The 140325-nt window shown below is 57.9% G+C and overlaps 2 protein-coding genes across 4 annotated transcripts; one reads left to right on the top strand and one right to left on the bottom strand.

The window, feature by feature from the left end:
- Positions 1 to 7103: 7103 nt before the first annotated feature.
- ODC1 (ornithine decarboxylase 1) lies at positions 7104 to 15348 on the top strand. Of its 2 annotated transcripts, none has more exons than XM_090280904.1 (12): positions 7104 to 7125; positions 9996 to 10099; positions 10192 to 10324; positions 10572 to 10745; positions 10845 to 11017; positions 11275 to 11409; positions 11536 to 11617; positions 11804 to 11887; positions 12718 to 12880; positions 12962 to 13074; positions 13161 to 13375; positions 14872 to 15348. In XM_090280904.1, exons 3-12 carry the CDS (start codon positions 10223 to 10225, stop codon positions 15014 to 15016), a joined length of 1386 nt encoding a protein of 461 aa, XP_090137030.1. In that variant the 5' UTR covers positions 7104 to 7125; positions 9996 to 10099; positions 10192 to 10222; the 3' UTR covers positions 15017 to 15348. The 2 variants fall into 2 exon arrangements, with proteins under 2 accessions (XP_090137030.1, XP_090137029.1); XM_090280903.1 differs by lacking the exon at positions 7104 to 7125 and adding an exon at positions 7688 to 7880.
- Positions 15349 to 37083: 21735 nt separating this feature from the next.
- On the bottom strand, positions 37084 to 114597 carry HPCAL1 (hippocalcin like 1). 2 transcript variants are annotated; one of them, XM_090280901.1, is made up of 5 exons: positions 114304 to 114597; positions 54739 to 54824; positions 41430 to 41823; positions 38762 to 38867; positions 37084 to 37308 (listed from the first exon to the last, which is right to left on the bottom strand). In XM_090280901.1, exons 3-5 carry the CDS (start codon positions 41805 to 41807, stop codon positions 37211 to 37213), a joined length of 582 nt encoding a protein of 193 aa, XP_090137027.1. In that variant the 5' UTR covers positions 41808 to 41823; positions 54739 to 54824; positions 114304 to 114597; the 3' UTR covers positions 37084 to 37210. The 2 variants fall into 2 exon arrangements, with proteins under 2 accessions (XP_090137027.1, XP_090137028.1); XM_090280902.1 differs by lacking the exon at positions 54739 to 54824.
- Between the last annotated feature and the right edge of the window lie 25728 nt (positions 114598 to 140325).

The raw sequence follows: 140325 nt of genomic DNA, 5'->3' as shown, positions 1-140325 counted from the left end.
CCCCAGTCGGCCCCTGCTGCCCCCAGACTGGGCCGCGTGGGTTCATTTTGAGATTTCTCATGGTTTGCCATCCTTCTATGGACTGACCGACTTGTCCCTGTTTGCCTGGGACGCTACCAGTTTCAGCAATGAGAGCCCCAAACGGTTGGCCACCCTGCCTTTGCACTCAGCCCGGGCACGATTCACATCTTCAGCTCTCATGACAGATGTGACATGAACAACGATATCGCAGGGGCTGTGACGGCGCAGGCACGGGCTTGAGTCACCGCAGCTCCGTCACTCCATGCACAGCGGTAGCGTTGAAAACAGAAACGGCCCAAGCGCTCACCGCGAGACGTAACGTTTTTCTTCGGTGAGTACAAATTTCAGTTCACACGTGTGTGCTTCGCTTCATTGGAATGATATCTTTACCATGGAAGTTTCTTCTCTTAAAATCATGTTTGGTTTTCAACCTAAAGAACAAATCGAGGAAATAATAATGATTAGTTTACAGACCACATCTTGTTGGGTCGAGGAGGGGGATGTTAAAAGGTTTTCTAGGTCAGGTGTCAAATATAGCGGCCGCATCATGGGTGCGGCACGGAAATGATCTCCTTTAATCTCGTGGCAACCCTGTGAGGTGGCCTCTGTCATTGTCCCCATTTGGAGACAGACAAACTGAGTCCAGCCACTTGAACTCATGTGCCAGGGAGGGCTGGGGTTCAGACCCACACCCTGTCCCCGGAGTCTACTCTCCTGACCGTCACACAGAGACGTGGTGAACCCCAAAGCCTGCAGTGTAAGGGCCTAGCTAAGACATTTTTGGTAAAAGCATTGTAGCTGCTTCCTTCCATGTTGCCTGGTTGTGTGGGAGACTGTCCCAAACTCCAGTGGGGCAAAACGGTCACTGGGTATGTGCACAGATTCTGCAGGGCAAGGATGGTGAGGCCTCATCCATGACATGTAGGCCCTCAGCAGGGAAGATCTGGTGGCCCAGCGCCTCTGTGTCCAAATCCCCCCCCCCCATTTGCGAGGGATACCAGTTGTGTTGGGTCAGGAACCACCCTAAGGAGTTCATGCAGCCTGATTGCCCCCGGAAAGACTCTCTCCCCAAATATGACATTCTGAGATACTGGGGTAGATAGGGTCCAACTCAGGCATTTGGGAGGGACAATTCCACCCACAACAGACAGCATCTTCCAAGCAGCATGTTCTTCATGGGCGGCCTGAGCGCTTTTCCTGCGCTGGGCGGTGGTCGTCAGCGGTTTCAGCCAACAGGAAGGTCCTACCCTGCCTTCTGGGGATGGAAGAGACAAGGGGATGCGGGCCCACCTGTCCAATGGGACAGGAGGGACAGGTGCTGGAAAGAGGTATTTCTTGGGTAAAGAGAGACATAAAGTCTTTGCTCCACCCAGGACTCCGTGCCCCTTGGCTCTGTCTGTGCCCGGTGCCTGCAGCGGTGTTGACCTTCTGGAGCACGAGGGAGGGAGCTGGGCCCACACCCTGGGCGCTGGGGTGAGAAAAGTGAAAAGACCCCGGTCTTTGGTGGGTCCTTGGTGAGGCTCTCCCGGAATGAAACTGGAACCTCCCTTCCTTGAGACTTCTCGTTACACGAGATGATTAATGTTCCCTGTTGCTTAAGCCAAAATGAAAGTACCACTCTGTTCTCCGGAACTCTCCCTCAGAAGTGCCCTACAGGAGGGCAGGAAGATGGGGCAAGCCTCCGGGAAGGAAGCAGTGCCTGTCGTTGGTCTGGTCTCGAACCACACCCCACCTCGCAGGGACCTGCTCTGTTCCTCGGGGTGGAGCGGAGATGGGGGCTCGCCCTGAAAATCACACTTACCAGCTCCCTTGCCACCAAACAGGCTCCTGGTGGGAGATCGGAACACAGGAGACGCTGTCTCCGCTTTGACCAGGGTCCCCAGCACCAGCCGCTTCCTCCCGGCAGTTCCAGCCCCTCTGTGGTACCAGTTCCCCGGGGCAGCCCCAGGCGGCCACAGCTCTGGGGGAGCCCTCACTCCCTTTCCGGTCCATCCCTGTGAGCGGTATCAGCTTCCTGCAGCTCTTATGTACTATCGTCCTGTAACTGGTTCCCTCCCGCGTTCCGGTCCCCTACCGAACTGCGTGCTCAGGCCCTGAGTGACACGGGACATGACGTGCCAAAGGGGGACGTTTCGTGCTTGTTAACCGTGGTGAACCCGCAATCTAAGATCGCCGGGGGCCGTTGTCAGCAAGGGTTTGGCTCGGCTGATGGAGATGAAGGTTGACGCAGAGCTGAAGGGTCTGCACAACAAAGGCGTGGGCCCGGGGTCGGATGCTGCTCCCAGAGCGCCCCCTCTCCCAGCCCCTCTCCCAGCCCTCTCTCTAAGCACCCACCAGTCCTGTTGTTGCCCTGGGTCCTCTGGCCCCTCCCCAACTCGCCCTTGGAGGAGCCTTTCTAAGGCCAGGCTTCTCCACGAGCTGTTTCTAATGGCCAGAGCAGAGCTCACGGGCCTGGTGACCAGACCGTAGCAGAGCACACGCCTGGGCTCAGCCTCCCCTCCAGACTGGGAGCTCATCTCCCTCTCCGGAGGAGCGGGAGGGACCCTGGCCTGGACTCGGTGCTCACAGGCAGTGCGAAGGGAGGCAACGAGCATCCCCTTCAGGTGCCCAGGGCGCCCCGTGACTTGGCAGGGCCCTTCGGACAGACGGCCGTGGTCCTGACGCGGCAGGAATGCGGAGCTCACCCCACCCGGGCAGGGCACACGCCTCCCAGAGGTTGTGTAAGTGCCCTCCGCGTGCTGCTCCCTGACTCTTCCAGATCTGGGGCTTCCCGAAGGTGGGGCCCCAGTAGGGTGGGGCTCCAGCAAAAATGGGGCAGTGGAAAACCCAGCAGAGGTGCTGCGACATGTCGAGTCAGAGGCGGTCACCAGGCGCACAGGAGAAAATAAAACAAAAGAGGCAGTTTTCATTATGCCCGGCCTCATCGGTTCCCACCAGCCGGCCCCCTGCTGGCCCCCAAGAACCCAGCGCACAGCTGCAGCCAGAGGTCGTCCACCCTCGCCCAGCACATCCCTTGCACACTGGCGACCCTCCATGTAAACATGTGTTGAATGAATAAATGACCAAAGGAAGACAATTTAGAATCTTCTGTCCCCTTAATTTGAGATAGCGAACGGGGAGAAATCCCTGAGTGAATCGGTCATGCATCCACCACAAATCACAGATGTTTCAGGACTCCTGTCAATTGAGCGCTATTGAACGTGCCCGGTACGGGGCTAAGAACTGGAGTTAAGAAGACAAGGAAATCGTGGTCTTGACTTCAAAGGGAGCTGGAGGGGAGAGGAGGGAGGAGCCCCCAGGTGTCCTGGCTGGGTCCCCCACGCCAAACTGGCCCGCGGGCAGGGTCTACAGAGCAGACTGTTTTCGGAGGGCTGCTGTGGCAGCAGAGGAGGCTGGGAAGGTGGGCAGGCAGACCCTGCAGGGCCAGAACTTCATCCTGTGGACCAAGGGCCACCAGAGAAGGGTTTCAAATGCATGACTCAAGTAACTCTGAACCCCCCCCGGCCTGCTGTGAGCCCACGCGTTGGGGGGGGGGGGCATGTCTGAATGCCGGCTCAGCACCCACGCACTGGGACTGTGCTCCGCCCAGCGGACAGGCAGGCCGTGGGAGAGAAGGCATTGCTAAAACCATCTGCCCGTCAAAGGAACTGCTTCTCCACCTCCGACAGAGGTGACCTTTGCTCCACAAAGCACTATGTGGCCACCGACCTGCCGCAGGAGGCCCTGGCTCCGCTTCTGCTGGGTGGCTCCTGTCCCAGCACCTTCCCTGGGAGCCACACCAGGGCGGGCGCTAGGTGGGGCGGTGATGTAACGATGCTTTATAAAACAAACATCCCGAGACTCCTCCTGACGCAGGTGCCTTTGGATCCCAACACACAGTCCCGGAGATGCTCCACCGCTCTGATGACGCGGGTGTTGCTCAGAGCCGGGGGCCCTCCCTGGAACCTCTCGGCACCCGGGGCTCATCATTTGGATATCAGCAAAGGCGTGGCGCGCTTGCCACTTTACTGGGTGGATGGCATTTTGGGAAACACCTAAAAGAAATCAAGGGCAAGGCTACAGTGTGGGTGAGGGATTGAGCTTCAGAATTCTATTTTTAGTCAAACATCTACATGTGACAGGACCGTCCCATGACTGCCGCCTTACCCAGGGGTCCTGGCACCCTCACAAGACAGGTGGCCAGGTGGCCAGAAGTCGCGTGCCTCACTCCATAGTCAACTCTTAACTACACTTCTGGCAAAAAAGGTGGCGCGGAGTCATGACCACAGACAGAACACAGACCCGTTTTCCACCAAGTTCTCAGTGTCGAGGATTCCAGTATCGAACACACGGATACGTAAATGCTTGTTGTCATCGTTCCCGTCATTGAATGATGTCTGGTCAATATGGCTCCTTAAATTTGTAATCACCATAATACCTTCATAAGCCCTTCGTGTAAATTATTAAAAAACACTTCCTTCACCAGACGTGTGTCCTCATTTTCGGTTCGGAAAATGTGGTCAGCGTATGTATACGGAGCTCCCTTAGTAAAAGAAGTCAAAAGGTTCTTAGAAGATCAGACTGCAAGAGCCGCCATTTTCGATCCAGTCCAATCAAGCCAGAGAGTGTGTTACAGGCAGACCCTGAAGCCCAGAGAAGTGATGCCCTGGACTTTCTCCCAAGCTAGGTGCTGAGTAGCTAAAAAAACAAAACAAAACAAAAAAAACCACAAAAAAACTGCAGTTGGTCCCAGAATTTAGGTGGGGTGACGAAGGATGCAGATCTTATTGGCAATGTCCAATGTGCTTTTTGGTGTTTTTGTTCACTTCCTTTACTGCGTCTGCACCAAACACAGAAACCTCATCTCTACGCAAAGGCAACTTCTAGGTATTAGGTGCCACGTAGTTTACGAGGATATGTTGCTTTCTTGCTAAGGAAAAAATAGTAAGGGAGAGGATCAAGTCTACTGAAAATATACAGAAAGGCACTAATGCCGGGCATATGGGTAAGGCCAGGTTTAGTCAGCAGAGGTTTATACAGTGTTTCCAAATCCAGCTTAGTAACCGGATTTAATGACGCAGGCCTGGCTGACTCCCAGACCCAAGACCAAGGGCCTCTCCAGGAGTCTGCCTGCAGGCAGCCAGGCCAGCACGCCAGGGAACAACACTGTCCCCTTCCCTTGCCTCAGCTTCCCTGTTTGGGTCAGGTGGGTCATCTGGCCTGGCCTGGCCTCCCTGGAGCAAAGTACAGCATGTGGACAGTTTACATGCTCGGTGTGGGTCAGAGACCACCTGGTTCCTGAATCAAGAACTTCACGCTCCATTCCAGCTAACATTCCTAAATTTAAAATATCACAGAATGAAGCTGAAAGGGACCCTAGAGCTGGCCCAAGTTCTTCCCTTGGTGGCTGGAGGAGCAGAGGCTCACAGAAGGTCAGGGACGTGGTCAAAGTCACACAGCAGCAAGCTGCTGGCAGGTCAGGGGCTAGCTGTCCCTCCCCCATGCCAGGCTGCTACCAGGATCCCACATGCTGAGACATGTGGTCCCCCTCTGCTGGCAGGAGGTCATGTAGCGGGAAAGTGTGGCCTCGCAGGGACTGGTTGATGAGCCACGGAAAGCCGGCCGTGCAGACAGTGCCCGCCTCTCAGCCTTGGCCCTGGACACAGGAGACTTCCAGAGTGTGAGGAACGCTCAGTGTCATTGGGACAAAATGTTTACCTCAACCAAGGGGAGCAAATACCAGGGACAGATCCCAGGGGCTCACAGGGAGTCAAGGCTGTCCCACTTAGCGCCTGGGGCTATAACGTCCTGTGATCAGTTTGTTAATCTCGCCTCCGGAATGAAGCGTTTGAGGGTGGAGATAATTCCCTCTCCCTAACCTTCATCCCTGGTTCTTGGAGCTCCAGGGAATTAGATCATTCATTCATTCATTCATTCATTCATTCAAGGAGTATTCGCCCTCTACGCCTGCCCGGGGGCCTATACAAAAGAGGCTTTTCAAACTCTCAGGGGCTGTGAACACCTTGGGCTAGGGAGGTAATTTACTCAAGGTCACCCAGCACAGTGGGGCCAGGGCGGGACGCTCTGAGCTCCTCCAGGGTCCCCTGCAGGGACGGCATGGCCAGGCCTAGTTTCACTTGTTCTCTAGCTTCTGCCCCCAGTCCTCAGGTTGGTGGCAATGCACACCCTAGGGTGGAACCTAACCATCCGCTGGATTTTGTCTTCAAGGGAAGGAATGGAAAACTGGGGGAAAAACACAACGAACTCCCAAATGCCTTCAGCCCTCCCTGGGCCAGCAGTAGGGTGGTGCCTCCGCCTCCGCCCCCCGCCCAGGGAGGTGCAGCCCTCCAACCGCGTTCCTGAACTCAAGGGGTTCGCCACCTGGTGGGGGGGGGGGGTTCTACTCAAACAAACGAGCCCTGGGTGCCGCAGGGTAGTTTTATTTACTATTTACTTGCAGGTAAAGCGGGAGGGATTCACAGCCAAAGCTCTGCCTCCCTGGACTACAAACGGACTTCCCCTGCCGTTGGCTGGGTTGGGGCCCTATCAACCTTGTCCTGTTTGATGCTGGTCTGCCCAATGCTGTGCTGCGTCTTAACGTTCAGCGAGAACTACACTGAGTAAGAAGAGCTCAGACCCGGGGCCTCTTGTCCTAACACGGGGGCACTGGCTCCGCTCCCGGGGACCACCAGTTTCCGACCGGGCTTTCGCCGTATGTTCACTGCACGGGTCGTGTCGGCGTGCCGGGACTTACGCAACCCTCAAGGGTACCAAGTGCCAATCGCTGCTGCCCTAAAAGGAGTCGAGTCACCGACGAGGGCCACCCCTGTGGGCACACGGCAGTGGAACTGCCGCCCTAAAAGGAGTCGAGTCACCGACGAGGGCCACCCCTGTGGGCACACGGCAGTGGAACTGCTCGGTGGCTGCCGGACCCGTTCCCTCCCACGCTGTCCCCTAACGCCCTTGGAAGTCTCCCGGCTTAATAAAGCCGCACGCGCATCCTTCGCTCAGTCACTGTTGGGAGACACCTGGGCGTGCTCGCCGCGGCTCAGCGCACAGGTGACTCGCCCGGTGCCCCTCTGCTCCCCTCCCGATCGGGGAGAGCGGCGCCAGAACCACTTCCAGGTCCGTTTTATAGAAACGGAGGCGCCGTGGTCCACGTGGCCCGCTCGCGCCCGATTTCTTTCTTTGCCCAAGGACACGCGGCACATAATGCCAAGGAGAAGAACGGCGTTGCGTGGCACGGGCGCAGCGGCGGGGTTTGCAACTCTGCGGCAGCGCTCCGTGGCCCAGAGCCGGGAGCCTACGGTGCAGCGCGCAGCCGGGGCCGGGCGCCCGCGAGCCCGGGGCCACGGTTGCGTGCGCGTGCGCGAGCCCGCCGCAGGGCCGACGGCGCGAGGCCGGGGGGCGGGGCGGGGCCTGCGGCGGCGTGCGCGTGCGCGGAACTGCCGCAGGGCCCGCGGCAGCGAGGCCGGGGGCGACCTGGGCGGTGCTCGCGGGCGCTGACGTTGCGCCGCCCCCGCCCCTCGCCCGTCCGCCGGGCCGCGGTTGGCCGCCGCCGCCGCGCTCCGCCCCCTCCCTTGGAGGACGCCCGGACGGAACCGATCGCGGCTGGTTTGAGCTGGTGCGTCTCCATGACGACACGCGCGGCGCTATAAGTAGCGGAGCAGCGGCGTGTCGGGCTTTGTCAGTCCGCTCAGCCTCCGCCGCCGCCCGCCGTCTGCCAGCGCTCCGGCGCCACCTCGGGCTGGCGGTCCTCCGCGGGAGGGAGCGAGGCGGCGGCCGGGCGGGCGCTGACGGGGGCGGCCGGCGGTCCTGTGCGCTCGGCGGCTGCGGCGGCATCTCCATGGGGTCGGCCTGAGGCGCCCCTGGGCTCCGAGGTGAGAGGGGCGCGTGCGGGCGGTGGGGAGGGGGCACGGCCACGTGTCCCTGCGCGCCGGGCCGGAGGCCGCGGACGGACAGACCCGCGCCCGGAGCGGCGAGGGGCACGAGGTCGCAGAGCCGGCCGCCGGCCCCTGCCTTTGGCGCGCCGGTTCCCCCGGGGACGGCGGGGGTTGGCCGCGGCCCTCTGCGCCGTGCGGTGCGGCCCGGCCCGCTCTGCCCCCGGTGCCCCGGCCGCGGCGGCCCGCGCCTCCCCCCCGCCCCGCTGACGTGGGGCTCCGGCCGAGCCGGAAGCCGTTAGGGCCGGCGCTGCCTTCAGCCGCTGCTTCTGACCCACGTGGCGCGCGGGCAGCAGGTGCAGGAGAGGCGCCACCCAGCCCGAGCGCGGCCGGGCGCCCGGCGCTCCCTCGGTCGCCGTGACAAGGTCGCGCTTACCGTTCCGCCTCGTCTCCCCGACCTTTGCGTCCGCGGTCGCTCCGTCTGTGTCCAGAGGGAACGCGCGGGCCGGGCCCGGGGCGCGATCGGCTGTCGGAGGGACCTTTGGCGGCGTAGCGGTTTCCGAAGAGCCGGGGAGAGGCGGGGCCCAGCTCCGGGACGGGCGGCGGACGGGTGGGGCGCCGCGGGGGACCGGGGAGGCGCGGGCAGGACTCCGCGGCCGGAGACATGGGTCCGTTCCCGCGGAAGTGGCCCCGTCGCTTACGACAGCACCGCCGGGCGGCGCCGAGTGTCTGCGGGTCGCTCCTTTTCCGGGGCCCCGCCGCGGCCGGTGGCTCAGCGAAGGTGCCGGGGAGCAGCCGGTGCTTCCCGTCCCTCCCTCTAGCGACTGAAAAAGCCCTCCGGTGCGGCATTTTTTTTAAAAGATACAGGGAAGTGAAATACTTAATGGTCACGTGTTGAAAAGAAAAACTTTACAAATTTAAGCCTGAGTGTCACCTTCGGGATATTTAACAAAGACCCTGGTTGATCCAGCCTCGCTGCTTCAGCCTGGTCAGGTGTTAAGTTTGTGGGTGGCATGGGTCTGCCGGCCTCGCCCCGGGGCTGGTTCGGGGGGCTGATCTGCCGGCCTCGCCCTGGGGCTGGTTCGGGGGGCTGATCTGCCGGCCTCGCCCCGGGGCTGGTTCGGGGGGGCTGATCTGCTGGCCTCGCCCTGGGGCTGGTTCGGGGGGCTGATCTGCCGGCCTCGCCCCGGGGCTGGTTCGGGGGGCTGATCTGCCGGCCTCGCCCTGGGGCTGGTTCGGGGGGTCTGATCTGCCGGCCTCGCCCCGGGGCTGGTTCGGGGGGCTGATCTGCTGGCCTCGCCCTGGGGCTAGTTCGGGGGGTGCTGCCGAGGCTGGAAAGCTGCGGAGACCCAGTCTTGGAGCCAGTCCTGCCCTGCCCTGGGTGGGGGACTGCGGGCCCACCTGGTCTCATGCCCGGCGCCTGGGCACACGGCGGCCTTGAGTCGCGGGGCTGCATGGTGGGCGCGCTCACTTCAGCTGGCGGGACCCAGGCAAGCTTCAGTGAATTGAAAATGACCGACATGCTCCACTGTCACGTTGCATGAAGGCCAAGGACAGTGGCCCTGGCTGTTGCGAGCTTTGTGCTTATTCATCAGTCACCTGTGCTCGCCTGATTGCCAGCAGTTACTCTTTGTGGCTGTCCCTTAGAGCTGAGCGACTGTTGTCCTGTGGGGATTCCCGGAACTGTAATCTATAGGCAACCCCAGTCCAGGAGTGCTGGTGTCTGGTCAGATACGGCAGGTATAATACGTCATGTTGACTTGAAGATGCAGTTTTTAAAACTACAAGCCCAGCATGAAAATAACATGAGCTCATAAAATTCCCAGGAAACTTGGGAGCGCTCAGTGAGCGAGAGCACTGGGCGTGATCTTGAGTGGCTTAACGGGCTTCCTGAGACCTCGGGCACTGTGTGTGGACTTTGTGCTGCTTTTGAAACCTCTCAGGTGTGGATCTGGTGTCCTCGGGTGCTGTGGGGGTTAATAGGGTTCCCGTGACTTACACCCAAAGCCACAGGGCGGGTGTAAGGCACCTGAGCAGCCTGACCCCTGGGTGGCGCAGGGAGAGCCTGTCCTGTCCGCCTGACGTGTGGCCCTAAGGTGGGTGTCGTGTTCTCAGGACACTGCCACTGTGCGCCGGAGCACGCCCGTCTCCGTGGGACTGGGGCCTCCTGGAGAAAGAGCCTGGCAGTCGTGTCTTTCAAGTCCATCTTCGTTTTTCTGGTAAGTATTTGTGGCTGTTGCAGGCTCATCTTTTTAAGAATTACTAAGTTTTGAAAGCTAAGGTTCCTGAGTAAACTCCACCCTGCTTGCAGTTTGTCGGGTCTCCGACGAACACCAGGAACCATGAACAGCATTAGCGATGAAGAGTTTGGCTGCCATTTCCTCGATGAAGGCTTTACTGCCAAGGACATTCTGGACCAAAAAATTAATGAAGTTTCTTCTTCCGTGAGTAGATCAAATTCATGCGGGCAGTGTCACGGGAAACTCCAGTGGGGTCTGAGGAAGCGGAATGGAACTTAGGGTCTGGCTTGGGGATTTAGAATTTAACTGGATCATCCAGCGGTGACAGTGACATTCGTGTTGGTGACTGGACTAGAAAGAGGAGGATACGCTGAGAATGATGGGCAGGAGGAGGCCACAGCTGGACATTGTGGGGCGACTGATGGGTTCCCTGCACCCGCTCTTCCTGCAGGACGACAAGGACGCGTTCTATGTTGCGGACCTGGGGGACATCCTAAAGAAGCACCTGAAGTGGCTCAAAGCTCTGCCTCGGGTCACCCCCTTCTATGCAGTCAAGTGCAATGACAGCAGAACCATAGTGAAGACCCTCGCCGCCATCGGGACGGGGTTTGACTGTGCCAGCAAGGTAAGCAGCAGGCGGGCTGTGATGTACACCTTCCCCGCTCTTCTGTTCCTTTCACATAGCAGCCCCGTCCGTGGGTACAGTGTGACAACTCTTTTTCAGACTGAAATACAGTTGGTGCAGAGTCTCGGGGTGCCTCCGGAGAGGATTATCTATGCAAATCCTTGTAAACAAGTGTCTCAGATCAAACACGCGGCCAACAATGGTGTCCGGATGATGACTTTCGATAGCGAGGTGGAGCTGATGAAGGTGGCCAGGGCCCATCCCAAGGCGCAGTGAGTCCCGTCCATCCGCGGGCAGGGGTGGGGGGGGGGGTCTGTGTGCTGCCAAACAGACTCAGATTTCCAGTTGCTGGATTCCTGCGCTTCACTTAATTGTGTGCTGGGTTGGAGGCAAAGGAGAAAACAGCGTAAACACTCCTGACTAGTATTCATATTAGGCTGAAACCACGAGGATTGTCCCTGTGTTTCATGCTTCAGCCACGTCCATAACCTTCTGTCATGTACGCTTGACACGCTCCTCTTCCTTCTAGGTTGGTTCTGCGGATCGCCACGGACGATTCCAAAGCAGTCTGTCGCCTCAGTGTTAAATTCGGGGCCACTCTCAAAACCAGCAGGCTGCTCCTGGAACGGGCAAAGGAGCTAAACATCGACGTGGTTGGCGTCAGGTGAGGCCTTGGTGTGGGGACAGGGGCCGAGGCGATAACAGGCCTCGCGAGTTGGACAGGGACTTTTCCACTGTAAGTAATTATCTTCGGAAATAATGAGAAACGCTCTGTCCTCTCTCGCTCCAGCTTCCACGTGGGGAGCGGCTGCACTGACCCCGAGACCTTCGTGCAGGCCATTTCCGACGCCCGCTGCGTCTTCGACATGGGGGTGAGTGTGTGGGAACCCCTCGTGGGGTGGGGGCGAGGGCGGGGCTGGCGGCAGCCCCCTCAGCTCTAGGTCAGCCTTCTGTAGCAGCCGCCCGCCCTGCAGAGCCTGCCGCCCGCCCCCTGCATTCGTTTTTCATGGCTTGTTATGCATCTGGCTGTTGGGTTAACTTGATTTTCTTGACTCTAGGCTGAGGTTGGTTTCAGCATGTATCTGCTGGATATCGGTGGTGGCTTTCCTGGGTCTGAGGACGTGAAGCTTAAATTTGAAGAGGTAATCGACCCGTAGCAGCACCGTCTGAGAGCAGCTGCTTTAGCAGGTCTCCCAGTGGGACATTTTCAGATGTGTGTCTTAGCTGCTCCTAACTGTGCAGACATGAGAGTGAATGTGTCGGTGTGATCCTTTGAGTGACTTATGTGCTGTTTAAAATTGTATTTAATATCCTTTGGTTTTCTAAACTAACATATGAGTCAGCGTTCCTAAAAAGTCTGGGAAAACAGTTGATTATGTTAAGAGACTGCTGTAATGATGAGAGAACATTCAGTACATCCCACTAACGTCAGGAGGTTCCCTGACATCACGTGCAGTGACTTACAGCAGAACCAGTTTTACCATTGGCTGGTCAACAGAAATGAGTCCAGTTCCTATGGCAGCAAATGCACGAAGGGGCAGAATTGAAGGGCCTGCTGTACGTCTTTATACCAATTGTGCTTTTTTAGGATTTGTGTTTCTTTTCGTTAAAACATTGTTTAGTCGCTTACGAAGATAAACCTGTAAGTGGTTACTTTTGTTAATTAGGCGAAGTTGACAGTTTTATTCTGCTGGCACGTGGACCGCCGTCAGTGATAGTACGTTTGTTCTGTGCTGCTGTTTGAGAACACAGTACGCACAGCACCTTAGAAGGGACAGGCGACATGTCCAGGGGGAACCAGAGAGACAGCGCGGGGTACACGTGCTGGTTTCCAGGGAGATGTTCCTTTCCGGTTGCTTGATGGTCAGACCCTCTGCTGGTGGCTGCTCAGGCATTTCTGTCGCATCATGTCACAGCTCTGTGCTCCTCCATGTGGCTCCCCTTGATAGTCGCCTGCTCTTGACTGTCATAGATCGCCAGTGTCATCAACCCAGCCCTGGACAAGTATTTTCCACCCGACTCGGGAGTGACAGTCATCGCGGAGCCAGGCAGATACTACGTGGCCTCAGCTTTCACGCTTGCGGTTAATATCATTGCCAAAAAACTGGTACTGAAGGAACAGACGGGCTCTGACGGTAGGTACAGAGGGTGCAGTCGCTGCACATGTGACTGAGAGCTGGTACAAAGGTGGTAATTGGGACTCATCTGTTTTCCAGATGAAGACGAGGCCAGTGAGAAAACCTTTATGTATTACGTGAATGATGGAGTATATGGCTCGTTTAATTGCATCCTGTATGATCATGCACACGTGAAGCCCCTTCTGCAGAAGGTACCTTCTGGTTATTGTTATCCTGTGTGTAAGAGGTAAGGTGATCAAAGCAGGAGTGACGAGGGGTGCTTCTGTCTCCAATGCAGAGGCCCAAACCAGATGAGAAGTACTACTCATCCAGCATCTGGGGACCCACATGTGATGGCCTCGATCGCATCGTAGAGCGCTGCGCCCTGCCCGAGATGCAGGTGGGGGACTGGATGCTCTTTGAAAACATGGGTGCTTACACCGTTGCTGCCGCTTCCACGTTCAATGGGTTCCAGAGGCCGACCATCTACTACGTGATGTCGGGGCCGACATGGTTAGTGGCGGCGCGTGTGCACGGGCCTGATAAGGACAGATACCTTCTTGGCCCTCTCCCTTCCAGGGGCACGCCCACGCCTTTCCCTGCCCCCACTTCTGCTCTCCCGGGCGTGCATCGCCTAAGCTCTAAGGGTCCCCACGACGCTGGCAACCAGGGGAGCAGTGGGCAGCAGGTCGCCCTGGGCTGACCCCCTGGCCCCGTTTCCCGGGGCTCATCCCTATGACTTGGCGGTGGGCCAGAGCAGCCCCGCCTGGGCACTCCTGTGGCCTCTCCTGTCGGAGCGCTGCCTTGCTTCACTGCCCCGGCTTTAATAAACGTGCTCTGAAACAAAAAGAGGGCGGACAGTAGGTACCTTTTTGGGTTTGCGCCTGCTCTTGTTGTCCTCTAGTTGGAAGAGGTTGTTTTGCTTACAGGTAAATACAATGTTTTTTTAAAGTTTATTCTCCTCATATTAATATATGCTCTAGCCCTGGCTGGTATGGCTTAGTGGATTGAGCAACAGCCTGTGGACTGAAGGTTCACCAGTTCGATTCCTGGTCAGGGCACGTGCCTGGGTTATGGGCCAGGTCCCCGGCTGGGGGCGTGCGAGAGGCAACAGATCTGTGTTTCTCTTGCACATGTCTCTTTCTCTCTCTTTCTCCCTTCCCTGCTCTATAAATTAAATTAAATTAACTAAAATAAAGTAAGAATATATGCTCTAGGACCAGAGGCATGGAAACAAGGAAGAGATTGACAGTGACCGGGGGGAGGGGGAGAAGAGGGGAAAGAAGGGGAAAGGTTTAGTCAAGGAACTGATAAATGACCCATGGATGTGGACAACAGGGTGGGGATTGGGAGAGGGGGGAGGTGGGCAGGGCAGGGGGGAAATGCGACAACTAATAGAACAATCCAAAAATGAGGGAAAAAAGCTAATCAAGAAAGATTTCTATCATAAAAAATAAATACATATATGTTCTAGCCCTGGCTGGGGTGGCTCAGTGGATTGAGTGCCAGCCTGTGGACCAAAAGGTCACCGCTTCAGTTCCCAGTCAGGGCACAGGCCTGGGTCATGGGCCAGGTCCCCAGAAGGGCGTGTGAGAGGCAGCCAGTCAGTGTGTCTCTCACACATCGATGTTTCTCTTTGTCCTTTCCCCTCTGAAAATAAATAAAACCTGTAAAAAAAAGATACACGCTCTAGAAAAATTGGAAAATCCAAATGGATGGGAAAAGCTCTCCAATAATAGGATTAGTATTTTGAGATCTCATGGTGCATAATCATTTTAGAAAAGACTGGTTTAGATATTTCTGTGTAGCGAGACTATTTTAATGATGCACATCACCCGTGGTCTCCTCATTACCGAAAAGATGGCTCTGAAGATGTGCTTGCCTCAGAAATACTGAATTGCTCCCTCGTGACACAGTAGCCAAGGAAGCAAATGGGCTCATGAATAAGTTATTCGGAACTGCCGGTCTGGGTGACTCAGGGTTTCTGAATATGCTCCTCCTCTCTCCAGGCAACTGATGCAGCAAGTCCAGAGCCGCGACTTCCCCCCCGCCGTGGAGGAGCAGGATGTCGGCGCCCTGCCCGTGTCCTGCGCCTGGGAGAGCGGGATGGAGCGCCACCCGGCAGCCTGTGCGTCAGCGCGTATTAACGTGTAGATGCCATTCCTGCATCTGTCGCTGCGAGGGTGGCTTGAGTTAAGGGATTGGAGGGGACCACCTAACTTAATTGTTGCTCGTTTGGAAGTGTCTTTGTAAGTGGGGTTGGCACAGATGGAACGTTATGGAAGGCTAGGAGATGGGGTCACACTTATCTGTGTTCCTATGGAAACTTTGAATATTTGTTTTATATGGATTTTTACCCAGTTTTCAAACGCTACTAAAGAGTGCCCCTCCTCTGCTAAGCAAGCATTTGTAGCTTGTACATGGGCAGAATGGGCCAGACGCTTAGTGTTGTGACTGGTTTTAAAAATAAAGTACCTTGAAAATTAGGCCTCGGGATATTTTTAGTGTGACCATTCCACACGGCGCGCCTTGCATGTGTTTTTACAAGTGGGAATTAATGTTCTTATTTCCCCAAAGGCTGAGACAGCCGACAGGACTCAGGAGTTGGGTTTGTTATTTCGAAGCCCCATGGACATGCCTCTCCTGTTCGGCGTTTCTCTTTCCAGTCCGTGACTCCTGTGTAAAGTGGTCTGGATTCCCACCAGGGAGGGTAGGTCTGGTCCCACGCTGGCAGGAGAAGGATGGAAGAGAGAGGTCTGTATCCCCTGGTGCTGACGGTGGCTGATGCCTGCCGTCGTGGCTCAGCCCTGTCCCAAATGTCCACAGAGGTGGCTGTGACAGGGCCGAGCCCCTCGCTAACTAAGCGGCCTGCTCCCATCACAGCCAGAGCCAGGGGAGGCCCGCAAGGCTCTTGGAGGCCCGCCCGCCTGGCCTTCACTCCCAGCACAAGTTGTGGCGTTACCGACGAGGCAGGCATGAGGTACAGCACTTGGCAGCTGCTGTAACACATTCAGCAACAGTTCGTGTGCGGATCTTGGCCTTCTCTGACCCCACACCCCCCGCTCCTACCACCTGACTGTCCAGGTGGGGATTTTGATTCCCTGCAGTTTGAGTGAGGACAGAAGGCCACGTAAAGGCCAGCTGTCCCCGTAGGAGACCGCACGTGGCCGCCAGTCGCTGAGTGCACGGTCCTACTAGCTTCTGAGGGATGGGGGAGGCAGCGAGCGGCACAGGTGGGGTGCTGTGGCGGCCCCCTTTGGGTGGGAAGGGTGTGAAGCCCTGCAGTCAGTACCACCCAGCCACTCGGGCCCCACATGGCTGGCAGTGCATCGCTGTGCCTTCAAGTCCTCCACCCCGGCTGCTCGGCCGGACTAGGGCCAGGCTTGTCACCAGCTCGGTTCTCCCTTCTTGGACCCAAGAACATGGGTTTGTCAGAACAGGATAGTGAGACTGCCAGCGGCCACAAAGAAAAAGGTTCTTCCTGGAGGTGGGAGGAGAGACCAGTAATGGGCAGTCTGCCCCACTTCCTGTGAGCAAGCACATCCTTCCCTGGCGCCTCAGGAGGTGATGCCTGCTCCTAATGCTCAAAGGGGAGTTAGCATCGTCCCCAAAGCAGGGGTGCCACACCAAGTCTAGAACGTTGGTACATTAGCCCTTTGACTCGGGGAGCATCTTCCGATGCAGACGGCTGGACCTACCCCAGACACGGGGTGGGGACGGGCACCTGGGAGCTGCCCAGAAAAAGGCATGTCCCCAACTCTGAAACAAGCACAGAGCAGAAGAACGCTTTGGGAAGTCACGTGTGCCCCCTTCAGCCCAGGAGGGGCCAGGCCTCCGAGTGAGCTTCAGAGGGTAACTCCCCATGTCACGGGCGGCATGGTCAGCGTTCTCACAGAAGGCGCTGTTACAGGGGTTTTGTACGCCCGGTCGGAATGATTCAGAATCCACTTAAACGGGCGATACGTTTGTTTGCTCAGGCCGCAGTAATAAAAGACTGCAGATTGGGCAGCCTAACAGAAATCTAATGTCTCAGTTCTGGAGGCTGCGGGCCCCAGAGCCCAGCCGCTCTGGAAGGACACTGCTAGGGCCCCACCTAACATCCTCATTTTAAACAAATCACCTTTCAAGGCCCTTATCCCAACTAGGCACATTCTGAGGTTACAGGAGTTAGGGCTTCAACATTTGGCGAGACCACAGTTCAGCCCCTGACAGCACTCTTAGCTCCTAATGGACATGGGAGGGGGTGGGAGAGATGGGAGGGAAAAACGAATTTTAAAAAAACCAAACCATTTAGTGGGACGATTCTTCCAGCCTCCTCTGGCAAAAGACGTCCCCAGAATGGTGAATCACCTTGGACATGCTACAGAATTTCATTTCTAGTCTCTGTTTCTAAATACTACACAGCGGAGATTTTGATAAGCCACCTGCGAGTGGTGTATTTGTTTTCTTTTTTAAATCTGAGCCTAAAGTGAAGGAAATGCCCCCAAAGTGAGGGATCCACACCCAAAGGAGAAACTAAAATTTGTTCAGTTAGTATGAGCCTTGGGGCCACACGAGGCAGAGAGCTACGGGTGTTTCTTCATTTTGTTATAAGGACACCAGTCATACTGGCTCAGGGCCCACCCCTAACTGCCGCCTTGGACCCAAGACAGCAGCAGAAAGCCAGTGCCCAGAGGTCAAATCCGTGGAGGGAAGAAAGGACCAGCCGATGGTGAGAAAGCCGCTCTGTTTGAGCCTGTGCTTCAGATGCAGAAGAAGCGTCCATGAGGATCTGGGAGTGCAGGGCGTCTTTATGTGGGCCGTGGGTTCAAGTTCAGCTCTTCGGCGATTCCTGAGGAACCTGCCGTGGAGAGGTTTCCAGGTGCCTGTCCTGGTCTGACGGAGCATCTGTAACATCTCTAAAAGGAGGCTGCCTGCGTGCCAGGCCCCAAAGGCTGCCCGCAGGTAAAGCCCTACCGGAAACCAGCGCAGAATGAACGACGGCCGCAACAGAGAACGCACAGACAGACTGATCCATGGGCTGCCCGGCACCCAGATCTGCCCCCTCTCCCCCGGCCCCCGCCTCCTTCCCTGTCCCGCGCCCTCTCAGCAGGCGGAAGGAGAGAAGAAAGGAAATGGAGCTGTCAATGTTCCCCTCCTGGCAGGCTCTGCGCATCTGCCCTTTCAGAAAAAGGGTGGCTCTTGTTTTTGCGGGGTTACTCAGAGGGTCGCACTGTTTATCGGCAGTGTTTTCTTACTACGTGAGCGTGTGAACTGAATTTAAATGAACGTGTTATAGAATGATATAGACAATAATAATTTCATAGAATAACGCTACATATAAGAAAAACTACATAGAAACAAGGGTCCTTTGTTGAGTTGATTGCATTACAAGAACTGTGCCTGAAATTTTTAAACCCTCTGTTTAAATAAACTCCATTGACTTCAACTGTCTCAGACTGCAGAGCACTCAGAAAATTTTAACCCCCTTTATCCATAGGGGGCACGTTACCAGACCCCCAGTGAAGACCTGAAAATACTGATAGTCCCTGGACCCCAGTGTCGGGTTGAGGCCTTACTATAAAGTTTAGTTTATAAAGTAGGTACAGTAAGAGATCAACACCAATGACTCATAACCAAACAGAGCAATTGTAATGAAATAAAAGTGGTGAATGGCTGTGGGGCCATTAAGTAAAGTCAAGGGCGCCTGTAGGCAAGCTCTGTGATACCACGACACGCTTTGGGTTTGCTGATAAACCTGGCTGGAGACTGAACGCTTGCCCCCAGTCCACAGAGGTGCCGCGTGGCCTGAGCAAGAACCCACGGAGGTGCCGCGTGGCCTAGGCTGACGTAGGCACCGGGCAGGTGTTGGCTGGCTCTTCCTCACTTGTGAAACGTCAGAACACGCGTCAGCCGTCAAGGGCCCAGCCGATTTCACAAGCAGGTTTTCTGCAACAGTTATTAGGAGACCTGAGTTGTGCTCCTAAGCGGCGCTCCAGCCACCTGGGTGCCTTGAGCGTCTGTCTTCCTCGCCTGTGCGGCAAGCACCCTGCACCCACTGCGGAAGGATCCAGTCAGCCCGGGGTGGGCAGTATTCTATCAGCTGGTCTGCACAGCAGCAGGTTTGCTCAATAGCAGTTTCTCCAAGAAGATTCTGTGGCCGGGTTAGTTTGCTAAGCCATTTATACCTGCTGTTTTCTTGCCCGATTATGTATATTCTTCAACGTTCTCCTACGCACCTGGTGGGCAGGTGAGGGAGATCATGTGTGAGGAGAGAGACGCGTATTGTTGCCCAAACTCGTTGTAAATATATTACCTGTAATATGAACATAAAAACGTGTAAGCCTCTTACTACTGCAACCACCTGTTAACATTCCCTGGAGTCGAGGTTCCGTGGAACACAGGTTGGGAAATTCTGTAAGAGGGGCTCTATAAAAACGATAAGCCCCTGGGAAAATGGGTGAGTCCAATGTCTGGGTTTCTGCATGAGAATTTTTATAGAAAAAAAAGTTTAAAACTCTAGTTTTAATTTAAAACTTTAACTAGTTTTCTAGTTAAAAAGAGCCAAAGATGAAACTGTGTGTCTTGTGACTCAGACCAGTGAATTGTCCCACAGCAGTTAGGGAGCGCTCAGTTAGATGCTTAGCAGGACTGAGCAGTATTTTCCTAAAATGATTTTAAAATGTTTACTGTCTATTTTAAATCTTGAGCACGGTTACCTCCTGCCACGCTAAAACACACCTGTGTCTTCCAACGTCACGACAGATGGCAGGAGCCCGGTGGCCAGCCACGTCCCCAGGACGTGGGCACACCTGAAAGCACCTCCTGAGCGGGGAGGGAGAAGCAGCGAAGGGACTGCACTTAAACTGAAAATGACTGAGGAAGCCTGGACCCGAGATTTCACTCTCAGCAGGCAAAGGGAAACGGTGGGCCGGGGGCTGCCTGGGCAGTGAGAAGTGACGCTCCCCGTGTCCCCTGAGTTTTTACAAATAATTGTCATGTGAGCTGGCCTCTGCTGCTCTGAGCTACGGCCCGGCACTAAACGAAGGGTCTTGCGTGAGGAAGCCCGCCTGATCCTCACTCCAGTCCCCGGTGGGTACCGTGGCTCTTGCATTACGGAGCAGGGGAGTCTAATGGGGTCAGGTCACAGACATGACCTCACAGACGTGAAGTCACTGGGCCAGCGCAGGAAGCTGGCCACTGAGGAGCTGGTTGCAAAGCCAAGAACCTCTGCGGGGCGTCCATGGCCCTAACCCCACAGCCACACGGTCCCCTAAATCCATCACTTTGAAAAGATCTTGCCTTTTCTGTGGCTCATTTTACCCTACCCTACTTTCTCAACCACGTTACAATATTACATTATAATATTCTTGGGGGCAGGAGCATGCCTCATGTATTTTTTGAACTTTTTAAAAGATTTATTTACTTGTTTATTTTTAGAGAAAGGGGAAGGGAGGGAGAAAGAGAGGGAGAGAAACATCGATGTGTGGTTGCCTCTGGTGCGCCCCCAACTGGGGACCTGGCCTGCAACCCAGGCCTGTGCCCTGACTGGGAATTGAACCAGCGACCCTTTGGTTCACAGGCCGGCCTCAATCCACTGAGGCTTTAATGAGGTGTAACTTATTATCAGAAGCACAAATGATTGTGTGTGTGTTTAATTAGCCATTAGACAAATATAAAGCTAACAAAACAGATGCCTAAGAGATGAGATTTTACACTGACCAAATCATATACTAAAAACGGACTGTATTGATTTAAGTAGAATTGGCCTCCGTCCTTACGGAGATTACAATTTAAAATCAGGATCTCGCTGTGATACCTCCTTTGCTGGGCCTCCGCTTCCTGAATGCTAAAGCTGGATTGGGCCCCGGGGATGCGTCCAGCTTTGACGCCCTAGCATTTCATCCTTCTTACCCAACAGCCATACGGCAGACACGTGGGTCAGCCTCACCTGCTGCTCTGGTCCTCTCCACCCACATTTCCGGGGCTCTGGGATCCCTGGCCTTCACACAGGGCCTGCGAATAGGCCCCTGCATCTCAGCACATGACCCCGCCTTCCCATTTATTTAATTCTAGACAAAGTTCAAAGGGCAGAGTGCACCCCCTGGACTTCTCCACTACTTGACTGGCTCCAGCAGAAGCGCCTCCTCATGAAAGCAGCAGGTGAAGGTGGCATCGTGCCATGACATCACAGATGAGAAACGGAGCCCCTGCCTGGTGAAGCGGAGCCACCGTGTCCCTGACATAACAAGGGCCGTTGGCTGAATGGCAACGTGTCCCAGGTACTCTTGCAAGGGCTTCGTGTGGACTCATCCCTGACTCCTCACAGCGATCCGCCCAGGCAGGTGACGATTCTACGTCCCTCTACAGCGCGTGGAGGCACAGAGAGGCCACGCTCCTTGCACAGCTCACACAGCTGACAGGCTGAGGAGCCAGCATCTGTCAGTCATCCTAACTGTGCAGTTCTACGCCCTGAGGAAACCATCCCACCTTCCGTGACCTCCCTTAAGCTGCCATGTCTTTTTCTGTAACCCTCATCTGAACGCTGTGAGTCAGGGGTTATCAGCGGTGGATGGCAACCATTTCACAGCCGGCTCTCTGCAGAAGCAGGGCGCTGGCGTGGAGCGTGGGCCGGTCTCTGTGGTGCTCCCGCTATAGTCAATGTCAGGCTGCCCACGTGGGATCTCCATCATATGGGGCTTCTATCCTGCACATACAATGCACATCAATAGCTTCAGGGGTAAGTACAAATGATTAGAAAACTAGTAGTAAAATAATTAGAAATAAGACTTCTAAATATCTCTTGCCTTTTTTTTTTTTTTTTTTTTTCACTGTGTGGTTGCCTCTCACTCATGCTCCCAACTGGGGACCTGATGTGCAACCTAGTCATGTGCCCTGACTGGGAATCGAACCAGCGACACTTGGCTCACAGGCCAATGCTCAATCCACTGAGCCACAGCAGCCAGGGTGACTTGCCTTTATTTTTAACAAAATAATTCCAACTGTAAGTGAAAAGGCAAGCTGTAGAATAATTCCTACAACATGATCTTATTTTTGTATAAATGTGAAAACTCCCCACCCTGTATATGAATATCAGTGCCCATGGGGTCAGAAGCCCAGCCTGGTCACCTCTGGAGCTCCAGCTGACTCGGCACCTCCCTCCACCGGCCACGGGAGGGCTAGAAGCTGCTCTTTGCTGCTTATGTCTACCTTTCAGACAAGAAATTGAGTTTCTAACGTAGGAAACGTAGGAAACCACTAAAAAGGTGAAAGAAAAATAGATTTATTTGTAACAATGAACATGTTCTCAGAAATAAAACCCAGAGCGCGGCGGGTCTGCAGTCTGGTGCTCCGGAGCTCCGGCCTCCTCCCGCGGAGCCCTGTGCCCGTTCCAGTCCCGGGACTTTCTCCCTCCTGACTTCGGACGATGCCACCGATGGACGTGCCGCCCCGACTCCCTTACTCAACGGAGTTCCAGTGTTTGTCTTCCCACCGCCGAGTGGCAGAGGTCAGGAGACCCCTGGGTAAGTCTGCAAGGACATTAGTGCAGGTCTGTCTCAGCGTCTGTGGGGGTGACCTCAGCACTAGCATGCAGGGGAGCCCACAGTGGTCTCCGGGGTGCGCTCCGCAGGAGCCCTGCTTACCCTCGTCACATCTCCTGGACTCTCCATCACCTTCCTCGGTCCTCTGGCTGCAAGGTCTGGTTTCTCTGAGATCTTAGGTTCCTCTCCCCCCGTGTGCTGTGTGGAAGCTTCCCAGAATGGGGTGGTTCTCAGGGCAAACTGGTGAGAGGCAAAACAGAAAAACTGAGCCGGCTTCCTCCACGTGGTGGAGCACGGGGGTCATTTCTCCCAGGTCCTCACCAGCCAGAGACGGGTGTTTTCTCCGCAGTTTCAGGAGCTGACCCAGCGGCCATGGCTACAGCGTCAGGGTAGGAGCAGGGTCGAGAGAGGAGCAGGGAGGGGAGAGGAGAGGGGAGGGTTCCCAGGAGCCACCCCTCTGGCTGCGACAGCCCCTCTCCCTTCCAGCTCTCTCTGAGCCCGTCCTGTCCCGGAAGCGGAGCTGTGCCGAGACTCACCGCCTTCAGCACAGAGCTGACATCCAGGCAGGAAACCCGTCGGGTCACCGCCGTGCCGGTCAGTCATCCAGTCATGAATTCTGTCCGCAGTTGGCTGGCTACTGCTTCCTTCCAAAATCCACAGGCACTGGCTTCTCTGTTCTGTCTCAAGATCGTGGTTGTCATCAGTGCGGGGACGGCTGGCCGCTGGACGTTGGCTCCAGAATGACGCGTTCTCTGTCGTCAAGAAGAAATAAAGGGGCGGGGTGGGGGGGTGAGGGGGGAGAAAGTGAGTCTGGACCGCGAGCCGACTGTCTCTGGAAACGAGTGGACAGTGTCGTCTTTACTCACGGGCCTCGGAGGGGCTGCGTTGGTTGGCGTGACGTGCCGTTCTTTCAGTCCTCTCCCCGGTCACTCCTCTTGGAGACGGTGGGCAGAGTCGGCTGCACATGCTGGGGACAGGGAGGCAGGCGGCCGTCCCGGGTGCGCAATGCACGGGGGTCGCGCTGTCCTGCGTCTCCCAGCCCTCCCGCCCTGCGGTCCAGGTCCGGCCAGAGGCGGGACCGGAGGGAGCGGCCCTCCCGGGCCCTCCTCCCACTGCCGGTCCGTGGGTCCTGCGTGCCGCTGGTCCGTGGGCCTCGCCAGCTGAGCGTGGAGGGGCAGCCGGCCTCCGGGGCCCTCGGTGCAGCCGCAGAGCCGAGAAGCCCCGGGTCCCCGAGTCACTGTGTGGAGAGAGAGGATGAGCCGTGGGGGCTCCCTGGCCCGCATCGTGGGACACGAGGAGCAGGGAGATTTCACTGGGTTCGGACACTGAAAGCCCGCCGTCACGGCCTGGCGTTGTCACCCTCACCCATGAAGCCTCGGATGGGAAGCGAGACTCCCTCTGGCTTGACGGCTGAGTAAGTGTTGGACTTTGGACGAGTCACGTTCTGTCTCTCAGGTTCGTCTCGCCCCCGCCTGACGCGGCTTGTTGGTTTCACTCTCTGGCCTTCGTCATCCTTCTCGCCGCCCAGTGGAGAGAGGAACCGGAGCGTCTCTGGAAGGAGGGCGCGTATGGAGACGAGGCGTTATGACCACAGTTTTGAGCACCGTTCCGCCCAGTACACAGAGAGAAGTCATGAACCGTCTCTCACCTTAGACCGAGCGTAAGTACCGTCCGTGTGGCTGTGACGTGCAGGTGGTGCCGCTCCCGTCGGAGGACCGCGAGCCCCGGAGCAGCGCCGCTCACGGGCTCGGTGCCCGGAGCCGCCGGGACCCGGGCTTGGCGCCGACAAGGCCTTCTGCGTCCTTGGTGAGGTTTCTTCCTGGGTTTGCTGTTGTCTTTTGACGCAGTTGTCAGTGGGGTCGTTCTCTCGGTTTCCCTTTCTGGTAGTTCGTCGTTGGTGCCTAGAGATGCGGCCGATTTCCGTCCGGCCCTTTGGTTCGTGTCCAGCTCCTGTACTGGATGCGTCCGTCAGCCCCGGCAGTGTTGGGAGACGTGTCGCGGCTCTCTGTGCACAGAATCTGCGAATAGCGACCGCGTCACCTCCTCCCGCCCAATGCGGGTGCCTTTGGTCTCTTCTCCTCGCCCGGTCGCTGCGGCCAGGACGGCCGGTGCCGTGTCGGATGGGAGCGGTGAGAGCGGACACCCCCGTCCTGTTCCCGCTCTGCAGGGAGACGCTTCGGGTTGTCGCCACCGAGTGTGTTACTGGTTGTGAGCTGGTCACGTGTGGCCTTCATGCTGAGGTGTGTTCCCTTTCGTAGCCCTTTGCTGAGACGTGTTCTCCTCACCGGGCGCTGCGTTTTATTAGACGCTTTTCCTTCACCTGTTGATGGGATCATGTGATTTCACACTTGATGCTGTTTCTGTGGCGCATCGCGTTTGTTGGTTTGCAGCTACTCTACCGACCTTGCATCCCTGGGACAGTGAAGTAATAACGCCCTGCTGTCTCATTATGGTGCATGATCTTTTTTTTTTTTTTCCGTTGTTGATAATCTCTTCAAGGTATTGCTGGGTCTGGTTTGCTAAAATTTTGCTGAGGATTGTAGCATCTACGTTCCTCAGGGATATTGCCTCTAATCGTCTTCCTTTCTAGTGTCTTTATGTGGTTTGGGAAGGAGGATGATTCCAGACTTGTGAGAGGAGCTTGGGAGACTTCTTGTCTCTTGATTTTTTGGACGAGTTCGAGAAAGATGAGCGTTAGTTCTTCTTTGAATGTTTGGTAAAATTCACCCGTGAGCCATCCGGTTCGGGACTTTTGTTTCTTGGGAGTTTTTGATGACCGCTTCAATTTCATTCGTCGTGATCGGTCTCTTCAGGTTTTCTGCTTCTTCCTGGTGGAGTCTGGAAGGCGGCGCGTGTCTAGGAACGTGTCCGTGGCGTCCAGACCGTCCAGCGTGTCAGCGTGTGGTCGTTGGCGATGTGTTCTTACCGTCCCTAGCGCTTGCGTGGGGTTCGTTGTTACTGCTCCTCTCGTTTCTGATTTTAATGATGGGGGGATCCTGTCTCTTTATTTATTATTTCATTGCCTTTTAGATAGAGAAGGAGGGGTGGGGGGGAGAGGGGGAAACATCAATTTACTGTTGCACTCTCTCACACACTCACAGGCCGCCTCTCGTCCGTGCCCTGACCCGAGGTGGAACCCGCGCCCTTGGAGGACTGGGACGCCGCTCTCACCGATGGGCTCTCTGGCCAGGGCTCCCTTCTTCTCTGGATGAGCCTGGAGAAAGGTTGGTCGCTTTTGTCTGTTTTTTCAAAGGGCCACCTTTCGGTTGCAGGTGCTTTGTATTGTACTTTTCTTTCTTTTTTTTTTCTTTTAAAGACCATCTACCTGTTTCTGGCCTGATCCTGATGATTTCCTTTCCTCTACTCCTCTGGGCTTGTTTGTTGTTCTTTTTTTGAGATCCTTTACATAGAGAGTTAGAGTGTTTCTTGGAGATTTCTCTTGTTCTCTGAGGTCAGCCTGCTGTGCGCATGTCTCTCCAAGACCCTCCCTGAGCTCTCTGAGCAAACCCCCGTCGGTGGGGCCGCCGGAGCACGTGGCGGTTCTTGTTTCTGTCTGTTCGATCGTTCGTTTTCCTGAGGAATCGCGCACCCTTTGTCTCAACCGCCGCGGCAGCGGTCTTACGAGGGCCCCAGACCTGGCTTTCTTGTCAAAGTGAAACTCAGAACTCAAAACAGACCGCATCCCGGGACCTGAGGTGTCCTGTGTCCGCAGGCTGAGACGAGCCGCGTGAGCTGAAGGGCTCCGCAGAGGGCCCGTGGGTCCTCAGAAGCCGGGGAGCCGCTTCCTGCCGTGGGCAATTCACGGGTCCCCGGGAGGTGGCGATGGAGTTCTGAGAGCGTGGTGGGGTCACGCGGCTGCCAATGCACCCCTGCGTGGTGAAAGATCAGTCCCCCCGGCTCGTGGCCGATCCTAGCCTTGGCCTCCCTCCGTTGCCTTCTGCGAGCGCTGCAGTTCTGTTCAGACGCGCGACCGGGTGCCCGTTGACCGGCTGCTTGGGCAGCACCGCCCTGGCCCTCTGCCCCCAGGGCTGGGTGAGCCAGGCTGGCGGGGGCGCCGGGGAGGGTGGGCGTTGGGGGCGCATGAAGCTTTCTCGGGTGGGTTGAAAATGCTACCGCAACCATGAAGGCTTTAAAAAAAAAATCCACGTGTGTGTCTTCTCCCACGCGAGAACTAAGCCGCCAAAGCGAATGCTTAGCCCACTGTCAAGGAAGCCGGGGTCTGTCCTGCAGCACTGCCAGGTGCCACCAGAGCAGTGACGGAGGCCCCTGGAGGAGGAGACAGGTCGCTCCCCTCCCGGCAGTGTGACTCCTTCCGGGCCGGGCGTGTGCCCAGCGGACCGGTGCCGGGCCCGGGAAGGCCTTTGGACGCGAGAATGACATGATGTGATTTGTGTGTTTTTAAAGATCACCCTGAGTTACCTCTTTTATTTATGGATTTTAAATGTTGTTTTATCTCACTTAGGTTTCTGATATTAATAATGTTTTAAAATTTTGCATTAGAGTTGACCTTCAATATTAGTCTCAGGCGTACGGCCTAGTGGTTAGACATTGGTGTCACTGACAAAGCGGCCCCCCCGAAAAGTCTGGGACGGGGTCTCCTTTAAAAGGGTATTCATCCTGTTCAAGAGGGCCCCCCACCCCTTATCTAATTGTCTTTGAATTTATTGGCACCCTACCGGTTGACCCGGTTCTCTAGGTTGCAGGGGCACAGCCCCGCCCCGCGTCGTCTGTGTGCTGTGAGTTCGCCACCCGACCCTCTTCCGTCCCCATTCATCGCCCCTCCCCCCCCGCCCCCCACCCGCCCACGGTCCCCTTCCTCCCTCCCCCCACCCCCGACCCCCCTGAGACCCCTCTGTGATTTGACATTGGAAATGACACGTGAGGTGTGTCCCGAGAGCGCGTCGGACTCAGACCTGCGATTTTCACCCGGGGGCCGCGCCTCGCCGGTGGGCTGCGAGGACTCGGAGAACACGCGGCCTGTGACCGTTCAGTCAGGGGCGCTGGTCTGTCTTCAAGGCCGTCCTCGCTTTCTTTTCCCGATTCCTCCTTTTTCTCTCCCTGTTTTCTGTTTTCTCAGATGTTTCCCATGAATTGACCGTCCCGTCGGCTGTGCCGACACGGCCGACAGACCGAGGAGAGCCCTCTGTCTGGGCCCCTGCTTGAAACGAGGTGGTCAGTTTTTAAATGGGACCACCTAAGGGAAGGGGTCGGTCCCCTGACTGAACGGGCAGGTGTTGCGTGTTCTAAACATCCGCGTGGCGCCCCGGGTGAAAATGGCCCCTCGCGTCCCATGAAGAGGGCGAGGTGTGCTTCAGGCCCAGAGGGCGGCCGCGCAGCCGAGGAGGCGGGAGACACGAAGGCCGCAGACCGGGGCCACCCGCCCCTCCGAGGCCCGTGAGTGAGTGGACAGGGTGGGGGACCCGAAGGCCCTCTGGGAAGAAGGACGGTGCGGGGGCCTGGGGCACGTCCACAGAGGAGGCGGGGCAGAAGGCCCAGATGGAGCGGAGCGGAGAGGACGGGGGACCCTGCGAAGGGCAGGGCAGGGCGAGCCGTGGGGACAGGGAGGACGGGGGACCCAGGAGAGAAGCAGGGAAGGGGAATAAGGGGACCGTCCATAGAGGGGGCGCAGTACCCCCGTCACCTGTCCCTCATGGAAGGTCCCCTGCCCCCCGCCCTGCCTCCTCCATGGAGAGTTCCCCTCCCCCTCTGCCCTGCCCCCTCAGTGGAGGGGGTCCCACCCTCCTCTCGTGTGCTCCCTCAGTACGTGGTGCCCACTGCGCCTGCCCTCCCCCTTCCACGGAAAGTCCGAATCGCCCTCTCCCCGGGCCCCCTCCACTGAGGGTCCCCTCCCCCACCTGCCTCGTTCCGCCCATGGGGGGTCCCCTAACCTGTCTTCTCCCTCCACGGCGGGTCCCCTACGCCCTCTGTCCTAACACCCATAGGAAGGGTCCCTTACCCCCTCTCTTCTGACCCCGCTATGGAGGGTCCCCAATGCCCTCTGCCCTGCCCCCTCTCTAAAGGGCCCCTTCTCATCTCTGCCCTGTTCCCTCTATGGAGGGTCCCCTCCCCGCTCTGCCCTGTTCCCTCCATGGAGGGTCCCCGCCCCCTCCTGCCCTGACCCTCTATGGAGGGTCCCCTCCCCGCTCTGCCCTGACCCTCCATGGAGGGTCCCCTCCCCGCTCTGCCCTGACCCTCCATGGAGGGTCCCCTCCCCGCTCTGCCCTATTCCCTTCATGGAGGGGCCCTAGGTTTCCCCTTTCCTGCTTCCCAGTGTCTCCTGTCCCCCCTCTTCCCATGACTCCGCCTGCTTGTCCCCTGTCCCCTCTGCTCTGAACTGCTCCATCTGGGTCTTCTGTGCCCCATGCCAAGGTTCCTCTGTGGAGGGTCCCCCTCCCCCCTGTCCCGTTCTTTCTTCCGCAGAGGGTCTCCTGCCCCCCTTGCCCCGTCCCGTCACTCACTGGTCTCTTTGGGGCGTGCGTCCCGGCCCCGCCTTCATGTCTCCTGCCTCCGGGCCGCGTGCCCGCGTCTCTGTACCTGAAGCACATGTCTCTCCCTCTTCATGGGCCTGAATCCTACCTGTGCTCTCGAGCCCCGTGTCAGATGTGATTTCCAATGTCAAATCACAGCGGGATCTTTAAAAACTGCATCACATCATGCCATTCTCGTGCCCACCCGAGGGCCCTGTGTCTGCCCACTGGCCCTGCCCTGACCCCCAGCCAGCCCGGCAGTCTGTGCCCTGGGGGAACTTGCTGTCCTTTGGAGGTGGCTCCCCGCCCCCCCGTCCTCCGTGGGGCCAGTTGTGTCCCAACAGCCAAGTCTGTGTTTCATTAGGACAAGATCTTGGGGAGCCCTTCCCTGCCCCTGCTGGGGAGTGCCTGCGGAGGTCCCAACCCGGCACTGTGAGCACGGGTCACAGATCTAAGACTCTTAAGACGGGTCATAGAGGTATCATGGCAACCATTGCAGGTGAGCCCGGGGTGGGCGTGGGGCGGGGGGGCAAAGGTCAGCCGTTGAGGCTGAATGGAGGGACCGGGAGCCGAGGTTTTGGGTGGCCCCTGGAAGCCAGGAGTGGCTTTGGCAGGGACCTGGGAGGGAACTCTCCCGTCAGTGTGCCTCCGGGGCCTCGGCTCTCTGACCCGTCACGGCACCTGCGATCCGGCGCACGCTCTGTGGTGTGGCTGCTGTGTCTGAGGCCCTGTGTTGGGGCCGCAGTAGAAAACCAGTGTGGTCCCCCTCACTGCCTAGTCACGTCGCCTGAGCCTGTTGTTTTCATGGCTCTCAGCATCTCCCGAAACACAATGGTGCTGTCGTTTGCCCCTCTGTCCGCCAGCCGCTCTCAGCCCCTGAAAGGTGGGCTGTGCGGACCCCGCCCCCGAGACCCAGGCCCAGCCAGGGGCTACAGAGGAGCGGAGGAGGGCACACGCTTCTGATATCATGACATTTCATTTGGTTGTTAAAACTGATTCATCCGCACAGGCTTCCCCAAACCGCTTTACAGTATCTCCAATCAACGAGCGCCCCAAGGAAAACCACCCTTTGACTCTCTTGTCCCCGCTGCGTGTCAGTATTTGGTTGAGTCGCGCAGGGGCCGCTCTGTGAGCGGCCTCGTGGAGGGGGAGGGTCCTGACCACAGACTCTTTCCCACCGGGATGGGCCTCCTGTCCCCCGTGCCCGTGCGCCAGCCGTGTGGCCTCTGGTGGCCGGCTGTCCCTGCTTGCTGTCGCTTGTGGCGGGGCTGGGGGGCCTCCACCCCTGGGCCGCGCCGGCCCTGATGGTCTCAGTTCCTCGCGTTTGAGTTTTCGCTCGCTTCTTCCTCTCTGCAGCATCGGTAGTGGGCGCAGCTCTGGGACGCTGTGTGGCTGCCGGCCTGCGGTGGGGCCGGCGGTGTGGGGGGGCCCTCCTGAGTCCCCCCCGTAGCTGTCCCACACCCAGCCCACCGCCTCTGGTTCTGTCGGAGGTTCCCGGGGCCAGTTTCAGGGAGGGACAGAGTGAGGTCAGGACCTGACCTCTTCTTCCCAGCTCACCGGTGGGGAACCTGAGGCCCCCGCAGAGGGAGTGCCTGCGCAGGGCACACGATGTCACGAGGCCCCGGGCGGTCTGGCTCCAAAACCTCACCTGAACCGTCAGCCTGTGTCCGGCGTGAGGCCAGGGGAGGACCCCGAGCAGTGGGAGCCCCCGCGCCCCTCCCCCACTGCCCCGAGGCTCCTCTGCGGTCCCAGCTGCAAAGCTGCGGAGCCCCCTCCACCCAGGGGCTGTGTCCGTAGACAGGCCGGTGTGGGAGAGCACCCTGGGCCCCTGCAGGCCCCGGCCCCCGGGCTGCCCTGCTCTCAGCCAGCCCTGCTGTGGGACAGACAGCTGAGCTCCCCGACCCTGGCCCCCACCTCCTGAGATGGCCGTGGTCGGTCCCCTCCTCCGCCTGCCCCCTGAGCCGTGCACTCTCAGAAGCAGGGCCGTCTCCTCCCTTTCTGGTCTCAGGCTCAGGCCCTGGTGCTCAGCGGGTGCGTCGCTGACCTGACACCCACGGGTTCCCTGAGAAGTGGGGGTGGGGAAGCGCTTCCGGACCGGGCCACCAGAGGGCAGGCGCGCACAGCGGGGTCCCGGGCACCAGGGATAAGGGGCCGGGGGGGGGGGGGGTGGCTCCCCGGGCGCCCCACCTCCAGGCCTGGGGACAGAGGCAGGCTAGGGGCAGCGGCTGGGCATCTCCCCGCTCCTGCTGCCCGCGCCAGCCCGGGCTCCAGGGTCCTCCTTCCCTCTTCCCTCCTTCTCTCGCCCCTTCCAGAGTCCCGGTCTGTCTGGACTTTGTGCGACGCTGGGCCTGGCTCCTTTGGTCTCTGCGCCTCAGTCTCCTCATCTGTACAAGGGGTACAAATCAGGACCCCCTGCTTTTGTGCGCCCCCCCGTAAGCCAGGGCCTGGGGGCCCTCGGTGTGGGGCCAGGCTTCCCTCGGCGGGACGCTGCCCCGCTCTCAGGGCGGTGAGCAGGCTGTGGCCAGGGCAGAAGTGGGAGTCTGCTCCCCAGGGGTCCTGCTGCTCCTCCCCTGGTGAGCGGTGTCGCAGGGCCACCGCAGCATCTGTGGGTCTGTGTGGGGCTGGCTGGAGAAGCGGGACCGGAACGGCCGCTCCTTCTCTGGCCCGGAGGCCGCTGCGGCTGCTTGTGCTACAGTGTCCACGGGACGTCACCTGGGGCTCCTTCTCTGGCCTGGATGCAGCTGCAGCTACTTGTGCTACAATGTTCCCGGGACGTCAGCTGGGTCCACTCCATTCATGATAAGCCACCAGACGGGCAGGACGGTGTGGCCAAGTGGGCGGGCGGGAGGATGAAGGAATCAAACAAATTCATGCTGACGGAGCACCTCCCTCCCCCAGCCACGGGAAGGCTGCCAGTTGCTTTTCGTTGCTTAGGTTTTCTTTTCCCATAAAAAACGAGTCTTTAATATAGGAAACCTAGCAAACCATGAAAAAAGCAAAAGAAAAATAGATTTTTTGCAAAAATGAACTTGTTTTTGGAAATAAAATTCAGGGCAGGGTGTGTCTGAAGGTTGGGGCTCCGGAGCACTTTGCCATCCTCCCTCTGACCTCTGTGTCTATTCAAAGTCAGTGATTTTCTTCCTCCAAACTTCGAACGAACCTACGGATGCACACGCGGCCCTTACTCCTTAGTACAGTGGGCGGGCTGCGAGGGGCGCCCCTCCCGAATCCCCGCATTCGCTGGCCCGCTGTCCAGCTGCCCCCTTGACAGCCACTCCCCTCCGCATCTCTTTGGGGTTCCCAACAACAGTCTCAGGGACACAGCGATGTCAGGTCACCTGGGCCTCTGGCCTCAGGGGTTGCTGTGGTGGCACCTGAGTCGGGAGGACCGTCCTCAGCTGTGGTCCCAGTGGGGAGGGCTGAGCAGGACTCTGAGGGCCTCCGGGCGCGCTGAGCTCAGGGCGCTGCGGGTGGACTGAGGCACAGAGTCTTTGGAAAAAAGGGCGGCTCCACAGGAGGGGCGGGGGGGGGCATGGGCCCTTGCCCTGGGGGGCCTGGGAGCTGCCCCTCCAGCTCCTGACCTGCCCCTGGGCTGTGCAGGCTCAGCTCCATGGCTTGACAAATAGGGCTGCCACATACAGCAAATCAAACATGGAATATTAGCTGAGACACAGGAAAGAACTGAGAGATTACTTCTTGTTTATCTGAAATTCAAATTTATGGTAATTGGGCACCCTATTGACAAGGCCTCTGAGTCCAGGGTACCAGGAACCCAGCCTCAGATTCTGGAGCCTGGGTGGCCCACGGAAAGTTAGGTGCCCCTGCAGGCCCCAGCCTCCCCATCTGTCAGGGGGTGGGGTGGGGCAGGCCAGGCAGCTCCCGGGTAAGTCGGGCCCAAGCAGCTCAGAAATCAGCTCCGGGAGCCCTTAGGAGTTCAGACCTCCAAGCCCAGGAGGGCCCTGCCGGCCACAGCCACCAGGGGGCAGCAGCTCCGAGGGCTTGAGGTTCCTCTGCGGGTCACAGTCCCTGACCCAGTTGTTAGGTCACTTGGTCAATCAGCAAACGCTGACAGAGCCCATGGGGACAGGAGCACTGTGGGGACAGGAGTGTGGCCTGACTCTGGGAGATCCAGTGCCTGCCACGGCAGGGTACCCAGGGCTTTGAGGAAGTGACTCCAGGCTCCTCCCCCGAATCCTTCCTGAGTCCCCTCCCACCCCAGGGAAGCCCACCCTGAGCTCAGTCCTGGCCTCCTGCCTCAGGCCCAGTGGGCAGCTGGTGGGGCTCCACAGTCTGTCTTCTTGCTGCCCCCTGCTGTTGGCAGTGAGTCATGCCCACCCCCAGCCCCTGAGCAGCAGGTGAGGGCTGCGGGGAGCAGAGGGTGCTGCCCTCGCCCAGCCCCAGCCCCTGAGCGAGCCCTAAAGCCAGGATCCAGGTCCTTGTCTCCACCCACCAGTCCCAGTGCAGCCTGTTTCCCACCTCTGCACGGGTCCGTCGGAGCTCTTCCCACCCTGGGGCCGCCTCACAGGGGCCCCTGGTCCTAGCCCGGCTCTGGCCCCACATCTAGAGGAGCAAGGGGCCACTCCCAGCGCTTGCTCTGAGCCGGAGTCAGGCAGACCCTGGCCCATGGCGGGGGCCCTGCATCCCCCCACACTGCCCGCTGACATGGAAGGTCAAGGTCAGTGACCCTGGCTCTCTGAGTCCTGTCCTACTGGTGGGACAGGGAAGGTCCTGTCCAGGGTCACGTAGGTTAAGCTGGGACTTATGTGCCAGGTCCCATGTGGGTGCATTTCCTGGCAGTCGGGGTGGGTGGGCCACACGCTGGCGCATTCATTGTCCGCTCGCTTCTCACTGAGCAGCTCATTCTAAGCCGAGCCTGGCACGGCTCTGCGGGTGAAGGCCAAGGTGAGCCAGGCGGCAGCAGGCGAGGGGACGTGGGGAGTGCAGGGAGTGTGCAGGGAGGAGTGGGGGCCGCTCCCGGAGCAGGGGAGTCCGCACTGGCGTGAGGGGGGGCAGGAGGAGGCCGGGGAGGGGAGAGGGGCTAAGTGGTATTGGGAGACTAACTCGGGGTGGTGAACACGCAACACCATACAGAGGGATGTGTTACAGAACCGTAAGCCTGACACCTCTGTGACTTTATTAACCAATGCCACCCTATTCAATTCAATAAGAAAAGTAATTTTGTAAAAAGGAATGGCCTGGATGTGGACAAGTGATATTCAAGGAGGCGCCCGTCAGCCCCCGTTGGGGCCGGAGCAGGGCGGGCGCCCTACAGCGGGAGCAGAGCTGAGCCCACTGCCAGCCAGGGGCCGATGGGCTGGGGTTTCCCACGCCACCCGCCGGGAATGGGCTTCAAGGGCTGCCACTCAACACAGCCTCACACACGTCCCCAGGAGCCACCCCCCTGCCGACACAGCCCCGGGCCAGCTGCTCTGGACCCTCGACGCCAAGTCTGCACAGGACGGCCTGGATGTGCCACTGTGACACCTCACTCGCTCCACACTGGACCCGTCCCGAGAGCTATGCCTGCCGATCCAGCCACTCGCTACACACCGGTCCCCCTCACACACAGGCAGATCCTGCACAGACACACGCAGACACACACCACACACACCGCCGAGCGAAAGGGGCGCTGTCGGGGTGCGGGGTCAGACGACCTGGCTAGTTCTGACTCTGCCGCTGATGTGTCTGAGGGGCAGGCGGCAGCCCCGGAGGGCTCTGGGGGCAGGTCCCTTCCCTTCTCTGCTTCACTTCCCTGCTTCCCTGCAGGTGGGGCACCGGCACCACGAAGGCCCTGGTGAACGGTAACTGGTGTCAGCAGGATGGCAGTGCTGGGGACGCTGTGTGACAGGCAGCCAGGGCACACGCGTGCGCACAAGCTGTGGGCACACTCGGCTCCTCCGGCCAAGGCCAGGATGGGCTCAGGGTGCCCTTTAAGGACGAGGAGGGCAGGCGGCCTGGCTGGCCCTTGGAGATGGCCCTCCCTCAGGTCTGGGCCCCAGGGAGGCCCACCCCCAGCTGAGTCCTGGAAGCTGCTGGGGAGAGCTCACAGGTGACGGAGAGCGGAGCCCCACTCTGCCCCCCTCTCCCCCCCCAGACCCCTGCACTCACCGCCTGGCTCCTCCGGCCCCGGTAGTGCCCTGTCTGGCCACGTCCCAGGCCCACTCTCCAGAATGTTTGCCCAGCAACACCCCTCCATCCAGCGCAGGCTCACTGCGCGGCTTCGCCGCTGTGACTCCAACACCCCCCACTGCAGAGATGCGTCCTGCCGGATGCCTCCCTGGGAACCCGACACGGGGTCGCTCTGCTCTGTGCCCACTGGGCAAGGTCCCCATGGAAGAGAAGCACTGCCCTTGACCCTTGGCCAGTTCCATGTGGTAAAACCGAGGCCCCTCTGTGGGAGGGAGACTCCCCACGGGGCGGACTTGTCAGAGGCACCATCCTACCTCTTGCTGGCAAACTGGCTCCACCACGAGGCCACCCGGCCTCGACCGCCAGCCCCGCCCAGGGGCGCCATTCACCCGGCTGTGGCTGTGGGCATGTGGTCAGAGCCTTGCGGCTAACCAGCTCGGGAGGCCCTTGCAGATGGACAGGCTCAGGCTAATCATTTCTATTCGGGGGCATGAAATCTTAAAGGGTCGTAAGATTACTGAAATCAACCAAACAATGCCCCGCTCTGACGGCCTGCGTGAGGCAGGCTCCCAGCCGCAGGCTCAGCCCCCTTGCCTCGCTCGCCTGCCTCCTGGTTTCGCCTCTTCTGCAGCCGAGGCTCAGAGAGGGCCCGTGGGCAGGTGTGACGGATGCTGCCGGTGCCCACCTGGAGCACAGACCCGTCCTGTTCACCTCCTGGTGCCATGCCCTGCACGGGGGCAGGCCATCCTCGTCAAGGGGGCATCTTGACCAGCCAGTCATGGTCACCTCACGTTTCTGGCCAAAGCCTGGCCCGGGTTTTGGCCAATGAGAAGTGAAACTGCTGGGAAGGGAGAATTCTAGAAGGTTCTCCTCAAGGAAGAACAGAGGACAAGGCTGCTTCTCTTCCTGCCTGTGGACAGTGCAGCCCAGGACAGTGGCAGGCGTGTGGGGACGCTGAGAAGGCAACCGTGGGGACAAAAGCTGACTGTGAGGCTGGGGGCGGTGTGGGGAGGAGTGGACGGAGCCTGGGGGTCCGCGAGCTGCCCAGGCTGCCTTGGACAAACGTCCCTACGGCTGAAGCACCTTCCGCGGGGGTTTCTGTTGCTGGGACCAGAAGTATCTCGATGGCTTGCCCCCAGGGTCTGGCTGATGGCCCTGGGCGCCCTCTGTCCTCACTGGTGGGAGCTGTCCTGCCACCTTGCTGATTTAGCCACAGGGCGGGGGGAGGCGGGAGGGAGGAGTGGCACCGTCAAACCTGCCACGAAGTCATCTTTTATTTCCAGCGATATTTCCTGGATTGGGTCGATACTGAAGAACAGGCTGCATGAGATTTACAGACACAGTGAGGGCCACCGGGAGGCAGGAGGGGCCGCGGGTATAGACAGCAGCTGGACCTGCGGGACCCACCTTGACAGGGCGCGGCGAGGGCCACGGCCACAGAACGGGGCTGCCACGGGCCAACACACGACTCTGAGAACTCTGTTTATTGGATCACTTTAATACAGGAAATGCCGGACTGATCAACAGAACAAACCTGACAGACGCCGCGTTCACCACGTGGACAGGAGGGTCTGCAGGGCAACGGGCATGCATGCACTTCCCTGGGAAGGGGGCCGGCTGAGGACATAAATACCACAAAAGAACCAGGCTCGGCGGGGTCACAGGCCACGCGGGACCACGCTTCAGAGGCCGTCGAGGCATTACGTACAAGACCTACACGCGACACTTCACATCACCATACGTGTGATTTAGACATCCCAGGAAGGAGACCACAGCACAGACGTGCGAGCGGCTTTGGTCAGAGAACACAACGAGCTGGGTGCTGCCATGCGCGGGGAGGGCTGGCCGCCTGCTCTCCCTCCGTTCTTGTCCTCACCTTGCCCCCGGAGTCCCCTGCAGTCACAGAATAAATTAGCTGGCCTTGGCGCCATCTCAGAAAGTCCCACTGGTGTCCTCGGTGGTGTCCTCTGGGCTCCCTGCGGGCGGGCAGGGGCCCTGGAAGCGAGAACTCTGAGCCTTGTGAGTACACATCCCTGGAGGTCACCCTGGACGGGATGGGGCGGGGGGAGGCCAGGAGCAGGAGGGAGGTGCAGCCGCTGGGCCAGGCAGGTGCCGCGTCACCGGGCCGGGCCGGGAGAGCAGGAATGATGGAGGAGGCGTCCACGTTTGCAAGCGAAGCTTAAATGGCGGGACGAGCCTGTGTTTCTCTGTCACTGCCCAGACGCCGGGCCTCAGAACTGGCTCGCGCTGCTGGGGTCGCACTGTAGCAACCGGACGATGGAGGGGTCGCTCTTGGCACCTTTGATGAACTCTTCCAGGGACAGCTTGCCTGTGGGGGAGGACAGGGCATGGGTGTCAGTCAGGGCTCGTGGTTCTCCAGCTCCCAGAGCGTGGGCCCAGCCTCCATGTCAGGGCCAGCGGCTCCGGTTCCGGTCCTGAGCCAGCGTGAGGCTGGACGCTCGCTGTCCAGGCGCCACTTGCTTCGTGGGCTTTTCTGGAAAAACCCTTGGTGCTTTCCCGGCTCACGGCAGAGCATCAGGCCACTGAAGGTCACACGCCCAGTATGGCAGCGTGCGTGGCAGGCGGTCAGCCTAAGCCCTTTCAGGATCACCCCACACTTTACCTACAAAGGATGTGACTTGGCCGGAATGAACGTGGCCTCAGCCGCTAACCCCCAACTAGTCCAGGGCTGACGGGGCCCGAGGCCGCCCATGCTCCCGGCCAGCTGGGACAGTCACTCTCTGCTTCTGCACCATCTGCCCCGGGTGGTGGGGGGGAGTACTAGAGAGACCGGCCACACTGAGGGTGCGGTGGTGCCCCCCTCCCTCATCCTCAGTCCGTAAGTCCTGCCCCACTTCCCTGTCACTTCTAGATCAGGAAAAGGAAAGAAACTCGAGTTCCAGAGGAAGCCATGCTGGTGAAACAATGTGCCCTCCCCAGCATCCCTGTCCCAGGGCACAGGGCTCTGTTCTGTGGCTTGTGCCCCGAGGAGCCAACGGCCCGCCTGTGCTGACACTACACCTGTGCGTGTGTTAGGGGGCAGGGGGCGTGCAGTGGGGACAACAGGCCCATGCCCAGCGCACGGCAGAGGGAGGAGGGGCCCACTCCCACGCGGCCCCCACCTCAGGGACTCCATGTGCAGGGTGCGCCTTGGGCACCGCCTCAGGGCCCCTGGAGGATTCACGGGCAGGAAGCTTTGGAGGGGTTAGCCCTGTTAGCAAGCTTCTGCCAGGAGCCAGGGGCCGGCAGCAGAGGACAGACACAGCCCATCCACGGGGACCTCCTGCTGTGCAGCAGAGAGGGGCGCCCCTCCCGCGGGCCCCCAGTAGGCAGCAGGCCAGGGGCCCCACAGAGACTGAGCAGCAATGCCCAGGCAGGAGGGGAGGGGACGGCCACCTTCCCCAGGAGACGTCCTGGGACCCTTCGCTGATGCCAGAGGGCTCTTGCCCCTTGTCTCTGTCCCTCAGCTGCTGGAACTTGTAGCTGTGGCTCCGCAAACCCTCAGGAAGGGGACGTCAGCACTCACACCATGCCCACAGGGCTGCTGGTATCCAGGTTTAGAAACTTGGAGACAAGGGGCTCAGTGACACGCATGCACAGAGGACAGAGCCAGGTTGCAGCCCCAGGTCTCCCTGACTCCAGCTCCTGGCCTTTCCTCGGCACAACAGAGGGATGGGGGCGGGGGGGGGGGGCGCAGAAGCTGCAGAAGGGGAGGCAAGTGTCCCACACACGTCCTTGCTCCCTGCAGCATTGCGCAGACACTCGGGGACCCCACCTCCTACCATCATTGTTGGTGTCCATCTGCCGGAAGATCTTGTCCGTCCGTTTCTCCGGGGTGGACTCATCCTCAGGCATCTTCATCACGGAGGACACCATTTTGTAAATAGCCTGCAAAGGGGCACATGGGAGCACGCGCTCAGGAACTCTGGAGCCTTCCTGGGTAAATGGCGCCAGTGTGGGTCTCTGTCAGGCCCACATCACGGCACGGAGAGGCCGGGATGCTCATGGGCCCTCGGGACCCTTCCCAGCAGGAGGAATGTCCCTGCTACACCTCGCAACTCGGGTGAGCATCGCAGACAGGAGGGCAGGCAATGGAAGCCAGGAACGCTTATGGGAAGTTCAAGAGCAGCAAAAGGAGTCCACGGCGACAGTCGGAAGATGGGGCCGTCCACGGTGGGAGGTGGGGCAGTGCCCGGGAGGCGCCCAAGAGAGCCTCCTGGGGGGCTGGGGGCGCTGGGCAGCTCGCCGAGGGCGGTGCCGCTGCAGGCCTGCGTTTGCACAGCCCCTCACGCTGCTCGCTCTGCCGGGACCCCTCCGCTAGGCGCTGCTTAGACCTCACTTAAGGATAAAAAAGACTCAGGCGCTGAAACCCCGGGGGCAAATGGCATACCCAGCCCGAAGAGGGTGGCCCCAGGGCGGCCCAGGGCTCCCAGCAGGACGTAGAGCTGTCAGCTTAGGGCTCGGCTGCCTGGGGGCTCTGTCCCAGGGTCCTGGCCCAGTGGTGCCCCCAGCCCCCATGCAGTGGGGTGTGTGTGTGTGTGTGCGCGCGCGCGCATGCCCCCCAGCCCCCCCATGCCGTGGGGTGTGTGTGGCTGTGTATGCGTGCTCCCCAGCCCCCATGCAGTGTGTGTGTGTGTGTGTGTGTGCGCGCGCGCATGCCCCCCAGCCCCCATGCAGTGTGTGTGTGTGTGTGTGTGTGTGCGCGCGCGCGCGCATGCCCCCCAGCCCCCCCCATGCCGTGGGGTGTGTGTGGCTGTGTATGCGTGCCCTCCAGCCCCCATGCAGTGGGGTGTGTGTGGATGTGAGTGCACATGTGTGCACGCCCCCCAGCCCCCATGCAGTGGGGTGTGTGTGGATGTGAGTGCACGAGTGTGCACGCCCCCCCAGCCCCCATGCAGTGGGGTGTGCGGGTGTGGGTGTGTGTGCCAGGAGGAAGGCAGCACCCCTGTGGGACTCTGCCCCAGGAGAGGCTTGCCTGGGCTCTCACACCTGAAACACCACAAGTCTGGGAGTCCTTACATCTCAAAAGCAGGGCATTAAAAAATTAACAAACAAACAAAAGCCAAGGCAAATGACCCCGAGGGAGGTTTCTAGAATCTACTGTCCCTCCCCATCCTCACTGTCTCCCATTAGCATCCTCCCTCGTGCTTCAGGGCCATCTGCACTGAGCCACATCTTCCAGGGCCAGGACGTCCTGCTGGGGCTGGGCTGGCACCCACACAGGGCAGAGCGAAGCCAAGACCCTCTGAGGTCTCTGGTGGGCCCGGGGGTACGTAAAACAGAGAAAGGTGTAGCAGCTGGGCGTCCCAGCCAGCCGGTGAGGACCCACCCAGGGGAACGTTCTCAGGGTTCCAGCACTTGGTTTGGGGGCGCGGCAGCCAGAACCCCTTTGCACAGGTGTGGCCGCCCCTCACTGTTCTGAACCATCCTACCAGGGTCTCTAAGTTTCAGCTTGGTCAGTGACAGGCAGGCACGTGGCCTGGGAGAAGTGACTCCCGAGAAGGGGAATCCTGACGTCCTCCAGCACGACAACCACCGGGAGTGACACGGACCAGAGTTCCCCAAACCAGTGTGGTTCAGTCTCGCTGTGCGGAAACTACCTTGGGAAGTGGCCGGTCACTCCTCAGGCCACTTGCTGCTGGCCTAGGAGTTCATGGGTCTACCACCCTCAGCTCAGACTCAGCCTGGAGGCCCCCTGCAGGCAGAGAACGCCTCTTCTGAGGACTTCCGGACCGAACCCTGCAGGCTCCAGGGCGGAGCGCAGAGGGGACACCAGGGAGTAAAGCTCTGGTCCTCCACAGCTGTCACACACCTAGGCAACGAGACTCGGTTTCCTTCTGGAAGACAGCTCACCTGCCAGAGCCATTGACAGGCGTGAAGGCAGAGAGGGGTCTCATGCAGGGGCCTGAGCGCGCTCTGTGCCCACTTCTGGGTGTGTGTCCGTACCTCACAACTGCACGGCTGGGGACAATACGAGCTGTGTGGCATTTCCAATCTGGGGCCTCACAAAGGCCTGGGCAGGTTCCTCTGCCACTGCCCAGGGTCCAGTCCGTTATTGTAATTCTCAGCTCTGTTAATTCTTAGGAGATCTGCCCCCTGAGCCTCAGGTTTTGTGAAATGCTGAGAACCACCCCCATGTGGGGCTGTGAAGACCACAGCTGATCCAAGTGTTTAAGTCAGGCCTGATGGCCGGCAAGGGACACTCCTCCTCACTGCTGGCAGGGACCCGCCCTTCAGGGGGCAGCCGCTCACTTTCAGAAGAAGAGGGGGGCGGGGCATGGGGACAGGGAGCCCCAGCTCAGCGGGCGCAGCGCCGGCCCCGCCCCCACCCCGGCCGCCGCCCCGCCCCCACCCCGGCCGCCGCCCCGCCCACCCCGGCCGCCGCCCCGCCCCCACCCCGGCCGCCGCCCCGCCCCCACCCCGGCGGCCGCCGCCCCGCCCGGGCCGCACCTGCACGATCTCCAGCATCTCGCCGCGGCTGATGTAGCCGTTGCCGTCCAGGTCGTACATGCTGAAGGCCCACTTGAGCTTCTGCTCCAGCTTGCCCCGCGAGGTGACGCTCAGCGCGATGATGAACTCCCGGAAGTCGATGGTGCCGTCGCCGTTGGTGTCGAAGGTGCGGAAGACGTGCTCGGCGAACTTGGAGGCGTCGCCGTAGGGGAAGAAGTTGGCGTAGATCTTCTTGAACTCGTCCACGGTCAGGTGGCCGGTGGGGCAGTCCTTGAGGAAGCCCTTGTACCACTCCTGCAGCTCGTGGTCCGTGAACTCCGTGTTCTCCCGCAGGTCCTGCAGCACCTCGGGCCGCAGCTTGCTGTTCTGCTTGCCCATGGCGGCCGCGCTGCACCTGCAAGGGCAGGACGCTGCTGGGGACGGGGGGGGGGGGGGGCAGGCCGGGCTCCCCACCGTCCACAGCCACTGAGCAGGCTGATGACTGTGCCCCGCGTGTCCTGGGCCCAGGGCTGGAGAGGCCCCCAAAAGGCCGCCCGTCCCTGGGCACGGCTCGTCTCCGCCCCTCGTCACCTACCAGCCCCGGTTCCCTTCCTTCCCCAGCACACGGCCCAACAGCGCTGCCCGGAGCCCCTGGCTGCCTGGTGGGCAGGGCCGGTGCTCTGGCAGATGGAATGCGGACGCAGTGATTCCGCCGCTTCCAGGCCGGGCCCGTGGCCTCTCCCCTGCCTGCACACCGACTGCAGCCCCCGCCCCTCCCCTGCCATCCCCAGCGCGGGCGGCCAGCCCCGACCCACAAAACTGGAGGGACTTTCTCTGGAGAAACTGTATCACCCTTGCGCCCTCTGGCAAGACCTGAAAACACATTTGAGGTCCTCCCCAGAAAGCGGGCCACCCTATCAGCTGCTATTTTTGTTGTCAAGAAATGGTAAGATATTAGTCACAGAGAATGAAGATAATCCAATGTTGCCCATCTTTGAAAATCTTGAGAACTCTGAACAAATATTTAATAAGAACAAATATTTAACATGAACATAGCACTACCACCTGGTTATTTCAGGGAGACAGAGGCATGGCGCATGGTCCTGCTTCCAAGCCCTGATCAGGCCCGAGCACACGGGCCAGTAAGTCACACGGGTCCATCTGAGCAGCAAACACGCTAACAGCAGGAACACTTGTGCTGTGCTGGGCGCTGGGCACCATTTCACAAGCGGTGATGCTGAGTCCCAGGGCCGCTAGGGAATTTGCCCAGGGTCCCACAGCTCACGGAGCTAGGCTGTGAACACTAGTCCATCTTGGGTTGGACACAGAGCTCTACCATCGACCTGACCCCTGGAAGGCGGGCAGGGCAGGCTGGGCAGCATGTCCAGCGGTAATGCGGCTGGGAGAAACTGAGTGATGTGTCCAGGAAACAAAAGAGATACATTTTAGCCCTGGCTGGTGTGGCTCAGTGGATTGAACACTGGCCTGGGAACCAAAGCGTCGCCAGTTCAATTCCCAGTCAGGGCACAGGCCTGGGTTGCAGGCCAGGTCCCCAGTTGGGGGCACACAAGAGGCAACCACACACTGATGTCTCTCTCCCTCTCTTTCTCCCTCCCTTCCCCTCTCTCTAAAAATAAAGAAATAAAATCTTTAAAAAGAAATCCCTCCCCCTTAGGAAAAAAAATACATTTTATTTTGGAGAAAAACTATCACGAAATGGATAGAAAAACATGATTTCCTGCCATCGTCTTGAATGTTGAGTTAGTAAAATCATGGCTGATGGGAGACCACATTTTTGAGAACGAAGGTGCAGGACTATGCCACCTCCCAAAGGGAGACCCCACTGCTCTGACCTGGGACACCCACCTCCGCCAGTTTGATAGCTCAGCCACGCCCAGTTAGCTGAACTAAAGGGGTGTAGAGTATAACCGTTTTTATAGTCGGGACATTAATGCTATGATAGGAAGTTCAAGACAACTGCAAGGCGGTCGGAGACAACCCGGGGCACCGGCTGAAAATCCAGAGCTCGGCTGATACGCGGAGAACTTCCCCAAGAGCACACGCTGAATGCACAGGGAAAGGGTTCTTCTGAGGTTGGCTGCACAGCAGTGTGAGTGTGCTTAACAATGCGGAACCGGACGCTCAGAAGTGGCTACGGTGGCCAAGTCTATGTTACGCGTATTGCTCCACAATTAGAAAGGAGGGACAGGTTTCCTGGGGGGTGGAGAAGTAGGTGGGGCAGGGAGGTGTGAGAGGACCCCCCTGAGGGACTTCCTACCATCTTCCTCAGGCCCCATCCTGGCCTGATAGTCTAGCTCCCTGGGTCTGGAGGCCCCCGGGGGGAGATTCCTGTGTCCCTATCTGAGGAGGGGAAGCCTCTCATCACAAGGGGGACCCAACCAAGAAAGGCAGCATAGTCCGGGAAGGCGGCTCTGCCTTCCCTGGAAGAATCTGGAAACACCTCTGGAAATCCCGCGAGCCTCATCACTCCCTGCACTGTGTCCTGCGCCACTTTGTTGTGGGGAACGCTCATGCACACACAAGCCTGCTCTGCTCCCCAGAAGCCTGCGCCCAGGAGCGCAGGCCGTCCTCGCCGCGGCGTGCTCTTGGGGCCGGTGCCAGCGGGTTCCTGTCCACAGCTGAGTGCCTGGGGACGCAGGCCCTCGTTCTCACGGCTCTGGGCTGCTTACGGCACAGGCACGTTGGGGTGGGGGCAGAAAGTGACGTGAAGCGGGGCGTGCTCCACAGAGGAATCATTCATCCCCATGGGGCTCAGGCAGTTCACCTAGGAGGCCGGCAAGTGGAATCAGAACTGAATGATGAGGACTTTAAAAGGCCACTGCAGGTGTGATCTCTCCCGGCCACCTCTAGGGAGCAACGGCAGACTCCAGGCCCTGGGGAGGTGGCCCTGTCCTGGGCAGAGAAGGGCAGACGGCATCTGTGCCCTTCCCTCCAAGTCAGCAGGTGAGAGACAAGCTGCGAGGGGCCAGAGCCTCCAGGAGGGCGCTGAACTGAGGTCCCCCCATTAACTGTCTCCGCCGAGCCTTTGGCAAGCGCTCGCAGGCCAGCCTGGCGCGCGGGGCGGTGCGTGTGGGGCCTTGGCTTATAGCGCAGCCGCTCGGAAGAGGGGCGGCTCCGGTCCCAGGGCCCCGCGTGGGAGCAGCGGCCTGGGGAGGCTCGGGCTGCAGTGCGGCTGGGAGGACGCTAGAGGCCGCAGCGGGGCAGGCATCCCAGCACCTGAACAGGAGGCCCCGCCTCCTGGCGTCTTGACCCCGCCCCTGCCACGCCCCCTCCACCTGCCGGCTGCCTCTCTTTCTCCATCGATAAGCTAGATTTGTCCAACGCAGTAATAACTACCAGTCTTGAATTCGTACACGTGTCCTAAGAGTAAAATGCACATTGGATTTAGTCGGCTTTATTTGGAGAAAATAATGTGAGCTATCGCGTGAATAATTTTTCTATCCTGATTACATGTGAAATGAAAAATGATACCATTTGAGATACAGTGGGTTCAATTAATCATACTGGTAACATTAATCTCACTTGTTTCTTTCTGATTTTTTAAATATGGCTACTATAAAAGTTAAAATTATACACTTATGCGGCATTGTGTTTCTCGTGGCTGCTCAGACCTGGGCGATCCCTGGGACACTGGACCTGTGGTTCCCCAAGGGGGACTCTTCAAGTTCATGAGCGGGGCCCTGTTTACAGGCCCAGAGCTCGCTGTAACCCACCCAGGAGAGGCGCCTTTGTTTAGTCCACTCCTTGGTGCCCTTCAGTGAAAGATAATGGTGTTTGCATTTCACAATTAGGGGTGAGTGCCACACGTTTCTATTTTCAGCAGCTTCAAGAACTTTGCCAGAGGCCAGCTGCTCTGAAGACCCTAGCCGATGCTGGCTAAGGCGTAAGGCAGGGGGCAGGGGCTGCAGAAAGGGGATGTCCTTCCCCTCTTTGGAGGGTGGAAAGGCAGAGCCCCTGAGTCGGATCTGGGGAAGGAAGAAGTTATAACACCCCTGGAGCCGACAAGCACAGGTGGGGGGGGCCTGGATCCAATGCCACCTGCCGACCTAGGGGCCCATTTCCGAAGGGCTTCCTGAAATCCTGTTGCATCATCAGTTTTACCAGCTGGATGGGCTCCAGGCCAGTGACCTGTGGTTGAGAAATCCCACTGAAAACCCCCCTGACTTCTGCACTCACCCCAGCAGCTGCAAGTTCCCACGATTCCTCAAAGCTTAAAAAGATAAAATGAGGCAAGGGAAGCAGGGAGGGATGCAGACGGAGCAAGGCACAGAAATCCCTCCCCACCTTCAGCCCCTTCCACTCTCCTTGTCCACGCTCCTGGGGCCGAAGTGCCCTGGCTGAGGCTGGGGGAAGGAAGAGGTGGAGAAGAAGAAAGAAAAGTCCCTAAGAGAATGTCCTTCCCCTTGCAGAAATGACTACTGCCATAGGAAGAGGACGTGCGGTCGTTATCCCCACACACCCACGTCTCTGAAAACACCGGTTCACCTATGTGGCTCCTCACCTCAGATGCCCAGCAAACTCCTACTCATCCAGCAAAGCCCCACTCAATGTCCCCTCCTCAGGGATGCATTTCCCAGTCCCCCTACCAACTGTTCTTCACTCTGCATTCCAACAGCATTTTTTAGCCTGTTTCTGCTAGGACCTTAACTTTCTTTACTTGTGTTTTCCCTTATTAGACTGAGCTCCTTAAGGAAAGAGAATGCCTCATCCATGCCAGGAAGAGAACCTGCTAAGCCTGCTCTAGCCTCGTGCCTTTGCCCTTGCAGTTCCCCCCACCCAGCCTGCTCTTCCTTCCCCTTGGGATCTGTTAGGGACCCTGCCTCAGTGTTCAGGCGGTCAGGTCTCAGTGAGTCTTCCTGGGGACACCCCCGAGGAATCACCTGCAACAGCATCCCAGACCTCACAGCCCAGCCCCTTCCCTGCCCCTCCTCCTGGCATTGCCCACACTTGGCACGTGGTGGGTGCATCTGTGCACCATCTGCCTCCTTGTTCTCTGTGTCCCCCCGCAGTGCGCAGAGCAGGGTCTGGCCCTGGTGGTGCTCAGCAAACGCATGGGAAATAATGGCTGTGTGTTCCCAGGGCCTGGCACACAACCCAGAGGAGTGAGGAGTGGGTTTCTTCTAGACCCTTCTTGCTCTAACATTTGAGGCCCTCCCAGTACTGGGACCCGGGAAGGAACGTCAGGGATTAGGATGGCCAAGGACATTCTGTGATTCAGACTTGGTGTTCTGGAAAGCTCCATTTACCAACACTGGCCTGGGGCGTGTCAGCCTGGGGGGATGGGGAGGTCCATTCACCGAACTGCGTCCAAGTCCTCCCTTCCTTCCTGGTAAACACACCCGCAGCTACAGGGTCCCCAGCCTGGCGGTGAGGGGAGTGGGGTGCTTACTGCCCTTGGGATCTCTCACTTGAGTGGAGCGCCCCGTTCCACCCAGCATCGCTTGACTGTTCTGGGGAGGAGCTTGCTAGCGGGATGGACATAAACAGGCCTCTGGGGGAAGAACAGGAAGGGAAAGGGGCAGGAAATGCCGAGAGGAGGCCCCTCCCTCATGGAATCCGCCTACACCACAGGAGAAACGTTTTAGGCAGGACCAGAGACAAGACCTCACAGGAGGGTGGGAACCCAGGTGAGCATCCTGGCTGCAGAGCCTGGGGTCTCCTCTGCCTGCCAGAACCTTTGTGCCTTGCTCTGAAGGTGAATTTGGGGCGGATGGCGGCAGACCTCCAAGGGCCAGGCCGGAGTAGAGGGGGAAGCCTCTGAATTTGTTCCCTGTGCTCCAAAACATTTCTGAGGCCCGCTCTGTGCTGGGCTTGGGGCCACCTGGATAACCAAGGCCCAGGGACCCTTCCCAGGGACACACAGTTCCTCCGCACAGCCCCCGAAGGCTGTGCGACAGGGGGATGATGTGCCCAGGGAGCACAGGTGAGGTCTGAGCTGGACCAGGAGTGGTGCAGGTGGGCAGCAGGGGGGAGGGGGCATGAAGAAGGCCCAGCGAGGCCACAGGGGCTAGGATATGAGCATCCAGCGTGCCTGGAACGTACACCAAGAATGCAACACTGATTGCAGCAGGAGATGGTCAAGGAAAGAGGGGACTGGAGGGTGGGGGCTTGTCACGCCCCCCAGCCTGCCCAGCAAATGCCCAAGCCCCGCAGACACACTCAAGATGAATCGACTAGTCAAGACTCAGGCACCACGTGATCGTATGTTCAAAACTCCAAAACTAAAGCAAACATGTGACTCCCCCAGCATCTCCCTCTCGGGGACCACGGGGCGGACCACAAGCTATTATTGAGCTCCTGAAAGAAATCTACGCGGCCACCGCAGGTGGGACACAGCGGACTGACGGCAGGGGCTACTCTGAGATTTCAGAGACCCCTTGCCAGCCCCTGCATGGCCCTGAGCCGCCGCGTGGTCAGCCCTGGCACACCGGCCCCTGAGCACGTGGGAGTCCGTTCCTCCTGGCTCCTGGTGTCGTCCGGCTCCGGAATGACCTGAGTGCCAGTCAAAACGGGGAAAGATCCGCCCGGCAGACGGCAGAGCGAGTCTGGCTCCTCTCTGACGCCCCTGCCCCGGATGTGAGCCACAGCCCTGCCCCAGGACCAAGCCCTCCCCAGCAGGAGGGAAGCAGACTAGAGAGCCCAACACACCCTGGAGGGGACACCGCAGATGGGCAGCCGCTGGCGGTGCCGGGCAGGGCCCTGGAGTCTGGCAGTTCTCAGTCTCAATGCTCCCCCCAGACCAAGCCTCTCTTTGCTCCTCTATAGCGTGGGACCAGAACGCCAGCTCCGGGGCTGCAATTGGGATGGTGGCCGTGCATATGAGGGACTCGCCCAGGACAGTCACTGGCCCAGGCTGGGGCTCCATCCAGCCCCTCCCCCACCCAGCCTTAAGGTCTGGGCTCTCCCTCTTAACTTCCTGGGCCTCCCTCTCCTGGACAGTGACATGGGGGTAAGGGTCCCCACCTGTTGGTGTTACGATGCAGCCGTGCGGATCCAGAAGACTGAAGGCTGTGAAAGGGCTTGGACACATTTATAGCACCAGACAAATCCACAGAGGCATTATCACAGCTTTTAAGAGCGCAGAAACCCGGGGCCTGCTTAATGAGCTTAATCACAGCATCAAACAGCCAGGCCAGGGGGCAGGAGGCTGAAGCCAGAGAGATTCTCGGTTCTCGTTTGCACACCCGGGTGGGCAGAGAGCCTGGGGTTCCCGCGGCCCAGACATGGTGGGCGGGGGATGGGGTGGGGGCGATCAGTGAAATTCCAAGTCCTATTCCTCACAGAGGACATGAGGGAAAGGATGGAAGAAGCCCAGGCCGCCGACCACGAGGCCGGGCCCTCAGCCGGCCCACACCGCCCGGGCGCAGGACGGGCTGGGGGCCACCGGGCACCACAGACTGTCACCCGCAGGGCAGGCGGAGGGCTCGTCTCTACAGGCAGCGCGTGTCCTGGGCAGCCTGCGGCTTCCGATGGGCGTGGGCCCGCTATAAGGGGTGCGTGGGGTTGTGTGTGCGGGGCCGCTCCCCGGGGCACGGGCCGGGGGCTGCAGGGGCCGAGGGGAGCCCACGCCACACGTCACACACACCGTGCACACCACACGGCCCACGCCACACGCCACACACACCGTGCACACCACACCGCCCACACCACACACACCATGCACACCACACCGCTGACGCCACACGCACCGTGCTCACCACGCCGCCCACGCCACACACACCGTATACACCACACATACACACCACACCGCCCACGCCACACGTCACACACACCACACACATGCATAGCACACCACCTATGCCGCACGTCACACCACACACATGCATAGCACACCACCTATGCCGCACGTCACACCACACATGCATAGCACACCACCTATGCCGCACGTCACACACACCACATACTACACATGCATACCACACATTCACCGTGCGTACCGCGTGCGTACCATGCATACACCACCCATGCCATGTCACATACCACACCCCACACACACCATGCATACCACACCGCCCACACCACACACCACACACCATGTACACCACACCCCACGCACACCAGACCACACAGACTACGCACCACACACACACACACACACACACACACACACACACACACACACACACACCCTGCCCCGGGGGAGCGCTGACTGTCTGGAAGCCTCAGCCTTCCCGGGCTCCCGGTGCGGGAGAGCCCAGGCCTGGGGGCTGCTCCCAAGGCAAAGGCCCCCCACCGCAGAGGCGTGGGGAGGGACTCGGGGTTCCCTCCTAGGAATCTTCTCAGAGAAGCAGCGTGGGCCACGCTTACCGTTCACACGTCACTCACCCTCCCACAACCCTTCACACCCCCGCTAAGCTCGCACGGGTATTTCATGCACAAGGAGCCAGGGAGTGAGAGGGGGCAGCTGTGGGCCTGCTGTGAAGAGAAGTGTCAAGGGGCCGGAGCCGCCTGGGAAAACGGGCCTGGGGACAGGGTCAGGAGCAGCATTCCTGGAGGAGCCCGCTGCACACGAGGGGGCGTGAGTGCGTGGGAGATCGCGGGGTGCCAGGGAAGGGCTGGTGCGGGCCCGCGCTGGGGAGGCGGCGGGGCCGGCCTCCGCACTTTGTCCTGGGGACCTGCCTCGGCTTCGGTGACCCAGGCCCGCGGCTCTGGGGAGACCACGACCAGCACGTGCCTCGTCCTGCTCCCTAGGCACCTTCATGCTCAGGGACGGGACTGACGACGTGACGGTACAGACGAGGACAAGCCAGTATGGAACAAACGGACAGATCAACGAACGTCCTGGGGGCGCGGGGAGGGGAAAGAAGGAAAAGTAGCATCAAACCTATGAATTCTGTCTAATCTCTTGAAGGACAGTTCAAATTTGTCGTCTTAGTCCAAAGATACTTGAGAAAGGCGCCTGTGAATTCTTTTTCAGGTAAGATGGCAGGTAGGCAGATGAGCGGGTGTTTGTAGTGGACAGGTAAGAACTGGCTGTTATTAGCCCCGGCTGCTGTGGCTCAGTGGATTGAGCGCCAGCCTGTGAACCGAAAGGTCGCTGGTTCGATTCCCAGTCAGGACACGTGCCTGAGTTGTGGGTCAGGGCCCTAGTTCGGGGAGCGTGAGAGGCAGCCTATCGACGTCTCTCTCACACGTCGAAGCTGCGAAGCTCGCTCACTTAGCGGGGATTTACGTCCCTCCGCACGGGATCCCTCCTGGCAGACCTCGCGCTTAGCTCTTTCCCCAGGAGATGGCAGGACGCGAAACTTCTGCCATCTGCCAGCTTCCTACTTGGGTGGTGACTAAATCTTCAATTCACGGGCTCAGATGAACGAGGCTGGGCCACACGCGAAGATCTCTCGGATAGAAACGGTCTGTAAGCAATGTCACCATAAATGTTAGACTTCGGTGTTTTGAAGACACCGAAGGGGTCCTGTGTCCGCGGGGCAGGGTCCACTCAGCGGGGCGGGGTGCCCACGGCTGAGCCCACAGAGGGACGGCTGTGGCCAGATGCCTGTCTGGTATCACTTAGGCCTCAGCACGCCAATCCAAAACATTTCCTTTTGTGTTTTTACGCTTGGGAGAAAACTTCCAGTGAATCATCTCATATGCTTTTTGACTCATGTTTAATATCTTTGGGAAGAAATAAAAACAGTAAGTCATTCTCAATAAAAATGGCATCAGTCAGGCTGAAAGGCCCGGCGCATGGACGGCCCCCTGCCAGCTGCCCTCGGAGGCCTCGGCAGCTCCAGCCATCGGCGTGGTTACAGGGTTTGTTTACAATCAGGAGTGAAGACGGCTCATAAAAGCTGCGTCTTGCCGTTTTTCAAAGCACAATGCCAGAGCCATAGATTCTGCAGGGACAGAACTCACACACAGGAAGGGTCAACACACATCCGTGAGCACCTACTAAGTGACCATCACAGTGCTGAGTGCCGGGGTGACAGAAGCGTGTGAGATGCCCTCGAAGCACTTACAGCGGGGTTGGGGAGGCCAGGCACGAGTTTCCTCTCCTCTGCACCGAGTGACCCTGCTCGGAGCCAGGCACTGTGCTCAGGTGCCGGAGGGCAGAGTCAACAGAGCTGGCTGGGACCAAGGTCCCCTCCTGACCCCTTTCCCCAAGGACCTAGAGCTGAGACCCATTCACCCAGGGCCTGGCGAGGAAAACCCCAGGACGGATGAGCCCAGGGCGTGGAATACAGGAAGGCCTCAGTAACTGACGACAGGAAGTCGGGAGGTGGGGGGGGGAGGATGCTCTGGCTTATGTGGGGGCTGCCCCCGGAAAAGCCCCAACCCCTCGGCAGGTCCAGCGGTTTCCCAACGGGTCTGTGGGCCACGGAGCCCTGTTCCGTGTGCCTGGAGGACCCCACTCCCCGCCACCCCCGGCCTCCGAGTTTCCAACCAGGGACTCCCCGACCCAGACTGTCTCTAACTTCAGTGAAAGCAAACATTCATCTGTTGGGCATGTTCCCACTGCATAGCTGCTGAGCTAGGAATATGCACATGGGGTCTGACAAGTCTGAGAATATTCGAGGGGGCAGCAGGACAGAAGACGGGGACTCAGGGCTGCCCTGGAATCTGGGCCCTGTATACACGCATGTGCATGCCCCCAATACAAGTGTGTGCCCAGTTTGTGCATGCCCCCAGTGTGTGTGCCTGTGCGTGCCCACAGTACATGTGTGTTTGTGTGCCCAGTGTATGCCCAGCATGTATGTGCATGTGCCCACTATGTGTGTGCTCAGTGTGTGCGCATGTGTGCCCAGTATGTGTGCCCGCATGTACGTGCCTACAGTTTGTGTGCGTGCATGTGTGCCCGCAGCGTGCGTGTGCACACACACAGACGTACGTGTCTGCCCACAATGCTGGCCAGGCAGGACCTGCCCTGTGGCTGAGGGCTGACGGGAGTGCCCACAGGAAATGATACTGCAAAGTCGTCCAGAGTCACTCTAACAGTAACCCTCACCTTACAGTACGGGAGGGATTTCCCCTCGCCTCGGCGCCGCCCCACGCCACCGCAGTTCACACCTGGCGGGCCGGGTGCCCCGGGGCTCTGCAGACCGGTGAGCACTCGGGGGGCCACCAGCCCAACATCCAGGACGGATCGGGATTGTGCCCTCCTGGCCTTCTTTCCTGCAGAACTCCAAGGCCCCATGCCCCTGCTAATCTAACATCTTCCGGAACTACGGAGAAACAGATCTCTGTGAGCAGCAACTACCTCTGACATGTACGAGGAGGGGTCACTGTTTAAAGGACCCGGCGGTCCGTCGTGGGGTGCAATTCTGGCCGCACTGCTTATCACTTGTTTTCTCGCTGGGTTAGCATTTCGGGGGTCCTGCCTCTCAGGTGAGACCCCTCCCGCACACACCTGTCTGGCCCATCTCTGACCCCCACTCGCTCGTCCTCCCCAGGGACACCGAGCTTCCTGCTGCTCCTAACGTCTCGGGCGCCCTCAGCACTGGCAGCTCCTCAGATCTAAAGCCGCGTCCTCGCCTCTCCCGGGTGTTGGCTCGAAGCCCTTCGCAGCGAGGCCTTCCCTAAGCCCTCCACCCGAAACCAAACTGTATTCCCCGTCCTACTTCATATTTTATTGAGTTCACAATCTCTGCCCGCCGCTGGAATGCGAGGTCCTGGGGGCCAGGCCTTATTCTGGCTTGTTCCCCATAGAGCCGGGAAGCTTCCCGGCCGCGCGTGTATCAGCAAGTACGTGTGGAATCTATGAACGCATGACTGTGGCGGGGAAGTAGGGGAGGCTGGGACCCACGGCTGCAGGGGCCCGCATTTACCATCCCCTGATCCAGGACACCCATGTTCATGTGCCAGAACTGCCATGTGATTCCCAGAGCTCTTCATCTCTTGGTGGTGGTGGTGGTGGCAGCGGGGTGGGGACAGGTCATGGAGTGTTTGCCGTGTGCGCACTGAAATACCCGGGGCCTCGGCATGAAAGAGACGCTGCGGACCACCTCCTGCGCCCCTCTGAACGCCCCGCCTGCTCCAGCATCCAGACACCTGGCCACTAGCCTTAGCCGGACCCACCTGGCCAGGGCGCTGCCCCGTGCACCTGCTCCAGCCCTTGCGTCTTCTGCCAGGCCACGTGCGTGCGGTGATGCCCGGGTGGCACGCAGCCCGGTTGCTCCCTCCCGCCTCCCAGCTCCAGTCTGTAGGGCCAGTGGGAGGAAACGAGCTACAGTTAATCCTGGACCAACACGGGTTTGAACTGCACAGGTCCATTTTTTTGTGGATTTTTTTTCAATAAATATACAGTTGGCCCAGCTGGGTTTTGCACATGCAGAGTCAACCAACTGCAGATTTTATCAACTTCACATTGAAACCAGGATTTTTGACCCGCAGTTGGGAGTCCGTGGATGTGGAAGGCTGACTGATTCTAGGCACTGCTCCGTTATGGCGGGAACGTGAGCATCTACAGATTTTGGTATCCGTGGGGTTGGGGGGTGGGTCCTGGAGCCGATCCCCTGTGGACACTGAGGGCCCGTATTTAAGTTTGGGGGAGTCAAGAGCTATAAGCTGATTTTTGACTGTGGAAGGTGGGAGCCCCCAACCCCTGAGTTGCTCAGGGGTCAGCTGCAGTGAAAGCAGTGCCTTCCACATGAAGCTGAGTCTGTTTTCTTTGGGGAGAGAAGCCCAGACTCACCACCGATCTGTCCCTGGAGGCACACGCACGTGTCTGGGACTCTGGTCCCAACCAGCAAGCACCTTCACAGAGGTGAGCAGGAGACCGGGGACAAGGCGGGGTGCACAGTGGGAGAGACACCCGCCCCTCAGGAGGATCAAGGTGGGAGGTACACCCCCCTATCCAGAGAGAGAGGGAGCCCCACCCAGGGGAGGTGGCTTCCTGGGACAGTCAGCAGGACAGCCTTGGCCCTGGACGCTGGGCGCTCAGTCTGCAGCGTCCGTGTGGGTGCGCCCGCAGCCACGTGCTGCCGGGTGCCCGTCACCTGAGTTCCAGAGCCACACCCCTGTTGGGGTCCTCAAATGGAACTGGCAACCTGCCACTTGTCTCCCCCCTCGCTGCCCCCCCTACACACACCGCTATCACCCTGGGCTCCCAGCAACCTCTGGAATTAAGGTGGTAACGTGACATTTCAACGGGTTTGGGGTCTCAGCCTTGTGGCATGGCGCGAAAAGGTCACTCCTTCTGGGTGGGAATTACAAAGAGGCACCCTCTGCCTCTGGGGCCTAGGAAATTCTGGAGCACTGAGGCGGGCTCTCCTGGGCTGGGCTGAGACCCCAATGGCCCCTCCTCTGAACCCGCCCCCCACGGCGGCCCCACCCCATACCCCCCAGGCCCGTCAGGCCTCCAGGAGTGACTTACCCAAAGCCAAGGGAAGGCGGAGGCCCAGCAGGGATCAGAACCTCAGAGGCTGGCTCCGGACCTGGGCGGGACCACTAGACCATGCCCTGGAAGAGGGGAGCACGGGTCACTCGGCTGCGGACGCCCAGCCCACGGCCCCCGCCTTTCCCTCCAGGCGCTCCCATGGGCCTGTGGGGGTGCCACGGCTCTCACCAGTCCCCCGCTAGGCACAGGAAGGCCCTGGCCTCCGTCCAGCTGTTTAGGACAGGGGCCATGGCACGTGCACCCCCACACCAGGAGGGAGAGAGGCCACCACGGCAGTAACAGAAGTCCCCCCAACCTCCCCGAGAGATGCTGGGCATCCCTCAGGTGGGGCCGGAGCCAGAGCGAGGCGTGACCTGTGGCCTCTGTGGTCCACACACTGGGTTCAAGGTCTGGCGGCACTACGGAGCCGCTGCGGCCTGTCCCGCCTCCACCTGCAGCCTCACCTAAGTCTCTGACCCTCAGGATCACGCGACGGGCCACCTGCCACAGTGCAGGCTCAGAAGCACCCACAGCCAAGCCCTGGCCCCACTTCCAATGAACAGTCAGACAGCATCACAACCAACAGGCTCAGCGGCCAGCTCAGTGACAGGTGACAGCGTTCGCATCCACACAGACACCTTCCATCACAGCCCAGCCTGCCTCACTGAGACGCATGCCGCTCTCACAGGGGAAGTACTGGGTGGCACGGGTCCCAGGTGTCACTCTGCCTCTGAGTGGCCCCGGGACAGGCACCCCCTGTGGTCCCTGCCATTCGGGTGTCCCACCTGTGACAGGGTGGGTGGGCTGAATGCCCTGGAGGCTGGGCCGGCGGGGACACAGGCTTCCTCGCAGGAGGGGCTCCTTCACTCCTGGGGCCTGGACGGCTCTGGCTCCCAGGCTGCGTGGGAAACTGTCTCGCTCTATCGCTAAGCCACGGGGGCTCCCCGGCCACCCGCCCTCCTGTGGCAGATAAAGATTACAGTCCTTGCTCCAGACAGACTCAAGTAGCAGAAGCCATCATGCAGAAATAATTGTGTTATGTCTGGTGGCTCTAGCGATTGTCATACAAATGGTCACATTTCTTCCTCTCCAGGAGAGCAAACTGCGGAGGCCTGGGTGATTCAGACTGACCTGCTGGGCACCTCAGGGAGGCTCTTGGTGACATCCTTTCCCCCAGCACTTGGGAGAGAAGAAGTAGAAGGCAAAGCCTTGGGAGGGTCACACTCCAGTCACACAGCAGCGCCTTGTCCTGGCCCCCCTCCAAGGCCCAGTTCACAGATGCTTTTCTCCCGGGGGCCCTTCCTCATCACCCGACCTCCCAGGCCTAAGGCACCCTCCTCCCCTAGGTCTGGGGTCTCCAGCGGTGGCTGGGGCAGTGACCGGTCTGACACAGGGCCTCAGGAGAGCAGGGAAGAGAAACACAGAGCGCCGTGTGGACAGACGGCCCGGGCTCACATCCCAGGTCGCCCATGTCCTAGCTGGGTGACCCTGGCCCGTCATTTAACCGCTTAGCACAGAAAATGGAGATGAGCATCCTGCCGAGCTCATCCAGTTCCTGTAAAGATTAAATAGCGTGTACCCCCCAAATTGCTTAGCACACAGAACTCAATCAATGCCGGCAATGACGGAAAGCAGAAACGGGCCCTGGAAAGATGCTGGAAGAGCCTAGGCCAGCTAGAAAGGTACAACCTACTGCAGCAGGCACAAGAACTAGACAAGCTGAAATGCAGATTTACAGTTGCCAGGAACAATGCAAAAGTCACAGGCCAGAACCCCCACACCGTCAAAACCCGGGTGGAACTCTGAATCCCCAGAACTGAACCACTAATATACGGCGGTTGATTAGAAGCCATACAATTACATGAACGATCCGCTAACGTGTATTTTGTACATTATGTGTATTATATAGCGTACTCTTACCATAAAGTAAGCTGGAGAAAAGGAAGTCTTAGTAAGGAAGTTACAAGAAAGAGAAACTATATTTACAGGACTGTATAGTATCAACACCATATGTTTACATTGCCTGTTTACAAGTTCAGCAACATTGATGGATACAAAGTCAATATACAAAAAGGTAATTGAGCGCCGGCAGGTGTGGCCCACTGGGCTGAGTGGTGATCTGTAAACCAAAAAGTAATTGTACGGCCATACATTTGCAGTGAAAATTCAAAAATGACATGAAGAAAACCTCTGCATTATGAATAGCATCAAAAAGAATAAAAGACACAGGAACAAATTTAACAAAAGATGTGCAGAACTTACACTCTGAAAACTACAAACCACTGTGGAAAACATTTATTTTAAAGATCTCAATAACTGGAAAAGTGTCACACGTCCGTGGATCAGAAGACTTAACCTTGTCAGGAGGGTGCTGCCCCGCAAGCCGCTCTATAGGGTCGAAGCGTTTCCCAGGTTACTCCTGCGTAGACATTGACAGGCTCCCTCTAAAACCCCGAAGGACTGCAGAGGACCCAGAACAGCCAAAACAGTCCTGAAACAGGACAAAGGGGGGCCCACAGCTCTCCATTTCAAAACAGAGTACAAAGCACCCATCATTAAGACAGTGCGGTACTGGCGTGGGACAGATGGACAGACCCACGAAACAGATTCGAGAGTCAGAAATAAACCCATGTCTCTATGGCCAACTGATTTTCATCGGGTGTGGCAAGTCCATCCAGGCGGAAAGAATATCTGTCTGACCAACGGCGCCGGGACAGCTGGACGCCGGGCAGAAGAACGGAGTTGGACCCTCACCTCACGCCACACACAAAAATGAGCTCAGAATCAATCGCAGGCCTAAACATTAAGAACTGAAACTGTAAAACTCTTAGAAGGAAACACGGGGTAAATCTCCGCGCTCTCGGATTGGGCGGTGGGTTCTTACATAAGAACCAAAGGCTCAAACAACCAAAGAAAAGACAGATACATGGGACTGCATTAAAATTTAAAACTTGTGCTCCCGAGAACACAGTCAAGAATATGAAAACAGAACCTACAGAATGGGTGAGAATGTATCTGATAAGGGACTTGTATCTATGATATATAAAGAACTCTTCCAACTCAGCAGAAAGACAAATAACCCCATTAAAAAATGATCCAATGACTTAAGTAGAAATGTCTCCAAAGAAGATATACGAGGGGCCAATAAACACACGAAAAGATGCTCACCGCCATTAGCGATCAGAGAAATGCAAACCAAAACCACAGTGAGATAGATACCACTTCACCCCCGCGGAGATTTCTAGAATCGACACGTCAGACCCATGCAAGTGCCGGCGAGGGCGTGGGGAAACCAGTCCCTGTGCACTGCTGCTGGGAACGGGAATGGCGCAGCCCCTCTGGACAACAGACTGGCGGGTCCTTAAATGATCGAACCTACAGTGACAATAGAGCCCAGACACTCCACTCCTAGGTAAGTACCCAACACACATGAAAACATGTTCACACAAAAACTTGTACACGATGTTCACTGCATCAGTACTCATGAAAAGCGACGGGTGGAAACAAACCAAGTGTCTGCCAAAGGATGAACTGGAAAAGCAGAATGTGGTCTGGTCCTGCCATGGAGTACCGCTCAGCCATGAACAGAAACGAAGTACTGGCCCGGCCGGGGCTACAGCAAAGCAGAGCCTTGAAAATATTAAGTGAAGAAGTCAAACCCCAGAGAACAAATACTGTATGAGTCCACCGCATAAAATGTCCAGAACAGGAAATCTAAAGACAGAAAAGGTAGACTCGCGGCTTCTTAGGGCTGGGGCCCGGGCGGCGGGGGGCCATGAGGTGACGGCTCCAGGGTACGGGGTTTCTTTTGGGGGTGATGGAAATAATCTAAAATTGACTGCAGTGATGGGGGTGCATCTGGGTGAATATAATAAAAATCTCTTGATTCCTTGGAGTGAACTGTGTGGCATGTAAATTATATCTCAATAAAGTTGTTTTAAAAAAGGAATCTCCGCCAGTGCTCCTGAACTGCTCTCCCCCAGGGGTCAGAGGGCAAAGAGCGGGGTCACAGGGGCGGGGAGGCAAACCCCGGGGTTTCCCAGCGCTGCCACCAGGGGACATCCGGGCCTCTGCGCTCATCACCCCAGCTGACCGCGAGGATCCGGCAGCCTCAGATCCAGGGGTCTGGCCCGGTGCATGACGTGCGTTAGGTGCAGGGACAATCTGAGGAGCCCACAGCCCAGTGGGTACACTCAGGTGTGTGCCAGGTGTCAGGGTGGCCAGGAGACACAAGCTCTCAGATCTCTCTGCAGTCACGGGGCTCGGGGGCAGCCTCTTGGTGCAACACTAGGTCCCAACCATAAGGAGCTTCCAATGACCTGTCGGCTCAGTTCCCAGAACGGCAGCAGGCAGCCACCCCAGGGCACTGCAGTGGCCCCCTAAGAGGTTGGGTTCTAGGGCCATTTCTGGGGTCAGTTCCTCCTCAAGTGGCCCAGGCATGGAGGGGCTCATTGCCCATTGTCCTTGCTGCCAGCTCTCGGGAGGAGCAGCTAGAAATGCACCTTCTTCCAGACTGGACGCCCCCGGTGCCCGGGCACACACGCAGACTCTGATCTGTCCCCTGCCCGCCCACACCAGGGCACGCGTGTGCTCGAGAGATGACAAATCATTGTAATATACCCTGAAATCCAACTTCACTAGGAAGCAAAGCCCCTGAGGGAGAAAACTACAGTGAGGTCCAGGTCAGAGCTGGGTGGGGTGGCGCTGTGGTCTCAGGGTGACTGATTCCACCACAGACCCCAGGAAACGAGGGCAGCGGCGCGCAGAATACTGTCACGCAGACGTTCTGCACAATGGCCGCTCTCCGTAGCCGCATTCTCTTCCGCTGCGCGACTCCAGGACTGAGTTAGGGGGGGCTGCGTGTTCTGCACATGTCACCGAGGTGGGGTCCTGCCTGGGAACAGCCACAGAACACACTGTGGAAGCCAAGCAGAGCAGGTGAGCCCACCTACGCTGCAAGATTCACCCCAGGGGGCCTGGCTGGAAAGGACACCTGACGCGACAGCGAACTAAGCCCCGAGCCCTGCGTGGCCGTGACCAGGGCCCAGAACCAGCCCTCTGGTCACCTAGGGCATCGGGTGCCGGCCAAGCACGTTCCCGTACACATCCACTCCCGTGACCAGTGTATCTGAGCTCTTGTCGCCAAAGGAAGCGACCCTCCCCAGCCACTCTGGGGGTGTATTTATTAAAGGTGACCACACAGACCTCAGGACCCAGGAATTCAACTCCTTGATCTGGTCCCAACAGGAAGATGGACCCACGTCCACCAGACACGTACAAGAATGCTCATGGCTGCCCAACTGATGACAGTCCCTGCCAGGAACTGTCTCAATGTCCATCTGCAACAAAGCGACAGACAGACGATAGTGTGTCCACCCAATGGAAGAGCAGAGGGCCACCAGAATGAACCCCTACGAGGCGCAGCACAGATGACTCTCCACACGCAACGCCGAGGGACACGGCCAGACGCGAAGGCCACAGGCTGCGGTTCCCTTAGCGGGAGGAATGAAAACAGGCACCCCGGGTGGGCGGGGATGGAACGCAAGGCAAGGGCTACTGCGCGGGGGGGGGGGGGGGGGGGTCACCACCAGAAAGGGCCGTGGGGGCCTTATGGGCGCTGGCTACACAGATTCGCTCATTTTGTGAAAATTCAACCCGCTGTAAGCTTATAAGACGCGCACTTGAATGCACGCCAGTCCCTCATCAATAAAGAGATAAAGGAAGCGAGGCACCTGCCCTCGTCCCTGCCCGCCCTGTGCCCCACCCGGGCTGAGGAGCGCACACTCCTTTGTAAGCACAACGCTGTGGAAGGACGGAAAACCGGACCGCACTACCTCTGGGCTCCACTGGGACGCTGCCCGCGCGTCAGCCGCCTGCAAGCAGGTGCCCGGGCCGGAGCACAAAGGCATCGGAGCCTGGGGGACGAACCAGGTTCTCCCGCCTGAGCTACTTACTCAGCAGCCGACTGCCTTCAGCTGCCTGTCTGTGACGGAGGGATAAGTCAGCTGAAAACACAAATGAATTATTCATTTCCCACAAGTGAGCAGCACTGTGCTCCCGCCCCAGCTACCGCACCACAAACACCCAAAGGCTCATGAACCCCATTAGCAACACCGCTGGGCAAGCAGACGCCGCGTTCCGCCGTCACCCGGCACGTAGGCAGCTCTCACTGGGATCTGCCCACACTGCCTTCCATCCTGCAACGCGAGTGAAATCAGCACAGTGTCAAATGGAAAATCACAGCCGGCCCGGCCAGCGGGAGGCGGGGCTCCGGAGCAGAGTGCATGTGCCCCGAAGGAGTCAGTTCCCGGAGCTGCCTCTCACCCACAGCCCCCCCACCCCCGCCCCCAGTGCTCCCTCCAGGGTCTGAATCGCCTTCCAGGTCAGGAACACAAGCCTGGAGTCAGAGAACGCAGGTTCCTGGGCCCAGACGCCCTCCAGGGTGCGGCCCGGACGCAGCACGTCTGACAAGGGCCCCGGGCAGAGGCCACCAGGAGAAGGGGCTGGGGTCCTGGAGGAGCCCTGGAGCCATCACAGCTCGGCTGGCCTCCCAGGGCGGGCAGCCCCGTCAGGGTCTCAGCGTCTGGGGCTCCAGATGCTCCAGTGGGTTTCCGATGACAAGAAGGAACATTTGCAAAGCCACTGTCACGCACTAGCACTCAGCAGAGGCCACTCACGGAGGCGTCTCTGCATGGCCTCTGGTCTCCATTTCCCTATCCCTGACCCCAGGCTGCTCAGCTCTTTCCCAGCTGGGAAGAGAAGTCGGTGAGTTTTTTAAAGCCTGCCCCGCTCTGGCCCACCGACAGGCTGCTTCCTGCGCTTGGAACCTCTGTCCCTTCCTATCCCGCTCCCCATCCTCCGTGAGGACGCCCCCAAGCTCCTGGCTTCTCACTTCCAGCAGGGCACTTGGCTGGGATTTGGGATCTGTGCCTGTAGCCCCACAAGCGGAGAACAGCAGAGGGGACGGGGTCTTCACGGGAGCCCAGCTCACCGCCGGGCACACAGCCGCAGGGTCAGTGTGGGGGGAAATGGTGAGCACATGACTCAACATACAGCACGCTTTGTCCTTGCAGAGCTGTCCCGTCTGATGGGAGGGTGTGGGCTCTGTCCCTCGGTCCCTGTCTTTCCACAGGGGGTCTTCTGCAGGGACAACACCGGCAGCCTTCCTGCCCTGGCCCAACCTTTCTGACCTGACTCAAGAAAGCACGCTTGCCCATCCAGACTGCCAGCAAAAAGGCGTGTGTGCGCGTGCGTGTGTGTGTGTGCGCGCATGCACATATGTACTCAGTGGTTCTCAACCGGGGCGGCCACCTGACATCTAACGGGTGGAGGCCGCCGGCGCTCTGACCATCCTCCCGAGTGCTGGACACCCTCCCATGCAGCAAAGGGTCACGAAGCCCAAAACGTCAGCAGTGCCGAGGAGAGGCCCCGACAGGAGCATGTCCCCTGTGGCACCTCTCCACTGGGGACAGAAGCCAGTGCAAGGGGAGCGCCGACAGAAACACACCCTCGTTCCCAAGTAAAGGGCCACCGTCCCTGCGGGTACAGCGCCTCCCACACAGCCGGCGCCGTGGACGGCCAGCCCAGGACGCCCGCACGCCCCCCGCCTCCCACAGGGAGGGGCTCTCAGAGACGGGGCTGCAAGGGAGAGTGTCGTGGGGCCTGCCGTGTGGCGGCAGAAACAGGAAGACGGGGAGCAGCGACGGCGGGCACCCCCGTCCCACACAGGAGTGGGGACAGAACAGCCGGCCCTTGGGGTAGCGTTCCGCACTTCTGAGCCCTGCCTTCCGTCCGATCACACCGCACGGGGTCTTCCCGCAGAGCACGGTCCACGCTGTCCTGTCGGAGAGCGCTGACGCGGGTCTGGGCGGCACGGGAGCTCCGGCAGGAGCCTGTACGGGGTGTCGGACACCCCGAGTTGCTCAGAGGCCAGGCAGGCTGACACGGGCCGTCCCTCGTTGCTGCCTGAACGGTCAGCGTCCACACCGGAGGCCAAGCCTCCGTGCGGAGGGAAGAACCCACTCCGTGCAGTGTGCCGGGCAGTCCAGAGGGCGCCACGCCACTGCCACCTACCCGTCCCCACGCGGAAACCCAGGCCCGAGGCTTACAGAAGCCACCGCCCGGGCCGATGCCCGGTCCCTGGGCCACTCCTGCTGGGGCTCAGCGGAGTCAGGCCAGGACTGTTGCTCAAAGCACACTGAATCCTTAAGGAGCCCTTATGAAGCCCGCGGACCGCGCCTTGCTCATGACCTACCTGCTACGTCAGTTACGTGCACCTCCCAGGCGGGGCCCCGCGGGGCACCTAGATACTCAGACGGGGGGGCAGCAGCCCCCATGAGGACGTGGCAGTGACCCCGGGGACCCAGGCCAACGAAGGCGCCAGTGGTTCCCACATCTGACCCTGCTTATTAGGGTGGAAGGCTAGTCTTTGAGCTGAAGTTGAAGTCTCACTGGTGCATTTTTTTTCTCTTATTTAAAACACATATAACTGAACTCTTAGTAGGAGCCAGCATCGGCCCAGGGGCCCAGGGGCAGCAGCGACCCCAAACAACTGCCTTCCAAAGAGCCCACAGAAGTGCCCTAGGAGGTGAGGGGGCAAAGTGGCACTGCCAGGAGGGGGGTGACTGCAGGATGCTGGGTGAGGAGCACCGCAAGGCATCAGTCCTCCTGAAGGATCTGGGAAGGCTTCTTGGAGGAGGTGACACCTAAACAGAGACATGAAGAATGAACCAGAGTCACCTCTGCAGAGAGAGCAGGAAGAAAGGTGGAGGGGTGGGGTTTAGGGAGCAGCCTTGCCAGGGTCTCCCCAAGAAGCTTCCGCACCCAGGCAAGGACAGGCACTCCTGTGACATGCCACAAAGGGGAGTGGGCTGGAGTCAGCAACCCCAGCTCTCCTGTGAGAGGTGCCGGAGGGCACCAGAGCTAGGGAGGCCTTCGCCCAGGTGCCTGCAGGTCTGGCCCGGATGGAAGAAGCGCAGGGACTGATCATACTAAAGACGCAAACAGCAAACACTGATCCACCCCCACCGTGCCGCGGCAGAGCCAACGTCAATGCTCTCTGGTTCTCAGGGCTGCATGCCCACTAAGAGGGCAGGCTGGTACCCAGGGCTCTTCCGCAGACCTGCCCACACACCTCGTGCCAGCCCCAGAGTGTAGGAGCCTGGCGTCTCCAGACCGGGCCTCGTGCACTTCCTGACTGAGAGCTGGGTGTCTTCCATTGCTAATCTGTGCAGCGGGAGGAAAGTCACCCCAGAGTGCACCACCAACGCTCGGCCCACTCAGCACTGTGGGCGCTTGTACACTTAGGGCTGGGCAGAGCTTTCGGGGTGATTACGATTCCTGTACGTACCTCCAGGTGGGCACAGCCAGGAGTCCCCCTGTCCTTCCCTTAAGAGGGCACCCCTACCTCCCGCAGCGTGGCCCGGAGGACCCAGAGCCTGGCTCGCCCCTGGTTCCAGTTCGGTGACTGATCCACGCGAGCCTGCGAGCTCCCACAGCTGATCACGGTTTCCTCACTCACAGACGAGCGAGTCCATCCTTACACCGAGGGGCAAAGCGGGCCTGCAACCTGCTAGATTTCACCTCATTTTCTGCTCATCCTTTCAACCTCCCAGAGCTTCTGGAATTTAATATCGGTCCAGTTTTTTATCCTCAGCCAATCTGATGTACACGCCACGTCCCATAAAGCGGCGGATGAAAATGCTGTCAACGGTCAGGGCAAATGACACAGCATCTGTCACGAGACATCCGAGAGCCAATGTCACCAGCACTGAAGGCCTTGCTGGGGGCTGGGGGAGCTGGGTATCCGCCTGTCACTGAGGTTGCCTAAATCCCACCGCTCAGCTTCCGTCACCTCCGCGCCCCGCTGAACTCAGAAGGCTGGGTGCCTGGCTCCCCTCCCGCAGCCCTGCCCACTCAGAAAGGAGGCCCACTCTGTGCTCTGGGTGCCCATGCGTGGCCCCTTCAAAGTAACTCCCACCACGAACACCTGGCTCATCGTCACAATCTTTCCGAGAAACACACAGAAAGGAGGAGGCAGGGTTGCTGGGAAGTGAGAGGACCTTCAGATCTGGTCTCTGGATGTCCGGCTGCACCTGCTCAAGTGGACAGGCCTGCGCAGTAGAGACTCGAACACGCTGCCAGTAGACGGAGGCAGAGTGGTCAGGTGGGGAGGACACAGGGGTGGCACCCGGTCCCAGGTCCCTGCTCTGCCCTGGTGTTCCCGGGAGGTGCCGAGGGCCCAAAGATCACCTTCCAGGGACAGAGAAGGCCGGGCTGGATCATGTCCACATCCAAAACCTTCTGATACCAGCCATTAAAAATCAGGTTTGCAAACACTTTGAACAGCACAGGAAAACGGGGATACGATACAAAATAGATACGTGGGGTGTGAGGCGGACATGCCGCCAAGGACGCCACTTCTGTGTGTCTCTGCCCCTTTGTAGATAAATATGGGCTAGAAGGGACAATCCCAGGCGCTGGCTCTGATTTCTCTGAACTATGGAACTGGGGGTTACACTTGTCTTCTTCTCTGCTGCAGTTTTCACCTTCTGACAATGGGCACTGAACACGTAGAACCGGATCAAAAATATTTTGGAGGACGTACTCCTCCGCCACAGGTGCACATCAGACGGCAGCCTCGTCCAGCCGCCGCGTCCTGCACCGACCTCCCCACGGAGCCTTCTAGAAGGACCAAGCGCTGATAAGTGATAGTGCATGCCCAGGAGTGAAATACGGCCCAAGCCTGCAAAATCGGGCCACAAAGGACCACTTTAATAAAATGGGAAAAGGTATTCAATAAGTTATTATGTTAAACAGGTTACATCACAGTCTCGCTCGGGGGAACTTAAATTTGGGGGCATCCAGAGAGCAGGAAAGGTAAGACAGGGTGACGTGGGGCTGCCCGGCCCGGCTGGGGGTTTATTTCCTCATTCAGACTTGCAGAGTTTCCAAAAGTCCTCTCTCCGCCTTGCCTGGGGTCCGCCACGCACACTGCCTCCAGATATCACCTTATTAATGAGGGGTGCCACCACCCTCTTACCTAGAATGGCAAGACCCTCCCTCTAACACCCCCCACGCCCCAGGGTCCTGCTCAAGTCCTTCCCATGGCTCGTGGCCCCGGACACTCGCTGTCACGGGCTTACTTATCATGTTGACTCCTCGTCCCCCCCACTACACGTGTGCTCCTGAGGCAGGCTTGTTATTTTGTATTAATTTTCAGGCCTATCCTCAGGGCCTAAAATGTGCCTGGCACATAGCAGGCACCCAATGAACACCCGCTGAATGGTGAATGCACACCTATCACCTTCGTAATAGAAAAAATTAGCAATGGCAGAATGTTTTCATGCCATTTTTTTTCTCTTCATCTGCGTCAGGCACATTCCTCCTTAATGCCAGACCCGGGTATTTCACATGCTTTGTCGGCATGAAGAAGGGGGTCTTTTATTGCGAAGTTTTTTAAGGTGTAATTTACATACAATAAAACTCGCTCATTTAAGTATACAGGTCAGCGAGTTTCCATGCGGTGTGGCCAGCCACCTAACATTTTCAGCACCAGAATGGGATCTTTGAAAATTGTACGTTAGTAACTGGTCAGGGCTCATATGGACACGTATCTTCTTCCAACCCCGCTCCGAATCATTTTATTAATTGACAGGTTTTTTTTTCAGATACAAAAGAAGGGCAGAAAGAGACCCCACACTTGCTGGGTCCTCCATGGGTAAGGCTCTGTCTGAGAGACTGGGGTTCCATTTTGTTCCCCAACTCTTGGAGGGAGGTACTGTCCCCACCCCCAAATATGAGCAAACCACAGCCTGGAAGTGAGCTAACTGGCCCAAGGTCACAGGGCCACAGGGCTGCCGAAAGGAAGATCTGGGGCACCCTGACCAGCGTGGCTTGTCCCCCAAAGCGAAAGATTGGGCATTGGCTGGGTGTCGTCCTCCAATGCAAAAGATTGCCGGTTTGATTCCCGGTCAGGGCACATACGAGAGGCAACCGATCCATGTTTCTCTCCTGCATCAATGTTTCTCTCCCTCCCTTTCTCCCTCCATTCCCCTCTCTCTAAAAAATAAAATAAAAATAAGAAATTCAAAAGGAAGATCTGGGGCTTAAATCCAGGTCAATTCTGACTTTGGAATTCATGTTCACCCCAAAGAGTGATGATATAGCTAATGCAATGACTGTGAAAAATGGTACGGTTGTCGAAATTTGTGTTCTTACTGCTGAGCCTGGCTGACAGCTTTGCCTTGGGTTGCCTAGTCAATACCCTGGGGAGACACATCTGCCCGCTTCCTCTGACCCAATTCTCGCACGCTGACACCCAGCTCAGTTCCCAGGCCCTTCTCAGACCCCACGCAAAGCATTCTCTCCCTTTCTACCCAGCACCCCCAGCCCCACACCCCGCCCCTGCCTCCCCGGGAACCCTGGTCACATGCTTTGACAGAACACTTGCGTCTGTCTCCCTGCGTGCTCCCACGGGGCAGGCCGGGTCCACGCCACACCTGCCCTGCACCCAGCACGGCCGGCGGGCAGCGGACACCAGGACTTGTTCAGTCCAGACCGCACCTCCCTCCGGACGGTCAGCTCCCTGAGGCGGGACAGGGCCTCCGTCTCTGCATCCTGTGCGCCACAAAATTGCAGAGACAAACAGCCCCCCACTGCAGTCCTTCAAGACCGCGAGCACTGCCGGGAGGCAGTCAGGGGAGTCCAAGATTCAACACAAAATGTAGGTGCCAACATGCCACCGGAGACAAAGGCGGGCAGAGGCACACGGGGCCGAGGCACCTGTGTTGGGAGGCCACAGTCAGCAATTTTTTTTTTTTTTTGCCCTGCGTCTGGCCAACTTTCTGATGCCATGTTACATAACTCTTCTAATTAAAGTTAATGTCTTAACAGCCTGCCTTCCCTGGGCTCCCGCGCCCTGCCCCACTGACCTGAAGGACGCGGCCCAGCGGCTCCGGGAAAGATCCAGGTCACCCCGCAGGAAGGAAGGAGGGCGCGGAGCAGTGGGGACGGGGCAGGTTAGCTAACCCCGCCAGGTCACCCCGAGTGCCTAGATCAGCCAGTCAGGAGACTGGGGCCTTGAGGGCCTGTCCAGGCTGGATTCTCCTAGAGGCTAAAATGCATTAGGAAGTCAGCTCTACAGGAGCCCAGGGGCGGCGGGGGTGCGGGACAGGCAGACTAAGGATTACGAAGGTTCAATCCAGATGAGCTCCTTGGGGACAAATGGCGAGGGGTCCCACGTGCTGGGGCTGGCCTCCCATGCAGCGAGGTCATCACAGATGTGTGGGGGGATGCTGCTGGCCACGCCAGGGCTCCCAGGCAGGCCACGCCTGGCCAGGAGGCCTTCCTGGTCCCAGAAGGCTGAGGGCCAGGTGGGAGCCAAGCCTGCTCCTCCAAGCTGGTGGGGGCCTTTAAGGGAGACGGGGGCTTCAGGCTGAGCTCTGCTCTGGCACCCCATCTCCGGTTTCCAGGAACATTTCTGTCACTTGTCACTTTAGACCACTTTAAATTTTAATTTTTCTATTATCAAGTCAGATGATAATGATACTGGAGGGCCTCCACCGCCTCATGTCTTATTCATACGGAAGCAGCATGGTGAGTGGAGAAGCTGCTTCGGGGCCCGCCCGGTCCTGCCCCTTCCTGGACAAGCCCCTCAGTCCCGGGCCTCAGCCACCGGGCTCTCGGTCCCACGGGCAGGGGGCTTACCCACACGCCCTTCTTCCCAGAGCATCCGCAGGGCTCAGGCCTGCTGTCCTCATGCGCTTGGCATGTGGCTGTCACTCCAAGCTGCCTGAAGTCACACCTGTTCAAGACCTTCTTCACTTGAGGGGAAGGACAGTTTTGGGGAGAGAGGGACACTCCCTTTCTAGGGGTCCCTGCAGCACTGATCTGTTCACTCAAGAGGGCACTAAGGGATAGGGGTGGGAAGAGGGGCCCCCACACATCGTAGGGGTGAAACCCCCAGGGCCCGGCCATGGGGACTTCCTGGGCAGGGCTAGGTCAGTTGTCACCTCTGCTCAGCTGGTCTCTACACATTGAACAGAGCAACCTGGGAGGGAAACCGAGAACTTTGAAATGAAGAGGGCGAGGGAAAGCCTGGCCCGGGAGACAAAGGCCAGTGTCCGCTGCCGTGGGAAGGACATGGTCTCTCCACAGTCCCCTCTCCCCGCTGACCCCTCTCCACGGAAACAGGATGCCTGGGCCAGGGCTGTGTGCAGCGGGGGGCCAGCGCCCAGAGCCGTCCAGCTGGGAGGCCACCCTGTCCCCTGCACCCAACCCGGTGAGCTACCCGGGGCTTCAAAGCCCAGGTGAAACTCTGCATTCAGAGGACACAGAAAGCCCCCGAGTGAACAAGGCGGACAGACAGTGTGCTAAGAAAAGCTCTTTGCAGAGGGGAGTCATAAACCAGGTCAAACACAGAGCAGGGATGGGCGTCAGCTCTGCCTGTCCGCCCAGCTCCAGGGGCCGATGGATATCCAGCCTGGCTCTGCCTTCTAACCCCACAGCAGGCCCGACGCACCAGCCCCCCGACTGCAGACGGCAGGGCCACACACGCCACATGCCACACGCCCCCATCTACCCGCCCAACTGTCCCGTCACCGTCTCGGCCGCTCCATGGCCCTGCGTCCCTGCTCCGCCCGTCAGTCGGCTCACGACTGCGTCTCACAGGCAGGCAAAGGGGGCAGCCCCACCATCTGTCCAATTCCAGTTTGGTGACAGTCTCAGATGGGCCCCCCACCTTACAGAGGAGGACACGGAGGCCCACGAGGAGGGAGCCCCGCCAGGAGCCAGTGGCAAGGTGGGATCTGGAGCACAAGTCCTCCCACGGCAGGGCTGCTGCCTGAGCCCTCAAGACCCCCAGGAATGGGGCACCACCAGACGAAGGAGCGTACCCTGGGATCTGTCAACATAAGGGAGGGTCCTACTGCACCTTTTTGGTGGCCCTGGGTCACACACCCTGGCAGGCTCCTGCAGGCTGCCACAGGCTAGTGCAGGGTCCCCTCATTGTCCAGAGCCTGACCTCAGCGTCCGGGCGTCACGGGGCAGACTGTCCAAGTGCCAGCACCTCCCCTGCTCCTGGGAGCCTCTTCCCGCCCATGTGGTAATAACTGTTCCTCAGAGAGACAGTCCAGCTCTGCACGCGAGGACCAGAGGTGGGGACAAAGTCACAAAACGGGCCAGAACTGAGCCAGCCAAGCCCTAACCCGGAGGCCCCTGCCCCCTCCCTGGTCCCACAGATGCACTGTGGGCACACGCAGACGTACACGCCCCCCCAGGGCCCCCCCACAAGGACCGCTGGGAACGAGGGTGGCAGAAAACAAACTAGAGGCGCCCCTGCCACGGGAAGGAGAAACCCGGAACGAAAGCAGAAAACAGCCCAGATTTACTGCACTGCCTCCACCGGGGCCGCCCCAGTGACAAGTGTCTGGGTTCCACGTGGGCAGAAGGCAGAACACGGTCCTGAGTGCCCAGCACCCCCGGGGCCCAGCCCAGGAGTTCCTTGAAGATAAGTGGACGGTGTGTGTCTACGCCTGGAGATAAGGCTATATATAGCAGGAGAAAGTTGTTTTTTCCACCAGGCAAGAAGCACATTTCAAGGAGTGAAAAAGCTTCAAGGACACCCTGGGGGTGGCCTAATGAGGCCAAAGCCTTTTCCTTTCTCCAGATCCTAGGTTGAACTTCTTAAAGTGCAGCTAATTCTGGTCTGGTTGAACTTGGGCTTCCTTTAGCCCACGTTCAGCTTTTCCTGATGCATCCAAACACAACACATCCATTACTATTTGATAAATAGGGAACCAGTGTCCAACAAGTCGGCTGGCTCAACCACCACCGCCTCCAGGCAGGAAGGCTTCAGGATCTACTCCCAGAGCTCCCACTGGGAGAACCTCTCCTTCTGCCCTGTGAGCCTGGAGGTGGGGTGGGTCCCCCAGTTCTTGACCTCGCTCCTGCCACCAGGCGGGTGCTTACAAAGCTTGTCAAACGGAACGGAACTATGAGGCAACCAGGAGGCCCACGGGCACGCCTATCTACAACCACTCATTAAACCGCTACAGACAAAAGCATGTTTTCTCAGCAGACGACCTGACTTTTGCATTGGCCCAATTCTCATTCCTCGGGCAGAAGCAGAGTCACCCGCACGCCGTCACATGCCCAGCATCGTGGGAGACAAAACTGGAGGCCTAGCCGCAGGCCTGGGTCTCCTGCAGCGGCTTCACCCTACACCTAAGGTCGCCCCAGAGCAAGAGTCCAGCTGACTTCCTCACTTGGAGGGCAAGGGGGTGGGCGAGGAGGAAACTGAACCACGCTGGGGCAGGGGGCCGGCAAAGCCTGAAAGCTTTGCTCCCACGTAGGTTCTCTTCTCCGCGGGTCCTTAGAACTCACTCTTTTCTGGGAGCAGCAGGGGTGGGAGGTGCACCAGGGCTTAACCTTGCACCCTGTCTTGCTGCTGGGAGGGGAAGCAGACAGAGCTCCGCGTTCGCATTCGGGCCGGCTCCACGCAGAGCCCAAGGACGCAACAGGGCAAGCACTACAGCTACCAGGCTACAGCACCGCCCGGGCCTCCCGCCTGCTGGCCATGCAACTGCTACACTCGGAAGGCAGGGAGGCGGTGCCCCTGCAGGGCTGAGAAGGGCATCCTGCAACACCCGGGACTCTGTCAGGCTGAGCAGACCCAGAAAGGACTTCCCCAGGGGCGAAGGAAAGAACAGCTGGCCACCATGGCCACTGAGGCCGGGGCTGAACGTGAGCCCCAAGGAAACAACCCCTGAGGGGCAAGATGGGGCACAGGAGGAAGGTGACTTCTGAAGCTGAATGGGTTGGGTCCTTCTTCCTGGCCCTGAGCAGCTGGAGGGCAGGACCCCAACCCCGACCCCCGCAGTGACATCCTCAGGGTGAGTGCACTGGCCAGGGGCGCAGGGCAGGTCCTGCCACTGGGGCAGATGGGTGGCAGCCAGTGCCGGTCCCGGCCCTGCAGGAGGTGGCCTCCAGTCTGGGGATTCCCCACCCAAGGAAGAGCCCCTGCCAGCTCGGAGGGCATGCTTCGGGGAGAGCCTGGTCGTCGGGTAGACCTTGCCCTGCCGTCCCCCCTCCCGGGAGAGAAGCCGCCTAAGCAAACGAAGCTGGGGCGGCAATGCCTTCCAACAGATGCAATCACATTGTCTGTTTCTGAGCTGCGCAAGCGCTGCAGCGCTGGAACTCGACTCCTGAGCGCCACTTGGAGCTGCCGGCGCAGACGGCGGAGACGCGCGGCGAGCCCCCCGCCGACCTTGAACCCCAAGCCCGGCGCAGTGCTGGAGGCCGGAGGATGGCGATCGGGGGGACGCAGCGCAGGCCAGGCCAAGTAAACACTGACAAGACCTCGGGAGGGTGCGGCTGGGCCAGGGCTGAGGGCGCACTGAGCGCGGGAGAAGAGCGCGCCCTGCGTCCAGACAGTCAGCCGCTCCCAGGGAGGCCACAGGCGGCCACCAAAGCTCCACTGACCACCTGATTAATGTCAGGCCTGTGCTGAGTGCTGGGGGGACGTGAGAGGGACCCACCCTGCCCCCAGGTGGCACCAGTCTAGTTAATGTGCACATGTGGGCACATGCACACACACACACACACACCAACTTGTATGTGTGCACACAAGCGTGCACATAAACACGTGTGCCCACACGCAGACAGCATCCATGTACACGCATGTACGTGTGTGCCCAGACACACACACAGGTGCACACCCTGAGTCCCAAGACAGGCAGGGTAGGGACCACTGGAGGCATGAGGACCCCATACAGCATGGGGGTCCGGGGAGAGTGGCAGAGGGCTGCCGGGCTCTGCCGCGGCATCAGCGCCCTGTGCTCCCGCAGCGGCAGAAAGGGGATCCCATCCGTGCAGATAAGCGTCTGGGACTGGTATGTCCCTGGTCAGGCTGCCAACTGGCAGGATGTTACAAGAGAACATTGTGACGGCCTCGGCCTCCTTCCATCCCCACAGCTCACCTTTCCTTCCCGAAGGAGCGAAGGCTCATCTAAACAGGAAACAGAGGGCAAGCAGGACCGTTCCGCCCGCTCTCTGCCCCCCTGGGGGCGGGTCCCGCACACTCCCAGATGTCTCTCCGCAGAAGTAAACCTCCGAGAACCCGGGCCCGACTGCTCTGGGAGCAGGACACGGAGGCATCCGAGGCTCTGCCGGGTGTCACACTACCCTCCCGCAGGTGCTGTCCCCACCTGACGGCCGCAGCACCCTCCCATACACCTGCCTCGCTCCTCCCCCTGCTTGGGGCCTGCCGGCCCGCGGCTGCCCCCTCCCTCCCAGGCCAGGGCTCGGCCCGGACGCTGGGCCTGCTGTCCTTCCCGACAGCACACAGCAAGTGCGCAGCGAAGGCTTGTTGGTTGGGCAACCCGAAGCCAATGGCAGGAAAGCCAAGCTGCATCAGCACCAAGGCCTGACTACCAACGTACTGTGTGAGCTTGAGCACAGCCCGTCACCGCTCTGAGCCTCAGTTTCCTCATCACAGAAGAGAGGTGATAACCCCAGTTCACAGGGTCATTGTGAGGCTCCAATGCACTCACGTATATGAAAGCACGTGGCAAAAGCTGGAGAACAATTAGAGTTATTGTCAAAAAGTAAGTCACCGTAAGGGAAACGCTAACCTTCCGGTGTGACTGAGTAGCAGCCAGACCACGAAAAGGCTTTCCGCATAGTGAGCAGCAGGATGGACAGAGCCGAGGACATCGGTTCACGGTAACTGGGGACTCAATCGATCATCTCAAGGCCCGCAAACACGACCAGTCTCACAACACCCACAGGAGTGGGGCCCCAGACCCCCCCAGCTGGGCTGCTCACCACCCTTCGCCGGGAACCCTCCCTTCCAATCTCTTGAAGGCCATCAGGTTGGCGTTCAAACCTCAGAGACACAGCAGTGCCCTGGGGGGGGGGGGGGCACACACGGGCCCTTCTCGGGAAGTCACCATCCTGGGTGTCACAGGCCCAGAGTCCCCAGCCCACATCAGCTCCCAGGTTCCCACGTGCCCCCCACACGCAGCACGCCCGGGCACGGGGAGAGGTCTGCCGTGGCGAGAAGTCCGCCGAAGGAAGCTCCAGGGCATGAAGAAGAAAGGGAGGGAGGGGAAGGGGGGAGGATCCCAGGACGCCGTGGGACAGGCACAGGGCTGGCCTTGCATTAGGAAGGCGGCCGGCTTCCTGCCACCGGGGATTTGTTTTCCGAAGGGAAGTGTGATAAGAGTCCGTGTTATTTTGGGTTTTGCTTTCCGTTTTTCGTTCTTTCACAGCTGACCACTCAGGAGTGCTGGGCTGAAGTCCCCCAGGACACGGTGGTCAAATCTCCTCCCAGCCCCGCTCCCCGTCCCCGGAGTCCTGGGGACCAACATCCCACTGTCACGGTTGAGGCTTCATGTGCTCGGAACCCCATTCTCGCCCAGCATCTCAGGCAGCCCCTTTCAGGGACCCCTCCCCATGCCCTCCACCCCATGGGGTTGGGGTGTCAGGGGGTCCCCCTCCAGCCATGCTTCTAGGGCCCAGACCTGGCATCAGACCAAGAGTGAAATGAACAAGCAAATGAAGAGTGAAGACGGGGCTGCTGAGCTCACAGGTCATGCCAGGGGCAACGAGGATGGGGGTGAAGAGCAAAGTCGGGGTCCCACATGCTGCGGGAAGACAGCAGAGTAGCCCAGCTTCTCTGAGAAGAGGTACCCTGCAATAAATAAAGAAATCAAATCATCCCCTACTGCTGGGTCCAGCCCTGGGGTCCCGGCACTCGGGCAGGCACCTGACTCAGGGGGACGAGCTGGCCTGACCGCTGCCCACAGGGCAACGAGTGGCGGACTCAGGGTCCTGGGAGGCAGGGAGGTGAGGGCTGGGTTTGTGTGTGTTTGGAGGGTGAGGCCCCCAGCCACTCAGGGGCGTGTTCACGGTTTGGGGACGTGGCTTCCTTCTTCTGTGGCCCAGGGCTCCCGCTGGGAGGCTCCCCCTGGGGAGAGGACCAGAGCTCTTTCTCTATGTGTCCCACTGACACGGCTCAGGGGCTCCCCCAGGTGCAGGTGGCAGGAGATGGGTCCCCTGTGCCAACTCTCTGGCCTCGCTGCTGCCACAGAGGCCGCGAGGACAGGCAGGAGCAGGAAGTCTGGGAACACAGGCGGCTCTTGCAGCTTAGCCGCTGTCTGCGATGACCTGGCCTGCAGGGACCACGAGGGAAAGTGGGTGCGGGGAACCCCGGTGCAAGGAAGCCCCAAGACCCCTGCAGAAGTCACTAGGACACCCAGGTCGCCCCGGAGGTCTGACTCCAGCCTGAGGGCTGCCTGGAGCCCTCGCTGTAGCCTGCAGCTCTGTCCTCGCAGGGCCACTAACACAGTCGCCAGGATTTCTGAAGACAGGAGAAGGATCTTCTAACAGTTCCTACTGACTTGTTCCTGAGTCTCTCTCATGCTTTCTATTAAAAAAACAGGCCTTGACCCTGCTATGCAGACAGCCCAACATTCCCTCTGTCCTCCGTTTATAAAGGGGACCACAGTCACCGCAATCAAGGCCTCACGGAGCCAGAAACCAAAGCCACTCTTCTTTCATCCAGCCAGACCCTGTGGCCTTGGACAAAAGGTCCCCTTAACCCGGGTGGCACACAGCACGCCGCAAGGGGTGTCCCGTGTCTGAAACAGGAAAGGAAGGCAGGCCCACAGTCAGGGGCCCAGCCAGCTCCTCCGAGGGGCGGGGATCCCAGGGCGGTGGACCAGGAGGACTGGCCATCGGCCTCCCCTTCTCCGGGCACAGCGCACACACCTGCCTCCAGAACGTGCTGCTATTTCATAACAGGACAACAGGCTTGTTCTTCTTACTGCTGGGGAGGCGGCTGTGTGGGGGAGAAAAACACAGCTTTCTTCTCTCCATGGCAGGTGGGGAAACAGCAAAAGCAAACGTGTTCTGCAAACAGCTCCTGGGGAGGGCAGGGCGTGGGGTTTGCAAAAGAACCCGGGTCCTGGGGGCGGAGGCAGGTCTCAGTGCAGGGGGAGCCCATGAAGACGCGGGAGGCCCTTCTGCTCTCTCCGGGGCAAGCCCTGGGGGACACGTGTCCCAGCGATGCGTGCATCTGCTCCCCCCACCCCTGGCCTGCATCCATCTGGGGTCAGCATCAGCACCACAAAGGGTCTCCCATGCCACAGCTCACACCGTGATGAAGTTAAGAGGTGGGAACCCTGAGGAGCCGTAAGGGAAATGCACGGAGAAGAAGGAACAACACCTAAGGTGGTTCAGAACACCCCGTGGGAGGGGGACTCTCCACCACACGACTGAACAGATGCCGGGGCAGATGGCTGACTTCCACCGGCCCAAGGGGCCCGAGGCCACCTCTGATGTCCCCAGGAGAGAAAAATGCCAGGTATGCGAGTGACTCCATGGCATGGCCTCTCCCCCTCTCTTGCTCTCCCCGCCCCCTTCGCTGTCTGGGCATCTGTCTCCCTCCCTGGGTGTCTGTCCGCACCTTGTCTTTGCAGGTCTCCTCTGTGTTCCTGTGTGTGTGTCTCCCTCTCTCTCCCTCCCCCGCCTCCTTGCTCGCTCTCTCTGCTTGGGTCCCCCCCCCACTCTCCCCCATATGCAGACAGCAGGGCAGGCCCTCCCACTGTGGATCAGGCTTCGTACGGAATGTCTTCAGGCTGGTGGTTCTCTTGCCAGAAAGCCTACAAATCAATACTACCCCACTCCACGCAGCTCCTGGGGTCAGTGACTGATTTATGACTAATGTTCCCAGGAAGAGAACGCGCCCTCCAAGGAGGAACGCAACGCCCCAGCAGGGGCTCCATGTCCAAAGAGGAGACCCACGTGGCAGAGCTCTGTGCCCCCTACGCAGAGCCAGAAGAAACCTTCAAAGGCCATGATTCTCTATTTAGAAAATCCGTGTATGTCTGTGTGGCGTTTAACCTTCCAATGTCTTTGCAAAACTAGCTTCTCGATCTCCGTGAGCCCAGCACAGGGAGCTGGGGACAAATGAAGGGAGGGTGACTGATTTCCCAGCCATTCCCAGGCGTCACCGCGCCCACAAAGTCACAGCCAGGCTCCAGGAAAGGCAGTCGGGACTAAACACCCACCTGGCCTAACTTTCAGCCTCGGTTCATTGTGTGGCTATCCTGGCGAACTCCTATGCACCCTTCAAAGCCCAATTCAAATGTTCTCTCTCTGCCGCTGCTGCCCACCACTCCAGGAAGGTCCCACGCATTGTTCGCTCAGCTTTCGAGAGGCTGGGTGCACGTGCCTGCTTTGCTCCTGGACACAAGGACACTGTTGTGCTTATCTTCGCCTGCCCCACACGTCACACAGCACCCGGTCCATGGAGGAGGTTCAGTGGGCTCCCCAGTTGGAGGACTGTAAGGAGGTGCCCCCAGTTCGCAAACAAGGATGGCATCACCATGTCTCAGGGGGCTGCAGAGGACGCTCGTTAAAAACCTGGGGCGCTTGTACGGGAAGCCCCCATCCACAGTCTCCGCGCATGGAGTCTACGAAGAATCCAGAAGGAAGCAAACAGGAGCTCTGAGTAAGTTAGGACCCCTGTCCCTTCCTGGACAGTGTGGGACAATGGACGACGGAATGTGAGACATGTAGCCAAGAGGCCTGGCTTTGTGTCCCTATGCCAGGGCCTCTGGCTGTGCAGTGAGCCCTGGGAGCCTCAGTTTACCCCTCCGTGCAATGAGGACAACGATACCCCCAACATAACTGGGCGAGCGAGCTGGAAAGGTGGCGGGCCTGGCGCCGCCGGAACTCGGTGAGGTCAGCCCCCGTTTCAGCCTAGAACTTCTGGGGAGAGATTGGAGGTTCTGTTCAAGGGGGCGGTGAGGTGGCCACTCATGGCTGAAGGGGAGAACGCAGGCGCCACGAGGCTCCCAAGAGGCCTCTCAGCCGCCTGGCAGGTAGGGGTACTCAGAAAACATCTGTGGAATGAAGAGGGAGTGGGTGAGCACCCGGCTGGACGGCTGAGCAGGAAGATTTGTGAGCAGAAGCGTCAGGGAGAGCGGCGGAGGAATAATTGAGCAACAGAACTGCGTAATGTTGGGACGCGCTGACGCTGGGGGCGCGAGCCCCTGTCACGGGAGGAATGCAAGCCCAGCGCAGAGGAGAGATCATGCCACAGAACTACAGTAAAAAGGACACAGGCATTGTTGTGTGTGTGTGTGTGTGTGTGCGCTCAGAATACAAAGGGTCCCTTTCCACCTGGACTTCAGCACTCACGGTCCAGGCCAGGAGTCGACAAACTTCTACAAAGGGAACGTTCTGGGCTTTGCAGGCCACATGTCCTCGGTCCCACCTCCTCGACTCTGCCTGCCAAGCAAGAGCAGCCAAAGACCATGACGTACAGGAGGAACAAGCATGGCTCCTCCAATAAAACTTTATTTGCCAAACAAGCAAGGGGCCGGGTTTGGCCCACGGGCCCCCTAGTTCTAGACAGAGGCCTCATCAGGCGAAGTTACCAATAGTTAGTTATCTGGGTGGGCTTTGTTGTCCACCAAATGTCTAGCAGGTGATGAACTCATGGCTCTGCCTTCAGGCCCAATTTAAACCGCCCCAGACACCCCCCACCCCAGTTCCTTTAAACTTCACCATTCATTTTCCTATTCTTGCTGCATGTGTAGTATGTTTGAAATTTTCTACAATAAAAAGTTCAAAAAAGAAACCTTCCCAGAATGGGGACCTACTTGCAAAGCTGATCACCTCTACCCGGCCCTCTGTACGCCCGAGGAACCACGGAGCCCTGAGCCAGCGTGGGCCCCCGAGGGTCTGCGCACACCAGCCGGTTACCCACAACGAAGAGAAGAATAATGACAATGTGGATGGGGGACGGGGGGCTGTCTTGTCTTCTGAGGCTGCCCTTTTCCTTGTCATTTTTGCTGTGAAAATGTCCCTTCTATTATAAAAGAACACTAATAGTAAATTAGAAGGCTTTACAACCTTATTTGGTGAAATGTAAAGTTAGCAACCCTATACAGGCCCTAATTTTGTTTTTTAATCAGTTCACAGAATCCTGAAGTCTGAGCCACTGCCCCTTCCTTGGGTCCCCAAAACTGACATTCCCCCAGGTTTCCCCAATCTCCCACAGGAAGCAGGTATGTGACCACCACCCCCACGCCCTCCGCCAGCCCCGGGGGTGACGCTGAGGTGACAGCAGCCCCAAGAGGCCGTGGCGGAGGCAAGCGTGTGCAGGGGACCTCTTCTCCACGGGACCCACCCTGATCCCGCAGTCCTGCACCCAACAGGCCGTTATTGGTCCCCAAACAAACCTTTGAGGCTAGCAGGGCAGAAACACGCCCCATGTGACAGACGGGGACACTGAGGCGCAGAAAGGCGAGGTGACTTTTCTTAGTCCCCCAGCAAGTGGACAGCGAAGCGGAGAACCACACCCTCATCGATGGCCACCACCAGGGCACGGGGCACCTCTGCACTCAGCCCACTGCCCTTTCTCTGCAGAGCTGACGAAGCATCAGTTTCAGGCAGAGTTCTCCTTTCCAGCGACCAGTTCAAACCAAGAAGCAGGAAGTGTGTAACCTGGTCAGAATGTTATTTTTTCATCCTCACCCGAGGATGGGTTTATTGACTTTAGAGAGAGAGGAAGGGGGAGACAGAGAGAGAGACACTGATGTGACGCCCAACTGGGAACTGAACTCACAACCTTGGTATGTGCCCTGACCAGGGATTGAACCTGCAACCTTCTGATGTACCAGACGACACTCCAACACACTGAGCCTCACCAGCCAGGGCCAGAATGTTTTGGCTTTTTTTAATGTCAAGAATGGCCTGCACCTTGAAAGACATGACTCATTGGCCAGAAAGACTGGAAAATTCTTGCCATTCTCTCCCTTCCGGAGAGCGCAGAGGGCTGAGAGGTTCCCCATCTGGGCCGGAAGCCCGGGCAGAGCTGGGAGCACAGGCCCCGGGCTCCTTCCCCACTCTCGTGGGGAGGCCAGAGCTGGGTGTCATGGGCTCTCTGGACCCCTGGGCAAAGAGACCCCTCCCAGACGTCCCCAGAGGAAGGGACAGGCCTGCGTCTTGCCCCAGTATGCACGACCTATGCCAATGGAACCAGCTAACAGAGGATGAAGTCAATTACATGAAGCTACTGGGAAATCAGCCCATTAAGACAGAGAAGGGGATCCCAGCCTGAAATGGAAAAGTCCTAGCGATATGTGGGTGGGGAGCAAGGTGTGTTCTACGTCTCTGAAGGAGTTTAAAATAACAGCTTTACGGAGATGTAACTCACACACCATACAACTCACAACCCTAACGTGTATAACTCAGTAGTAGCCGAGGGATGCGCAATCGTCAGGACACTCAATTCGAGAACATTTTCTCCTCCCCCAAGAGAAACCCCGAACCGATCAGCAGGCCCTCCCCATTGCCCCCCAAGCCCCCCGGCTCGGCCTTAGGCAACCACGCATCGGCTTTCTGTCTCTGTAGATGTTCCATTCTGGGCATTTCATACAAATGAAATCCCACAACACCCAGTCTTCCGTGACTCCCTCTATCCACTCAGCATGTTGTTTTTAAGCTTCATCCATGTTGCAGCGTGCGTCAGGACTTCATTCCTTTTTATCACCAAATATCCCATGGCTATGCCACATGTTTTATGGACATTTGGGTTATTTCCACATTTATGTGCATGTTTTCATTAGGTCCTTTCTGTTGGGTGTATCATATGGTAACTGCTCAACCTCATGAGGAACAACCAGACTGTCTTCCAAAACAGCCACAACACGTCCATTCCTACCAACAGTATGTGAGGGTCCCAGCTCGTCCAGATCCTTGCCAACACTTGTATTTATCTGACTTTTTTGACTCTCAAAATCTCAGTGTAAAGTGGTATGTTATTGTGGTTTTGATTTGCATTTCACTGATGACTAACGACGTTGAGTATCATTTCATGTGCTTATTGGCCATTTATGTATCTTCTTTGGAGACGTGTCTTATTCAAGGCCTTCGCCCGGTTTTTAATTGGTTTGTCTTTTATTATTGAGTTGTCAGAGTTCTCTATATAGTCTGGATACGAGTCTACAACATATATGATCAGCAAATATTTTGTTCCGTTTTGTGGACTGTCCTTTCACTTTCTTGATAGTGTCCTTTGAAACATAAAAGTTTTTAATTTCGATGAGGTCCCATTTATCTGTTTTTTTATTTTGGTAATTTAGGCTTTTGGTATTATAGTTAAGAAACAATTTCCTAATTCAAGGCCTAGAAGATTTACACCTATTTTTCTTCTAAGAATTTTATAGCTTTAGCTCTGATATTTAAGCCTTTGATTCTTTTTGAGTTAATATTTATAAAAGGTATGAGGTAGAAGTCCAAATTCATCCTTTTGCGTGTGGCTGTCCAGTTGTACCAGCACCATTTGTACAGAGACTATTCTTTCCCTTTTGAATTATTTGCTACCTTTGAAAATCACCTGACAGTAAATGTGAGCGTTTACTTCTGGACTTACAATTCCATTCCACTGATCTGTATGTCTACCTTCGTGCCAGTACCACACTGTCTTCATTACTATTGCTTTGTAATAAGTTTTGAAATTAGGAAATGTGAACTCTCTCCTACTTAGTTCTTTTTCACGACTGTTTGGCTATTCTGGGTCCCTTGAGTTTCATACGAATTTTCGAATCAGCTTGCCAATTGCTGCAAAAAATCCAGCTGGTATTTTCATCGGGGGATGAGTTGAATCTGTAGACTGATTTGGGACCAATGCTATCTTAACAATATTAATTAAGCTCTCTGATCCATGAACATGGGACGTCTTTACATTTACTGAAGTCTTGATTTCTTTCAAAATATTTTGTTGTTTTCAGAGTGTAGGTCTTGTACTACTTTTGTCAAACTTATCTCTAAGCATTCTATTATTTTTGGTGCTATTATAAGTGGAATTATTTTCTTAAGTTTATCTTTCAGATGGTTCATTGCAAGGATTTTAAAATGCAACTGATCTTTTCGCTATTGGTCTTATATTCTCCAACCCTGCTGGATTCATTTATAAACTCTCTTGGTTTTCTCAGTGGATTCTCTAGGATTTTCTATACACAAAATCATCTCAGCTGCCAACTGTTTACGTCTTATGTCCCAATCTAGATGTCTTTTATTTATTTTTCTTGCCTAATTGCTGGGGCTAGCACCTCCAATACAGTCCTGAATAAAAGTAGCAACAGCAGACATCCTTATCTCATTTTTGATGTTAGAGAAAGCTTTCAGTCTTTCACCATTAAGTACGACGTCAGCTGCTGTATGTTTAAGTTTAAAAACTTCAGCCTGGAAAGGATAGCATGATGGGACTTCTCCAAGTAGTTTAGAGAGGGAAAATACACAAAAAGTTCTGCATATAAAAATGAGCATAGATAGAAACACACACGTACACACTCACATACACACCATCAAAAAATGGAGCTCCCCAAGCTGCCGCTGGACCATGGGACACGCTGCGCGCCCTCACGGCCTGCCAGGCTGCTGGGGAGGGCGGCTCTCTGAGCTCCCCAAGGCTCAGTTGTATTTTCCATTAAACCTACTCATACCATTGTCCATAGGTAATTACGTAATTCAATTAAATCTTATGTAAACCACTGGAATAGGAGTTAAAAAGGAACTGTTTTTAAGAAGCAAGAATTAAATGTTTGGGGAGGATCACTGTTAAATCAGACACGGACAAAATAACTACAATATTAGGGGTGTATGAAAACCTGCACACACTGGGCACTCAGTTCCTGCAGCACGTGACAGAAACAGAACTAAGACTCACAGGAAATGCAGTAGAGGGCCATACAAAAGTGATGATGTGGACATCGCCCGGTGGGCCTGCAATCCAAGGAAGGCTTGGCCCTAAATCAGGAGATGGGGGAATGAATGCACGCCTTACGTTAAAACAAAATGTTCTATATAAAAATAAAATGCTCAAGGTGCATCTATATTATTTTTATAATCCCTCTTTAATAATCTTTTTCAATTAAGCAACTCACTGTCAGGGCTGAAGGGACCAGACGAGGGCTTTTTCTGGACACACGCATAATGGTGGTTCCCTGGGCAGGTATGACATGACGTCATTTTTTCTCTCACCTTTTACCACTGGTATGTCAAGACGTTCTAATGAATAGGTGTTGTTTTATAGTAAGGAAAATGGCGTGATAAAATTTCTTTTTTAAGATCCAGATTCCATTTCCTCCTGCTGACAATGGGAAGAGTTCAGAAATGCTGCTGTCCCCGGAGCCAATCAGGTGCCCCCGCGCCACAGAGGTCAGGCAGGTGCCCCCGCGCTACAGAGGTCAGTAAGGAGGAGACGCGGACGAGCAACAGCGGCCGATCAGGTCGCCCTGACCCGGGTGGGGGGGAACTGCCGCTTTCCCTGAGAGGAATAAACACTGAAACAGACTCCTTCATTTGGCTGAAACTAAGACAGGCCCCTTCACCGGGCTCCTTGGCGCAGCACGGAAGGCAGGCTGGCTTCTGGAAACAAGGCCGGGCTGCCGGACCCAGCAGCGTGGTAACACCACACCACGCCGATCTGGATTTCCTGGGAGAAGGCCAGCACTGAGAGTTGGGTTTTTGTTTCGTTTTGTTTTTTTTCTTTTTTGAGTGAAAAACTCTTTTATTTATTTTTTTAAACCATATTTTTTACTGTTATTCTATTACAGTTGTCCCAATGCCCCCCATTACTCATCCTTGACCCCCAACGCTGCCCCCACAGTCAGTCCCTGCCCTGTTGCTCAAGTCCATGGGTCCTTTATATTTGGTCCTTGACTAGACCCCCCCCCCCCTTCTTCCCACCCCTCTCCCCTCCCCATGCCTCTGGTCGCTGTCAGTCTATTCACTGTTCCATTCAGAGTATTTTTTAAGGAAACACAAGGTTTCTGCTCTGACAAATGCAAAATAAGAGGGTTAAGAGATCGGTTTCTCTGCACCAAAGTCTCTCCATCACTGACAGTGCTTCTGTGTCCCCTCACCACTGGGGGTCACAGCGGGCGGCAAAGAACGGAACAAAAGAATGACAGAGGCGCAGAGTGGCTGGCCCTTCCCCCAGAGACCAGGGCTCCTGACAAGACAGAAGCCATGTCCCAGGTCCTCTGGGGACACCCCTCCCTTCCCACATCCTCATAGTTACATTTTACGTCTGAAGCACAGTTTGCTGAGCCAGGGTCCTGCCTGAACCAGGGAGGACACAGGAGTCAGGGACGCACGAGTGCAAGCACCGGGATGCGGCCCATGCGTGGGGCCGGGCCCAAGGAGGAGCCCTCCGGGGATTCCCAAATCAACACCCAGACATGAATAAACACCACGGAGCCACGGAGAGGGGCAATAACCCAGGTGTGTTCAAACCTGTAGGGGGACCGGGGCCAGTAGAAGGTCCCAGAGTGTCTAAGCTGGGCTTACAGGAAGGGAAGGCTCTTTGGGACTGACACCCCCTGAATCAGAGCCTGGAACCCCAGGACAGACAGCCAGAGACCCTTCCAGGAAGGGGTGGTAGATGGAGCCATTTGAGACCTGTTTCCAGCCCCCACCTCTGCCCCGCCTCTTCCACGCTGCGGACGGACAATTTGCACCTGACATGAGATCATGGTGACCCAGGCCATCCCCAGCTTGGGAGGGGGATTTCCTTGGATGTCCTGTCCCCACCCCATGCGGCCCCGACCCAGCTGAGCCTGGCACGGAGGTGGGACTCAGAGAGCCGGAGACCACCCCAGTGACCACATGAACAGCCCTTCTAAACATCAGGGCCAGCGGCGGGGACCCCAGGGCCCAGGTGTTTGGACACTCGCCCCTCCATGAGGCTGGCTGCACATCACATTAAATAACTGGCTTCCCCAGTTATTCCCAGCCAGCACCTGGGGCAGGGCTTCTAGAGGCTTCTGAAAGTGCATTCCAGTAATGCAATACTCGGCCTTATCTGTGGACACGCTGTGCCTCTGAGGATGAAAACAGCCTGCAGGGCTCCACAGGCAAATAAAAATCCCTCAGACACTAGTCTGGGCGGGGTGTGGAGAGGGCGAGAGGAGCAAATATTTAAAATGGAATGTTGGCGGGCCGTCAGAAGGGTCCCGACCCTAAGGGGGCGGGGGGCAGCGTCTGGGGCTACCAGAGACATGGCAGCAAAAGGGGAGGGGGACACAGTGTGGAAAACTCAGTCCACATAGTCCCGCTTGATGACAAGGACACCGAACCCTTTCTAGCACCCAATCAATATAAAGAAATACCCTGTCGGGGGGGGGGGGTTCCCCCCGGTTCTCAGCTCCCTGCCCAGCTATCCCAATGGAGGACACTCTATACTGATCACTGACACCCACTGGCTCAGAATGAAGACACACGCACCCGCAAGGGTATCTGGAACCGTCTCTAGAAAACAGAACTGCCTCCTGATTCAAAAAGGAAAAAGAAGCCACAAGGGGTGGAGTGAGGTGGGGGGCAGGGGACGAAGCTTCCAGGGGTGAGGCAGCAGCTCCTCCCAGACTCCACGGCGGGGCCTGAAGGAGGCGTGCGGGCTGGAGGGTTGATGACAGACCACGTGTGTCCCCTTCCACCTCCCGGCAACCCCAGAGCTTCCTGGCCTGGCCCCAATATCTGCTGTGCCTGATCCCTGGTCACAGCACTGCTCAGAGAGATCCCTGGGGAAGCCAGCCAGCCATGTTCCCCCATGTCCCCTGCACCCCCACTTCCTCGGAGAGAAAGGCACGAAGGGAACCGAGCTGGTGCCCTGCCCAGGGAGCTGTGGCCCCGCTCAGACCGTGGGCGGTCTCAGGACCCAAGGACCTGCACACACGTGTGCACACACCCCCCTCGGCTCCCACTTCCGTTCACGCCCCAGGCCCTCCTCCTGGGTGCGGCACACGGACCATCGGGGCGCCCAGGCTTCCCAAACGTGGCCAAACGTTCTCCGCAGCCGCCCCTTCGGGTGCGGGAGTATTCCACATCAGTAATCTATTTTCTAGTCTCGCTCTACTTTCTAAAGGTTCTAGGGTGAACACACATGGGGCAGAACAAGTTCAAGTGTACAGTTTTTTAAAGTCGAAGACGAGTCGTAAGTGGCATCAGACAGGGACCACCTGTGAACCCCATCCGATTCACAGGACAGCCCTGAGCACCAGGGCCTCCCGTCACAAAGGCACAAACCAAGGATGAAGACGACGGAGCAGCCCAAGGTCACCAGCTAGACGTGCCCCAAACCCAGAGCACAGTGTCTTCACTCCTGGGAAAAGGCTCCTCCGATGTTTCCCAGAAAGAGAGCGAGCTGGGAGGAGAGGAAGAGGGGGAGCCGCGTATGCGCAGCGTGCGAGAAGCCTGTCTTACTCATTTGATTATAAAATATTTCTGAGCCACCAGATGGTACAATAGCGGCTGCAGATGCCCCGATAACTTTCCTTAATTTCTTTGCTGAGGGCTCCATTTCAGGGACCTGACGAGTGATATCCAAGAAGCCATTCGGGAGTTTCATAAAGACAATAACTGTACAATTTAAGAGACGCCACCGAACGAGGCGTCCGCTCAACAGATGTGCGCTCACCGGCCGCTTCCCAGATGAGCAGGCCCCAGGCTAATCCCAAGGCACCGGGGAGGGGAGGGGGCCCTGGGCAGGAGCTGTCCAGGCCCCTTCCTGGCGGACCGCCTGCCCAGGGGCCCCCGGGCTCTGTTACATAATTAATCCTTGGCTCGGAGGCCCAGCGCTCCCTGCACAGACTCACCCAGGGAGGGCTGTGCAGAGAGCGAACATCAAAGACCGTGTCTTCCTGGTACTGCAAGATCAAAGCCACCGGGCTGATGAGTTCACGGCAGCACTCGGTCTTCTGCATGGCTTGCTCTGCCTTTTCGGGTTTGGTTTTGTTTTTTATAAGGGATCCTTCATGCCTGGTCGTCAACAGCTCAGTAACCTCGTTACAAGGCAACAACCTCCGCTCTCAGCTGGGTCTGCACTTCAAAGACCTGGTGCACCGACGTTCTCTGGGGCTTCCTGGTCGCCCAGGCTGGCAGAGGCTGGCTCTGGAATCACTTGCTTGGGACGGTCGTCCAGACAGCATTGGGGACGCAGACACATCCTCTTCTGCCTTCTCTGGTCGCTCCTCTGTCCTCTTACCACCTTGCTACCCCCCCCACACGAGGACAGCAGAAAGACATTACATGCCATCGGTGGCCAATCTAAAAGTCCCTCTGCAAGGACATGTTCTGTTTCTGGCCTCAAACTTAGGATCAGTTGGTGCCAGCCGGATCCCTGAGCGGCTGGGGTCCTGCTCAGCCCAAGGCCTGCCCTCAGAGGCAGTTAGCTGCAGCTTACAAACCTGTTCCCCAGAGGCTCCGGGCAAAGCAACTCCTCACCCCGAAAATGCCTCAAGAAACCTCTGAAGTCAGAAGCAGAAGGCAGGACATCCCCAAGAGCAGTAGACACACCTCACACGGAAGTCTGCAGGAAGATGCTAGGCTGGCTCACTGTCTTGCCCAGTGGCCCACTGTACCAGGTGCCATCAGCCCTTCACACACTAGTGAGAATTACCGCCGGGTTGCGTTCGCCTTGCCCGGAAGAGAGCCAGTACTCCGCAGGGGCCGGGAAGCAGGCATAAGTCAGGAGTGTGGTGTGTTTCAGGGGTGGGACGGGCCTCCGTGGCCTAGATATTGTATTGGCTATGTAATAAATTGCTGGAGTGGGCACTTTAGGGGACAACAGCCTGGCAGGATGGGCACAATAGGGAACGGGCTGTGAAGAGGAATGAAAAGGGGCAAATGCTCCCCTCATCCTAAAACTCAGCCACCCTCGCCCTCACACACAGTAAAGGAGAAGGAGGGAAAAGGAATCCCCTCCTGTCCCCCGCAGGGCCCCGATCGGGAGCTGTCTGTCGTAAATCCCACGGTGCCGCTACGTGGCTCAGCCACACCCAGGCTTCAGCATCCGCCTGCACATAAGTGGGACAGGGGACATGGGTGGGGAGAGACGCAAAGGGCCACTTCATGGGACAGAGAGATGGCGAGACTCCTCAGAGGCCGGGCCGGAACGTTCTGGCCAGGCTCCGGGGGACGGTGGCCCAGCCTGGGAACAGACTGTGCCTTTCCTTGCCCGGTGACAGGGAAACAAAACTCAGCTGCAGAGAGAATGAGAGCAGCAGAAACGAGCTCAGCGTGGGGCCTAAACCCCGTCTGGCTCTCTACAGCCTTAGCACATGCTGTTCCTTATGCCTGGAACGCATGCGGACTTCCCTCTCAAGCCAACAGCCCAGCGTCCCTAAAAGCCCAGTAAGGGCACCTGCCAGGCTGGGGTCATTGGTCCCTCATGGAACTGCCGGCTGCCTGTCCCGCGGGCTCCGACACTTGTGTTTGCCCGCCCCCACCCACCTGTGGGCCTGGGACGGCAAGTCACTGACTCCCAGGACCCCAAGCTGTCTGGCCGTGCGCACGGGAGGCAGGGCCAGGGCGTCCCGGGGTGCATCCAGGGAATGCAGCGTGCACCCTGGAACTGAGCGGCAGAGCGACGCAGCCCCACGCTCGCCCAGGGTGACCCACCGACTCCTCACCAGCAAGAGAAGTTCCATCTTAGGTCTGACAACGCCCCATCCAAACGCAACAGACCCCTGAAACTCTAAACTTCTGGATCTATTCAAAGTACTAACTCTCCCCAGGGTGGTCCCCAGTGTTGCCTTTAAGACGGCGGTGCCTCCGCTCCCTGGGCCGGCCCAGCCTGTGCGCTGCCCCCCCACCCCACCCCCGACCCCAGCATTCCCACCACGCAAAGCCAACAGCTCCCAGTTAGGTTCCTGAAATCTTCGGGCTCCTTCCATGTGTCTAGGAGAGAGTTCCTGCTTAGAGCCCCTAGTCCCCACAAGCCACTCACAGCAGAGAAGGCCCGACAGCACCGGGACAGAAGTCTCTGCACAAATTCTGTTATAAATCTAGACCCTCGGGGACTTAAACCAGGCTGCAAGAAACACTGCCCAGGACAGCCAGGTTAGAGCAGAGGTGCACACACGGAGCTCAGCTGAGTTGGTCATCACATAAATTTTATTTGCAATTTATTACATATCCAATACAGTACCTAGGATTTGTAACAGATGGGGGAGGGGGATGGTTTAGCCCAGAGGAGACAAGTTTGAGGGTGAATTTAATGAAATCCTCAGGATGATAAAAGCTCTTTCTCACTCAGAGGCAAATGGACAGGCCAGGGCCGCAGAAAGGCGGGGACAAAAGGGCCCCGGGCACCTTTTCTGCTGGAGAGGCAGAGCCGTTCGCATGTTCAGGGCCCCGCCGGCCGCAAAAGATCCTCCGAGACCAGACTAAAGTCTCAAAGGAGCCTCTCCTGGCACCCGAAGCAAAGCTTTGGGAGAGACAGGCCTGGGGTCGGAGCCCAGCGCTGCCACCGACAGACTGCACGGTCCGCAAGTTCAGTCCCCTCTGAGCCTGCGTCTCCGTGTATGTGACAAATGGGGTGACAGCCCTCCAAAGGCGCCCCCAGGTCCACTCACAGGCGGCCCCCCAACATCCCTTTCTGTAAGTGACGTTCTGTGTTACCCGACATGAAAGACACGTTAACAGAACGCGTCTCGGCCAATCCCTGCAAAACATCGTCCTCACCAAGACTGGGGCGCCGTTTTAGCCACGGGCCCTTCAGTACAACAGCCGCGCCTCACGGGGTCAACGCAGCCTGCAGACCCCCGCCGAGGCGTCCAGAGATCCGTCAGGGAAGCGTTCCCATGCTTCCCGTGCAAGTGAGGAAACGCGGCTCAGAGAGGTCAAACCACTGCCCCGAAGCCACACAGCTGGCCGGGGGGCGAAGTCTCACACGCAGGCCTATGTGTTTCTTCCGCTGGGGGTGCAAAAGCAGTGCAGGGGTCCACACCCCCACGTTTGATTCCTGAACTGTTCAAAGGTCACAGTAAACAAAGCGATGTCCCATGCTCACAGATCTTACCAGCTCCACATAACCAAGGGAAAGAACTGCATCCCAGCGTCACACAGCCCCGGTTATCCAAGAATCGCCCGCCTTCTGGGAAAGAAGGGAAATGTTTTCCCTCTTTAAGCCCCAGCCTTTAATCTGCCCACTGCCTAGCGGCCCTCTCTCAGGACAAAGAAGGAGGGGAGTTCACCAGCCACGGCGGGGCCGCTCCGCCGGCCTGGCTGGTGAGCCCCCCGGCCCACACGGGTGCGGCGAGCCATCTCTGCACCTTGCGGTGGAACCCTGCGCGCTCCCCACCTCCAGTTCCCTGTCTGTTTGTTTTTCAACTTTATTGCAAAAAACTCCAGTACCTACACACACAGGCTGGACTGTTATAAAGGCCTGTTTTCCTCAACACTCGTTGTTGGGTTTGACACCAAGGCGCCACGGGAAAGGACCCCCTTTCGCTCTGTAACAAACATGTTTCCTGTTCTCCTGGGGATACACCTGGCAACGGAATGGCTGAGTCGGGCTGTAACTCTAATTGTGTAAGGAACTGCCAGGTTGGTTTTCCAAAGCGGCTGCACCGTTTTACATTCCCACCAGAAACACACTCACGTTCTGATTTCTCCACGTCTCACCACCACCAGCCACTGTCCCCCTGTTGGATCCCAGCCATCCCCCGTGGGCGGGGAGCATCCATTTACAGGATGTACATTTACGGCTCACACTGTCCTTCTGTGAGGTCTCCCGGGGTCCTCACAGCGTGTCAGGGGAGTGAACTGCCGGCTCGGGGAAAATGAATGACCTGACTAAAGATGACATCATGTCACTCCTACCACAAAGAAACCAGAAGCACCAGGTCCTCGTCCTGGCTGGGATTCTCCTCTGGCCTGCAGGCGGACCAGACGCTGGAAGGACTGAGGAAGGGACTGAGGAAGGAGCCCTGTCCTTTAACCCGACCCCACTGTGAGGCTTACACAGACTGGAGGACTTACACCAACGTCACCCAGACCAGTCTCCTTGGTCTCAAATGCTGCTTTCCTAAGAAAGTCACCTTCCTCAATAGACACTCCCCTCTCTTCAGTCCGGCCGGCCGGCCACCAGGATTAACAATGCTCCTTAACTCTTCCTAAAAATAGTACGCCCCTCCCCTGTCCAAGGAGGGTCAGCAACACCTTAATACAGATTAAGCAGCTGCAGCCTCACCAGCCCACCCCCAGAGATGCCAACGGGACCGTCCTGGGCACCGCCCCGTGCCTCTCAGAGGACAGCCTGACCGTCTTGGCGCAACTGGAAACGCAGCATGAGGGGCATTTTAGCCACCGCTTCCCAAGGCCCAGTGGCAGAGAAAGAGCCCGGGAGCCAGGCCCTCTCCTCTTCCCAGCGGTGCAGCCCTGAGCCAATTTCTCAGCCTCTCTGAGCCTCAGGCCTCTCAACTGTACAACAGCAAAGAAATACCTGCAACCCAAACCTCAGAAGGCGGCCGTGAGAAGAACATGAAAGCAATTTGAAAACCATCAGCCTAGAGAAACTGTTACAGTCTTGGGGGAGCAAGGAGGGCACAGTGGAATATTTCCTTGTGACCGTATTTTTGTCCTTTAAAAATGGCCATCAGGACTACTAAAATGTACAATTTCATACTAAACAGCAAAATCTTTTTTTCCATCTTTTTATTGCTGTTCTATGACAGCTGTCCCATGTTCCCCCCATTGCTCTCCCCTGCCCCGCCCCCCTCCCCCAGTCAGTCCCCACGCTGCTGTCCACGTCCATGGGTCATTTGTATCAGTTCCTTGACTAGACCCTTCCCCTCCTTTCCCCCCTTTTCTGCCTCCCCCCTCCCCTCTGGTCACTGTCAAACTGCAAAATCTTACCAATGTGCAGATTCTTCACCGATCAGGCCATTCTAAGAATCTGTCCTGAGGCAAAAGCACACAGATTAGGAGGAGGGAGGGTATAAGAATGTTCATCTCCGCCTGTGATAAACTGTAGGACTCAAAATATTCACTGTCCCTGGGGCAGAGACACTTCCCACGCCCCCGAGGGCAGGCCGGCCACAGGGTTGCTTGAGCCAATGGAATTCGAGGGGACGGACCCTGGCAACATCGCTTCCCACCTCGAGCCAAAGCAGAAAGAACCGTCCTGGACCCTGAGACCAGACCAGCAACGTCGCCTGGGCCGCTGTCAGCCTGGATCCCAAAGGGACAAGGGCACAGAGCAGGGTCACAGCCAGCAAGTCAATGGTCAGGTCACTTGAGTAAGAAAGAAACCTATGATGTTGCAAACCATGAAGGTTTGGGGGGGGGGTCATTTGTTACTGGAATGTAACCTAGCTGACGGATACACAGCCTTGTTCCTCCTAACGCAAACCTGCAAACAACCTATACAATCAGCTAAATAAATTACATAGATATGTATATATATGTATACACCCGCCTACGTATAATTATCTATTATATATTATAATATATACAAATATATACCTCCAATAAAATGATGTATATATTGGCATAGAAATATATTCTCAATATGGTGTCTACTCTAAAAAGCAGTGTAAAACAGTATTGCTGATAAAGAATCAGTCTCCAGAATATTTTTTAAATCTATAAATCAATAAGACAGAAATAATCTACCCCCATCAATGGGCAAAGGAAATGAACTTGTGGTTCACAGGGGCGGAAACCAGAAGACAATAGGCACTGACGACCTGGCTGGGACTCAGGAAAGTACAAATCGGAACAACCATGAGATACTGTTCTACACGCATCAGACAAATGAGGTAAGATGGTAACGCTCGACAGCGCTGCAGAAAGGTAGGGAGAAGGAGCTGGCTTGTCCTTGCAGCCGGGAGGACGAACCCGGAGATCGCTGTGGTCACCGACAGTAACAGAAGCGTGAGCGTGAGCACAGGGTAGCATTCAGCGACGCTACCTGCTAGATCATCGCTGTATCTGACGGGACTCCCCTGTAACAGAGCTCAGATGGAAGGAGAGGGAGAGGAGGGGCGCAGGAGCTCAGAAGAAAACGGAGGATGAGAGAAGGCCAGCTGGGGGACACACGGGGAAGGCAGCGAGGTGACCCTGGTTCCAGCCTGCCTCTCAGGCTGTGGCCTCAGGCAGGTCAGTTCCCTAAAGCCACCCTGTCCTCCTTCCCAGAAGCGGGAGGGGCAGGGAGATGAGATAAGGAGCCAGCCCCTGGCTGTCCACAAAAAAAGGAAAACCGGCAGGCACAGCCTGGCCCCAGGCACCTCAAGCAAGGTACCAGGCAGTCTGAGACTTCAGATGCTGTCTTAGAAAGCCCTGGGAGCTTGTGGGCGGCTGCGCTTGGTCTCAGGGTGGGTCCTCGGGATGAGGGCGCCTCTCGCTCTCCCACGGGCACCCTGGCTGACTGCCCACTGAACCCCATGGAGCCTCAGGCTGCGGCACCTGCCATCTCCCGTCAGCTCAGAGGGGGACCCGTACATGCCACCTTGCTCCCCAACACCGTGGTCATGGCCCTAAGGCTTAGTGCCCAGGCTTATGTCCACCAGGCTACAGGGAGAGGACAGCTGGAACCCAAGGCTCAGTCATGTGGCCTGGAGCAAGTCTCAAAGCTCCCTTCCTGCCACCTCAGTCTTCAAAGTGGTCAGCGGGGGGACGCTGTGGACACTCAAGGCCAGGACAAATGCCAGTCCCCTTGTCACACCAGGAAACCCTGCCTGCCTCCCTCCCCGCTGCCTTCCCTCTCAGCCATGCGCACCTGTCCTTCCTGGGTGGCCAGGACAGCTCTTAGGGACAGCGGGGACAGGCCCACCTCACCTTAGTGACCCCTAGTAGGTACATCCAGAGTCATGAAGGGGTGAGTTTTATAAGCCAAGTTCATGCTGGAAGGGCCTTAGAGATGGTCTAGGTTTGTGTTCTCAAACATTTTGACGAAGGATCTTAAAACGACTCCCCAGCTACTCCGCCACTACTCCTCAGCTACTCCCGGCCTCCTGGCCTCTCCCTTCTCCAGTGGCTCCTCTGCAGAGCAGTCGACAAGGATGGCTCAGCCCAGCCTGGACCCGCCAGAGGGGAGGCACACGGGCCGGGTACAGCATGGCCACAGCGCCCAGGGCGGGAAGCACAACAGGTGACCCAAGGCCTGCTAAGGGCACGCCCCCAGCACAGGCACGGGTTCTGCCAGGGGCCACCGCGATGTGGCCGAGCAATCACTGAGTTGCTTTATTTCCAAGTCCATAAGAGACCAGAAACCCCACGTCAGGGGAGGAAGGAGCAGCCGAGAGAACACGGAGCCTTGAACAGAGAAGACAGGAACCGGGGCGAACTACGTGAGCTCGCCCAGGTCTGCGGCGCTCGGTGAAGGGTGAGCGGTCTGGGCTCCCTGAGTACAGACGGACAGGCCCAAAGGACGTGCCCGCCAAGATGGGACGTCCCTCCTGCTTTGCCACTCGTCGTGACGCAGCCTTGGAAGCCGAGAACATCACTTCTGTGTCCTTTCAGCCAGCAAAGATCCCGAGTGTGTCCCGAGCTCGCAAATGGGGCACAGTGGGGAGGCCCCGGCCCTGTGCTTGAGAACTCGGGCAGCAGGCGGGCCGGCAGGAGGGGTGCCTGCAGAATCCTCGCGCAGGGTCCTGGGCAGCAGGCAGGGCACGGGCGGGACTGAGGAGGCCGGAGGGACTGACGCACCAAGGCTGGGGCCAGGGGCACCTGGGCAGCGGCGGGAGGTGGGCAAGAGCCCAGGCAGGACCACCCAGAGGCCAGGCAAGTCCCCCAAGTGTGAACCACGAGGGCGGCGCCGTCACACGTCTCAGAGAAGTCACCCCTGTGGCTGGGAGAACACGTGGGTCACGAGACGGGAATGGAGCCGATCAGAGAGGTGGAAGCCCAACCCCCGGGGCGCCGGGGACGGGACGGACTGAGGCCACGAGACAGCGGCCGGGAGGAGCATGCGCGGGAACCCGCTGCCGAGGCAGGACTGCCCGGGCTCTGAGCAGCGGTTCCCAAACTGCACTCGGTGGGCGCGGGACCGTTAACTTCAAATGCGCGTTCCCAGGTGCCAGCCCGGCAGCTGCAGGCTCCAAACGCTCAGTGAGCACTCAGGGTCCGCAGGGAGGGACGGCTGTGCACAGTGAGTTAACATTTATCGGGAACCCAGACCCAGCCTCTTAAGAGGCACTCGAGAAAGATTCCTTTCCCCGCTCCATCTCTTGAGTCTGCTAAGTAAGCACTTAAACGCATCACTGTTTACATTAGTCCCTCACAGCCTCACTCGGGGAGCACTCTCCTTCCCGCAGGCGATGGGCTGAACCCGTCCCCCGCACACTCACGGCTGGAAGTCCGCACCCCCAGGACCTCAGAATGTGCCAGAGGTGACTAAATTACAACGAGGTCATCCGGGTGGCCCTAATCCCATCAGCCTGGTGTCTCTGTAAGAGATAAGGGCGCAGGCACACAGAGGGACAGCCAGGTAAGGACACAGCAAGGACGTGGCGTCTACAAGCCACGGAGGGAGGCCTCGGAAGGGACCCACGCAGCCGACACCCTGATCTCAAATCTGCAGCCTCCAGAACCGTGAGAGAGAAATGTCTGTTGTTTAAGCTGCCAAGTCAGGAAAATCTGAGAACGGTGTAGTTAAGTGACTCACGCAGCAAGAGGCAGGGAGGGGCAGCATGGGACCCAAGGCCCCCAGCCCCCTCCAAGGCCAAGGCTGCATCACGCTCCCTCAATAAGAATGTCCCTGCAAAAGCATTCTGCAGACATTAAGCATCCACCCGGAGCTGAGGACTGACCTTCTTTCTTCCGCATCGGAAATACCTAGACTGGGACCTCCAAGCAGGTCTCCCCGACTCCCGTGACCCGTGCGGACACCCTCATCAGACTCAGGGCCCCTCCGAAAAGGAAAGCACCGCTAGCTCAGACACAGCACAAAGTCAAGTCTTTGATTCAAAAGGAGAAAAATCAAAAGGACCAAGATTTAAATAACAGGAAGAGTTCTGAGGGTCGAAGACCACGCGTGTGTGCGGGGGGCGCATCCGCCGCTCCCCCGCCTCTCTGGGAGCCTCACGCTTGATGCGCCCCTGGCCTGCCCCCTCACACACAACAGGGCCTGTGGCCACCACTGGGAGTAGAAAGATGGGGCGGATCTGAGGCCGCGCGGATGGGACCGGCAATAAATGCACGTGGTCAGTGGGAATGTGGCCTGGGTGGGGGTGGGACCGGGGCCAGGAGGGTGGGAAGCGGGGGCTGTGCTGGAAGGAAAACATGAAATCATGAGGAAGAGGCCGGTCTCGCTGGGATGAAGGTGTCTCAGGGCTGCACCGTGTCCTTGCCTTTTCCAGCTCCCACTGACGGCCCACATCCCTTGGCTTGAGGCCCCTTCCTCCACCGGCACAGCCAGCAGCAGGGACGCAGCTCTTCAGTCACAACGGCACGGGACTCACGCAGCGGCAGCGGACTCCCGCGAAGCAAGCCGAGGTCCTCAGTCTCACATCGCGAAGCCCTTCACCGTGTACGGGAGCATCATCCCAGCACCCACAGATCAGGACATGGACCCCTTTGGGGGGCCATTAACCTGTCTCCTAATAAAGTCACGGACACAGGTGCAGTCCTCAAAGCTGGAACAGTGGCTTTCTATCTCCTGGGTGCTCCGCGCCCCGGGCAGCTCGTATGCCTCCTGAGGCTCACCCTGGCATCCCTGGTGCAGAGGAGGTGGAGGGGACCAGGGACCTACATGTAATTATCTTCCCATAAACCCCCCACAGGCTCCACACTCTGGGGTAGAGAGCTTGCAGGTGGGGGAGTAACTCGGATCCTGGTCAACAAACCTTACTGAGCAGCCTGTTTCAGGCTGGAGTCCGACGCACCGAGTCCCAACACAGACTGTCACTTTGGCTCTGGGGCCCCTCAGAGAAGTCACCTAGCCATCCCTCCCCAGCACACCAGGCTGGGCTGCGCCGGAACAGCACGGACAGCTCAGGGGCAGAAATGGCCTCCACGCGAGTCTTCTTCTCCTTCCTAAATCTAACAGGCCATTACGAACGAAGCTTCTGAGACATCAGCCAGGAAATGAAAAGTTACGGGTCTGGAGTTAAGCAAGCATAAATCACCCACTTGCGATATAAATATAGTAAGTCATTAGCGTTAACGCCATCTGCAGAGAATGCTGCCCGAGAATCCAGCTGGGCTCCGAACAATGCCATTCTCTACCCGAGCAAGATCAGGCTCTCGGCCAAAACTAAGTACCGGCTGAAGGTGCGCGTCCTTACGCCGACAGATGACTCCGGTGAAGTGGTTCCTGCACGCGTCTTAAAATAAAGATGAACCAGGAAAACAACAATTGAGCCCCAACATTAATAAAGTAACTAACAGGGATAAAGGACTTGAACACACAAGCTCGTAGAAGCCTCGTGACAGCCCTCTGGGGTCAGTGTGATTGACACCTGAGAAAACAGAGGATCTGAGGAGTTACGGGGTTTGGGGGGGCTCACAGGCCCATGGAGCAGACAGCCAGGGCCCGACGCCCCCACCAGCCACTGCGCAGGACTCAGAGGGGCAGCCTCGCCAGCATCGCCCACAACAGCTGCCTAGGGAGCTGCTTTGCACAGCTGGGTAACAGAACTAGTACCCACAAAATGCACATTCTGAAATGCTGTTGAACGTGATCTGGAACAATGCAAGGTTATTTCTCCAACTCTTAGCCACGGCTGCCAATCGGGGGGTGGGGAGGACGCTGGATTCCAGGCTGACACAGGTGACAGGGGCCTTCTGCACGCTGGAGGAGGCCCTGGGGCCACAGGGAAGGTGTCCCGGCTCAGGCCCTGGAAATGCTCGTCTCCTTGGGAGACGCTGATGCCGAGATCCTCTGGCACCATCTCCCTCTAAGATACGGGGTCCACGGTCAAAGTAGGGGTCGGCCCCAGGTGCTCCGGCCCGCAGGACAAGGAGCTCTCGCCTGGCAAGGAAGGGCTCCCAGAGGAGGTGACGCCTGGGACCCAGCCGACGGGACAGCTCAGAGGAAGAGCTGGAGGCCAGGAAAACGCCCCGATGCGTTTGGGGGATGGCACCAGTCCAACCCAGCTGGAACAAAGGATGGATCCGGTGGCCTGCGGCCCAGGCTGGAAGCATCTGTCAGCCCCACCAGCCAATTCCAGAGTGCATGGGGAGGGGGAGGGTAAGTGCTCTATAAGAGACCAAATCTGTGTCAAGTGACACTGCCCCCATTGTTCCCAAAGGGAGAGGCCTCACCTCCGTCTGTAAGTTCCTCTCTGTTGATTCACCCCTGCCCTGGGAGCTCGCAGGGTGTGGCTCCCCTCACTTCGCAGGTGAGGGCCTGCCTGGAAGGTCGGCAGGCAGCACGTACCTGCTAATTCTCAGCCCAAGGGTCCAGTCGACCCCACCTGACCCCCACCCCGAAGGAGTGGCCAGTCAAGGTTTTCAAAATAAGATCGACACAGGGGCCCCACCTACTGCTTAAGAGTCTGAGGATGACAAGGATGATGGGCCAGTGTCCTTCAACACACACTGGACGCAACTTCCCGCCTTCCCAGCAGTGTGCTGGAGCTGACCCGTCAGCATTTGCTTGTGACCCCTGGGCCGGTGGCCCCGTGAGTCAGGGGGACCCCTTCTGCACTTACTTTGAGAAGCAACCCCAAGAGAACATGGCTGAGGTAATAACCTTCACACCCCCACGCATGACCATCCTCCAGGCAAATCGCTACCCTCCGGGTGCGTCCGTCCAGGATACACTCAGCGAGCACCCAGCAGGTGGCTGGTACCGAGACGGAGTCATGTGGCTGAGGAGAGCGGACCCGCGACGGCCCGTGGCAAACGTCCAGCCTTCCATCTCAGGCTCTGCGTTCCCCGGCCTCCCGTTCAGGCGGACACTCAGACCGCTCTGCCGCAGGTTAAAGGGTGAGGCCAACAACCTACTTCCCGCACAGAGCTAGAAAACCCCCCAGCTGCTTCCTCGAGTCTCAGCGCCTGCCCCCGCAGAGCGGGTCTCGTTCAGCAAGACCCCGGCGTGCAGCCCCAGTCTAGCAGGACCCTGGGCAGGGCCGGTGAGTCAGCAGGTGGCACCTGAGCACAGTCCTGGGCCCTCCTCCCAGCGAGACGGGCAGATGTTAACCAGGCACTCGCAATTCCAGCTCCTGACATCCTAAAACCATGTATGAGGGTAGGAAGGGTCCCTACAGGGACATCCCAGAAGGAATACCATGGCGGCTCTGAGCCTGGCGTTGGAAACCGAGGCCTGGTCGGCTGGACGCAGCCACCAAGGAAGGGTCTCTGGGACCTGCTCTGAGCAGCCCTGGAGGAGGCGGGGGCAGGAAAAGCCATCACAGCCGGCACTCAGGGGCCCCTGCCAAACCTAGGGTGGCCACCTTCGAGCCTCAGGCCTTGGATAGGTCATGAAGGTCGTAATCTGTGTGGGGGACAGTGTCCTCATCTGTAAAACAAATATGGCAGCTAAGAGGTTAAAAGCACTGAGGGTTTACCCTAACAAACCCCCTACACACACACACACTGTGAACGGCTGTTCTTCACTGGCCGTTAGCCAAGATGATAAAGAACATTTCCATCAGAGGTCAGCTGAGACAGACAAGACTGCCACCCAGCAGGCCAATCAGCCACCCCAAAACTTAGGGGGGAGATTTCTGCGAGAAGTGCTGAATGGCGGTCACACTCCCAGCTGCAGCGGGAAGACTGAGGCAGGGAGACCGGTGACTCTTCTGAACCCAGACCAGACTCCAGAGCGATCCAGCCTGAGCCGGCCCAGGAGGAATTGCTGAGTAACAGACCACTCGCCGATAGTCCTGTCGTCATGGCAACCGAAGTCTTAACAACTTTGGCATTTCCACAACCTTGAATTGATCCAGTTCTCAAAATTAACATTACAGTGACATGGTATTTGCATTTAATTTACTTTAATTGGCTTTTCCATGACAACAGGGTGAGTGAGTTATTAAGAGTGGGACCCTTAAAACAGCATGATGAAAGCCAATAATTTTAAAATTTTCGTGTTTGGAAGAATTCTTCACCGACTTTCTGGAAGTGCATTTTGCTCAATTCTTTTTCTTTCTGAGAGGACAGCAGGACCCTCTGCGTGCTGAGAGCCATCGCCTGGACTTTGTTCATGCTTCACATTTTAAAATCAAAGACTAGAAGGGTTCGGGTCCATTAGTTCCAGGTGTGTGAGGCAGCAACAGTACAAGCGTCTGAGTTCCAGGAGGACACGTTTGTCTCCTGGGCTTGTCTGCCGTGGGCGCGCCCCCCGTGCCTAGAAGAAACCCTGGCAGAGAGCGGGCACTCAGTGTGCGGAGGGAGCGGACGGGGCTAAGTCTCCCGTCCGGGCTCCCGTGTGCACAGCACCTAGTGCCGGCCGCTTGCGTTTTTACTATTTTCATTGCAAGGGAGCTGCGGTTGTGCCTCGAGAGGGTGGGACCCTTACCCAGCAAGGATAGGGATGCAGGTGGGAGGTGCGGGGTCTCACCCGGGGACCCACACCCTCGACAGTCCCACCAAACACCCATCTCCCGCAAGGGCCCGTCACAGTCCTGATGCAAAGCCTCACACAGAACGGGGCGGGGCAGGGAGCACGGGAGCAGGTTCGGCCTCTGCCAATGGGAAGAAAGACGTATCTCTCTAAACGCCACCCTCCCAAGAGGAGCTCTCACGCTGACGGCCAAGCACAGGAGCACAGGGCACAGGCAGGGAAAGGGATCCACCGGCAGAAGCCCTGCTCACCTCTGCAAGGGCGGGCGCGCACCAGGTGTGGGGGAGAGGGCTTCGGCGATTCCCAGCAGAAGGAACAGTATGTGCAAAGGCCTAGAGGACCCAAGGGTGACAAGGAACTGCCGATCAGCGGGGTCCAGACGTCGGCACGGGGATGCCACGTTGGATGCCCGGCGAGGGGGGTCACACGGAGGGCTCTACAGGCCGAGCTCAGCAGGAGGCTTGTCCTTGCACGCCAGGGTGTGAGAGCAGTGAGCAGTGTGAGCGCGAAGGCTCCTGCTGGGTCTGCGTGGGCAACGGGTCTGGGGGACAGGGAGGCTGCAGACCCCAGAAACTGACAACCATGCAGGCCGGGGACGGCGAGGGTAGCACAGAGAAGCAGGAGAGACTGGGACCCGTCTGGGGGTCTCTGCGACTGAGTTAGAGACCAGCTAGATCGGCCAGAGGGAAAGGAGAGCCGAGGAGGGGCTAGGACGGCTGCCAGGCTTGCCGGTGTGCATGGGCAGGCAGCGGTCCGCCGCGGGGACTGGGGAGCGCGCAGTACAGCTGGTTTGGATATTCCACCAACGTGCGACCCAGCAAGCAGTGGCTGCGACAAGATAAGGCTTTCTTTGTGCGCCAGGCTCGGGCAGCCGTTCAAGAACGCCACAGAAAGCCAGTGTCCTTCCCGCCTGCCCATCAGCCTCGCGGTCACGGGCTGGCTGCCCTACTTCCAGAAAGCGCATCTGCTTTCCAGGCAGGAGGAAGATGAATGAATGGGCCTACAGCCTTCCGTCTTGGGGCCTGGGCTTCTGATTCCAGAAGGGAGCTCGGACAGGAGCGCCTGCCCACCGTCTCGAACTCCCTTTCCTGGCTGGAAGGTGGAGGCTTCAGTTGTCCAGCGAGGAGAGGGGCCCTCAACTTGCTGTGCTGCTGTCCTGCTGCCCGGCTCCCCCGTGGCTGACTCCCCCATTTCTTTCCAGACTTTGCTCCAAGGTCCCCGTCGCGCGAGGCTTTCTCTGCCCACCCTGCATATTCTTTCGCTCTCACCCACCCGTACCTAATCCCTGCTCACGCATTTATTTTTCCCACCATCTCACCACCGTCTAGGTATTACTGTCTCGTACCTACAACATCCACTCACTGAGCTGTCTGTTGCTCCCAGCAGAAACATGAGCCCGGAGGATGGCAGGATTTCTGCCCGGATCATTCTCAGCACAGAGTGACACCCAGGGGAGCTTTATGAATGAATGAATGAATGAGTGAGTGAGTGAGTGAATGAGTGAATGAGTGAATGAGAGCCGCTTTCCCTACCTGGGGACTCGTTCAAGTCCCAGTCTCTGTGTAAACAGACTATTCAATACACAGTCATGGCCCTTGGGAGCCCCCGACTGGGAGGAAAGATGAGACCCATGTTTGGGAGCCTGGGCAGCAGCGTCCCAGGAAAAGCAGGTGGCTGAGCAGGCTCAGGAGGCTTCTTGGTGGAGGCAATCCCTGAGCAGGCCAGGAGGTATGAGGGTGATCTGGGGTGGTGCAAGGAGCCAGAACACTTAGCACGTGTCCCTGTCCCCACGTGATGGCACTGAGAACCATGAGCAGTTCTCTTTCCCACATAACCCAAGGCCAAGGCCCACAAAGGGGAACACTCCACAGTCTGGGGCCAGCCCCCCCCCCCCTTAGCAAGGCATAGTTGGATATGAACAAGTGCCTGAGAGTCCCACACCCCGAGTCCTCACCCCACCCCACCCCTCCACCCCAAAGGTCCTGACAAAGGTGACCACCTGTGGCTGTCCCCCAGGAGGAGGGACAGGGGAGCTGCTTGCTAAGTATATTCCCTGATGGGAGCCAGGTTGACTGTATCTGCACAAGCATTTTTAACCTGAGCAGTGAGTTCCCAGGTGGCCCAGCTCACGAAGAGCCCGTGACTCCCCTACCTGGTAGACAGACTGGCCGGTGGAAGGCCGGGGTTGGGAGAAGAGCGAGCGTAGCAATGTTCACCCATTTCCTTTGTGGGGCCGAGACAATCTATGACCCCAGCCTCTTCTATGGGCTGACCCCAGACCCTAAAGAGGGGAAGGGAGAACTGGGGACTCATGTTCCTCAGGGGAGCCCTGAAGACCCAGCACGGAACCTGCTGCTCTAGACCGTGCGCCGGGGCAGCAGGACGTGGCTATAAACACACTGCTTATGCTGGTGACAGTCCTTACATTCACACAGCATTTCAGGGCCAGCAGGAGGTCGGGTGGCCGCTTTACAGAGAGGTGTTGTGATCAGGGAAACATGCCCCAGGGCGCCTCGGGAAGGGGGCAGGACAGGGACAGGGGCCACAGAGGTGCCTTTTTCCTTTAGAAAGACCAGTCTGTTCACTGTCCATAGACAGTATGTCAGTCAGCCCAGCACCAAGAAGAGATACCTCTAGTCTGCAGCTGGAGTTCCCAGAGGCAGAGCCGGTCTGCGTCCAGGGCCCAGGGGGCTGAGGTTTATTTTCTTGTTCAGGTCGCGCCCTCCCCCGCTACTAAAAGACCAAGGCCACCTGTCAGGTCACGGTGCACGCGGAGGCCGGGGTCGGCCACCTTCTCAACATCGCCAACATCCAGCACGGCCACCAGCCCCGCTCCATGACCACTCGGGGTCCCCGCCAGTGCGCAAGCGTGTGCAGAACGGCCTTCCCGCGGTGGGGCTGCAGGGGGCCTCTGCTTATGACAAATGGCAGAAGGGGAGGAAAAGAGTGGACGTGCCTTTTGCTGATACACAGACTGCAAAGGAGCCCAGGGCAGGAGGCGGGGGATGCCCACCGTGGCCCCGCAGCCGCTGGTGCCGCGGACACTCTGTCTCTGCGGGCCGAAGGCCACCGACAGCCAGCCGGAGGAAAGGAAAAAGGAAACTGCCAGGTCCTGGACGAGACTGGAGTGCAAAGTGCTTTCCACACAGTTAACCCTCGAGTGATTGCTTTCCGAATCCATTAGGTGGGTGGGGCCCAAGAACAGGCATGGGTTTTTTTAGTGTGTGCACTTCCGGAGGCAGCCTGAGAAAGCACGCTCCTATCTGCTGGAAAACGTCTATGAATAAGAACAGATGCAGCAAAACAGTCGGTATAGCACCCCTCCAACAAGGCCCCGGGGCCAGGCACCCCACGGGACGGAGCGGGGGTTCTTGGCCGCGGGGTGGCTGCTGGTGCCAGCTGGGAGCACAGCAGCCTCGGCCCCTCCTTCAGTCCTGCTGTCTTGCTTGGGTCACCCGCATAATATAAGCTCCCCTAGGCCAGGGTCCCCAATAATCTTGTTTGCCGCATACCCCGGGGCCCAGAGCAGAACTAGACGGGTGATCATGACACACACCAAAGAGAGCAGTAGTCCCGGCGTCATGAAGAGTGCGTTCTGGTTGCCCTGGCTGGTGCGGCTCAGTGGGCTGAGCGCCGGCCTGCAAACCAGCGTTGCCGGTTCAATGCCCAGCCCGGGCACATGCCTGGTTGTGGGCCAGGTCCCCGGTTGGAGGCACATGAGTTTCTCACCCTTTCTTTCTCCCTCCCTTCCCTTTTCTCTAAAAATAAAAAAATAATATCATTAAAAAAAAAAAAGATCGTTCTGGCTGTTTCGGACAGGCATTGTCTCTATGCATGTAAGTGTCTGGCAGGAAAGGCAGGGTTACGCAGCATTAATAATTAAGCAAACAGAGCAGAGGGCGGAACTGTCTCAGAAATCACTCTAAGTCAACTAAAACATGTGACCTTTGTTTAGGAAAATTTAACTCACACCTAATTTTAGATAAAGCTTGTTAAGAGAGGCGTATTCCTTTTCCAGGACAACTGGGACCCCGGAACCCGCAGGGCACCCCGAGGCTCCATGGAGAGCTACCTGCTCCCAGCGGGACAACATCCGTCCTTCCTGCTTCTACGCAGAACCCTGGAATAACCTGAGGACCCGGCTTTGGAAAGTACCAGTTTCTGAACACTGGAGCTAATTTTTTTTAAATACGGTTTCCTTATGATGAACATCCTGAAATAATTCACCAGATGTGTATGGAACTTTGCTGACAATCATATTTCTTCTTTAACATCATAAATATGGACAGCAGACTATCAAGATGTGATTTGTCTTAAAATTTCTAACCTAAGAAACTGTAAGCAATCACTGAGCTAGTAGCAAAGGCAACCCCTGGTTTTTCATACTTTATGGCAATATTACTTGCTCGGAGAGACAGCCTGGTCCCAAAGCATCTCTCTCCTTCATTTACCCTAAAATTAATCTTTCCTATTAGCCAATTTCTCTGAGGGTTGGCCTCGTTTTCATACCTTTCCGCTGCTGACTCGATATCCTGGACTCGGATTAAACCTCTGAAAAATGACAGGAATAACAGCCTAAGAAGTCTTCAGGGGGATGCCACCGAAAGTCAGAAACGGCTCTTAGAGCTCAGCTGGCCCTGCTTACCAGCCAGTAAACAGTCAGCCCAATGTCAGTCCAAGGTCAACCACGGTCAACCCAACAGTCCACTGCATGTCAGTGGGACATCAGCTCAGAGTCAGAAGCAGAAGCAGCGCAACAATGGGAGACGGGCCCCCAGGGGTCCTCCAACTCCTCGGAGCTAAAGGCGAGCAGTCTCGCCCTCAGGAGGCCAGGAAGCAGAGGCAGGGATAGGCGCAGGAGAAGCTATTTTCAAAAAGGGAGCTGGCAGCCATCCACATGATGGATAAACAATAAGGAGTGACTCCTAGAAGGGGACCACGGTGTGAACCCTGGCAAGGACAAGGGACTACAGAGGGGGCAGCTGGTGAAAGGACATCCAGTCACCACGTGAAAACACCCACGGTCGCCCTGGCTGGTGTGGCTCAGTGGATTGAGTGCCAGCCTATGAACCGAAGGGTTGCTGGTTCAATTCCCGGTCAGGGCACGTGCCTCGGTTGCCGGCCAGAACCCCAGTTGGGAGCACATTAGAGGCAACTGTATCTCTCACACATCAATGTTTCTCTTCTTCCCTCTCTCCCTCCCTTCCCTTCTCTATAAAAGTAAATAAATAAAATAAAATAAAAAAAAACCAAGGTTAACACAGCTTGAGGCATGAAGCCTCCTTCCAGGTCAAGAAACAAAGGATATGCTCAAACTCAAGCACACAGAAAAGAAAAAACACTGTCCAGCCATATACCAACTCCACCCTCTGCCATGTTGAAATGGTGAATTGTTTGGAAGACACAGGACATTTTTCTTTATATCCCTGTTAATAGAGTTACTCAGTATTGAATTTAGATGAGATTAACAAATTATAATGATGCAAAAAAAAGAATCTAACGATGCATTATAATACATTTCCATTAATTCAAATCATCACAAGTATGGAATTTGTGGGTTCCAGCCAGTCTGCCCATAAAAAGACTCTATTAGGCAAATAGAAAGAGTAAACAAGGTTATCAGAGGAATGTGTTCTTGAGTTCCTTTTAAAAGCTTTTTTGTTTTCCTAATTGCAAAAGTCATACATACCCACTGGCGAAAATTTAGAATTTAGAAAAACACGAAAAAAGCAGGAAAGAGAAACCACTCACAATCCCGTCTGAGCCAACCCACGTCTACTGTTCATGTATTTCCTTGCCGTCATTTTCTCTCCCAAACCGAAGGGAAATGAAACCGTGCGGTTCTGCATCTTGCGTCTCAGCCCCATAGTCAGGGGAGATGCGTATACTGCTTATTTTCAACTCCTTTAGCAAATACCTACTACCTACTAGCCTACTGTGACAAATGTACTCATTTCAAAAATTTCTTAGTCATTTATTCAAAAGACCAATTTGAGGTGAAATCTCGGTCAAGAGTTTGCATGAATACATACACTTTTGTGCAAAAATAATAAAGTTAATACTCCCTCGTTCTGTTCTGGCTTTTCTCTTATTCCCAAGGAGTCAAAACAAGAAGTTCAGGCCTCAGATTTCTGAGGTCACCCGCGGTTAAGAAGGAGCAGAATGGCCTCATCCCAGCGGGGAGGCAACACCCTCCAGGCTGGTTTGTCCTCGGAGAGGAGGGAGCACAGGGTCTGGAGGCTCAGGCTCAGCGCAGGCCTTCTCGTGCCCTGCCTGGCACCCCGAGCCCATCCTCTCGGGCTCAGGTTCCCTAACACACAGCCCCGGTCTCAGTACAGGAAATGATAAGAAACCAGGATGGGCGGATGGAACACACAGAGTTCACGTCCCTGACTTCAGTCCCCTCCGGCCCTGCCCCGTCCGTCTCCTCTGGGCTCCACCAGTTTGCCCCTCAGCAGTACCAGTTCCTGCTGGGTTATGATGTCAGCTCTGAAGATGGCAGTTACTCCCACACCTGTGTTTTCTAAGAGGTTCTTCTTTTTTTTTTTTTTCAGTCAGGTCAGTTCTGAAAATGCCCTCTCTGTTTTAGGGTGGAGGCACCCTTCCACTCGCGTGGACATTGGTAAGCATTGGTGCTGAATTGCTGAACTGGTAGAAGGTAGAGGTTATCTGGCCCTGAGCTCCCTGTGATGAATGAGGAACCCGAGATGAGGCGATAAAAAGCCACCCAGGCCAAATGACAGCCAGACAGTAATAACCCCTCAGGCCCTGCCAGCTGCCAGACCACTGTCCTGCCATTGTCATGCACACATAAGAGCCCAGCACGGAGAACAGCACTAATGCACTGACCTGCCTGACCCACCTTCAGGTCTGCAAAGCCAGCCGCTCCGGGCAGGTGCCCAGGCTCCAGCAGACAGAGCACAGCCCTCCCTCCTCTGCCGCTGTGTCCTGCGCAGGCCCTCAGCAGACTGCGTGGTGCCCACTCGCATTGGTAAGAGCGGTCCCCTGTACTCAGTCTACGGCTTCAGGGGCCAATCTCTTCCTGAGACGTCCTCACAGACGCACCCAGAAATCATGTTTCACCAGCTCTCTGGGCATCCCTTAGCCCAGTCAGGTTGACAGATAAAATTAACCACTACGGCTGGGATTTTCCAAGAACCTTCCAGGTCATTCTCATGAGGCCACTTTTAGAGCAACATCACCCACACATTCGGGTTCCTTCTCTTTACCTGTCATCCTGTCCTAACTCCCCCCGTCACCCCCCTAACAGTAGTGCCCGCCCCCCACCATCCCACCCCTGGTAAAAACAGCGAATTCAATAGAAATGCACCTTGTGATGCAGCGGCCCAAAGGCGGCAGAGCGATACTGAGACTTGATGACAGTGACAGTAGTGGTGCTGACAGTGACGGCTGTGATGGCTGTGATGGCTGTGATGTGGTGGTGATAATGGTGATGGTAATGGCGGTGATGATGGTGATGATGGTGATGGTGGTGATGGCGGTGATGGTGATGATGATGGTGGTGGTGATGGTGGTGGTGGTGATGGTGGTGATGGTGGTGATGGTGATGGTGGTGATGGTGGTGATGGTGATGGCAGTGGTAATGGTGATGATGGTGATGGTGATGGTGATGGTGATGGTAATGGCGGTGACGATGGTGATGATGGTGATGGTGATAGTGATGTAATGGCAGTGATGATGGTGATGGTGATGATGGTGATGTAATAGCAGTGATGATGGTGATGGTGATGATGATGATGGTGATGATAATGGCAGTGATGATTGGTGATGGTGATGGCAGTGGTGACAATGGTGATGATAATGGCAGTGGTGATGGTGATGGTAATGGCGGTGATGATGGTGATGATTTGATAGTAACGGTGATGATAATGGCGGTGGTGATGGTGAGGTAATGGCAGTGGTGATGGTGGTGATGATTTGATGATGATGGTGACAGTGATGATGAGAAGAAGGATGAAGATAAGGATGTGGTTGTACTGGGAAGCCAGCAACCGGCCCAGGACAAGACACAAAGGGGAAAGAGTTACAGGCCACAAGGAGACGTTCGCCCTGCTTGGGGCCCCTTACAGAGAGAACTTGGAATTCTCTACCTGTGCTACATCTCCCCTCCCCCCACTCCCACCACCAATGGTGGAAAATAAATAATTCCCCAAAGCATAAACGTTCACCTTACAGCTGGCTCTGAGAACCATCGGCCTGGCCATTTACCTTCAGGTCAGGCGAGAGCACATCTCCAAGAACACATGCCAATAAAAGCAGCAATTCTTTATCCTGCCTTCAGCCAGAAAGGAGGAAAAGCACTTTCCCGAGAATAAGAATGGACCAAACGTGCCAAAGGTCCGGGCTTTAGCACCTGTCCGAGGCCTCTTTCTCTCTTTACTTGCTGGGAAGAAAAACACCAAGGAGACAGGAGACGAAGCACCGCCACGTTCTGTCTCCCACCCCCGGCCGCTGAGCCAGACTGTCCAGGCTGCGTCACCCAGCATGGGATTGGCACTGCCCAACTGAAGGATCTTTAATAAAGTCTGGCTCCTGCCACTGCCACCCCACGCTTTGTTGAGGGGAGAGGGAGAGGGAGGGAGAGGGAGGGAGGGAGTCGCCAGCCCTGCCCCCCCCCCAGCCCGCCTCAGCTCTCCTGGACATCCTCGCTCACTCTGCCAGGAACGGCTCTCCAGCCACACACATAAATACAGAAAACTGTGCAATGTGGGAAATGACTTTTTTAAACCCTAGTGACTGATTTTGAGAGGTTCTCGCTTCCCTCCAAAAATGGATTACAGTACAGCAAAGAGAAAGGACGGGAGTGACAGGGAAGGCTGGGGAGCTGTGGTCAGTTCCCTCTTCTGGAACCTTCTGGGGAACGCACAGGAAGGAAGCAGAGACCTGAGCACTGAGCTGCCGGGGGTGTGGGGAACTGCACTCACATGCCGCGGCACAGCGCTGGAACCCTGCCAACGTCCCGGGAGCCCCGGCAGCCGCTAGAACGGGCACCCAAACTCAATAAACGCTTTCCACGCGCTCGGGGGGGGGGGGGGGGCGGGGGGGGCGGGGGGGCGAGGGGTCTGGGCCTCCTTATTTTGTGCAGCTCCCCCAAGTTCAGGGTCACTGCGGCTTCGTCAAGGGTCCTGAGAGACACTTCTCAGAAAACGTGAGCTGTGACAACCCAAACCAGCAGCTCCCCGAACCCCACGGCCCCCTTCCAGGAGCCTGGGCGTACGCACTCACGGATTCTCACACCAGATGCCGTGCTACTACAGTCTGGGTCAACATACGCCTCGAAAACCCTGAATCTGAAAAGAAATACTCAGCAGCAGAGGACGCGCTGCCCCCCACCCCCCAGCCAAGGACATTTAACCGGCCAGTAGCAGCCAGCAGCACTTACAGCCGAGGACAGTGACCCGGCCGGACACGCTGCCTCCGGGCTGCCTCCAGGCCTCAGTGAGCGTCCAAGGTGGGTCTAGAACCAACCTCTCCGCAGTGGCTGCAGGTGGGGCTGCCTTTCCTCTCTCCCGCTCGGACTTCTGCATCCAGCCTCCTCCCAGACACCTGCACCCATCCCCGGTGTCTGCCTGGCCCCGTCCCTCCCTGAGGCCCAGCCCTGGCTGGGGGTGTCCACTCCTCCCCAGCCCCCTGCAGCATCTGCCAGGCTCCATGGCCTGTCTGATGCTCTCCCCGCTCCCAGTCCAAGACTGACCCCACCTCAGGCAGGGAGGAGGCCTTGGCCCAGCTTTCCAAGGGGCAAGGCACACAGTAGTCTTCAGAGAAGGCTTACTGAGGAAGAGAATGGCCCTGGGGGTGGCGGAGGCGGGTAGAGCACAGTGACAAAACCGATTTCAAACACTGACCTGAGGACCGAATGACAGGCGGGAAGGGGTTAGGGACAGGTGGGGGTGGGGAGGCACAGGGATGGGGAGGAGGGGCAGGGCCACAGAGGAAGGACCCATTAGGTGGGGGCAGAAAAGGAGGGGAAGAGCACAGAAACACCCCTGAGAGCGCCAGCTGTAACCAGCGAGTGGATGGGAGGCACCCACCACAGCAGGTAGACGGTGGGTGGTGGGTTTCAGGGCCAGGGGCGCTTTAGGAGGACTGAGCCGGGGTGAGCGCGGGGACAGCTCAGGTTTGCTCAGCAGCGCACTTAGCACTGTGCCCAGCTCAGGGGCCCCTCCCTCGCTAAAGGGCACACAGAACAAGAGAAGACTCTGGCTGGAGCAACAGGGTGTGGAGGCTTCAGGGAAGACTTCCTGGAGGAGGAGCCAGGCACCCCCACAGCCTTCCTCCTGTCTGTGTCCAGGGAGTAAGCATTTAACAATCCTGTGTTTCTTAGCCAGGGGTCAGAGCCACCCCTGGTTCCTCAGACTTCCGGTGCCGTGAGGCAGGAGAGGCTGAGGCTGGCAGGGTCCCCGGGTCTCCGGGCTTCCCGGGCGGGCCCACCCGGGCTGCCCCTCTGAGCGCTAAAAGAAACAAATACCAGGAAAACCCAGCCCCGGAGCAGCAGACGTGGGAGGCACTGGCTTATAAAGGGCTACGGAAAGCGCCCCAGGAAGGCCCTCTGCTGCCCTGGAGGCAGGGGCGCCCCGCACAGGAAGGGAGCCTTCGGCCTCTTAGAAGGTGTCTTCAGTTAGTCATGCCTCAGAAATGCAGATCCGAAGCTCTGCCTCAGAAATTCAATTATGCGTGAAAGGGCAGAGCCAAGGTAGGGCTCCTGTAAAGGACTGACGGTGCTTTTTGGGTGATAAAAAAAAAATCTTATGACTTGCACCTTGCTCATCAGGGCCTAAGAAATGTCCCACCTGTCAACTGTATGAATGACCTGAAGTTATATTAAACCCCATGCCACAGATTCCAACTCTGTTTTCTGTTGTTGTTTTGGTGCAAAGTGACTTGCAAGAAACAATTTTTCTCCAAGGGGCCGATGGCACCGAGAGAACGCCCAAGCCTGCTCGGTAATCTCCATATGCGACTACCCTCTGTCATCCCCCAATGAGAAACTCAACCCAAAGGGCCACGTGAGGTGCACAGGTGTGAAGCCGTCCATGTGCGTGGGAAAACACCAAAGAAGCCAACGAGAGGGCGCAGTGGTGCGTCCGTCCCCAGGGCCCGCCTTCCTTCCCCAAGCACAGTGACATCAGGGGCTACACACTTGCAAAAGACACAATCCCCCATCAAGTCTGGGCTGGCAACTCATAAATTGGTAGCATTATCCCACAACAAGCAAGCATGACTTAGGATTCGCTGGAATGCTAAGTTCTAACACAAACCTGATCCCAATCTAGATCCCATTTCAGCTGCCAAGTAGCTCACTCTTCGGTGCCAAATAAACTCTGAGGCTCCTTATTCGTATCCTGGATTATCGCTGGTTCGTGAGTTTGGTGCTATGAACTTGGCAACTGACCACTTAGGAGGAGCAATACAAGGTCGTAGAGTAAGTTTGGGGGAAGGACCATAGGAGGAATGGGGAGGCAGACTGCCCCGATGCCAGACACTCAGCATGGTAATTTATGTGACTGGCGACCCTTGGAACTCTGCATGTGAGCCCCGGAAGGCAGTGGGTGGAGCGCTGGAAGATAACTCTACCGCATCACCTGGACAAAACTAACCACACAGCAGCTGCAGGTGGAAATGCACCTGGGTTTGTGCGCCAGCGGAGTCCACTCCCGGCCCCTCTTATATTTCTCATTTGGCATCACCCCATGGCCAGAAGGGGGCATTCAATAAAATTCTGAAGGAATCTGTCCAAGCTTTTAGAGTCTCTCTTTAAGGGGAATGGTTGGGAATAAATAGGTGGCTAGAATTTGGGCAAATCTCTGTTCTTCTGGGGTTTTGAATTATTCCTGCTTCTCAAGTCGAATGACCACGCCACATCTCCCAAATTATTGCCGCAAGCTGACATCTATTTTCCACGTTACAAAAAGCGGAGAAATGGCACCTAAAGGGGGCAGCCCGGGCTAGGGCCTAGCACTGCATCCCACAGTGAGTGAGAAGCAGAGCCGCTGGGCCTTCTCTCTGGTACATTATTCAATAAAACCTCAAGAGCTCAGTAATTACAGGCACTTTCAAAAGTGAAACAGAAATACATCTAGGGCCAAAACACGGGTTTGCTTGAGACAAAGGGATGGTTTTAAGGAGAGGGAAAATAACCCAGCTCTCGGTCTGTCTTCAGAGAAAGCCAGACAGATTTAAATATATATATATGTATATATATATACATATATATACATATATATGTATATATATATGTATTACTATACTATTGAATCTGATTATGGGGAAGAGAGTAGGATTCAGAGCAAAAGCCCCTTCTCTTCTAGGATATAAAATCATTTTACGGAACAGGCTGCATCCTAAGTGTGGCTCTGACCTCAAGCAGGATGAAAACCTAGCTTATTCAGTTCCTGCGGCCCTGCCATCACGGCTGAGATCTCAGGGCTTCCCTCCTGGTGGTAACAAACCAGAGGAGCCTAGCCAGTTTCCCGCTGCTGTGCCCTAGAAGCCTACAGAGTATTCCCGCTCCCCTGAGAACACCAGTGGGAGCACCTGCCACTGGGAAAACGCAGCCCACAGCCAGAGGCAGCCCCGGCCACCGCCCCTCACCCCTGCCCAGTCCATGCTAGCTCCATTTTAAGAGCCTCATGCGTGGAGAGGTTGGCTGCTCCCTCCGTGAAAGGTTAGTTGTCGTTCAGACTGGGCAGGGTCCCGCGAGGGAGACACCGGGATGGTGGAGGGAAGGAATCACCGGCCGTGGCAGAGGGCAGCTGCCGGAGCGCCTGCAGGGTCTGGGCAGGTCCTCTGCAGCTCCCGGCAGGACTCACCCCGAGAATGTGCGTCGTGGTCAGAGCAGTGTGCATACTCACTGCAGTGCAATGTGACCAGTAGCAGGTTTCAGAAGGAAGTATTTTTAAAATTAAGGTGTGGCACTAGGATGCAGGATCCCACGTGGACCCTTGGCCTCCTGCGTGAGGCTGATCAAAGTGAGTGGGTTGGGGTGGGGGATGGGGGCCCGAGGGTGTCCGGCCGGGCAAACACCCTCCTCTAGGGGGAACCAGGCCCAGCCAGGGTGCCACGGGAGCCCGAGATCCGTCCCTGCTGGGGGCACGCCTTTCATCCCCCGGCTCTCACATTCCAGGAGCTGCGCGCCCCGAGACTAGGCACTTGTTGAACAGAAGGGCTCGGACCCGCGCAGCGGCCGCCCTGGCCAGGAGCAAGGCCCCCCGCCGGGGCGCCGGAGCCTTCGCGGCTGGAGACGGGCCGGCGCCCCGCGCTGCATGCTCCCGCGCACCTAAGGCGGCGCTGCCTGGGAGGTGCGAGAGCAGGGGGCGGCGCCTCCCAGCCGAAACTTTCTCGAATCTCGGTGCTTTGCGGTTAAGTTAGAACCGTGAGAGAGGCGCAAAGCAGGCGCAGGAAGGGAAATGTAAGAACCCCACCCACGACAAAGAAAAGATTTTTAAAAGAGACTCCAATCCAATTAAGGTAGCACCTACTATGCACCGGGCACTTGGCCAACAGCTATCTGTAGGGCGTTCTCATTTTAACAATCACGACAGACCCAGAGGGAGGAACTGTCCCCATTTGATAAAGAAGCAAATTGCAACCCAGGAAGGTGGCGTGTCTGACCCAGGTCGCAGTGCAGGGCACCGCGACACCAGGGCTCCTAACTCGGGAACAGGCTCTGTCCGTCGCCCTCAACCCAAAGAAGGAAGCGGATGGCCGACATGCCCCCCTTCCCCCGGTCAGTGCGCAAAGGCGACCCACATGGGCCGCGTGGACCTGCCTCCTAGCGGAGCTAGTACAAGCTGCCCCTGAGGTCCGCGCCAGACAGACCCTTGGGACCCAACTGTCCCCGCGGGCTGTGGAGCTCTGCACTGCACAGGCCGGCGGGGACAGGGCTCTGAGCACAAGGCTGGACCGCCCACGCCCACCCGCTACTCCCGCCCCTCGCACAAGCGCTCACGCTGCACACCCACCCCGCCCTGGTCCCCGCCAGCAACTGTCCCTGGCACACAATTCCACAAACGCAGCCCAAAATGTGTACAAACGGATCCCCACGAGATCACGCCATTCCAGGGACACACCACCGTCCTGTGACCCACAACTCCACCACACCGAGAAACACTGCCACCCCCAGCGCGCGCGCGCACACACACGTACGCACACGCACACATACACTAGAGCCCGGTCGCAGCGGACGCCAGTGCACACGCCGGCACTCCCGCAGCCCGCTCCTTCCCTACCTGCTCCAGCGCAGGACGCAGTCCGCGGGTTTCCCGATCCCAAGTTCGGCGCCGCCGCGCTGAGGCAGGCGCTGGCCGCTGCCTGCGACGAGCGCACCGAAGCCGGGAAGGGTGGCTAGGAGCGCGGGCCTCCTTGCGCCCGCAGTAGCCACACCGGCCCTGCGCTCATCGCCGTCCAGAGAAACAAAAGGAAGCCGGCAGCGGGGGAGGGAACGAGCAGGTCCGCCCGTCCGCCGCCTGCAGTCGCAGAGGCCCGCCTGCCAGCCTCGGGAAGGAAGGGACGCGAAGGCGGGGCCCGGAGGGGGCCGGGGGCGGGGCGCGCGGCCGCGGGCGGGGGCGGGCGCTCAAGTTTCCTGCGGACCCGCCCCCGCCTCGGCCACGCCCCCACGCTAGCCCCGCCCCGGACACGCCCCTGTTGGCCCCTCGACGCGGGACCCCTGCGCCTTTCCGCACTGATCTTTAGCTCGTTTAGGCGCATTCTCGCCGGAGCAGCGGCCCCGACCCAGTCCCAGCCCCGCACGGATTTCGGGTGAGGGGAGCAGCCGAGCCCTGGTTCCGCCTCCCTAACCCTTGGCCTCCGGCCTGCGGGTGTGGGCGAGGCCCGGAGGCGGCGCCCTAGAAGAGCCGGCCCCGCGCCTGATCCCCCCCGCCTCCCGCGGTCTCTGCAGGAAGTGCGGCCCGAGTGGCCCAGAAGGGGAAGAGGCCGAGTCGCCCCAGGCCGCCTGCCTGGCCCCTCTGGCCGCCCGCAAACCCCCACCCCCTCCCCCGCCGCCCGTCCCGTGAGCAGATACCACCAACCTTCCCGCGCCTCCTTCAGGGCAGGAGCCCGGGGCCCGCAGCAGGGAGACCTGCGCTGGGCTCCGGCTGACGGCGCCAACTCCAGGCCGTTGGAGCAGGCCGTCTAGGCACCCTGGCCTCGGCTCCCCTCCTATAAAATGGACCGGAGGAGGACCGGGCCTCGGGCCCTCCCGTCCCCGACGCACTGTGAGCCTTCAGCCTCTGCGCAGGAACGGGCTTGGTTGCCATCGCAGCCCCAGGGACAGGTGGCCTCCTGGGTCTCCGGGAGAGAGGCAAACCGTGCTCCCTGCAGACTTCACCCCCTGCCCATGGCACCTGCGTCAGAGGGCAGGAATCAGAGATTTCTCGCCCCGCAGCTCCTGAAAATCAGGGCCTTGGAAGAGCTAATAGACCCACGCCCACCTCTACCACCACCACCCACCCCAGACATCCCTGTAGAAAGGTAACCACAGAAACAGCCGTAATGGGGAGCTGGGCCTTAGTGTTGGGCTGAGACAAACTGTCTTCCCAGCGTCTCTAGGGGAAAACGCAGATCCTCCTCCGCAAAAGCGGGGTGAGGGAACGCCCACTACACTGGAGGCTGCGGGGAGAAACAGGGGTGGGCGCTTTAAGGGGGAATTGGGAGAGGCCCAGCAGCTGGAGGGTCTGAGCCCAGACCCCTCTCCCTTGAGGCAGAGGCAGAACCCCCAGAGGGGGCTGGTGTGCTGGTCCGCCCTGCTGGGAGCACAGAAACTGGTGAGGCCACAGGGAGCCAGCTCTGGAACCTGGGGGCCCCCCTTCCCTCCTCAGCAGACACCAGTGCCCACGGGCATTGCGGAGGCTTCCGGTAGTACAACGGCACGGATGCCCAGACCAGGCCCGTCGGCCAGGTGGCTGCAGACGCTGAGTTAGCAGGGGCGGTACTGCAGGTGGTCAGAGCTCTACGTTCTGCTGTGGCCACATTTCTGACCGCACTTCAGGGCAGGCCGGCAGGCGCGGGGAAGACACACAGGTGCCGAGGAGTCCCGGCGTCTTCTGTAGAGTCCACCGCGCTCCTCCAGGGCCCCTGAACCTCCACGGGCCCCGCGGCTTCCCGCAGCTCCAAGAGGAGAGCTGTAGCCGGGTCTCCTGTTCCCGAGGGTCATTAGGATCCAGGCCTAAACAGGGCACATATCACTTCTGCCCACATTCACTGTCCGGAATGGAGTCACAGGGTCCCTGGATGCAAAGGGCTGGGAATTTCAGTCTTCCCTCGTGCCCAGAAGCAAACAGTCGCTTTCGGGAGCATGTCATGATGTCTCTGCTGCAGAAACAGGGCCTCCTTCTTCCATGCCCAGGCACAGGGCAACGGGTGTCCACATAAAGATAATACTTATGGTCACTGAGGCCTGAGCTCTGACCACCTGCAAACCCAGCTCAGAGGAAGAGTCAGGAAAGGCTCACAGGCCAGCTGGTCATTTCACTGGGCCTTAAACACCAAGGAGGCCCTGGCTGGTGTGGCTCAGTTGGTTGGAGCGTCGTCCTGTAAACTTAAGGTCATGGGTTCAATTCCCAGTGAGGGCACATGCCTGGGTTGTGGGTTCAGTCCCCAGTCGGGGCTCATACGAGAAGCAACCAATCGATGTTTCTCTCCCACATCGCTGTTTCTCTCCCTCTCTCTCTCTCCCTCCCTTCCCCTCTCTCTAAAAATAATAAAAATCTTCGGGTGAAGATTTTTTTTAAAGCCAAGGAGGAGAGGAGAACGTGGTCAGTGCAGGTGAGGCGGGAGGCAGGTGGACAGTGAGGAAGCTCAGCGAGAGCACAGAAGCAGGCCTCTCACCTGGCGAGGCTTCCTCTCTCCCCCCATTAATCTGGAAACTTCCTGACCCCTCAAGGCTCAGTTCAGTTCTCAACTCGCCCCTGGGAGCCTCTCAGCTCACATGCACCTCTTCCTTCTCTGAACTTCTGAAGAAGGCGTGTGTCTCCCTTAGGTGAGATGCACCCCACTCTCTTCCTTTTTGCACCTCCACGATCAGGACGTTAGACCGCTCATGAAGCTCAGCGGAGGGGGAGCGTGGAGTAGTTACTCCGTAAGTACTTTGCCGTTTGATAAACTAGAGCAAGTAAGAAGCCAAGGCCGGGTAAGGTGCTGTGTTAGTTTCCCGCGGCTGTTGTAACGAAGTCCCACAGACTGGGTGGCTTCCATGACAAACTTTGATTATCTCAGGTTCTGGAGGCTGGTAGTCCAAGGTCAAGGTGTGAGCAGAGTTGGTTCCTTCTGAGGACTATGAGGAAGACTCTGTTCCAGGCCTTTCCCTGAGCTTCGGTAACCTTGGGCGTTTCTTGGCTGATCGATGGCTGTCTCCATCCTGTGCCTTCTCATTGTCTTCCCTCTGCATGGTTCTGTCCCTGTTCAAATTCGCCCTTTTTGTAAGGCCACCAGTTGTATTGTGTTAGAGCCCCCACCCATGACCTCTTTTTAACTGGATCACCTGTAAATACCCTGTTTCCAAATAAGGTTACTTTCATACGTACCAGGGGTTAGGCCTTCAACACCTTTATGGGGGAACTATTTGACTCATAATGGGTGCTTGAAATCATTCTCACCTTTTTAGATAAGAACACCTACAACTTGGAGAAATGAAATGTCCAGAGTCGCATATTCCAATCAGTGGCAGTCAGGTCTAAAAGCCAGACTCAGTGTCTCTGTGCGGGGCCCACCCAGGCTTTGGAAAATAATACTGTTTAAAGCAATGATCTGAAGTACCGTGATGCACTGGAGCGGGCACCCTACCAGGGAGGGTCATTCAGATCCCCGGGGGTCTAGCTCACAAAGCCCCCGCCCCCAAATGTTTGAGGAAGTGGAGTTTCCAGATCCTCTTCTGATTCTGTCCCAGTTTTGTTGGTAATGACCTAGGGGAGTGCTGGGAATAGAGGAGGCCATGTTCCCTTAGGCCAGAGGTGCACCTCTGGCTGCCTGCCCTCCCCTGACCGCAGAAGCTCAAAGCCCAGGAAGCAGCCAGAGAACATGCTGGAAAGAATCCCTGGATTCGGCCTCAAGTCAGTACATGCATCAGAGGTGAGGAAATCGGGTCGTTAGGCCATCTTGCACATACCTGACGTCCACCTGTGCTCATGGCCTGTGGCTGACCCAGGAAGTGTGACTCAGGCACATTCAGATGGATCCTCTTCCCTCTTCATCCTTACAAGCGCTGGGATGTCAAGATAAACTAGGGCGTGTCTTCTTCTAGAGTAGCTGCCCTGCTGTGGACCAAAGTGTATCCCCCACAAAGCCGTGTGTTGAAGCTCTAACCCCCAATGTGCCTGTTAGGACTTTTAGGAGGAGATGAACATGAAATGACTTCATACGGGTGGGGCCCTAAGCTGATAGGATTGGTGGCCTTACGAGAAGAGGAAGAGAGAATAAGGTCTCTCCCTCTTTCCACAAAGGCCATGTGAGGACAGACAGTGAAGGCGGTCATCTGCAAGCCGGGAAGAGAGTCCTTACAGATTCCAAGTCAGTCGGCACCTTGCTCTTGGACTCCCAGCCTCCAGAGCTGGGAGAAGTAAATGCCTGTGGTTTAAGGACCCCCTCCCCCCAGCCTAAGGTATTCTGCTGTGGCAGCTGAGCTAAGACATGCCCTACACATCTTCTCGTGCTCTGTTGCCCGCCCCATCTGCCCCGCGGCCCCTCCCTAGTCTCCAGGCTGGGGTCCCTGAGCCCCTGTCCTCAGGACCAGGGGCTTTAGGACCTCATTTGGCTCCTTGAGTGATGCATTGCCCTCTTGGCCCTGCTCCCTGACCCTCTCCCAGACCGTGGCCTATAGGGAGCAGGGTGAGGGTGTGGAAGGGAGCCTGGCTCCCTGGCAGGGCTCAGGGTCCGGACCCGCCTCTCATTGCCAGAGGAAGGTGAGCAGGACTCCAGGGCAGGTGGACCTGGAGGCAAGTTCCAGCTCCTGTAGTCCGTGGCACAGGACCTTGGGAGGTCCCTTAGACCCATTCGGACCTCTAGGACTACCTCATGGGGTGGTTGAGGGGCTTAAATGAGCAACACTGAACATTCTCAAATTCTCCCTCTCCTTTAGCAAACCTAGAACATTCTCTTCAGCAACCTCAATCAAGCCCTAATCCAGGGTTCTGATTTCCTAATACGTAAAATCTGGATATTCCTCTCTCTCTTGGACTAAAAGAGGCAATCCATGTATATAAAGGGCCTGTGGCATGATAGATACTTGATAAATGATAAGTCCATCACTTTCATCTTCATCAAAGGCTGGCTGATTTGTACAAATGTATTCAAGAAAACCATCTGGAGAACTGTCAGGAGACCTGGGTTCTTGTCCCAGCTCTGACACATTTCAGCTGCGTCACCTGAACAAGACACCTAACCTCTCTTGAGTTATCCCTCATGAGTGCTCTGTGCAGAGGTGGCTGGGGCAGAAGCAGTCAGAGGTGCCAAGGAGAGGGAGCTGGCTTTGTGTGCCATTGAATATTGAAGGGTTTGCCCGGACTGCGGGCGTTGAAGGGGTCTCTACATGCTGAGTGGCCGGGGTGGGTTGGACTAGGCCCCCCAGGGCAGATAGATGTCTGTTGCTGGTTTGCACAGCTGGATGGACGAGGGCCTGTGCCCATGCCCGGCACGAGCGGTGCATTACGTGGTTGCCCAGGGCAGGAGGGGCACCTCATCCGCAGCCTGCCGGCCCCGGCGTGCAAACCCCCAGCCCAGGGCCTGACCGCTTTCCCATGCTGCCGAACCGGGAGGGGAGCAGCCCAGAGTCTATCTGGCTGCGTATCACTCCTGCAAAGTCACAAAACCCGAAGCCAAACACAGGCAGCCGCTTTGTGTTTGGTTTGCCGTGGGGGCAGACCAGTTAGAGCCGGACGGCTTCTCGAAAACAGAGCTCCGGTGCCTGAGAAATCGGTGCATGCCCTGAGCAGGACAACAGGCGAGTCTCTGCTTGAAACAGTTCCCTCCAGGACCAACATGGGGCGGAAGTGACCCCACAGCCCTGCGTGGCTCTCATTCTTCCAGCCGGCACCCTCGGCATTCCAGCTGAAGGAGATTGCCGCCCACGTAGGGAGGCACATTGTTGTAAGCAAAAAGACACAGGTGAAAGCAATTGTAGTGATACATTTTACTTAATCCAATATATAGAAAATACTAGAACGTCAATGGGTAATCACTGTAAAAAGTACAAACGAGGCCTTTCTCGTGATTTTTTCATTCGAAGTCTGGAATGCAGAGCGTGTTCTATACTTACACACTTCTCACGGGGAGCAGCTCAAGTCCAGTGCTGGCAGTCACGTGTGACCAGTGTTTCCTTCCGGGTGGTGCCGAGGTAGGCCTGGGGGTCCCAGACTCCCCTGAAGGGCTCGTCAAAACACAGATGCTGGGCCCCACCCCCAAGTCTGGGGGTTGCCTGAGGATTTGCGTCTCTAACGGGTTCCCAGGTGACACTGATTCTGCTGCTCAGGGACCGCACTCTGAGAACCACTGGCCGCGACAGTCCTCTGGGACCAGCAAGAAGTGTGCTTTCTGATTGACAGCTGGGAAAACTATGTCGTTACTGCAAGACCGCAGTCATCACCACCGAGCGGTCCCGGCATGAAGGTAGTTACATAGACGAACGGGGTAAAAGCGAAAGTCCAGAAACCAACCCTCACATGTATGGTCAGTTGCTTTTCAGAAGAGTGCCAAGACCAAGAAAGAACAGTCTGTCCACAAGTGGCTTCCCCAGGGAGGGCACGGGGTCAGATTGTTGGCACACACTCGTGTCCACGCTGTTGGGACAGGTTAAGATCTGCAAAGATCAAACATCCTGTGTAAAAGTCACTTTATTTTCTTAATCGATGTGTGGTTTCCTGGGGCTGAAGGCAGTGATTGGAGTGAAGGCAGGGGTGGGGGTGGGGGGCTCCTATAAGATACAAGGCTTCTTTTGGGGGTGATGAAAGGGTTCTACAATTGCCCATGCTGGAGGTCACACAACTGTGAATGTACTAAAAAGATTATTGAATTGTGCACTTTAAATGGGTGAGTTGCATAGTACGAGAATTATGTCTCAATAAAGCCGTTACCAAAAAAAAAGACTTCATTTGCCTGTATCTTCTTGCAGGGGGTTCAGCTGAATAGCGCTCCTGCCTCCAGACCTTGTCCCCACTCTGCCCTCTGCCCAAGACGCTCTTCCTCCCCCACCTCACCTGGAAGCCCATTAGATGCTCCTTCAAAGCCCCAAGACAATGACTGCTTACCTGCCTGCACCCCACCCTCGTCCTGAGGTGGGGGCTCCATCACTGTCATGGGGTGGCCCCAGCCTAGCAAACACTCAGTGGGGGAGGGTGGGACCTCACCGGGCCAAGGTGGGCCGTGGGTTGGCTTGTATGCAGCTGGACAGGACCTAAGGGCTGCTGGGAGACTCGGGAGCAGAGGGCCCGCGGTCACTGCAGCCTGCCCCACCCCGGCCAGGGGCCAGAGTGACTCAGCACTGGAGACGGGCTTCCTGCTGAGTGCGCTGCCACTTCCGCCAGCCAGCCGCCAGCAGGGAGCTCCCGTGCCTTCTGCAGCCTGAGCCCGAGTTTCTGGGATGCCACCCCGGACCAGGCGTCAGACCTTCAGACTGGAGCTTCCAATAACCTGTTCTCAGCTGTGCAGCCTTGGGCGTGTTGCACAACCTCTCTGAGCCTGGGTTTCCTCATTGCTGAGAAGTAGGGACTGGAACTCAGCGTCCCTCCTTGACCATCTTGTCCCTGGTCTGCAGGGGCCAGGCCCCCACACCGCGGCAGAGCTGCTCCCACTGTTACCTCTCCAGGCCCCTCCCAGCTCAGCGGTCCCTCAGGTCCACAGGAGGGGGACACGTACTCTCAGCACGCTGCACCCCTCTCAGTCACAGCACTTAGGACACCGCGTGGTGGCTCTCCATGTGCCGGTTCCATTTCTGTCCTGCGAGGTCTTTGCAGTGTCCCCACGGAGGGCCCAGGGGAGGCGCTGGTGAGTTTCCTTCTTGCAAGAGGAGGGGCAGGGGGCACCACACCGAGGCTCCAGGCTAATCACAGGCCAGCATTGACCCTTCCTGCGCACGGAGCCCTTCCTCCCGGCAGGGCGCCCTCCCTGTGGGACTCGCCCCGTCTGCTCCTTTCGTTCCCCACGCACATTCCTTCCCGAATACGGAGGTCTGTTCCTTAGAGGGCATAAGACACATGGTCTGGGGGGGGAGGTGAAAGGTGCAGGCCCATTTTTGTCCTGCTCTGCCCAGGACTGCGTTTCTGGGAGTAAGCGCCCTAAAAGAAAAGAAAAAAACAAAAACGTTTTAACATGAAGAAGAAAGCGGTGGCCGGGCACACAGGTCCCTGCCTCTGCGGCGTACCCCAAGGCAGGCCGCTGTCCGCTCTGCAGCTGCAGCTTCAGGTGGCGGGCTCGGCTGCTGGGGCTTCCGTCCCCCCCTCCCCCGGGTGCTGTGGGGGAGGCTGAGCCCCCCCGTGGGAGGCGCTCTGTGAGCGGGGAGCTTCCGCAGGTCAGCGCTGTCAGAATGGGACAGGTGGGGAGGTCCCAGCCATGTGCTTCCTGGGATACAAGCTGGCCAAGGTCTGCGGTCATACTTTTCAAACCAAAAATCGGGACCCCCGGGGCTGGCAGTGCTGGAGAGCCTGGGTCCCAAGGCTGTCTGTCCGCCGGGCGCGCAGGCTGAGGCAGGGAGGGAGCACAGGTCTCGGGGCCGAGGAGGGGGGAGGCTCTGCAGCCGCCGATGGAGCCAGCAGAGCCCTCTGTCGCAGGCGCCCGGTCCCTCAGGTCCGCACTTGTCTCTGGCTGGCTGCACGGGTTCCATTAGTGCCCACGAGATGACCCGGCGTGGCTTGTGCTCAGCCAGGCGTCTGTGCCCGGCTCTCAGAGAGCCGGCCCATCAGAGGCCTCAGCTCCCTGCAGCCTAACGGCAGAGGGGCCTGAAGCGTGGGACTGTGGGGGTCTCCATCCGGGGCCCCCTCTCCCCCCGTGTCTCAGAGCCCCAGAAGCGTGGGGCCCAGGAGTTTTCTGAAGGGGAAGGCGTAGGGGCATCTATGTCTGCGAGCTCTCCCTTCTCCCTGGGCTGCTGAAGCTCTCTGCCTCTGTGCCCCAGGGCCTGGGATGCTGTCCCCGCCACTCTGCCACCCCACTCCCGCTGCCACCGTCCTGCCGGGCCAGCCGATGCCCAGGCCCCAGAGCCACTGGGACCCTGAGCCACCTTGGCCGGCACTGCCCCTGCTCTGTGAGGCTGGTCTTTGCTCAGACTCCACCCACGCAGCTCGGGCTGAGAACAGGAACTTATTCCCCTCTGGACGCTTGGCATATGACAGGGCCCAGACGACAAACGTCTGAGTGATTGATGTGAGACAGAAAACAAGCCCACAACCTGGTTTGATAGGGGGACTTTGGGTAAGGACCACCCAGGGAGCCAAAATTGGAGGACCCAGCAGCAGGCCCTGGTGTCAACCCTGATGAACAAACCCCTCCCTGTCATGGGCCGCCACCTCCCCAAGACGCCCAGGTTACCAGCCACCAGGGAGAAGCCTCTGAGCTGGGCAGTGCTGGCTGACGTCCCATAATAAGTGGGTCAATGGGAAGGCGGTAGTGTAGAGAGGTGGGCGTGGCGGCCCTTGGAAGGCAGGCCATGGCTCCGTTGGCTTCAAGGCCACGGTGGTGACACCCTGCCTTTTCCCTGCCTTTCCTAGCTCCCACGCCAGACCCACCTCTGGACCCAAGGGTCTCCCCACTCGGTGAGCTGGTTGAGAGCCCACAGAGACAGGAGGCCGTGACCCCCCTTCCCTGTGCACGGATGGCTGCCCTCCTCCGCTGCTACTCAACCCCCCGTGAGCGCTCATTCATTCCACGCTCAGGACACACACAGGGTGGGCTTCGGGCCAGATGCCCGGTCAGGGCTGTGTGGGGTGCAGAGGTGAGCCTGACTCACCACGCGTGTCACTGGGCGCACACCTGGTGTGTCCATCTGCTAGCCTGTGTCCCGGAAAACGTCCTCCCTCTGCATCCTCGCAGAGGCCTCTGGGCCCCAGATGCACGGGTTTTCCCTGCGTCATGCAATTCTGCAACAGGGGGCCTCCGCTGAACTCAGCCCCGGCACACACGCCCTGGCTGGGGGGAGCCCCCAGGGCCCCGGGCCACGGGCTGCCTCGCCAGACGGTCCCCAGCTGCAAGCCTAGGCTGCCACCCGTGCTGACCCACCAGCTCTGGATTGGAGGTCCCCTTGGATTCACGAGAGCAGCTCCCAGAACCCGGGAACAGGGTCCATCCCAGGTCCCCAATTTACTAGAATAGAACAGGATGCAGCTCAGAAGCAGCTTCGAGACTGAAGGGATGCAAAGGGCAAGGTAGGTGGGAAGCGGCAGGAAGCATCCATACTCCCCAGGGGCACTGCCCCCAGCTGCTCACCCACCTGGAAGCCCTCCTGCGCTTGGGGTTTTTATGGGGACACCATTACGTTAGGCATGGTTGATTAAATCATTGGCCATGGGGGATAGAACTCAGCCTCCAGCCCCTCTCCTCTCCCCAGAGGTCAGGGGTTAGGACAGAAAGTGACCCTCTAATCACTTGTTCCGTTTTCCTACCAGAAGTCACCTCATTAACAAACTCAGGTGTGGTGGGAAGGAGCTTGTTACAAATAACAAAAGATACTTTTATCTCTCTTATCACTTAGGAAATTCCAAGGGTGTTTAGCAGCTCTGTGCCAGGAAGTGGGGGTGGGGGAAATGAAGGCCAAATGTATATACTTCTTATTTTAAAAAATCACAATATCCCAGGTTGCCATCACAAAATGCCCCAAACTGGGTAGCTTGAAAACAGACTTCATTTCCCACAGTTCTGGGGCCTGGAAGTCTGAGATCACAATGCTCTCCCCAGCTTGCAGAGGCTGCCAGAGACAGACAGACAGGCAGACAGACAGAAAGCTCTCTGTGTCTCTTTCTTACAAGGTCACCAGGCCTACTGGATTAGGGTACCACCCTTATGACCTCATTTAACCTTAATTACCTCCATAAAGACCCCATCTCCAAATACACTCACCCTGGAAGCTGGGCTTCAACACATCAAAGTTGTGGGGACACCGGCATGCAGTCCGTGACTCCGGGGCACCTGCCCTGGTTTCTCTTGATTCTTGGCCCCGCTCTGTACTGACCCTCAGCTTGGGACCGGGCTGAAGCCAGGCCACTCTTGCATCTTTGCCTGCAGCACCCCCTCCTAGGGCTGGGCGAGACCCAGCCGCCCCGAGAAGTGGCCCAGGAAACCGGCAGACAGGGCGCCAAGCAGGAAGGAATTTCTGTTTCCCACCCTGGACCGCCACCGCCTACACCGGCTCCGTGATGGAACCAGCTCTTGGGAGTCGGAGACCCCGTGGCTGCCTGGGGCAGTGAGCTTGGGCAGCTATGACAGGACACCCCAGACGGGGTGACTCGGACTACAGATACTCATTGCTTACAGGTCGGGAGGTTGGGAAGGCCGAGCTCACGGTGCTAGCAGACTTGGCCCACACGTGGACACCTTCTCGTTGGGTTCTCACACAAGCCCTGACCCCTCTCCTGGGGCTTTGCCCACATGACCTAACCACCTCCCAAAGGCCCCGTCACATCTGCGGTGAACGTATGGATCTGGGGGGACACAGACATTCAGTCTGTAATAGGCTCACAGCCAAGCCCAGTCCTAACTGATACCCACCTTCTATTACCTACCATCTGAAAAACACAGTAACAACAAATCCGCCCCAGAATTCCATGCTCCTTTCCATTTATTGCCCTAGCCTTCTCTTCCATTACTTTCTCTTTAAATCCTTACTTAAGTCTTGGCTGGTGGGGCTCAGTGGATTGAGCGCCAACCTTCAAACCAAAGGGTCGCCGGTTCGATTCCCACTCAGGGCACATGCCTGGGCTGCAGGCCAGGGTCCCAGTGGGAGGCACGGGAGAGACAACCACACATTGAGGTTTCTCACTCCCTTCCTCTCTCTCTAAAAATAAAGTCTTCTTTAAAAAAGAGTTCTCTTTATTAAAAAAATCCTCACCGGAGGACATTTTTTCATTGCTTTTGAGAGAGAGAGGAAGGGAGAGAGAGAAATAAACATCAATTGGTTGCTTCCTGTACACACCTAGACCGGGGATCACGCGCACCCTGACTAGGAATCGAACCTACAACCCCTCAACTGCGGGACAGCACTCTAACCAGCTGAGCCACACCAGCCAGGGCTCTCTGCCATTACTTTCTTGAATGTCTTACAATTTTAAAGGACTCCTGGTCCGCACTCACACACCTTCCATGCACTCCCCATCCACTCCTGGTCCACTGGAGTTGACTCCACCGGAGGCCCCAGGCCTGAAGCAGCCCTCATCTGTGACCAGGGCCTCCTTTCTCCTCCTCCGTCCCATCTGCCACCAAGTCCCATGGTCTAGCTCCTGGAATGGTCCTCGCCTCTGTCTGTTTCTGTCTGTCTCTGTGACCCCTGCCTATCACCCTTGGCCTTCAGGAAGACCTTCTCTCTGGTTCTGATATCCAGTGTTTTCTTACCTCCCTGCAGAACAAATCAGCTCTTAAATCCCGAAGAGACCCTGTCTTTCCCCTGCTTAAAGCTCCTCACAGCCCCCCATTGCTCTCCGAAACGTGGTGTAGCCTGCAAGGCCTGACCTGAGTGCCCGGGGCCATGACTCGCCAGCCTCAGGGCCCCTCTCCTTTCCCTCCCCCCAAGGCAGAGACAGCGTCACAGCTTAGTGTTGCTCGATGCCCTATGCACAGCCTCAGGCTGTCCACCCAGGCCAGGGTCTCTGCTGAAGTGCTCCAGACCCTACTCTCCTTCTTCAGGCCCCCACGCAGTGTCCCGTGTCAGGCAGCTGGCCTGGAACCTCGCTCCAGGGGGCACGGTCTCACCTTTCACATGCCAGCACTCCCTGCCACTGTCATCGGCCAACCAGGTGTGTGACCAGCTGACTACTAGCCACCTCCTGCACCAGGTGTGACCTACTGGGACCGGGATAACCCTGGAACAATGCCGGGCACACAGCAGGTGTTCAACGCCGCTGAATGCATGGATGCACTCTTCAGTAGGGGGAAATGGGGGGTCGGCGAGGGGGAGGGGTCAGTCAGCCTGAGGCCCCACAGCGGGCGCCCAGCAGAGCAGGGATTGGGGTCCAAGTCTCGTGGCCCCAAGGCTGCCACCCTTAGTGGGTCCTTGGGGCGTGAAAGCAGAAAGAGAGAGGAGAGGGTGGGTGTGGGTGGGGGATCGAAAGGACTCTGCCCCGACTGGAGGTGAGGCAGCAGGGTAGAGGAGAGGGGAGAGAGCCGGGCTTCTGGCTCAGGGGTCGCCTGGGATGAGTCTCCGTCTGCCTGGAGGGGTCCTGGATAAGGGCGAGGGCTGGTAAGGGGGAGAGGAAGGTCATGGCAGCTGTGGGCATATGCAGGGCACCCCATGGGGCCTGGATATACAAGAACCGGTCTGGGGCAGGGAGCGTGTGCCGTGGCAGCCGGGAACGGGGGGCTGGGCCCGGGTGAGGAGCAGGGGAAGAGGCGGGAAGTGAGCGGAGCCTGGAGGTGTCTGTGAAACCAGCCACAGCCGCTGGCCTTCCGACCGGCCAGGCCCTTTCGCAACCCATTTTTCAGTTCATGACAACTTTAAGGGAGAAAAGGGCAGCTCTCTTCAAGAAACCCACGGAGCCGAAGGGCAGGCGGGGGCAGGAGCGCTCTGATTTGCAGTCAAGCCAACTTAAAGGTTGGCCCTTTACAGCCGCTTCAAGACCTGAACCCAGGTTTGGTCCAGGGATGGACTGCGGGCCCCTTCTATGTGACGCTATCTACCGGGGCACCGGAAGCGGAATTCAGGTGTTTAAGGTTTGACCAACTCTCAATTGCCCAGGTCACAGCCCACAGGGCCGTCCTCGTGTGCCTGGAACCCCACGGAAGCAGCCCTTCCTGCGCTTTCAGGACTGGTGGTTTATTTCACCAAAAAGCTGGGAAATCATTTTTGTCATTAAAGTGGAAAATCATTTTGAAAAATTCAAACGTATCTTAAACTCTTTATTTGTAACTTAAATCACACGAAAGTCCAGTCACCAGCCAGCTCAGACGCAGGGGAGGCTCCGGGCACAGGGCACGGGTCACGGGCCACGTGACTGAGGGATGCACAGACCTTCTTACATCAGCAGCTGTCCAAGTACAGCTCCGTTGATAGTTTTATCGCTTCTCCTATGACCCTGTTACAAAAGGTCTTCCTGACATGTCCCAAATTGCTCCACTACGTAGTGCGTAAAGCATCCAGACTCAGTCCCTCTCCCTCACTGCGTCTGTGCTCAGGAACGGGGACCCCCACAGAGGCGGATTTAACAGCAGGCGCACCGGGTGCACGCCCTGGGCCCCGACTTCTGCAGGGCCACACAAAACCATGTATTTTTATTTTCCCTGTCTCTCTCTTTTTTTTTTAAGGGGCCCAATATTTTCTTCTGCGCCCGGGGCCTCCACCAACCTTAATCCGCCCCTGGGCCCCAGGTCAGCTCAGGGTTTCTCAGGAGCCGCATCCCGGTGGTGATGGGGCCGCCCTGGGGCCGGGGATCCGGAGCTGCAGGATCCGCTGCCACATCTGCTCACTCACGTGGCCGCTGCCACGTCGGTAGGATGACTCAGCTCCTCTCTATGTGGGCCTCTCCAAAGAGGTTTGCGCATCATGGGACGGCAGTTTCCTCCGGAGCAGCCACCCAGGAGAGCCAGGCAGAAGCTGCAACGCCTTCCTGGCTGCACCTCGGGAGCCATTTGGTACCACGCACACCACAGGCCCTCGGGGTCCCAGGCCAGTCTTGATTCAGTGAGGGCGGGGACCCCACAGAGGTGTGAATGCCGAGGCCACAGTTCCGGGGACCATCAGACCATTGTGAAGACTAGCATTGCCCCAAGCGTCATTCAGCAGCAATATTTTTATTTATTTTTTAAAAATATCTTATTTATTTATGTTTAGAGAAAGGGGAAAGGAGGGAGAAAGAGAGGGAGAGAAACATCAATGTGTGGTTGCCTCTCGTGCGCCCCCAACTAGGAACCTGGCATGTGCTGTGACTGGGAATCAAACCTGCAACCCTTTGGTTTGCAGGCCGGCACTCAATCCACTGAGCCCCACCAGCCAGGGCTTCAGCAGCAATGTTTCTAAAGCAACTCACCTTTAATGAGGTGGCTTCGAAGCATTTCGTTTATTGTTCATAGAAAAACTCTCTCTTTGAATTCGTATTTTATCATTCATGTATATTTCACAGTGCAACGTCATTACAATAACACGCATAACTAACATGGATGGGGGAACATAGCTGATGGCCAGGTGAACAGGTACCACCAGATGTCCCCAAGGATGCGGGCACACAGAGCGGGGGCCGAGGCCAGGAGCAGGAGGCACCCTGTGGACATCGTCAGGGCCTGCAGGCACCAGCTAAGCGGAACCTAAACCCCTGAGGCCCTGGCACCCTCGGGAGGCCTGAGTGAAGGATGGGTGTCTGGGCCAAGGACGTTTAGTTCACTCTCATAAGGGTCTCCTGACAACCTAAAGACCCAGGCATCGAAGGGGTGGAGAGGAGTTCCTCTCCAGGGGGATCACTGTATCAGAGCTTCATGACCAAGCACCACGGCCTAGGGGGTTTAAACAACAGCTCTGGAGGCGGAGGGCGGGGGGGGGTCAGCATGAGGGCGGGGGTGGTTTCTCTGGAGGCCTGCCTACCCGGCTGGCAGACAGCTGCCTTCTCCCTGTGTCTGTCCTCTCATGTTCATCTCCCTGTCTGGTCCTTGTCCCCAGTCTCCTCTTCTTTTAAGGACATCCGTTGTGCTGGGTTAGGGCCCATTCATTCCCCCCTAATTACCTCTTGAAGGCCCTGTCTCCATCGTGAGGTGCTGCTGGGGGTTACGTTTTCACCGTCTGAATGGGGGCTGCAGGCACCCCAATTCCACCCTAGCATCTTCTCCAGACTGGGAGGTGAGTGGGCTTCCAGAGCAGACCCTGCCCCAGCCGGCTCCTGTGGGTGAACAGAAGTTTCTGGGCGCAGAGAGGGTGCGCTGGACAGAGGTGCACCGTAGCAGGGGAGAAGCGAGGACCATGGCCGTTCAGTGTGTGGGACTTGGGGCCTGGCAGAAGTACTCCTCCTTTCAGGTGGGTCTCTGGGTCCCCTGCACCCAGCCTCAGCTCCCACCTCCAGGGCCAGAGGGGCTGGGAGGTCCAGCCCTCAGAACGCCACGCGTCTCCAAGGCACGAACCGACTCCAGCACTGCCGAGTGGGAGGGGTGACTGGTGTGTGACCTGGCCTTGAGCGTGGAAAGTTCAATCAGCTGGAAAGAGGAAAAGGAAGTTGGAAAAACATTTTAGCCCAGCCCCAGCCGCAGGAGCGATAAGGAGTTGGTGAGGTCACTGGCCTCGTGGAAAAAGTGAATCGACCCGTCGGAGGGAAAAGAGAGAGCAGGGCCCGTGAGCCCCTCTCTGGCCGGGAGGCGTGTGCAGAGGGATGGATGTGAGGTCTGGCCCCGGTGACAGTGTCCTTCCACACGGGGATAGCTGTCGCCTCTCGTCAGCTTCACTGAGGGTGTTCAAGTGCAGTTTTTGGGAAGGAAAAGGCCGGCTGTGAGCGATCCGTCTGACGGTCTGAGCCTTGAAACGGAAGCAGTCACAGGAAGCAGAGGGAGGGAGCACGCACACACACGCACAGAGGCACACGCATGCTTCCCACTCGGCCTGAAGGCTAGGGGGGCTAGGGGGCGGGCCGCCGTGGCGGTGTGCTGGGCGGGGCGGGCTTGATGGGGCTGCCGTGCCAGCCGGACGGTGGGCATTGGCGCCGGGTGTGGCCGGCGGCATGACCTGGAGAAGCACCTAGAGACCTGGGCGATGCCCCCCACAGAAGGCTCCCAACCACGGCTGGCAGGCAGAGGCCCTGCAGAAGGTCATGCTCAAGGTCACTCGGCCAATCAGCTGAAGCTCCTTCTCTGTGCCCGTCAGGGTGCAGAGACAGCTACGGCAGTGCTGACAGAAGGGTCCCTCCTCGCTGCCAGGCCTCCCCGGCCTGTCCCCGCTCTACCGGGTTGCGAGCGTTCACAGGATGGGGAACCAGACAAGGAGATCACCCCTGGCCTCCCCTCTGTCTTCACTCCCTTCTCATCTTTGAAGTCAGAAAACCTGGCTCACCTGGCTTATACGGGAGCTTGGGGGCCGGGCCAGCCCCTGAGCAGCCTCCCCCGCAGCAGTACCTGTGTGTGCATGTGTGTGCATGTGTGTGTGTACAAGGCCACTCCCGCCTGCCACTTACACAGCTTCTACAGTTCGGCTTCGTGGTGACCACAGGCTCTTGACAACCAGGGAAGCACGCAGGTCAGTGTGAATGGTGATAAAGTCATTTATTTGCACAGAGTTTACAGCTTCAAAGCCACGCTTTCCCCTTCCCCACACTCGACCTTGCCCTGCCTCCTGTCTGGGGTGTGCAGTGGAATTAGCAGCCCCCTGGGCGGAGGAGGAGACAACGTCCTTCCCTGCTCCTCTACACAATAATATCTGTGAAATCCTCGTGTGTTTTGCAATGGCAACCGGTCCCTGCCACCTGCCATGTTCTTTTGCAGTCAATTCTAGGTGCGTCTCTTAGAGGGAGGCTCCTGGGACTCAGGGCCAATGCATTATAATCATTGTCAGAAGATTCTGCTCTCAGCACAAGGGCCCGCCCACATTAGCTGGACCGAAGAGGGAGCCAAGCTGGGGCACAGGCACTGGGCAGGGGAGGAGCGGGACCCCAACTAGGCCAGCATGCAGCGTGCATCCCAGTCCAGATCACCACCGCCCTGGGCAGGCCTCCCTGCACCCACCCCCACCCCCTTGGGTCTCCATGCCTCCTGCCTGGGGGTGTGTCTGTCCTGGGACAAGCTGTTACATTATCGGTCTCTGGGTCATCCTCCCCCACTTCGCTGTGGCCACCAAGAGGGACAAGAGCATCTTTGCCATTCTTATAGCCCCGTCCCCAAGCCCAGGACCTGGCACCCAGCCGACTCTCAGAGACAGTGAGGAAACCTTAGTTCCTAAAGACCCATCCCCGAAGCAGACGGAGGGCAGAGCCAGGAGAGGGGGCGTCACGCAGGGCAGCTGGTGGGCAGCAAAGCCAGGGCGAAACCCCACACAAAGGGAAGCCTGTTCTGACAGCTCGTTGACGCCTCTGAAGATAAGCTGTGTGGTGCTAGCAGGCGGGGAGCTGTCTGGGAGTCCTCCCAGCAAAGCCAATTTGGAAGACAACAGCCCCAGCTAAGCGCAGGGCATGGCACCTGCCGGGGATGCCCCTCAGGCGGCCCTGCCCTCGCCACAGCCCCTGTCCCTCCTGGTAGCTGGGCAGTGTTTCTTATGCTCCTTCCCTCTGGGACCCCCAGCATGGTGCCCACCCCAGCTCTGGCACCTAGGAAGGGTTTGTGGAATTGACGATTTTTAATGCATCAGGAAATGCTCATGGAAAGGAACTGCAGGGTGGCTTCACAGCCAAGTGCGGTTTTAATCTGTGCTCAGAACGGTGGGCCTTCGCGGACGCGCGGGTTTTCCCACGTAAGGCTTTCTCCCTGTGGAGTGCGCCGGGCGCTTGCAGCTGAGGGCGCCGGAATGTTCAGGCTTTCTCGGTGGATCTGGACAGGATGTCTTCACAGGGATGATCCCCTGGGCAAAGCACTGTCCAGAGGCCTGTGGAGGGGGCTTTGGCAGCCCCTCCGGGGTTTCCTCCTGCGATGCCAGCTGTGAGTTGGAATGAATATTCTAGAAAACCCACAGACCTTCAAGAAAGGTGAAAGGCAGGAAAGCCAGAGACCAGGACAGCCTCCTGGGTCGTTCTAAACTGCTCAGGCTCTGGCCAGTTAACTCGGTTGATTAGAGCATTGTCCCACTAGGCTGAGGTTGTGGGTTCAATCCCTGGTCAGGGCACATACAAGAATCAACCAATAAATGCATAAGTAAGTGGAACAACAAATTGATGTTTCTGTCTGTCTCTCTTTCTTGAAAAAAAAAATCAATAAAAAAATTAAACTTCTCCAACCCCAGCATAGGAAGGGGGTCTGCCTCCAAGGTCTTCATCCTCACTCCAGGCAAGGCTGACGGTGTGAAGGGTGGAGGAGGGAGGGCATGTGAGGGGGACCCAAAAGAGCCCTCCCTACACACACACATGTTTTTCTACCATAATCCTGAAATAGTTTCTAAGAGCCCCATATTAATGACTCATTTTCTGGGGGTGCAAATGTGTTTTGCAGAGAACACTGCATTAGAGCGACCCGGGGGGAAGCACCTTCGTGGGGGTGCTGTCGGTGTTGGGAGCACACAAGCCATCTGCCAGCTGTCGGGTCTTCTTGGGGCACCCTTTGTTCACAGACTGGGCAGGGCAGCATGATTTTTATGTTAAAACGAGTATGGCTTTCTCATGGAAGTGAATACCAAATTGTGTGCGTGTGTGTGTGTCTCAGCTTACAGCTGCTTGCAGGCAGACCCCTGAGATACACTAAGACACCCCCTTTCCAGGAAAGTCACCCTCAAACTTTTCCATCAGGGGCTCTTGCATGGAAAGTTTGAGAGCACGTTTTGTTAAGTCACTGAAAGCCAAGGACTTGTTCCTGCCCAGTGCTTGGTCAAGTTTAGGGCTAGCCATCACGGGCCTGTGGGCTGGCACTCACGGGAGGTCCCCCTCACACAGCAGGAAGGAGCCCGAGCCCCGAGAGACGTGGCAGCCTGCCCTGAGTCCTCTGACCCTACCCGGACTCTATCCTTAGACTGTTGGGGGGAGAGAGCGAGGCCCTGGCCTGGCGGCCAGGACAGACGCAGCTGGCATTGAAGAGCCAGGCTCCCCATCATGGAAGGCTCCAGAACAATCCCCCCGTAGGAACTCAGGGTGGGCGGGGAGGAGAGCCTGCGACCTCGCCCGTCGGGCAGAGCCCTGCCGGCGTTTTGGACGTGGAGGTGCAGGGGTGAGTGGAGCGCCTCAGGCTGGGTGGAGGAGGTCTGGGGTCCACTCTGTCCTGCCACCCTCTTCCAGCTGGGGGGCTGTGCCCTTGTTCCCCATGTTCTATGTGGTTCTGAGGGGCTGTCAGACCATCTGGCTCTGCCCCTGGCCTCGGGGTGGATCTGTCTCCCAGAGCCGACCCCTCACAGCGGGGTGGCGTATGTGCACTGGGGCCCATCATGACTGCGGCCATTGCGTCATTGGCCCCAACCTTGGCTCCTGCCACATTCACATTTTTGCCACACAGCTTCGCAGGCCCTCCTGTCACACTAGTCCTTGTTTGGGCTGCTGGGGGAGAAACGCCACAGCCTGCATGGCTTACAAATGACAGAAACTCATTTCTCCCCATCTGGGGGCTCGAAGTCCAAGCTCAAGGCACCGGCAGGGTCCATGTCTGGGGAGGGCCCATTCCCAGGGGACAGTGTCTTCTCATTGGGTCTTCATGCGGCGGAAGGGGCGAGGGAGCTCTCTGGGGACTCCTTCATGAGGACACAAGTCCCGTACCTGAGGTTTCCGCCCTCATGACCGAAGCACCTCCTAAAGGCCCCGCCTTCTAATACCGTGGCTTTGGGGTTAAGCTTTTAACATGAAGTTGGGTGGGACACACGCAGACCGTGTGACTAGCTTTGCCCCATTAGGTGGGAAAGGGAGCAGCCCGTTCGGGGCCTTGGCTTGCAAGGCTGTGCGTGTCTCCATTCAGGCTCCTGCACCCCGAGATCAGCACGAGAGCCGGTGCCCCTGAGAATGTACAGAGGAGCAGGCTGGAGCCTCCTCAGAAGGGAGCTGCATGAGAAGATTGAAGAGATGCCAGATGAGACCAATCAACCCTTCAGCCACTGAATTTTTCAGAGGTTTGCTCGGGGGCGACAGGTAATTGGTGCAATAATTCTTTTTATTTATTTTTTAATCCTTACCCGAGGACATTTCTTTTTCATTGCCTTTAGAGAAAAAGGGAGGCGAGGGAGAATATTGATCAGCTGCCTTCTTGTACACATCCAGACATTCCCACAACCTGTGTATGTGCCCTGACTGGGAATCGAACCCACGACATTGCAGGGCGGCACTCTAACCAGCTGAGCCACACCAGCCAAGGCTATGACTCTTGTACGAGATGTCACACTGGCCTGCTGAAAGAGAGGCTTCTTCTTCCTTTTGGCAGCGGCTGAGGGCTGGGAGCAGGAGAGTCGAACGGACACGCAGAGGGCAGCACAGACCAGCAGAACGGAGGCGCGCAGGAGACAGAGCGCCCAGCCAGGCCTGGGTCCAGCCTTGGGACTCTCCATCGTGTGAACCAAGGCAGCACCTGCTCTGTCTGCGTTTCTTCCAAAGCAGCTGCAAGGCTCCGGCTCTCAGGACGCCCCTCTTCTGCATCCCGAGTGGAGCTTTGTTGAGGGCGATGACTCTGCCTAGTTCATCCATGCACCCCCGAAGTGGGGCCCAGCGCTTCCACGGGGCTTGTCCTTAACCAGGGTTTGCAAACTTTCCACAGTCCGTCCCCTGATGGCTGGAGGGCGCGCTTCTAGGGAAAACCAGGACATGTCGGTGGGTGGGGGCCTGGGGCTCTGGTCTCCAGGGTCTCGTGCCAGCCCGATGTGCTTTCCAGGGTTGGGGTCCATACTCCCCCAGCCTGCATCGGTCATCCAGCCTTCACTACAAACGTCAGGCAATGGGGAGGTGGTGAAAACGACAAAGGAAAGAGGAGCCGGATGGGGAAGGCCAGGGCGGGGGAGGCAGGCGAGGAGCAGTGCAGGCTGTGCAGGAGCGCAGGGCTGCTAAAAAGGCGACCGTTGGCTCGGCTCTCCAGGCGGGTCTCTCCGGGATGGAAGCTCTGTGTTCTCTGAGAAATTTAACAGGGCAATGAGTTTAATGGCACCCCTCCCAAGACTGTTTACCTCACCTCTGGGTGCCGGATGTCAAGGCGTGCCCTAAAAACTGGGCATTAACCATCTTTCCAGAGAGTGGCTGTGAGCGACAGCTTGAGGGACTTACTCCCTTTCACTTTTCCTGTATGTCTTCACAGGTGATGTCCCTGAGTTGGGTAAACTGAGGCAGGGCACAACTGCCCCACCACCACCACACACGGACACCACACAGCCCAGCAAATGGCCATTGAGCGGGGGGTTCCCCCACCCCGCTGGGCTGTGACTCACCCAATTGCCATTGGCAGCAGCCGATTAAGGAAGAGGAAAGCCGTCCTAGAGGCAGCAGAGTCTGCTTGGCTGAGTCTGGGGGCGACGGTGTGGTCAGGGGGACGTTGAGAGGCCACCCTGAGCCCTACCCCTGCCAGGGAGGTGACACTGGGCAGGGCCCGCCAAGTGCTCATCAGAATTCAGGGGCTCCACTCACGGAAGCGCCTGCAGGCCAGGGGTTCTCACCTGAGGGTCGTTAGCGGGGCTGGGACCGGGGTCAGGCCGAGCAAGAGCCCGAGGGTGCAGCCCGGCCCAGGGAGAAGAGCAGCTGGGAAGACCGGTCACTACAAGGTGACCCCACGTCTCCCGGGGTGCCTGGAGCAGCGAGGACTGCAGTCTCTGAGGCGCGGGTCACGTCCAGCCTGGCACTCACTGGACCGCCTCCTCCCTGGCACTTGGAGCCCATGTGCCCCCTCACCCTGGTCTCGGTCACAGAGGACACAGGGCTCAGTGGCCGCTGCTCCCGCGGCCCGGAGCACACTTTCGGTCCTTTTCTAGATGCCGCCTTCTCGGGAGGGCTTTCCTGACACCCCCACCTACTCTCTGTCCCGTGGCCCTGATCCTCGTCTGCAGTCCCTGGCGCTGTCTGTCGCCTCCCTGTGTACCTGGGCCTGCCAGCACTTAGCACCTAGTAGGCCCTCAGGCAACATCAGCGGAGGAAGGAAATGGATGAAAAAACAAGTGAGAAGACAAAGGAAGAGGGGGGACCAGCTGTGCCTGGAAGCTGCTGGGGCTCCTGGACCCCCGAGTGGTCTGCACCCCCAGCCTGCTCTCCTGGGGAGGTGGGTGACCTGCAGGGCCCGGCCTCGGGGCTGTGATGGAGGCGCGTGTCAGCTTTCAGACGAACTTTTCCTTCCCGCTGCCAGCAGATGCTGCCCCTGCGCCCCCGTCCTTGACTGGCTCCTGGGGCTCAGGGCGCAGGGTGGGCAGGAGCACCTGGAGCACCCACCCGGCCCCGGCCCCGGCCCCGGCCCCGGCCCTGGCCCCTGTAACGTGTGCCCAGGGCTGCTGGCAGGACGGAATGCGAGCAACGATCAAAAGCCAGGGTGAGCCTTCGGACCGTGAGGCAGGTCCTCTTAGCTGTGGGCCTGAACCCGTCCACCTTGCTCGGAGCCAAACTCCCTGACGTGGTCCACGCAGGCTGGCACCGTCTGGCCCCTGCGCACAGCGCTGCAGCCTCTCTGCTCCTTGACGTCTCCCAGCGCGGCCTCCTCAGGGCCTTGGCACGTGCTGCTCCCACCGCCTGCAGCGCCTCCTGGGGGCAGGGGATGCCCACCTCCTGCCTGTCTCTGCCTGGAGACGGCTCCCTCCTGCCCCGCCCCTCCCCCGTCAGCCAGCACTATTGTCTCCTTAGCTCTGGGACACCTGTCTGCGGACTTCTTGCCCCTCCTTCAAATGCAAGTGCTAAGAGGGCCGGGTTTGGGCTCCTTTTGCTCCCTGCTGAGTCCCTCTCTCCCTCTAGAAGGGTCGCGCATGGAATAGGTGCCCCGCCAGTATTTATTAACAGAGCAAAGAGCACAGCTGGGAGTGCCTACTCGGCAGAGCGCTCAGCATCTAACGGGCACTCCTTGGAGGCCTCGGCCAGCCCCCTGCCGTGGGGTTGCCAGATTTAGCAAAAATACCGGACGTCCACACAGTATTTGGGCCATACAAAACAACAATTCGGTGTTTATCTGAAATTCATACTTAACTGGGCATCCTCTGTTTTCTCTGTCCTACCCACGGAGCCCCTGCTGTGACCTCTGGCCCCTTACCTCGCCCTCCCTGTCCCCAGGGATGCAGAAGCGGTGACCCAGAGCTGGGATCCAGATTTCCCCACAGACAAGCTCGGAAGAAGAGCTGTCCTTTGCTGGGCCAGCTTTCTGCAGCCGTGGCCCAGGAGGCTTATGTCCGTCCCCCAGCCAGCCCTGCAGCTGTCCCCAACACCGTCACCCTGCCCAAAATGCGGGAGGCATGATGTGCCTGGAGGGAGACTGTGATGTCAGAGGCCGATGAAGAAAAACCCTGGAAGCCGCAAGTTGACCCCACAGCCCTGCCCAGGTGAGCAGAACACGGGGATGTGCTGGAGCCAAGGCCTTTGAGGGGAATGTCCCCAACGCGCCCCTCTCCCTGTTCTCACGCTCACCAGGCGCTGTCTCCACACCATCCAGGTGAGGGCTTCCCCACTAGGGAGGGACAGCCAGGCTTTACCCCCACAGCCACGCCCTGGGGCTGCTGCCACCCCTGCTCACACCTCTGGTGCCCAGTCCCCGTGCCCTCCACACCATCCCCAGGCCTTGGGAGCCTGTCAGGACTGTCAGGAGACTCTGGAACACCCAACTCCAGGCCCTGGGCCCAACACAGACAGACCTTCCAAATCAGAATCCCCGAGGTCATGGCATGGCTGCCGCAGCCCCACGCAGGGGGCCAGCAGCAGAAGCTGGTGTGAAATCCGTGAGTCATCCCCAGGACTTGCTGGCTCCAGCGCCTACAAGCCCAGGCCTTGACCTCTCGCCTTCCAGCTCTGATCAGTCATAGGCTTGTCCTGAGCCCCTCCCTGTGCTCAAACGGGGCTCCGCCCTGCCCTCCAAATGGAACATTCCTGGCACCACCAGCTACTCTGTTTCTTAAGCCAAAAAGACAGGTTCCTCTCTGTTTCTCACAAGTCCCACTGACATTGACTGACTGCATAGCATGGATCTGGCCAGGTTTACCGTGTCTCCCCAAACCACACGTCTTTTCTGGGGACCACGGCAAAGGCACTCTGTTCTCCGGACCCTCTTTCTGCCCCGCCCCAACCAACTCTGCACGCAGGAGCCCACAGTGTCTCCCAAAGCCTGCTTTCATCCAGGGTCACCCCTGACTGGAAACCACCCCATGCCCTTCCACAGGTCGATGGTTAAAGAAACCGCGCTACATCAGTACCATGGGATCCATTCAGCAATAAACAGGCGAACGATTGATACCCACGACATTCACGGAACTGGGGGGGAGCGGGCTGGGCGGAAAAAGCCAATCTGTGAGGGCGCACGCGGCGCGATTTCACGCGTGGAGCAACCATGGAGCGACGTAGTCCTAGAGGTGGAGAGCGGGTTCACGTCCGCCGGGCTGGGGCAGGAGCAGAGGGGCCGTGCGGCCAGCACCAGTGGGCCTTGTGGGTAGGCACAGTGGAGTTGTGGTGGCGGTGGTGACACACAGCTGCATGTGGACAGAACTGTGCAGACCCACACACGTGCATGCGCGCATAGACGGGTGCATGAACACATAACTGGCAGGCTGAACAAGCTCTGGATGGTGCCCAGGACAGCTTCCTGGCTTGGACACTGCACCGCTGCGGAAGAGATCCCACCAGGGGACAGGGGCAGAAGGCACGTGGGACTTCCTTGCACATTTTTTTTCAATGGCCAGATTTTTGCAATTTTCCCTCTATCACCGCAAACTCTCCACACATTCCAGCTCTGGCTCCTGTCACGGAGGGCCTGTCTACAGAGGTGACGTTGAGATCCAAGTGACGGGAAGAACCCAGCTGGTCAAGGTCAGAGGAAAGAACCTTCTGGTCACAGGGAACACGGGTGCCAAACCCTAAGGAAGAGGCAGCTCTGGGTTTTGGGAGCAGACAGGAGAAGTGGGGACAGGAGAGCCAGCCCGGACCCGCGTCTTACGTGACAGAAGGAGGTCAGGTCTGCACCGCGATGAAGGCCGGGGTGTAGCAGAGGAGAGATGGGGTTTAATTTGGGGTTTTGAATCAGCGCACTGGCTGCTGCGGGCATCGCAGGTCGCGGCGAGGCGTGAACAGATGGGGAAAGGCCATTCGGGAGCGTTTGGCGATAGTCCAGGTGAGGGGACAGGGGCCTTGGCCAGGCCGCAGCGAGGGAGCGAGGGCAGCACCACCCTGGGCCTGGCGGGACTCGGCTGCTGACTGCGGTGGGGGCGGGGCTGTGGAAGGGGGGAGGAGGCACGCATGACACCCGTGTGTCTGTGTGTGCGGCTGTGGGCTCCAGCTCTGCTGTCTTCCTACCGCCTGCGTGAGCTGGTGGAAGTCACGCACCTCTCTGAACTTAGTGGGTGCTAGTCTCCATCCCACCTGTGCCCAGGGTCCCATGTGGACCTGCCTCCG

This window comes from Furipterus horrens, unplaced genomic scaffold (assembly GCF_987537825.1).
Source record: "Furipterus horrens unplaced genomic scaffold, mFurHor1.1.pri manual_scaffold_6, whole genome shotgun sequence".
In the NCBI taxonomy this organism is placed as follows: Eukaryota; Metazoa; Chordata; class Mammalia; order Chiroptera; family Furipteridae; genus Furipterus; species Furipterus horrens.
Note: the sequence above shows the minus strand (reverse complement) of the source record. Positions and strands in the feature narration are given on the sequence as shown.

Excerpts from the sequence above, each read along its gene's own strand:
- ODC1 (XM_090280904.1), top strand. The coding sequence starts at position 10,223 with ATGAACAGCATTAGCGATGAAGAGTTTGGCTGCCATTTCCTCGATGAA. Across the intron at positions 10,325-10,571 it reads TTAATGAAGTTTCTTCTTCC|GACGACAAGGACGCGTTCTA; the intron begins GTGAGTAGATCA and ends CTCTTCCTGCAG. Across the intron at positions 13,376-14,871 it reads GTGATGTCGGGGCCGACATG|GCAACTGATGCAGCAAGTCC; the intron begins GTTAGTGGCGGC and ends TCCTCTCTCCAG.
- HPCAL1 (XM_090280901.1), bottom strand. The coding sequence starts at position 41,807 with ATGGGCAAGCAGAACAGCAAGCTGCGGCCCGAGGTGCTGCAGGACCTG. Across the intron at positions 38,868-41,429 it reads AGATGCTGGAGATCGTGCAG|GCTATTTACAAAATGGTGTC; the intron begins GTGCGGCCCGGG and ends GCCCCTTTGCAG. Across the intron at positions 37,309-38,761 it reads GATGGACACCAACAATGATG|GCAAGCTGTCCCTGGAAGAG; the intron begins GTAGGAGGTGGG and ends CCTCCCCCACAG.